General features: G+C 40.5%; 4 protein-coding genes across 16 annotated transcripts; 3 read left to right on the forward strand and 1 right to left on the reverse strand.

The window, feature by feature from the left end:
* Nucleotides 1-21555: 21555 nt before the first annotated feature.
* LOC121871724 lies at nucleotides 21556-43712 on the forward strand. Its single transcript, XM_042374136.1, has 5 exons — nucleotides 21556-21583; nucleotides 21849-22001; nucleotides 38338-38421; nucleotides 40094-40222; nucleotides 40561-43712. Exons 1-5 carry the CDS (start codon nucleotides 21556-21558, stop codon nucleotides 41289-41291), a joined length of 1125 nt encoding a protein of 374 aa, XP_042230070.1. The 3' UTR covers nucleotides 41292-43712.
* A 1094-nt stretch (nucleotides 43713-44806) lies between these two features.
* On the reverse strand, nucleotides 44807-52948 carry LOC121871689 (probable beta-glucosidase btgE). Its single transcript, XM_042374102.1, has 5 exons — nucleotides 52811-52948; nucleotides 51421-51594; nucleotides 49152-49359; nucleotides 47176-47251; nucleotides 44807-45756 (listed from the first exon to the last, which is right to left on the reverse strand). Exons 1-5 carry the CDS (start codon nucleotides 52937-52939, stop codon nucleotides 45633-45635), a joined length of 711 nt encoding a protein of 236 aa, XP_042230036.1. The 5' UTR covers nucleotides 52940-52948; the 3' UTR covers nucleotides 44807-45632.
* Nucleotides 52949-54827: 1879 nt separating this feature from the next.
* LOC121871841 lies at nucleotides 54828-80393 on the forward strand. Of its 8 annotated transcripts, XM_042374370.1 has the most exons (14): nucleotides 54828-54953; nucleotides 55464-55529; nucleotides 55892-56059; nucleotides 56487-56612; nucleotides 56840-56990; nucleotides 61486-61662; nucleotides 63176-63304; nucleotides 66410-66556; nucleotides 69842-70098; nucleotides 73252-73291; nucleotides 75059-75211; nucleotides 75859-76008; nucleotides 78753-78877; nucleotides 79313-80393. In XM_042374370.1, the coding sequence occupies exons 1-13, from the start codon at nucleotides 54874-54876 to the stop codon at nucleotides 78861-78863; spliced, it is 1755 nt and encodes a 584-aa protein (XP_042230304.1). In that variant the 5' UTR covers nucleotides 54828-54873; the 3' UTR covers nucleotides 78864-78877; nucleotides 79313-80393. The 8 variants fall into 8 exon arrangements, with proteins under 8 accessions (XP_042230304.1, XP_042230302.1, XP_042230306.1 ...); XM_042374368.1 differs by having other exon boundaries at nucleotides 78753-80393; XM_042374372.1 differs by having other exon boundaries at nucleotides 69842-70005; nucleotides 78753-80393.
* A 19858-nt stretch (nucleotides 80394-100251) lies between these two features.
* On the forward strand, nucleotides 100252-143950 carry LOC121871842 (85/88 kDa calcium-independent phospholipase A2-like). Of its 6 annotated transcripts, XM_042374381.1 has the most exons (18): nucleotides 100282-100329; nucleotides 103308-103384; nucleotides 105338-105444; nucleotides 108895-109058; nucleotides 110297-110515; nucleotides 111167-111344; nucleotides 114047-114268; nucleotides 115610-115735; nucleotides 117316-117444; nucleotides 118228-118379; nucleotides 121061-121207; nucleotides 123078-123295; nucleotides 125915-126151; nucleotides 126909-127008; nucleotides 129697-129759; nucleotides 132583-132754; nucleotides 134712-134748; nucleotides 137080-137173. In XM_042374381.1, the coding sequence occupies exons 3-17, from the start codon at nucleotides 105385-105387 to the stop codon at nucleotides 134718-134720; spliced, it is 2196 nt and encodes a 731-aa protein (XP_042230315.1). In that variant the 5' UTR covers nucleotides 100282-100329; nucleotides 103308-103384; nucleotides 105338-105384; the 3' UTR covers nucleotides 134721-134748; nucleotides 137080-137173. The 6 variants fall into 6 exon arrangements, with proteins under 6 accessions (XP_042230312.1, XP_042230315.1, XP_042230311.1 ...); XM_042374377.1 differs by lacking the exon at nucleotides 134712-134748 and having other exon boundaries at nucleotides 137080-143950; XM_042374379.1 differs by lacking the exon at nucleotides 134712-134748 and having other exon boundaries at nucleotides 123078-123274; nucleotides 137080-143950.
* The last annotated feature ends 229 nt before the right edge of the window (nucleotides 143951-144179 follow it).

Genomic DNA, 144179 nt, shown 5'->3' on the forward strand with positions numbered 1-144179 from the left:
TGGCCGGCCGGCTAGTGTGGTAGTAGAGGCTGGCCGGCCGGCTAGTGTGGTAGTAGGAGCTGGCCGGCCGGCTAGTGTGGTAGTAGGAGCTGGCCGGCCGGCTAGTGGACGCAGTTCTCCAGTCTGCATTTTTACAAATTCTTTCTTTATGGCCGCTGTAAAATTCTTTAAATTGGCGCAATATTACAGTGTTGGTGCAGCCCGAGAAAAGACAAAAGACTAACGCATTTTATTACTTCCTCCCCTCCTGTACGTCCTCCCTGGCACACACACACACACACACACACACACACGGACACGAAAAGACAGGCAGACAGTGTGAGAGAAATTGAGCTATAGAATAAATTCCTACCTTGCATTACTTTATAGGGGACTGAGAGAGAGAGAGAGAGAGAGAGAGAGAGAGAGAGAGATCGTCAAGTAATGTTGACGACTTGACTTCCATCCTTTCTCCCTCCTTCCCTACCCTCCCCTCCTTTCCTTCCCTCTCTCCTTCCTTTCATTCTCTCTCTCCCTCCTTTCCTTCCCTTTCTCTTCCTTCCATTCCCTCTCCCCCTCACTCCCTCCCCTCCCTCCCTCCTTCCTCCCTCCCTCATTTACCCTCTCTGTTTTTAAGGTGTAGGCACTGTTAGTTTAAGGTGTTGGCACTGTTAGTTTAAGGTGTTGGCACTGTTAGTTTAAGGTGTTGGCACTGTTAGTTTAAGGTGTTGGCACTGTTAGTTTAAGGTGTTGGCACTGTTAGTTTAAGGTGTTGGCACTGTTAGTTTAAGGTGTTGGCACTGTTAGTTTAAGGTGTTGGCACTGTTCGTTTAAGGTGTTGGCACTGTTAGTTTAAGGTGTTGGCACTGTTAGTTTAAGGTGTTGGCACTGTTAGTTTAAGGTGTTGGCACTGTTAGTTTAAGGTGTTGGCACTGTTAGTTTAAGGTGTTGGTACTGTTAGTTTAAGGTGTTGGCACTGTTAGTTTAAGGTGTTGGCACTGTTAGTTTAAGGTGTTGGCACTGTTAGTTTAAGGTGTTGCTTTTCTGTTAGTTTAAGGTGTTGGCACTGTTAGTTTAAGGTGTTGGCACTGTTAGTTTAAGGTGTTGGCACTGTTAGTTTAAGGTGTTGGCACTGTTAGTTTAAGGTGTTGGCACTGTTAGTTTAAGGTGTTGGCACTGTTAGTTTAAGGTGTTGGCACTGTTAGTTTAAGGTGTTGGCACTGTTAGTTTAAGGTGTTGGCACTGTTAGTTTAAGGTGTTGGCACTGTTAGTTTAAGGTGTTGGCACTGTTAGTTTAAGGTGTTGGTACTGTTAGTTTAAGGTGTTGGCACTGTTAGTTTAAAGTGTTGGCACTGTTAGTTTAAGGTCTTGGCACTGTTAGTTTAAAGTCTTGGCACTGTTAGTTTAAGGTGTTGGCACTGTTAGTTTAAGGTGTTGGCACTGTTAGTTTAAAGTCTTGGCACTGTTAGTTTAAAGTGTTGGCACTGTTAGTTTAAAGTGTTGGCACTGTTAGTTTAAGGTCTTGGCACTGTTAGTTTAAAGTCTTGGCACTGTTAGTTTAAAGTGTTGGCACTGTTAGTTTAAGGTGTTGGCACTGTTAGTTTAAGGTCTTGGCACTGTTAGTTTAAAGTGTTGGCACTTTTCGTTTAAGGTGTTGGCACTGCAATATAAGGTGTTGGCACTTGTGGATAAGTAGTAGTGGTAGTAGTAGCAGTAGTAGTAGTATTAGGGCGTGAAGAGTAGTAACTCTAGAGTAGTATTGTAGTGTGAGGAAGTACAGCGTGAAGACCCAGAGGAGAAGTGTGAGGACCCGAGAGTTCACCATCATTACCTCTCTGGGGGACTGTGTGTGTGTCACCTGTAGTAGTCTCGTCAGTAGCCATTACCTGTAAACACCTGAGAGAGGAAGGAAGGAAGGAAGGAAGGAAGGAAGGAAGGATATATAGAGTTCTTTTCCTCCTCCTACTTCTCCCCCTCTTCTTCCTCTTCTTCCTCTTCCTCTAATACCCTCCTCTTCTTCCTCCTCCTCTCCACCAGCAAAAGTACCCTCTTCCTCCTCCTGCTGCTGGACACACTTCCTGTACTTGGGAGCTGCTCTAACATTCACTCCCAAACATTTTATTGTAGTTTTATAGCAACATTTGTGTGTGTTCATTACCTGTTTGGATTAATTCTTGGTGTGTGATGCATGTACGAGGTGGGGGCGGTGTACACGGGGTGGGGGCGGTGTACACGGGGTGGGGGCGATGTACTCGGGGTGATGGTGGTGTACTCGGGTTGGTGGTGGTGTACACAGGGTGGGAGCGATGTACTCGGGGTGGTGGTGGTGTACACGGAGTGGCGGCGGTGCACACGTGGTGGGGGCAGTGCACACGTGGTGGGGGCAGTGCACACGTGGTGGCTAACACATCATGGGACGCACACGGTGGCCAACGGACTCACGTGGTGGACAACAAATATATACAGTGGCTGCACACCCACCCATAAACCTGTGACCATGGTCGACTTGTTCTCAAATTAGTTGTTCGTGCTTGAAAGACTCTGGGAGTGAACCATTAGTCCCTCCCTTCCCCTGCACCACCCTATCTTCTCCCCGTTCCTCCCTCAACCAGCATTGCACACACACACACATACACACAGCCAATATAAACAGAACTATTACGTTTTATGGAGTCTTGGCAGTGTGCGTGCATGCTCATGTGCACTGGAATGCAAGAGAAAAATTAACTTCAGTTTATTCACAACCCTCCCTCCCTCCCTCCCTCCCTCCCCTCCCTCCTCCCTCCCCTCCTCCCTCCCTCCTCCCTCCCTCTCCACCTCCCTCCCTCCCTCACCTCAGTAATTGTAACTTCACCATCGTTAACTTGTTCGACCAGTAGTAAATGTTAATACAGTCATTATTTCTTTAACTGTCTCCTCCCGCACCCTCCCCCTCTAGTGTAACAGTTGGTGGCCCCGTCTCCTCCCGCTTTTGTGTTAGTTCTATCTCCTCCCGTCTCCTCCCGCTCTTATATTACAGATAACAAAATTTCCAGTGAATGGGAGGGTAATATTTGATTGCTTTCTAAGTAACTTACCCTGTGTCTGGCATATAGCAAGAGCTCATATGTTACGTTAGGATGATCATAAAACTCTTTAAAAGGTCTTGTTCATATGAACGGGAATGATTTTTTTACATTTTGTCTGCCGCCGCCAAAGACACAGGAAATGTTCTTGACAAAAAAGAAATGAAAAAAAAGGGGTTTGGTTGGTGGCTCACCGGGCGACACGTCCTGAAAATAAATTCACCTGAGGTCACCATCATGACCCAAGGTGCACCGCAGCTGATGGCTCACCACCACGTGTTTACCAAGACCACGGACATCAACGTGTGAATGTATCTGTTATAACATTATCTTTACCCTTAAGTTTTGTGTGAGGTGATCAAGGAGGTGGGAACACTACAGGAGAATGAGGGTCCAGCCAGTGATACCTCCATATAACGGACTTATCTCTTTATAGTCCGTTAAATAGAGATTTCACTGTATCCTTAAGTTGAGAAGATCAAAGACGTCCTGTGTAGAAGTCTCGGTCTCAGAAATCCTGAATAAAAACATCAATGGTGTTAATTAAGGTAACATCATGTCAGGCTCTCACGAATTGTTTTCAGTGTGGTTCTGTAAGTCAGTTGATTTTGTGTATGAGAGAGAGAGAGGTCGCCCTGTTCCCTCCCCATTGCCTCTCATCTCTCCTCACAACACTTTGAAGCATCTGTTAAAGTAACCCATGGTCAGCACCTCTGAAACTCCACCACATAAGAGGCCACCATACACCTCCACCACATGAGAGGCCACCATACACCCTTACCAAATGAGGCCACCATACACCTCCACCACATGAGAGGCCACCATACCCCTCTACCACATGAGGCCACCATACACCTCCATCACATAAGAGGTCACCATACACCCTACCACATGAGAGGCCACCATACACCTCCACCACATGAGGCCACCATACACCACCACATGAGGCCACCATACACCTCCACTACATGAGGCCACCATACACCTCCACCACATGAGAGGCCACCATACACCTCCATCACATGAGAGGCCACCATACACCTCCACCACATGAGGCCACCATACACCTCCACTACATGAGGCCACCATACACCTCCACCACATGAGAGGCCACCATACACCTCCACCACATGAGGCCACCATACACCTCCATCACATAAGGTGCATTCCGACCACCTACCTTACACCCGCTTGGACTCGAGAGGCAGGACATCCGGGTGAATCACATTTACTTGCTGCTCCTGTAGATTCCTCTGGCCTGTGTTCCTGTAGATTCCTCTAAGCTCTGCCCTTGTAGGTTCCTCGAAGCTTCTGTAGGTTCCACTAGCCTCAAACACTTACCGTCTGAGCCACGCCATTAACGCGGTCACCAGGTATCACATCATAATGCCACAACAACAAAACAGATGCTGCCTCATTCATCTGTTTGGGGTTAGGTTAGGTTATTCAGGGTTTGTCCACGGACGTCACAGGTGGTTAATTAATGCTCAGGTGGTGGGTGTAGGAGTTCATACAGATGGTAAGGTAGATGGCTCAGGGTCAAGGTAGCTGCCTGGCTGAACGGATGTGAGTCAGCTGGTAAACGTAAATTTAAAGGCAGCTGTAATAGGTGACGGTGTGGCAGTGACGGCAGGTGGGCGTTTGAATGAAGTGTGTGTGTGTGTGTGTGTGTGTGGACGGGAAGACAGCAGCCAGCCCCTCCGGCACACCACCTGTTTTTCTTTGACTATTATGGGTCTCCACCACCACCACCACCACCACCACCACCACCACCACCACCACCTTCACCTCCACTTCCCTCACGCACCCGACGGCCACCAGTCACACTTCACACCGCACCACCATCTCTTCTCTTGCACCCTCCTCCTCCTCACCTATACATTCCCCTTCCTCCGTCCCCCCTCCTCCCCTTTTCCTCTTCCTCCTCCTCCTGTTCCTCTTCCTCACCTATGCACTCCTCTTCCTCTCCTCCCTTCTTCCTTCTCCTCTTCTCTTTTAAATGTCTTATAAACTTCATATGTGTGAGGGTGTGTGGGTGACAAGGGGTGGGGTATTAGGGTGTGTGTGTGTGTGTAGGTGACAAGGTGTGGGGTATTAGGGTGGTGTGTGGGTGTGTAGTGACAAGGTGTGGGGTATTAGGGTGTGTAGGTGACAAGGTGTGGGGTATTAGGGTGTGTGGGTGTGTAGGTGACAAGGTGTGGGGTATTAGGGTGTGTGTGTGTGTAGGTGACAAGGTGTGGGGTATTAGGGTGTGTGGGTGTGTGGGTGACAAGGTGTGGGGTATTAGGGTGTGTGTGGGTGTGTGGAGGCGTCTAGGCTCCGGATACGTGAAATATTAGCGTGTGATTTAGGGACGCGAGAGACCGGAGGTTGTGTGTACCTCGGGCAGGTTAACAAGCACCACTTATACTGCTGTTCTCCTGCTTCTGCTACCTGCTGTTCTTACTGCTACTGTTGCTGTGGGATGGTGGTGTTACTGCTACCTGTTGCTGGGTGATGGTGGTGTTACTGCTACCTGTTGCTGGGGGATGGTGGTGTTACTGCTACTGTTGCTGTGGGATGGTGGTGTTACTGCTACCTGTTGCTGGGTGATGGTGGTGTTACTGCTACCTGTTGCTGGGGGATGGTGGTGTTACTGCTACCTGTTGCTGGGGGATGGTGGTGTTACTGCTACCTGTTGCTGGGTGATGGTGGTGTTACTGCTACCTGTTGTGGGGGATGGTGGTGTTGCTACCTGTTGCTGGGGATGGTGGTGTTACTGCTACCTGTTGCTGGGATGGTGGTGTTACTGCTACCTGTTGCTGGGGGATGGTGGTGTTACTGCTACCTGTTGCTGGGGATGGTGGTGTTACTGCTACCTGTTGCTGGGGATGGTGGTGTTACTGCTACCTGTTGCTGGGGATGGTGGTGTTCTGCTACCTGTTGCTGGGGATGGTGGTGTTACTGCTACTGTTGCTGGGATGGTGGTGTTACTGCTACCTGTTGCTGGGGGATGGTGGTGTTACTGCTACCTGTTGCTGGGATGGTGGTGTTACTGCTACTGTTGCTGTGGGATGGTGGTGTTACTGCTACCTGTTGCTGGGTGATGGTGGTGTTACTGCTACCTGTTGCTGGGGGATGGTGGTGTTACTGCTACCTGTTGTTGTTGTTATTGTTTCTCTTGTTATCTCCTGTTGCTTCTGTTGCCTGGGGGTGGTTGTGTTACTGTTACTGGAGGGGGGGGAGGGTTGCTGTTGCTACCTGGTGTTGTTATTTGCTGTTCATATCTACTGATGTTACCTGCTGCTGCTACGTGCTGCTGTGGGAGTTAACGAAATTGTTCCGTGTTTTCTTGAATTATTCCGGATCCTCTTGAACTGTTGTGTGTCCGGTATTGTCACCTAGACCACCACCTGCCTTCCTCTCTACCTCACCTACCTTCCTCTCTACCTCACCTGCCTTCCTCCTCTCTACCTCACCTGCTCTCCTCTCTACCTCACCTGCCTTCCTCTCTACCTCACCTACCTTCCTCTCTACCTCACCTGCCTTCCTCTCTACCTCACCTGCCTTCCTCTCTACCTCACCTGCCTTCCTCTCTACCTCACCTACCTTCCTCTCTACCTCACCTACCTTCCTCTCTACCTCACCTGCTCTCTACCTCACCTGGCCTCCTCTCTCTACCTCACCTACCTTCCTCTCTACCTCACCTGCCTCTCTACCTCACCTGCCTTCCTCTCTACCTCACCTGCCTCCTCTCTGCCTCACCTGCCTTCCCTCTCTACCTCACCTGCCTTCCTCTCACCTCACCTTGCCTTCCTCTCACCTCACCTGCCTTCCTCTCACCACCTACCTTCTTCTACTCACCTGCCTTCCTCTACCTCACCTGCCTTCCTCACCACCTGCCTTCCTCTACCTCACCTGCCTTCCTCTCTACCTCACCTACCTTCCTTCTACTCACTGTTTCCTTCTCTACTCACCTGCTCTCCCTCCTCTCTACTCACCTGTTTTTCCTCTACTCACCTGCCTTTCCTTCTCTACCTTCCCTACCTACGCCAATACCTTCCTAACCTACTCCTTTTCCTACCTTCCTCCTTCTTCTCCCTCTTCCTTCCTCCTCTCTCCCTATCCTTCCCTTTCTCCCTCTCCTCCCTCAGCTAGGTGTGAGTGAGGAAGGTGTCTGCCAGCTAGGTGAGGAGGAAGGTATCTAGCCAGGTGTGAGTGAGGAAGGTATCTGCCAGCTAGGTGTGAGTGAGGAAGGTGTCTGCCAGCCAGGTATCGAGTTAGCTCAGAATGTAGGGGACAATATATTTATAATACTGTGTGTGGGAGTGTAAGTAATTCCAGTCTTATATTTCAATGTTTCTGACACTACCGAATTATATATCAGATAGAGTGGTGGTTGAGATGGATGGTGGTATGGTAGTGTGGTGGTTGTGGTGCTTGATGGTGGTTGTGAAGAATGGTAGGTGGAGGCTGTGGTGAAGAATGGTAATTGATGGTGATGGTGATATTAGATGATGATGGTGATGGTGATATTAGATTATGGTGATGTAGTGATGGTGATGATAATGATGATGATGACGTATGATAGGTAATGATATTGATAGTAATGATGGTGATGGTGGATATAGTGAAGATACACACTATAACACACCATACACCATTTCCTTCCCATATCCCAACTCTTAAATGGCACTATATTCTAACCCTTATATTGGCCCTATCCTCCACCCCACCCCACCCCACCCACCCACCCCACCCCACTCCACCCCACCCCCCACCCCACCCCACCCAACCCACCCCACCCACTCCACCCCACCCCACCCCACCCCACCCCACCCCACCCACCCCACCCCACCCCACCCCACCATACCCTACCCACACCCTCCCTCCATCCACACCGCGACCAGGTAGTCATCTGCTTGAAAATGGCCGTGGTGGTGATGGTGGTAGTGGTGGTGGTGTGGGCCACAAATGGAGAGGTACACACTCATAACGTGTGATTGTGTGAACATAACAAAACACTTGTCACCGCACCCACTGCATACAGGAAACAAGGTCTAGTATGGTACCTTGCCTCACCACGATGATACTCTTTTTACAATAAACATCTCTATTCCTCCCTCACCCCTTCCTCCCTCACACACAGAAGTACCTTCCCTCCCACACACAGAGGTACTTCCTTCCCTCCCCACACACAGAGGTACCTTCCTTCCCCACACACAGAGGGCCTTCCTTCCTCCCCACACACAGAGGTACCTTCCTTCCCTCCTCACACACAGAGGTACCTTCCTTCCCTCCCTCACACACACGAGGTACCTTCCTTCCCTCCCTCACACACAGAGGTACCTTCCTTCCTCCCTCACACACACAGAGGTACCTTCCTTCCCTCCCACACACAGAGGTACCTTCCTTCCTTCCTCACACAAAGGTACCTTCCTTCCCTCCCTCACACACAGAGGTACCTTCCTTCCTTCCTCACACACAGAGGTACCTTCCTCTCCTCACACACAGAGGTACCTTCCTTCCCTCCTCACACACAGAGGTACCTTCTTCCCTCCCTCACACAGAGGTACCTTCCTTCCTCCCTCACACACAGAGGTACCTTCCTTCCTCCTCACACAGAGGTACCTTCCTTCCTCCCCACACAGGTACCTTCCTTCCTCCCTCACACAGAGGTACCTTCCTTCCCTCCCCCCAGAGTACCTTCCTTCCTCCCCTCACACACAGAGGTACCTTCCTTCCCTCCCTCACACACAGAGGTACCTTCCTTCCCTCCTCACACACACACAGAGGTACTCCTTCCTTCCCTCCTCACACAGAGGTACCTTCCTTCCTCCCTCACACATGAGGTACCTTCCTTCCTCCCTCCACAGAGGCCTTCCTTCCCTCCCTCAGAGGTACCTTCCTTCCCTCCCTCACACAGAGGTACCTTCCTTCCCTCTCCCTCACACACAGAGGTACCTTCCTTCCCTCCCTCACACAGAGGTACCTTCCTTCCCTCTCCCTCACACAGAGGTACCTTCCTTCCTCCCTCACAGGGGTACCTTCCTTCCCCACACACAGAGGTACCTTCCTTCCCTCCCTCACACACAGAAGTACCTTCCCTCCCCCACACACAGAGGTACCTTCCTTCCCTCCCCCACACACAGAGGTACCTTCCTTCCCTCCCCCACACACAGAGGTACCTTCCTTCCCTCCCTCACACACAGAGGTACCTTCCTTCCCTCCCTCACACACAGAGGTACCTTCCTTCCCTCCCTCACACACACACAGAGGTACCCTCCTTCCCTCCCCACACAGCCTTCCTTCCCTCCCTCACACACAGAGTTCCTTCCCCTCCCTCACACACACAGAGGTACCCTCCTTCCCTCCCTCACACAGGTACACAGATGCCAAATAATAGTATTGTATTTTGGTCTATAAGACAGACATGTTCATCTGGTCCTCCTCCTCCTCCTCCTCCTCACCCTACCTATAAAAACTGATAATCTCCCTCTCTCCCATTTACCTTCTCTTCTCATTCTTTCTCTCACTTCCTCCCTTCTCTCCCTTCTCTCCCTTCCTCACGTGGGGGCAGGGAGGTGGAGGAGGAGGTGTAGGGGTGAGAAAATGAAGGGGGGGGTGTAGGAGACAGATAAGAAAGGGGGGAGGTGTAAGAGAGAAAAAAAGGAAGGGGAGGTGTAAGAGAGAGATAAGGAAGGGGGAGGTGTAGCAGAGAGAGGAAAGGGGGGGAGAGAGGAAAGGGGGGGGGAGAGGTGTAGGGAAGATGGCATTATTTACCTCACGTTAAAAGTTGTTGAGGTTGAGTGGAGACGTGTGAGGCCTCTTGTCAGGTGAGAGAAAAGTGACAGTAATTCCTCCCCCTCACCCTTCCCCGCTCCCCCTTCCCTAAACATAGTGATTCCCTTCTTCCTCCCTCCTTCTTCTTCCTATCCTTCCTCCTCCTTCCTCCTCTACCTGGGTCAAGTTTCTTAGGGTCTCAACAAATGATAAGATAAAATAATGGTCCAAATCTTTCTGAAATGTGGATAATTTGGGCGATATAAAGGATACATAGTCTTGTATTTCCTCCACTCTTCATGATACAGGATGACAGCTATGATACCTGATGATACAGCGAAGACACATATGATTATACGTCTTTCTTACACTAGAAAATGATAAAAAGTTCTTTCTAGGATCAATAATTTTTTCCCCAATTCGTGTCATCAGTGTTTGAGAAATGGAATAAAATTGCCTTTGTATGTTGTCGTTTAAGATGAAAGAACTGGTTTGGTTAGGTTTGGTTAGGTTAGGTTATGTTTGGTTAGGTTAGGTTAGGTTTGGTTAGGTTAGGTTGGGTTGGGTTAGTATAGAGGAGAAGGGAAGGTTTTATCAGGAATAGTTTACCTTCCTCGCCTGCTCGCCACCACTGCTGTTTCTCCACCAACAACAACAATCGCCAACAATCATCTCTGCCACACTCTCCACCACCACTCCTCCAACACTCTCCAACACTCTCCAACACTCACCAACACCACTCCTCCAACACTCACCAACACCACTCCTCCAACACTCCAACACTCTCCAACACTCAACACTCTCCACCACCACTCCTCCAACACTCACCAACACCACTCCTCCAACACTCTCCAACACTCTCCAACACTCTCCACCACCACTCCTCCAACACTCTCCAACACTCACCAACACCACTCCTCCAACACTCTCCAACACTCGCTCCCTCCAGTCATGCCAATCTCATTATGTAATAAATCAGTGCTGCTCCTTAACCCCTTTCTTGGGCTTTTTTCTTTTACAAGTTTGTCTAGGATTTGGCAACTGTCTTAATTCCATCCTGTCTGTCTGTCTGTTGGAATTACAACTGTCTGCTGCCTGTCTGTCGGGGTTACAACTGTTCGTCTGAGTTACAACTGTCTGCTGTCTGTCTGTCGGGGTTACAACTGTCTGTCTGAGTGAGTTACAACTGTCTGCTGCCTCTGTCTGGGTACACCTATGTTCTGTCTGTCTATCTATCAAGTACAACCGTCTGCTGTGTGTCTGTCAGGGTACAACTGCCTGTTACCTGTCCGTCTGTCTGTCAGAGTACACCCGTGTGGCTGTGATGTAAGTGGGAGGTCACTTGAATATTTCTGTTCTTGTCTGTAAATGTTGTGTGTCTCGTGTCTCCCCATAGTGAGGGAGTAGGGTGAGGGAGGAGTAGGTGGGAGGGAGTGGGGTGAGGGAGGGGTGGGGAGTAGGGAAGTGAGGGAGTGAGAGTAGATGAGGGAGGGGTGAGGAGTAGGGTAAGAGAGGGAGGGAGTGAGGGAGTAGAGTGAGGAGGAGTGGGGGGTGGGATTTTGTTAAGATGAGGGAGGAAGGAGGGAGGTGAGGAATGAGGTGTTAAGATGAGGTAGTTAAGATGATAGAGTGAGGCTGAAGGAGGGAGGGGGGAGGATGGAGGGAGGGAGGTGGAGGTGGGAGGAGGGTCTTGCATTAGTGGAGTGGGTCTTGGGTTGCAGGGGTGTTGGAGGACAACCAGTTTCACTTACCGGTGTGGTGTTACTGCCCAGTGTGTGTGTGTGTTCCCGGCCACCCCGCTCACCTGTCTCACCTGTCCTCACTCACGCCTCCTTGTCCTCCACGCCTCACCTGTCCTCACCTGTCCTCCTCACGCCTCACTTGTCATCCTCCTGTCACCTCCCCTCACCTGTCATACTCACGCCTCACCTCCTCAACCTCACGCCTCACCTGTCATCCTCCACACCTCACTTGTCATCACTCACACCCTCACCTGTCATCCTCACCTGTCGCCTGCCTCCTGTCCATCCTCACGCCTCACCTGTCATCCTCCCTCACCTGTCCTACTCACGCCTCCCCTGTCCATCACTCCCTCACCTGTCATCACTCACACCTCACCTGTCCTTACTCACGCCTCCCTGTCATCACTCCACACATCTTCACTCACACCTCACCTGTCATCACTCACCCTCACCTGTCATCCTCCACCTCACCTGTCATCACTCACACCTCATCTGTCCTCCTCACCCTCACCTGTCATCACTCACACCCCCTGTCATCCTCACCTCACCTGTCATCCTCACACCTCACCTGTCATCCTCACCTCACCTGTCATCACTCACCTCACCTGTCCTTACTCACGCCTCACCTGTCATCACTCACGCCTCACCTGTCATCACTCCACCCTCACCTTCCATCACTCACGCCTCACCTGTCATCACCTGCTCTCCTGTCAATCATAATCTTTCATCCTCCCTCACTCCACTCAGTCTCTCCCTTCCTTACTCTCTCTCTCTCTCTCTCTCTCTCTCTCTCTCTCTCTCTCTCAAGAGAGTAAAGAAAGGAAGGAAGGACAATCAGGGAGGAGGGAGGAAATAGAAAAGGAACAGTGACAATCAGAGGGAAGAGCCATTCTGAAGGAGGGAGGGAGAAGGAGAGGAAGGACGGCCTCAATAACAGAGGTGGAAGGGTTGGTTTACACCATCCCAACATTCTTGTCTGAAACTCATCCCTCCAGTGTCCTCTCCTCCCTCTCCTCCCTCTCCCTCTCTTCCTCCTCCTCTCCCTCCCTCTCCCCTCCTCCCTCCCTCTCCCTCTCTCCCCTCCCCCTCCTCTCTCCCTCTCCCCCTCCTCTCCCCCTCCCCCCTCCCCTCCCTCCCCTCTTTCTCCTCCCCTCCCTCCCTCCCTCTCCTCCCCTCCCTCTCCTCCCCTCCTCCCCTCCTCCCCCTCCTTCCCTTCTCTCTCTCTCCCTCCCTCCCTCCTCCCTCCCTCCTCCCTCCTCCCTCCCTCCCCTCCCTCCCCTCCCCTCCCCTCCCCTCCCCCTCCCCTCCCCTCCCCTCCCTCCCCTCCCCTCCCTCCCCTCCCCTCCCTCCCTCCCTCCCTCCCTCCCTCCCTCCCCCCCTCCCTCCCTCCCTCCCCTCTCCTCCCTCTCTCCCTCCCTCTCTCTCTCTCTCTCTCTCTCTCTCCTCCAGCATCCGTGGGAATCTCAGCATCTGGGGGGGTGTGAGGAATAGGGCTGAGGAAGGGTAGGGTGAAATGGGAGGAGGGAGAAGGAGGAGTAAAGGGACTTTAATATCTCTCTCTCTCTCTCTGTCTACCTAACACACACACACACACACACACACACACACACACATACACATATACACATGCTTGTCATCCAACCACTACAATTCCTATCACAACAACCACCACCACAGTCACCAACACAACCACCACCACTGCCTACACAGCCACCACCACAACGTGTGAGAGATGAATACCTACTTCAGCCAGGGTTGAAATCTCCTAAACTGTATCTCAACCCTAACCCTAACCTAACCTAGCTTCTTCTTCTACCTTGGCATAGCATAGCCTGGCCTAGCCTAGCCAAGCCTAGCCTAACCTATTACTAACTTATACTACAAGCTCTATAGTATATATCAATATTTTTGTTATGTATCTTAATTTTCTTCACGTTGTTAGGTACATACATACATACATACATACATATGCATACATACATACATACATACATACAGTACATGCGCTCTGTGGGTGGGTGGGTGATATTCTTCTATCCAGCCCACCCACCCACCACCCCCACCCACCACACACTTGTATGGTCACAGTCGTCTACCCACACACCCTCCAACCACCCTATCCTCTCATCACCCACCCTCCGACCCTCCCACCCACCCCACCGCCTCCCACCACCCCCCCCCACCACCGCCCTCCCACCCACCACCCCAGCCACCCACAAAACAAGCGTTGATACACCAAAATGACGATGAAGTGACAACACAATTGAGGGTTTGGTGTGGCGCCGCTAAATGAATTAACAAAATGATGAGTCGGTGAATTTATCTGGCAGAAGAAGGTGCTTGATGCTTACAGTGTACCGGCCGAGATGGGCCAGTGTTTATATTTGGGGCATATATATATATATATATATATATATATATATATATATATATATATATACTTTTTTAATGAAATATTTTATTTTTTGATTTTATTTTGGAAATATTTTATTTTTGGGGGTTATTTTTTTTATTTTAGAATATTTTATTTTGGGAATTTACATTATGACAATTGTAACAGATCTCTCTCTCTCTCTCTCTCTCTCTCTCTCTCTCTCTCTCTCTCTCTCTCTCTCTCTCTCCTCTCTCTCCTCTCTCTCCTCTCTCTCTCTCTCTCTCTCTCTCGTGCTCTGCCTGGAGGTGTTGACAACAGCAGGTCAGCACAGCGCCTCGGTTAAGTTTAACAGCTGACCGTGTTATGGGAGACTGAGATGAATGGAAATGTAATATGATGGTGTGTGTGTGTGTGTGTGTGTGTGTGTGTGTGTGTGTGTGTGTGTGTGTGTGTGTGTGTGTGTGTGTGTGTGTGTGTGTGTGTGTGTGTGTGTGTGTGTGTGTACTAGCTGCGACCCACAGTATTCACGTCTGTTGCTACACTTAATGTCTGGTGATAAAATGTTGTAATTGTATTTTTATTATGGAAAGACTATAACACTACAGGTGTGTGAGGGAGGGGTTGGTGTTAGGTCATTAAACAATATATAACACCGTCTACCTGGGCTATAGTAGTTAAAATGAGTCGTGTATTCTGATATATAGCTTAAGAATTATATATTTTCCTATAGCATCAAGTTAATATAGGTATTGGTAGTATTAATGATGGTATGTGTTAAGTATTAGAATATTATTAACTAGAGGTACAGTCACTCACACACTATCTGTACTTGGGGTGATCGATGAGTTCACAATGAACACTATGACTCCTGTTGTCTCGGTAGGGTTGTCAAAATCCTTCGTCCGTTGTGTCATTTTTTCAACATAATTTCGTATAGATATCTTTTTGAGTGACTGTACAATATCACCTGAGCATTATGTTTTATTACTCGTGTATATAATATTTAGTTTGATGATGGTGAATATTTAGTTAAAGTAATGATATAGGATTGGATGATGATATTATGGTAATTCAATTATTTAGTAGATATTAACTCAAATATTATTACCTGTGCGTGTAGATAAGAGAACCTTTATTATATATCTATGTAGCCAGAAACAGCAGCGAGGAGGGGCAGCAGAAATAACATGCAAGTTTATGATATTTCCCCTGACTTAAAATATATTACTTCTAATACACTATAATATTACCTTTATGCAGGGATATTACCGGCATTACTCGGTCATAATAACACAAGATGGACCATAAAAATATTACACGCTCCAGACGATGATATTTCCTTCCTGACAAACTATTATAAAACTATTCTGAGACGAGACGATAATAGTATGAATAACTTGAAATTGTCTACGATTATTGTTTTTTATAACTTTTTGAGGAATACGACGTTTATATTTATATTTTTATTTTTTCGCGTTGTTTGAGAGTGACTTTGTTATCATGAGTCGAAAATGTACAGGAAGGAGCATTACATATTGGTGAGAATAAGTTACCTGACCAGGACCATATTGTGACTTATTGTAGTACTGAGGTGGTGTTAGGTGTAGTACGTCATTGATACTGTTACTTACACTCGCAATACTGTTAAGGTGTTACTGAGGTGTAGTACATCACCTTTGAGGACGATGATTTAACCCTTTGAGGACGATGATTTAACCCTTGAGGACGATGATTTAACCCTTGAGGACGATGATTTAACCCTTGAGGACGATGATTTAACCTTTGAGGACGATGATTAACCTTTGAGGACGATGATTTAACCCTTGTGAACGATGATTTAACCCTTTGTGAACGATGATTTAACCCTTGAGGACGATGATTTAACTTTTGAGGACGATGATTTAACCTTTGAGGACGATGATTTAACCCTTGAGGACGATGATTTAACCCTTTGAGGGACGATGATTTAACCCTTTGAGGACGATGATTTAACCCTTTGAGGACGATGATTTAACCTTTGTGAACGATGATTTAACCCTTTGTGAACGATGATTTAACCCTTTGAGGACGATGATTTAACCTTTGAGGACGATGATTTAACCTTTGAGGATGATAACCTTTGAGGACGATGATTTAACCCTTTGAGACGATGATTTAACCCTTGAGGACGATGATTTAACCCTTGAGGACGATGATTTAACCTTGAGGACGATGATTTAACCCTTTGAGGACGATGATTTAACCCTAGAACGATGATTTAACCCTTGTGAACGATGATTTAACCCTTTGAGGACGATGATTTAACCCTTTGAGGACGATGATTTAACCCTTTGAGGACGATGATTTAACCCTTTGAGGACGATGATTTAACCCTTTGAGGACGATGATTTAACCCTTTGAGGACGATGATTTAACCCTTTGTGAACGATGATTTAACCAACTAGGACTCAAGGTTTAAAGCGGTGAAAGTGGCGTGATAAGTACTTGTGAAGTGGTTGAAGAGCGTACTCAAGTGATCGCCCGTGTGTGTGACGTACTCAGCCACACGTGAAGTTGATTACCACTTGTTAAGCAGAGTCTCTCGTTAACTATACGCGAGACAACCATTGGACCGATCATGTAATTTACTGAGAGAATGTGAGGCTGTCATGCCATCATCTTAGTCGACAGAACCAGAAGAACTGTGACACCCACTTCTTCTTCTCCTCCTCCTCCTTCTTCTCCTGCTCTTTCTTCTTCTCTCCTCCTCCTCCTCCTCCTCCTTCTTCTTCTTCTTTCTTCTTCTTCTTCTTCTTCTTTCCTCCTTCTCCTCTCTTTCTTTTTCTCCTTCTCGTCTATCTTCTTTCTTCTTCTTGTTCTTCCTCCTCCTTCATCATCTTTTCTTCCCTCTCAATCTTCTCCTATCTCTTCCCATCCTTCTCTACCTCTCTTCCTCCTCCTTTCCCTCTTCTTTCCTTCATTATCACCCTCCACGCCTGTCTCACACGTCTTCCTCTTCTTCTTCTTCCTATAATATTATTATTATTATTATTATTATTATTATTTATTTATTTCATGGTATTAACATTTTGGTCTCCTGTGCCCCCCTCAGCCTCCCTCCTGGCTGCTCCCTGACTCCCCCTCCCTGGCTCCCGGCTCCCCTCCCTGGCCTGCTCCCGACTCTCCCTTCCTGGCCTTCTCCCTGACTCTCCCCTCCTGGCTTCCCTTGGCTCCTCCAGTCCTGACCACCCTACCCCGTCACCGACTATGTAGCAAAATAAGATCATTTTAGTGCGGATATTTGATGGTGCAAGTTGTGTGGTGATGGTGTGTGGTGATGGTGGTGTGTGGTGATGGTGTGTGATGGTGGTGGTGTGTGGTGTGTGATGGTGGTGGTGTGTGGTGATGGTGTGTGATGGTGGTAGTGTGTGGTGTGGTGGTGACAGTGTAGTGTGATGATGGTGTGTGGTGATGATGGTGGTGGTGTGTGGTGATGGTGGTGGTGTGTGTGGTGAGGGTGTGATGGTGGTGATAATGTGGCGTAGTGTGGCGAGTGTGGTCCGGTGATGTTTGGTGATGGTGTGTGGTGGTGATGGTGGTAGTGTGTGTGGTGAGGGTGTGGTGTGGTGTGATGATGGTGGTGTGTTGTGATGATGGTGGTGGTGTGGTGGTGATGGTGGTGTGTGGTAGGTGTTGTCGTACGTCAGTTAATAAGCCACTTCCGCCTTAGATATATTAAAGAGTCGGTCCATAACATATATAAACTTCCTCCACACCAGCCCAACCCCTGTAGTGTGGTGGTGGTATTACTACCACCACTACCACAATCTGTACTGTGGTAGTGGTATATGTTGTTGTTACTATCACCACTACCACAATCTATACTGTAGTAGTGGTATATGTTTTATTTTTACTACCACCACTACCAAATCTGTACTGTGGTGACAAGTATGAGTGGTACAAAGTCTTCTAGATCCTCCTGTACAGTGTGTGTGTGTGTGTGTGTGTGTGTGTGTGTTTGTGTGTGTGTGTGTGTGTGTGTGTGTGTGTCCGTCCGTCCGTCCGTCCGTCAGGTGGCGGCAGCAGGAGTCATGCGGCCACAACATATGAGGCTAGGACACACACACACACACACAGACAGACAGACGTTAATGTGAACGGGAGATGTGGTGACCATTGACAGAAGGTGGGAGGGAAGGTGGGGAGGAAGAGGAGGCCTGGAGTGGAGGGAAGAGGTCTGGAGTGGAGGAGGGGAAGGGTGGGAGGGAAGGAGGTCTGGAGGGAAGAAAGAGTGAAAGATTGATGGAGGGCGAGGAGGAGGTCTGGAGGGAGGAGGGGGAAGGCTCGCAGGCTAACTACCTCCACCATAGATGCTCATTAACATAAACAACAATAACTGTATCTTGACATATTATACCGGACGAGTTAATGATTATACCGGACAGTTAATGATTATACCGGACGTTAATGATTACCGGACAGTTAATGATTCCGGACAGTTTTAGTTTTATAATGAGTTAGAGAAATAAGTCACAGTCTGTTATTATCCGTGGCCCTACACCTGGAGATTAATCACTTGCCCACCTGCAGTGACACCGCCATATTACGGCCTTTTCCTCTATATGAGTGTTTTCATATTTAACGGACCCTCCATATAATGGACTTTAATCTCCATACAGTCCGTTTATAGAGGTTCACATTTAATGGACCCTTGATTTAACGGACTTGCATCTCTATAGTCCGTTAAATAGGGTTTTTACTGTACGTGTACAGCTGGCAGAGAGACACACACACACACACACACACAACCAAATGTTTACTTAACACCGTTTCTCTCTCTCATTTTGTTATCACTGGGTTAAGTAGAACACCCGTGGTGATGATTGAGTGGAGGAGGACAGTAGTGAGAGTCAGCCACACCCTGCAGCTCTCGGCCCACACCCACCATGGCTCTCACGGCCCCACCCACCATGGCTCTCAAGCCCCCACCCAACATGGCTCTCACGGCCCCCCATGGCTCTCACTCACACCCACCATGGCTCTTCACCGGCCGCCCCACACCATGGCTCTCAGTCCGCACCATAGTCTCACACCCACACAAGCTCACGGCCCCACACCATCACGCCCCACACCCCCCATGGCTCTCCCGGCCCCCACACCCTGCGCTCTCCGCCCCACACCCACCATGGCTCTCACGCCCACACCCACCATAGGCTCTCACCCCACACCATAGCTCTCCACGGCCCCACACCACATGGCTCTCTGCCCACACACCCTACCATGGCTCTCATTACCCACCATGACTCTCCGCCCCACACCCTACTTGGTTCATCACCACCTCCGCCCCACACACACCATGGCTCTCACGGCCCCCACCATGGCTCTCACGCCCACACACCCACCATGGCTCTCAAGCCCACACACCCTCATGGCTCTCATTACGCTCCTCCGCCCACACACCCCACCATGGCTCTCCGCCCACACACCCACCATGGCTCTCCCTTCACACACCCCACCATGGCTCTCACGCCCACCACCCACCATGGCTCTCACGCCCCCACACACCCACCATGGCTCTCAGCCCCACACACCATGGCTGCCCACACACCCACCATGGCTCTCACGCCCACACACCCACCATGGCTCTCCGCCCACACCCACCATGGCTCCGCCCCACACCCATGGCTCTCGGCCCCCCACCATGGCTCCCCTCCTCCCACGCCCCATGTGCTCCTTGATGATAGTATTAAAAAGTAGTGGTGGGTGATGACGACTTGTTGTAGGTGACTTGTGATGAGTTTGATAAGACGCGCGTGTGGGTGAGGGCCGCTACCACTCACCCCTCTCTCCCTCATTTACACCACCCTCTCTCCTGCTCCTACACTACACCTTCCCAGGTTGGGTGTTGGGGTGTATGGTGTCTTATTGTAATGTATGGTGCCTCACTGTAGGGTATAGTGCTGCAGTGTGGTATGTAGTGTCTCAATGTAGGGTGTATGGTGTCATATGAAAGTCCGTTATATCGAGGGTCTTTTAAAAATTCCGTTATATTGAGAATCCGTTAAAAGTACGTTATATGGAAGTTTCACTATATTACCGACAAACCACTGACCCGCGGTAAGATGGTGGTCGACTGAGCTGTGTTCAATGATACAATCTTCGTTCAGGATGTAATTTGTAGTATTATTTTATTAACTTTTTACTGCAACACCGCTTCTTAGAGTAGAGCCTAATACAGTCTCTGGCCTCATTGTTATATACAACTGAGACGCCATTTATATTAGGAGTTTTATGAATTTTTATTGTACAGTTGGCTTCTATAAACTTGGTCCCTATGTTCGCCTCTCTCCCCTCTCCTGAACTGCGACCTTAGAGATTTACTTCCTCCTTCCATCCCTCTCTCTCTCTCCTTCTCTCCCTCTCTCCTTTCTCCCTCCCCTCCCCTCCCTCCTTCATCCATCTTTCATCTCCATCTCTATATCCTTGCATCCCTACATCCATTTATCCTTCCCTCATCCTTTCCATCTTTCCCTCATCTCCATCCCTCTTTCCTTTCATTCCTCCCTCCTTCATCTTTCCCTCATCTCCATCCCTCTTTCCTTTCTCCTCCTCTCCTTTCTCCTTCCCTCCCTCCTTCCCTCCCTCCTTCCTCCTAAACACAGATAGATGACATTAACCCATCTTAAAATAGTCAAGTTACCCTCTGGCCTGACCAACCATATATATGTATTGATTTGTTCTTATCATTATTATTTATGTAGGTTAGTTAGTACAGATAATTACAGTATGTTGTGGGGATTATAGTTTAGTTTAATTGGGTAAGGAAAGTTTGTTTTTGTGGTTTGAAATGTTAAGGAAACACAATTATTTATTTTTGGGGATTTTTTTGATGTTATTTTTGTCTATTTTTATGTCTTTTTGTTCTTTCTCTTCCCTTGGTGTTTATTCTTTTATTATTTTTCTTGTTTATTTATTTGTTCATTTAAGTTATATATATATTTTACTTTTGTTTGCTTGTGTTTTGTTAAGTAGTGTTGTCAGTGTTACCAGAGCGGTGGTCGACGTGACAACAATTTAGTGGGTTTCTGTTTTTTTCCACAACTAGTAAACGCCTCAATGTTTATACCCATGTTGCTCTACACTGCTAAACATCTGGTAAATATCAACAACATTTGCTCTGTAATATGCTAAACTTTTTTTGGCTCTATATTTGATGATAAACTTGTGTCTCTGTCTGTGCTAAACCTGTTGCTCTACATCTACTCTGCTTCTGCTCTCTAGTGCTCTACATCTGCTAAAAGAATGTCTCTGCTATGTAAAATGCTAAACGCTGGCTCTATATGTGCTCTGTCTACTCTCTGTTGCTTTACACACACACACACACACACCAGCACTAACTGAACCCCACCTAACCTAACCTAACCTAACCTAACCTAACCTCTACCTTCAGTAAATATTAGTTAACACGAGTTGGTGGTTTGTTTGTTCGTTATTCTCTCGTTTTTGTTGCTGTGTTTTTTACCTTGTGTTTTAAATGTTTGTTTGGATTGGGTAGTGCAGTCCCAGGCTCACGTCCGGGAACCATCTGACTTGGTTAGGTAAACTGACTTGACTGATTGACTGGGTGGAACAGGTAGAAGTAGACAGTTCCATTATGTCGGCGGTGTGTAGTGACCTGTCAGGTAGATAGATTGATTGACAGGTGTTACAGATAGTAATAATAATAATAATAATAATAATAATAATAATAATATAATTAGTCCCTGCTGGCTTTGTAACTAACTAAACTAACTTGTAGCTGACGTTAAGGTGTTAGATGAGTGTGTGTGTGTGTGTATGTGTGTCTGAGGCAATTAAGATTTCAAATACACACACACACACACCTCTCTCTCTCTCCCTCTGTCAGCCAGCAAACATTGACCACATCCCTCTCCCTCTGCCCCTCAGGCCAACAACAGTTCCGTGCCTTCGCCTTGGGCCAGCGACCCTTCTTAGACACCCGCTTCAGCGACCACCTCCGGGAACTTGAGCTTAGACGGAAGAGCGACTCAATACCTCCCAGTATAGCTAAGGTTCCTCACACAGGCACCGTCACACAAGGTATGCGTCTTACTTCTGCTGCTACTGCTGCTCCTTCTTCTTCCTCGTCGTCTGGTGTTAGTCCGCCTCCTTCTCCTCCTCTTCCTACTTCTTCCTCATCGTCTGGTGTTGATGCTCCCTCCTCCTCCTCCTCCTCCTCCTCCTCCTCCTCCTCCTTCCTCATCGCCTGGTCCTCTCCTCCTCCTCCTCCTCCTTCCTCTCCTGGTTGTGCTCCTCCTCCTCCTCCTCTTCCTCCTCCTCCTCTTCCTCCTCCTCCTTCCTCATCGCCTGGTGCTGGTGCTTCTCCCTCCTCCTCCTCCTCCTCCTCCTCCTCCTCCTCCTCCTTCTTCCTCATCGCCTGGTGCTGGTCTCTCCTCCTCCTCCTCCTCCTCCTCCTCCTCCTCCTCCTCCTCCTCCTCCTCCTCCTCCTTCCTCATCGCCTGGTGCTGGTCCTCCTCCTCCTCCTCCTCCTCCTCCTCCTCCTCCTCCTCCTCCTCCTCCTCCCTCCTTCCTCGTCGTCTGGTGTTGATCCTCCTCCTCCTCCTCCTCCTCTTCCTCCTCCTCCCTCTTCCTCCTCCTCCTCTTCCTCCTCCTCCTTCCTCATCGCCTGGTCCTCCTGCTCTCCTCCTCCTCCTCCTCCTCCTCCTCCTCCTTCCTCATCGCCTGGTGCTGGTCCTCCTCCTTCTTCTCCTCCTCCTCCTCCTCCTCCTCCTCCTCCTCCTCCTCCTCCTCCTCCTCCTCCTCCTTCCTCATCGCCTGGTGCTGGTGCTTCTCCTCCTCCTCCTCCTCCTCCTCCTTCTTCCTCATCGCCTGGTGCTGGTGCTTCTCCTCCTCCTCTCCTCCTCCTCCCTCCTCCTCCTCCTCCTCCTCCTCCTCCTCCTCCTCCTCCTCCTTCCTCATCGCCTGGTGCTGGTCCTCTCCTCCCTTCTCCTCCTCCTCCTCATCTTCCTCCTCCTCCTCTTCCTCCTCCTCCTCTCCTCCTCCTCCCTCCTTCCTCATCGCCTGGTGCTGGTGCTTCTCCTCCTCCTCCTCCTCTTCCTCCTCCTTCCTCATCGCCTGGTGCTGGTGCTTCTCCTCCTCCTCCTCCTCCTCCTCCTCCTCCTCCTCCTCCTCCTTCCTCATCGCCTGGTGCTGGTCCTCCTCCTCCTCCTCCTTCTTCCTCTCCTGGTCTCCTCCTCCTCTTCTCCTCCTCCTTCCTCATCGCCTGGTGCTGGTGCTTCTCCTCCTCCTCCTCCTCCTCCTCCTCCTCCTCCTCCTCCTTCTTCTTCTTCTTCCTCATCGCCTGGTGCTGGTGCTTCTCCTCCTCCTCCTCCTCCTCCTCCTCCTCCTCCTCCTCCTCCTTCTTCCTCATCGCCTGGTGCTGGTGCTTCTCCTTCTCCTCCCTCCTCTTCCTCCTCCTCCTTCTTCCTCATCGCCTGGTGCTGGTGCTCTCCTCCTTCTCCTCCTCCTCCTTCTCCTCCTCCTCTTCCTCCTCTTCCTCCTCCTCCTTCTTCCTCGTCGTCTGGTTTGTCTCTCCTCTTCCTCCTCCTTCTTCCTCATCGCCTGGTGGTCTTCTCCTCCTCCTCCTCCTCCTCCCTCCTCCTCCTCCTCCTCCTTCTTCTTCTCATCGTCTGGTGATGCTCCTCCCCCCCTCTTCTTTCTGCTCCTCCTCCTCCTCCTGTTGTTGCTGTTATTTCTTCTCTTTCTTCTTCGTCTGCGTCTCCGGTTCCTCTCCTTTACTACCAGTGTTGCTACTACTACTACTACTACTACTACTACTACTACTACTACTACTACCACCACCAGCAGTATGAGCATTGTTTTACTAATTTATTATTGTATGTTGTGTAGGAATCTTTTTGTCATGAATTTCTACCCAAGACATTCAGCTATAGGAGGAGGAGGAGGAGGGGAGGGGGGCTGACCATCAGTGTGTGAGGGACGCTAGTGGGACTTATGGGTAGGAAGAACTCGACTCCTCTCTCTCTCTCTCTCTCTCTCTCTCTCTCTCTCTCTCTTCAGTAGCTACATGAGAGACAACACTTATTTGGTCACTTAGAGGAACACTTTAGTCACTTAAAGGCTCTACATACTGTCTCCTGAAACAATATTTTTATTTAGCGATGATTGTGAGACGTGTGTGTGTGTGTGTGTGTGTGTGTTCAGATTAATAATGAATAACAAAACACTAAAATTATCTTACTGAGTGATTGATAAATTAAATACAATAGACAAATATTCACACCTTTAGAGAAAAAATAATTAAAAAATACTGTATTAATGTGTATTATATTAGCGTATTAAAATGTGTATTATATTAGTGTATTAACTCATATAATCAATTAGTTTCCTGTATATTTAAACATTTCTTGCAACATCTTGGTTTGGTGTTGCAAAAGACTCAAAACGTATGTATGTTTAGTGGAGGAGGGGGGGGGGGTTACTGTATGCTTGCAACACTAAACGCGTAACACTCATACACGTGTTCACAACTCACTAATGTATTGACTTATGGAAACTTATCTTTGTCCTTATTATTTCCTCCTTTAATTTTTAATATTTATTGAAAGTAGAGAAAGAAGCGACAGTAAGAGTATAATGTTTCAGTCGTTACAATATTAAGTAAAATGGCAGATGAACTTACGTGTGACAGACAGACAGACAGACAGACAGTATACGTATTTGCATATTGTACCGACATGTGTGTGTGTCTGTGTGTTGATGTTCATGTGTGGGCGGATCTGCGGTCATCGCGAACGGTGTGTGGTGGTGGTAGTGACGTCATGAGCGGCCAGACTGTACTGTACTGTGCTGTGCTGGACTGCATGAGCATCAGAAGCTTAAAACTGGTCTTTTGGAGAGTTTTTGTATTTTAATTATCATCTACACTCCCTAACTGTCTGTGTGTGGGGGGTAAGAGAACGCATTTACTTAACGGTAAAAGTCTCAGCATCACTAGGGACTGGTTGAACTCTGTATCGTAACTTAACTTAACATCGTAAGATCAGAAAGAAAGTGATTTTTAAGATTCTCTTAACATGATAATAAACCTCTTGTCTTGATCAGGGAAGTTTGATGCGGTGCCTGGGTTCGGTTCTGGGTTCATGCCTGAGTTTGATTCCTGGGTTCGGTTCTGGGTTTGTGCCTGGGTTCGGTTTGGTGTTTTCTCGTCAGGTGACTAAGAAGACTACAGCAACTGATGCGTAATTATGAAAAAATGACATTCCACAACGAAACGATAACTTACACAACCTGAACGACAACGAAGAACAACACTACTTCAAGGACGGCGGACGGGAGTTAAGAACAAATGTACACAACAAACAGGTCATAAGTGTAATGATAGAGGCTTGGTGGTGGTGGGGCGTCTTTATCAGAGTATAGCGGCGCCATTACTCACCTCCCACAATACACTTTATCAAGGAGAGAGGAGGCCGCGCCATTAAAATGTGATACACGACTTAGGTGATAATTGTGGCCCTAAACAAGTGAGGGGGTAGGGGGCTCTTCCTCCCTCCTCCCTCTGACCCCCTCCTTCCCTTGATCCCCCCTCCTACTTCTCTCCTTCATCTCTTCCTTGACCCACTCCCTCCTTACCCCTTCCCTTTCCCCTGACCCTCTTCCTCCCTCCTGACCCCCCTCCCTGGTGAATGGGTGATTGATGAACGAGGAAAGATGTAGCTACAGTGGTGAGTGAGTGAGTGAGAGTTTGGTGAGTGGTGAGTGAGTGAGGTTGAGTGAGTGAGTGAGTGAGGGCAGTAGTAGGTACAGCAGTCAGCAGCAGCCGGGCCGCTCCCTCTCGTCTCTAGTATTACCAGAGCCGTAATGACTATCATCACACGAACATAATTACACCTTATTCAGCAAAACTAAATTGTTATGATGTGGAGGATCAAAACAGCTCTTGTGTCATGGAGGGGAGGATTGAAAAGGGGAAGAGATGGGGAAGTGTAGGTGGAAACAGAGTCCTCCATCTCTCCCTCCACCCCCACCACCAGCCACCCCTCCCCCACCACCAGCCACCCCCCACCACAGCCACCCCACCACCAGCCACCCCCCACCACCAGCCACCCCCCACCACCAGCCACCCCCACCACCAGCCACCCCCCCACCACCCCAGCCACCCCCTCCAACAGCCACCCCCACCACCAGCCACCCCCCACCACCACCACCAGCCACCCACCCCCCCACCACCACCAGCCACCACCCCCACCACCACCAGCCACCACCCCCACCACCACCAGCCACCCCCTCACCAGCCACCCCCCCACCATCAGCCACCCCCCCACCACCAGCCACCCCTCCCCCACCAACCACCACCCCCCAACACCAGCCACCCCCCCACCACCAGCCACCCTCCCACCACCAGCCACCCCTCCACCACCAGCCACCCCCCACCACCAGCTACCCCCCCACCACCAGCCACCCTCCCTCCACCAGCCACCCCCCCACCACCAGCCACCCCCACCACCAGCCACCCCTCCCTCCACACTATTACTCAACAACTCGGTAAATTAACAGAAGAAAATTGGGTTCCTTGATGTAACAGCTGAACTAGTGAAGGTAAAACACTGATCCCTATGATAACAGGTCATAAAATGAAGCACTTGTGAATTACAGAAAAGTAATTACCGTGTAAGAATATCCTCCCCACATCCCTCCCCAACCTCCCCTTTCCTAGCTCTCTCACCCCAACACCCCCACCCCCAACATCATAACCATCTCATCACTACAGCTGCTCCTTCCTTCTATCACCCCCACTACCACCATTATCACCACCACTACCACCCACCCCACTACCACCATTATCACCACCACTACCACCACCCCCACTACCACCATTATCACCACCACTACCACCACCCCACTACCACCATTATCACCACCACTACCACCACCCCACTACCACCATTATCACCACCACTACCACCACCCCACTACCACCATTATCACCACCACTACCACCACCCCACTACCACCATTATCACCACCACTACCACCACCCCCACTTCCACCATTATCACCACCACTACCACCCCACTACCACCATTATCACCACCACTACCACCACCCCACTACCACCATATCACCACCACTACCACCACCCTACCACCATTATCACCACCACTACCACCACCCCACTACCACCATTATCACCACCACTACCACCACCCCACCACCACCACCACCACCACCACCACCACCACCACCACCACCACCCCACTACCACCTCGCTGTTCCTCGGTGTCTGTTTGTTAGTCGCATGTTTTAAGGCAACAAGGTTCTCTGGAGCTGTGTGTGGTGTGTGTGTGTGTGTGTGTGTGTGTGTGTGTGTCCCCTCTCTCCCCTCCCCATCTGTGTGCATCTCCCTCACCCTCTCTCTCTCCCTCACCAACACCGTGTGCACCCCTCCCCTTCCTCCACCAGCACTGTACACTGCTCCACCACCCCAACACACTGTACACTGCTCCACCACCACCACCTCTAACACTATGTACAGCTCCTCCAACACAATCCGTGATACCGAACGAAAAAGTGGGGGTGAATGATGAACAGACAGACAGACAGACAGACACATGACCGCCACTCTGAGATGTAAGAGGTAAATTAACTATCTCGCATGACATAATCGAGTCCAAAATGGCGTCGGAATTACACAGTGACTTTAAGACTGCAGTTAAATGCATGAATTCATCTCCTCATATGTGTGTTTATGACTGGGGTGGGAGGGAGGGAAGGGGAGAAAATAAAGGAAAAAAGGAGGGTGGGACATAGGGAGGGTCGCGTGCTGGTAGACAAATTACCTCAGTGAGAAAGGTTGAGGAACAGCTGGTCCACTACTGACGAATAATTACACTAAAACTGCTCACCTGAGAGACCACCTGACCGTCACTCTCAGGCTCCGGGAGTCTCCTTATACCTCCACCTGACCGTCCTCTCAGGCTCCGGGAGTCTCCTTATACCTCCACCTGACCGTCACTCTCAGGCTCCGGGAGTCTCCTATACCTCCACCTGACCGTCCTCTCAGGCTCCGGGGTCTCCTTATACCTCCACCTGACCGTCACTCTCAGGCTCGGGAGTCTCCTTATACCTCCACCTGACCGTCACTCTCAGGCTCCGGGAGTCTCCTTATACCTCCACCTGACCGTCACTCTCAGGCTCGAGTCTCCTTATACCTCCACCTGACCGTCACTCTCCAGGCTCAGGAGTCTCCTTATACCTCCACCTGACCGTCACTCTCAGGCTCCGGGAGTCTCCTTATACCTCCACCTGACCGTCACTCTCAGGCTCCGGGGTCTCCTTATACCTCCACCTGACCGTCACTCTCAGGCTCCGGGGTCTCCTTATACCTCCACCTGACCGTCACTGACACGAAGTAGAGAAGGGGATAGAACACAATAACTCAAACAAGAAAAAATTCTCAAGACGCAGGAAGAACAAGATGCAGGAAGAATAAGACGCAAGAAGAACAAGACGCAGGAAGAATAAGACGCAGGAAGATAAGACGCAGGAAGAACACGAAGGAAGTTAATAATTGCTGCCATTTCTTGTGAGTGTTATCGTTGACTTGGGTTATGTTTACTACCTGCGTCTGGAGAATGTCTTGTGGTTGACACGGGCCGGACATGCATACAGTACAGTACAGTAACTCGTCTGCTATGTCTTGCTACCACCACACCATAACCACCACATCCCACCACTATCACACTATACCACAAACACACACCAATAACATAGATAATATACTTATTATTATTGTTATTATTATTATTATTATTATCATCAAGGTAGTGAGAGTTGTCGGTGAGGCAGGTGTTTCCGCCCGGTAAACAAGTTGGGCAGCCTCGACAACACTATGGAACACGGAGTTATGGAGTGGAGTCATTATCTTAACTCACTTCCTCTCAGTGACGAATTTTATGGCCGGTCATCTGAGACTGATTGAATAACACTCAATGAATGGTTGTGTGTGTGTGTGTGTGTGTGTGTGTGTGTGTGTGTGTGTGTGTGTGTGTGTGTGTGTGTGTGTGTGTGTGTGTGTGTGTGTGTGTGTGTGTGTGTGTGTGTGTGTGTTGTGTGTTGTGTGTGTAATATACCTCCACAATCTTTCTTTGACGCTTTGTATACACCCTCCCCACCCCTCCCTCCCTTCCCTTCCTCTCTCCTACCCCATTCCTCTTGCCCTCCCCTTCCTCCCGATCCCCTTGTTCCTCTACCACAGAGACAGATGTTAGAGTAAATAGCCACTTTGAGGAGGATGAGTAGAAGGAACAGGAGAAAGAAGAGGAGGGGGAGGAGGAGGAAGGGAAGGAGAAATAGGAGGGGTAGTAAGAGGAGGAAGTAGAGGAGGATGGACAGTGGTAAGGAATTGGGCGACGGCGAGAGGAAGGTCTGAGCTGTTATGATAATTGAAATGACATAATTACAGGTGAGGTGGAGAGAGGGGCTCAGTGTAGCGTGACCAGGAGGGGCTGTGAGGGGGTGGGGGTGAAGATGGGGGAGAGGGATGTGAGGGGAAGATGGGGTGTGAGGGTAAGAGGAGTGTGTGAGGGGAAGGAAGATGAGGGTGTGAGAGGGAGGTGAGGGAGTTGTGGGGGAGGGGTGTAGTGGTGGTGTAGATAGCTTGGCAGTGTTGGCAGTGGTAGATCAGTGTTGGCAGTGGTAGAACATAAGAACATAAGAATGGAGGAAACTGCAGCGGGCCTATTGGCCCATACTGGGCAGTCCCGTTTATACCCAACCCCTATTGCTCATATAAGCATCCAACCTATGTTTGAAGCTATTCAGCGTATTCGAGTTAATGATGATATTTGGTAACTTGTTCCACTCATCCACTACTCTGTTTCCAAACCAGTGTTTACCAATTTCACGCCGAAATCTAAATTTGTCTAATTTAAAACTGACTTCCATTTAAACACCTCTATCATCTCGCCCCTCACTCTACGTCTCTCGAGGTACAAATTAAGATGCTTTAACCTGTCTCTGTATTCAAGGTTCCTAATGCCCGATTAGTCTTGTCATTCTCCTCTGGATTCTTTCCAATGTTCTATATCCATTCTGTAATTCGGTGACCAGAACTGAACTGTGTAATCAGGTGAGGTCTCACAAGCACTAGATATAATTTTAAGATGACCTCACTAGTCTTGTAACTAACACTCCTTTGTATGAACCCAAGCACTTTATACCCTTGTTACGAGCAAAAACACATTGTTTACTTGGCTTAAGATTCCTACTTATCATTACTCCTAAATCTCTCTGCAGTTGGATTCCACAATGGCATCGTTGTTCATCTGGTAACTGGTTTCCTGTTTACATCTCCTATACTGAGTACTTTACATTTGTCACATTGAATTTCATCTGCCATTTTCCTACCATTCGAAATTTTTTTAGATCTTCCTGTAGTTTTGCAGAGTCCTCGTCAGATTTAATTACGCTCCTATTTTGTGTCATCAGCAAATTTACTTATGTTGCTGTCTATGCCGATATCTATGTCGTTTATGTATATAATAAATAATAATGGTCCAAGTACTGGCAGGGGAACTCCACTAGTAACGTTGCTCCAATGCGATTTAGTGCCGTTTATGCTCACTGCTGTTTCCTGTCCTTAACCACGCCTAATCCATTTAAGGATATTACCTTTGATGCCATGCGCTTCTACCTTTCTAATTAGTCTTTCGTGGGGACTCTGTCGAAGGCTTTGCTAAAGTCGAGATATACCACATCATAATTGTGCCCCTCGTCCACCGATTCGAAAACTGATGAAAAGAATGTTAATAGATTAGTTAGACATGAACGCCCGCTTGTGAAGCCATGCTGGGAATCATTGATCAACTGTGCTTCTCCAGGTGGTTTCGAATAAAGTTTGAAATAATTGATTCCAGTAATTTACCTACTATTGATGTTAGACTGATTGGGCGTAGTTAGAGGATAGTGATCTATCCCCTTCTTGAAAATCGGTATTACATTCGCTATCTTCCAGGATTCTGGTACGACACCTGTTTTAATGACATGTTAAACAACTTTGCTAAGGGCATACTAAGCCTTTCCTTACATTCCTTTAATACTCTGGCAAATATCTCATCGAGACCAGGTGACTTATTAGGCTTCAGTTTGTCTATTTGCTTATTAACAACGTTACTAGTCACTACTATCTCGCTTAATTTGTTTTCTTCACTATCTCTGAATAGAGTCGGTGCCCCTGGATCATGTTTAAATTTTCGGTGGTGAAAACTGTTGAAAAATATTTATTCAGATTATTGCTCATTTCTCCGTCGTTATCAGTTAGCCTGCCGGTATCTGAACGTATTGGTCCAATCTTATCTCGTGTTTTAGTTTGATACATTTGGTAGAATCCTTGTTTGTTTCGCCTCCCCTGCCACCTTCAGTTCATAGTTCCTCTTGGCTTTTCTTATCTCGGTCTTAACCCTACCGGCCAATACCTTATAATACTCCCGGAGGTAAAATTCGCCACGATTTATCCTTCTACCTATAGCCTTCCTTTGGCCAATAATGTTCTTTAAATAATTATTTATCCATTTAGATCAGTGTTGTCAGTGGTAGATCAGTGTTGTCAGTGGTAGATCAGTGTTGGCAGTGGCAGACAAACAAACAGCCATACAGACACACTGACAGACAGACATCCAGCGAGAACGAGAGTCAGACAGACAGACAAACTAACTAACAGCCAGACAGACAGACAGACATCATGAGGGACACAGTATACTAGACACTGCCTTTTGGGTAGGTGTTGAGGGTGGGTTAATTACTGGCTCTGGGGGGGTGGGCGGGGATCGTGTGGGCGTGGCTCATCCAGGTGAGGTCAGGTGTTAATGAGGGATTAGTCACTCGGTCATTACCCAGAGAGAGAGAGAGAGAGAGAGAGAGAGAGAGAGAAAAGTAAGGGAATGGGAGAGGGGGAGAGAGAAAAGAAAGAAAGAAAGAAAGAAATAGAGAGAGGGAGTGTGTGTGTGTAAAAGAGAGAGAGAGAGAGAGAGAGAGAGAGAGAGGAAACCTTTTATTGACATTTAAACCTCAATTAAGCTTGATGGAGGAGGAGGAGGAGTAATGTAATTAACATATTCTAGAACATTAATAATGGATTGGTAATTATCATTGTGTTAAGGTATTGGTAATTGATTGATTTACATATTGGAATATTGAAGAGATAACAGTGTGTGTGTGTGTGTGTGTGTGTGTGTGTGTGTGTGTGGAGGAGGAGTAGAGAATGTGGAATAGGAAGAGGGGTGGATGAAGAGGTAAGTCTGGAGGAGAGGGAGTGAAGAGGAAGAAGAAGAGGAGTAGGTGAGTGTGGAAGAGATGGAGTGAGTAAAGAAGAAGAGGAGGAGGAACAGAAAGAGGAGGAGGAGGAGGAGGAGGAGGATGCACCACAGCGGCTCCTTCCATATTGGTCATTTGTAAATATTCTAATGAGCTCCACATTCCCACGGCCCCAAGCTTGGCTACTTCAGGTAATTGTGGCCCGGGGAGGTGAGGGAGAGAGAGGAGGTGAGAGAGAGAGGAGGAGGGAGAGAGAGGAGGTGAGGGAGAGAGGAGGTGAGAGAGAGAGGAGGTGAGGGAGAGGAGGTAAGAGAGAGAGAGGTGGGAGGGAGAGAGAGAGAGAGGTGAGGGAGAGAGAGAGGAGGTGAGAGAGAGGAGGAGGAGAGGAGGGAGGGAGGGAGAGGAGAGAGAGGAGGTGGAGGGAGAGAGAGAGAGGAGGGGTGAGGAGAGAGGGAGGTAGAGAGAGAGAGGAGGTGAAGGGGAGAGAGGAGGTAAGAGAGAGAGAGAGGTGAGAGAGAGAGGAGGGAGAGAGGAGAGGAGAGGAGGTAAGAGAGAGAGGAGGTGGTGAGAGAGAGAGAGGAGGTGAGGGAGAGAGGAGGTAAGGAGGGAGAGGAGGTGAGGGAGAGAGAGAGGAGGTAAGAGAGAGAGAGAGTAAGAGAGAGAGGAGGTGGAGGGAGAGAGAGGGAGGTAAGAGAGAGAGGAGGTAGAGAGAGGGAGAGAGGAGGTGGGAGGGAGAGAGGAGGAGGGAGAGGAGGTAAGAGAGAGAGGGAGGAGGGAGAGAGGAGGTGAGAGAGAGGAGGTGAGGGAGAGAGAGAGAGAGAGAGGAAACACAGGTCAAAGGTCAGTCACATCCACCACGTCACTGACAATGAATCGAACCTTGACTGAGGTTGTTTGTTGACGTAACAACTGTTGCCAACACGAGTACCAACCCTTGGCTCCCCTACCAGTCATAATACTACTATTACTACTTCTACTACTACTACTACTACTACTACTACTACTACTAATAATAATAATAATAATAATAATAATAATAATAATAATAATAATATGCTTTTTAATTTGCTATATGTATTTACATGTTTCAATGGCTTAACGTCAGTTCACACACACATATACATATTACCTGTTTCTGTGTGTGTATCCAGTGTATGTGTCCTATACCCTAGTGATACATCGTCAGTGGCTAGTGATGTATCCAAGATGTATCTCACTCATACCTGTATCACCATAGTCGGTGTAAAGGTGTGCTTCTATTGTCCTGTGTTACCTGGCTGTCAGTTCTGTGTGTCAGCTCTCGTCTGTCAGCTTTGAGTGTCAGTTAGCTCGGTGCAGTACTGACAGCCGGAAGTGAACATGCAAATTCACTTGTTGTGTGGAAAAGCCTTGGCAAATGACCCTCGTCCTCTCTCTCTCTCTCTCTCTCCCTCTCTCCCTCTCCTCTCTTCTCTCTCCCTCTCCCCCTTGTTTACCGTCCGTTTATGTGGGGATCAATATCAATTACCAGGAGAGAGAGAGAGAGAGAGAGAGAGAGAGAGAGAGAGAGAGGAGCGCGAGTTAGTTTCGTTGCCTTAAGTATTTCCTTCTCAGGTCCCTCACTAGACTAGTTTATGTTGTTTTAATAAGCGGTTAGTGGGAATAAAACACAGAATATATATGCAAATGAGTTGTTTTTAAAAGCTGTGGTTAATATAGAAGAGCCGTTAGTGTGTGTGTTTGGCCAGTCATAGTCTCAGCTGACGGGGCGCCGCAACCTGTGATGAATATATCTGCTGTAAAAGTCACTGGGAGCTCTTAAGTATGAACGTTAGTCGTTAAACGCAGCTATAAATGTCTCGTTTAGTATAGATTAACGAACTTACCTATAATCGTTGTTAGGTTAATAAATGGAACGATGTTTTTAACTTTTAAAGTTTCTCGTCTCTTATGCACTAAAATTGACCTAATTTAGTGAAAATCTTAAAATATTATTATTAATGATTATATGTGAGAATTATATTGTACTGTTACTGAAGTTTATTATTATTATTATTATTATTATTATTATTATTATTATTATTATTATTATTATTATTATTATTATCTCCTCTAAAACTCATGCTAAGTAAACGTGTTTACTGGTTAAACTCCCACACTTATCTTAATGTGAGGTTTAAGATACATTCTTACATCACCTCCTCTTGTGAGACAAACTCAATATACGAAATTTTGAAAGTCGAATGTTGATTGGTAATGAGGGTGGGGGGGTGAAGGGGATGGAGGGAGGGACGGAAGGGGAGGGAGAGGGTGGCGGAGGGGAAGGTACACGGAGGAGGGGAGAGAGAGGGACCAACACCCTCCATCCCCTTCCCCATCGCGTAATAATCTCCCTTCCCCCACACACACCATTAAAATCCATAAACTAATACAAACTTAAAGGTGGAGAGTAGAGGAGGGGTTGTGGAGGATGGGATGTAGAGGAGGAGGGGGAATAAAGTAGGGGGAGTAGAGGAGAGGTAGTGGAGGAGGGAGAGAGAAGGGTGAGGAGGAAAACACAACACAATTACAACATGGTGTAAGAGTCCAGTCTACCATGGACCACTAAATTGGTCACTTCACGGTTTAACGAGTAATTGGGGAGTGTATGTAAGTAAGTTAACTCTGTGTGTGTGTGAGATAGAGAATTTTAAAGGCAGGTGAGGCGACTTACTTAAATTGATAGGTAAATTATGTTATATTAAACTCTGAAGACAGGTGTTGTAAAGGTGTAAGTCAGGTGATATAGATAAATTGACAGATGAATTATGTACAATAGATTTTGGAGCCTCAGAGTAAAGTAAAGGTGTTCGTTTGTTACTCTCGTCTGTTCTCAGGACCACACCGGATGGGATAGGGGACTAAAGGGGTACCGTGGGACTCTTAGGGGTCTGGGGGAGGAGGGACTTGATGGGGGCTGGGGGGTAAGGGCTGGGAAGACACATTAAATCCCTCCAGAGTTATGTTGATAGAACCATAAATTTGTATTCAGTAGAGGCGCTGTGTGGTGACTCCTCCTTCCATAGCTGTGTGTGTGTTGGCCTGGGGTTATGACCTTGTTGATTATTTCTCTCTCTCTCCTTCCCTCCTTCCCACTCTCCCTCTCCCTCCCTCCTCCCTCCCTCCTCCCCTTCTCTCCCCTCCCTCTCCTTCTCCTCCTCCTCCTCCTCCCTCCCTTCCTCCTCCCTCCTCCTCTCCCTTCTCCCTCCCTCCCCCACAAACACTTACCACAGTCATCACACCAACATCAACCAACGTGAATGAAATAGCTTTTTTTTCAGCTCCGGGTTGTTTTAGTGGCTTTGTGGGCGTCAATTGGCAGTGGAGGGGAGGTAGGGTGAAGTGGGGAGGGTGGGGGTGGGGAAGCACGAGGTAGGGGAGAGAAAGGTAGGGTTGAGGAGGAAAAGGATGGAAATGATTCATACATCTTACGCCCCATGTTCTTGTATCTCACCCCTTCTCACCCGGAGAGAGGGGAGATAACACGTGGTTCACTTTTCAGACGTGTGGTGAACTGTTATCTAAACTGTAGTTATAAATGGAAGTTATATCGATGATGTATGATGCTGTGTGGTTGATTGTGGTGATCTGTGGTTGAGTGTGGTGGGTGTAGTAGTCTGTGGTTGAGTGTGGTGGGTGTAGTAGTCTGTGGTTGAGTGTGGTGAGTGTAAATATGTGTGGCTGATTGTGGTGATTGTGGAGTGATTGAGAGTGTGAGGGATGAGTGTGTGTGTGTGTGTGTGTGTGTGTGAAGTAAGTGGGGGAATAACAAGCACCACGGCACTTGCAGTCTACACCAGTAAGACAAATGACTGGTAAATTAGCGCCATTAAGCAAGAGACCCTAATTCATATCACATGCAAGGTCGTCTAGCCGTGAAAACTGGTGGTGGGTTGTGGTGGGTGTGTGGTGGTGGGGCGGCCGGTGGTGGGTGGGTGGTGGGTGGCTCATACACGAGACTCCACCACAGAGATGATGCCGGCCCACCCTTCCCTCCCTGCTTGGCGCTGTATATACATTAATACACTCCCTAACTGGTGTGAGGGAGGAGGTGTTGGAGAGGGCAAGTAACAGCAGCAACAGTTAGCACACGGGCCCCTCCCTGGGAGTGACTTACCTGGTACCTGGCTCTTAATTAATTACCTCACTGGTGTTCCGACAACATAAACGCGGGGGTTTTATGAGCCAGCCAGAGTAGGCAAGATAGTGCTAACCCACGAGTTATCCATAAGAGCGATAGTCTCGTGTCGTGTGGGGCTACAACTCGCCCTTTATGGTAACGTCTCACTATTCCACGGTCGCCCCTTCCCACCACTAATCCGTCATGTCAAAAGATTATCGTAGATGAAAACAAATGATGTTTACAACAACACTGGAAGGAGTCGAGTCGACCATATATAAAAAATTTTGACGCAAGGTTTCCGTTGGGGGCGGTGGTCCGACACACACACACACACACACACACACACACACACACTATTCTCCCCAAATTATCCAATTCCCACAACAATGAGAGAAATGAGCCACAATTTAACCATGCAAATTCAGCACAAATCAGGCCAATTTATGCCAAGTTGTTCACTCGTTTAGCGGGATTAATTTCCGCAGTTTATGTAATTTCATCCCGGTAATGTAACGATGTGGTGAGCAAAAACCCCAGCAGGAGTAGTACAAGACCTGCCAGGGTGGACGACTGTGGTGAGGAGGAGGTCTCTCTCTCTCTCTCTCTCACACACACACACACACACTACAATTGATGTATAATTATCACACTATCGTCACACGTCCCACCACAGGGAGCAATTATATCAGAGATCCTGAGCGTTGGGGCGATAAATAAGACTTCTTCCCTGCCCCTGCGTGTGGTAATAGGAGGAGGAGGAGGGAATGATGGAGGGGAGAACTGTCACTATAAATTATGGTCTATCACGAAGGTCATCAAAACTCAAGGGATTTAAGCTATATGTGGATCTGTTGTCGTATGAGGTGACAGACAGACCAGGAACACAACAAATATCACTTAACATCACCTCCTACACAACACCATTGACGACTTATTAAAAAAAACAAAAAAAAAAAATATCACCGCGTTGTTTTGCCCGTCGTCATCTTCCCTCGATTTTTTTTTCGTCCCTCGATGGTGTTAGGAAGTGTCCATTTAATAGGGTTAAATTAGTGCGGGTAGGAGGTGTGTGTGTGTTGCTAAACTATATATATATATATATATATTTTTTATATTTTTTTTTTTCCTTCTCACTACCTTCTGTTCTATCCATGTGGTCTAGTTGTATTAGGAAAGCATACATACATACATACATACATACATACATATACCACTCACACACTAATTTGTCCTCCTCCTCCCTCCCTCCTCCTCCTCAACGATCTGTCAAGGTAAATATTTCCACCTAATCCAAATGATGGATCTTAAGCCACTGAGAGCCGACCACCTACACTCACTAATGATATGCACAAGTACAGGAAGCAGGTGGAGCCAGGTGTAATGATCCCCGCGAGGGTATCATTACACTCGTCTCTTTTATCACCGATGATGTATTTGCTTGTGTTGAGAGCTGTTATCACCACCCACAGTAGCACACGGCGGCACCCAGGAACAACCAGTAACACCCAGTAACACACAGGAACACCCAGGAACACCCAGAGACATCCGGTAACACTCAGAGACACCCAGTGACACATAGGGACCTCCAGGAACACCCAGGAACATCCTCCACACGAGTTGAACCTTCCCATCACAGAGCTTAAATTCCTAGAGAGAGAGAGAGAGAGAGAGAGAGAGAGAGAGAGAGAGAGAGAGAGAGAGAGAGAGATCCACCTAACCTGATTTTGTAGAGGTTATTTTCGTTGGTGCAGATGTTAATGTGATGTTGCATGTGTTGATGTGATGTTATATGTTATTTTGTTATTGCAGATGTTAATGTGTTATTACGTCACTGTCACAGAGAGCAGTTTGTGTCGTTGTAAAGGTTGTTTTAGGCCAGCGCTACAGATGTTGATTGTTGTTATTACAGATGTTGATTGTTGTTGTTGTTATGACTGATGTTGGTTGTTGTTGTTACAGATGCGACATCGTCCATGGGCCTGGGTACAGCAGACAGTCACTGGTCCAGTTACGGTGGTTCACATTACTCCTCTTATATACCAGGTGAGCGTCCTTGTTCCATCATCACTACGATTACTACTACTTTTTTTTCAGATAAATGGCCTCCAGCCTCCCCCAATAGCCACACCTTCGCCGCCATTTTATTATCTTAATACTATCACTACTACTACTGCTACTATCACCACTGCTACTACTACTACTACCACCACCACACCACCACTACCACCACACCACCACTACCTCCACGATTACCATCACACCAACACCACCACTATTACCACCACACCACTATTACTACCACCACCACCACTACCACTACTACTACCACCACTACCACCACCACACCACTACCACAGTGTGTAATAATGGTTTAAAGTGTCAAATGTTTCGTCATTGTGTCATCAGGATAATATGTCAAGGTGTGTTTTGGTGAGGCGTGAGAGAGGCGGAGGGAGGCAGGTGAGGTGAAGGTGGAGGGGGAGTAGAGATGGAGGTGGATGATGGAGAAGGTAGATGAGGAGGAGGAGAGGTTGAGAGGGATGTAAGTGGAGGTGGAGAGGGGTAAGTAAAGGATGTGGAAGTGGAATAGAGGTGGAACAGAAGTGGAGGGAGGATGGAAGAGAGTCAGGTTGGCCAGGCTTTGTATATGGCCAGGGCTGACAACACTGCCTCCCTCCCTCCCTAGCTCCATCTCCCCCTCCCTCCCTAGCTCCATCTCCCCCTCCCTCCCTCCCTCCCTCCCTCCCTCCTCCTCCCTCCCTCCTCCCCTCCTCCCTCCCTTGTCGATCTCCCTCCTCCTCTCCCCCCACCCCCTCCCTCCTCTCATCATCATCATTATATATTAGTTATATTCAAAGAAGTAAAGGGCAGTCCACATGTTCCTTTATAATGTTGTCAGGGCCCATGTGTCACCCTTTTTAGTGTTGGTCATTAGCGTTGTCAGCCCATGTGTCACCCTTATTATGTTAATATTGCGTTGTCAGGGCCCATGTGTCACCCCTTTATTATGTTAATATTAGTGTTGTCAGGGCCCATGTGTCACCCTTTTATTATGTTGGCTCATTAGGTTATTAGCCCAAGGGCCACCTTTTATTATGTTGGTTGGCTAGTGTTGTCAGCCCATGTGTCACCCTTATTATGTTAGTCATTAATGTTGTCAGGCCCATGTGTCACCCCCTTTATTATGCTGGTCATTAGTGTTGTCAGGCCCATGTCACCCCTTTATTATGTTGGTCATTAGTGCTACTGTGTATTCATGTGTCACCCTTCTTTTATAAAAGTGGTCATCAGTGTTGTCAGCCCATGTGTCGTTCCCCTTTTTATTATGGGCATTATTAGAAGTTAGCCCATAAAATACCTTATTATGTTAGTCATTAGTGTTGTCAGGGCCCATGTGTCACCCCTTTATTATGTTGGTCAATAGGGTTAGTTGAAATTTGCGGGGCTACCTCTTTATTATGTTGCTGGTCATTAGTGCTGTCAGGCCCATGTGTCACCCTTTTATTATGCGTTAGTCATTATCGTTGCTTCAGGGCCCAAGGGCCACCCCTCGTATTATGTTAGTCATTAATGTTGTCAGGGCCTATGTGTCACCCTTATTATGTTGGTCATCAGTGTTGTCAGGGCCCATGTGTCACCCCTTTATTATGTTGGTCATTAGTGTTGTCAGGGCCCATGTGTCATCCTTATAACTAATTGAAGTTGTCACTTACAGGTAGTTTAACGGGGGGAAACACTTCGACCCTCCAGGGCGGGTTTTCGTCCACCCAAGCCCTGGGTTATGGCAGTGATATAACGCAACAAGTGAATCCGCTAGACTCCAGTTCTTCACATCTATCCTCAGGTACCAGTCACTTAACCTAACCTAACCTACAGTGTGTGTGTGTGTGTGTGTGTGTGTGTGTGTGTGTGTGTGTGTGTTGTAGGTGTGGTAATACAGTGTTGTGTGTGTTGCAGGTGTTGTAGTAGTAGTGTTGTGTGAGTTGCAGGTGTGGTAATACAGTGCTGTGTGTGTTGTAGGTGTAGTAATACAGTGTGTGTGTGTGTTGTAGGTGTAGTAATACAGTGTTGTGTGTGTGTTGTAGGTGTAGTAATACAGTGTTGTGTGTGTGTTGTAGGTGTAGTAATACAGTGTTGTGTGTGTGTTGTAGGTGTAGTAATACAGTGTTGTGTGTGTTGCAGGTGTGATGGAGAACTCTCCCAGCTCTGGTGGAGACTACGAGGGTCTTGGGTCATCACTGCAGGCGCCTCATTCTCCGCCTCGCCACGAATATATGTTGGCGCGGTACTCCTCCCCTGACCTTCGCCACGCCGGGCAGACAGGCACGACAGACCCCCGTCAAGACATCACCTGTGCCCCCTATACACCGCCTGCCACCTCCTCCAACGCCGCCGGCTCCTCCTCAACCGTAGGCGGCCTGCTAACGGGCGCGTCTTCGTCAACGGGCGGCTCTGGGAGTGGAGTGATAGCGGCAGCGGCGGCGGCGGCAGGAACGGTGGGTGGAGGAGCGGGGAGCTATCCGGGTTACTTGGGAGGAGGTTACTACACAGCTACCACCACGGCGCAGGGCTACCTCTCCCCTAGCGTCTCACTCCTCTACCCTCATCTCTACCCTCAGCAAGGTCAGCTCTCCATCCTCGACCCCCGCCAGGCCGCCACTGATCAATACACAGCCACCAACACCGCCACCAACACCACCGCCCAGCGGGACTATACTCGTCACGATGGTTACCGTGACATGTCAAGTGCTGGAGCTACTACGCCTGTCCCACATCAGAGTATGATGGCCGGCGCTCACATGACACCCGATGACACCCTCCACGCCGCCCACGCCCACGACCGCTACATGAGTAATGGTACACGTGCGGGCGGTCCTTCACCCAATGATCCGTCAGTGTGGCGACCGTATTAGTACACAAAACAGGTGGTGGAGGACAGGCCGCCCACCACCACAAAGTGATCGCTTATACTCCGACCCCGCAGCAAACTCGACAAAAAATTTAACGAGTAAAATATTGTCCCCGAGAGTATTCGTGTACCTCGAGAATGCAACTCTTATATCACCAGTAATATAATTAATGTTGCCTGATAGTTTATTTATTGTACTCTTATGAAGGAAGTATAAACAAGTGATTTTTTTAGCTCAAGTCGGCGATGTATATATGACGTCATAACACTCGTGCCTTCAATGTATTAAAACTATGTATTTTACGAATGCAGATTCTTGTGTGTCTGTTCATCCGTCCGTTTGGTGATGACAAGACACCTGATAATGTAGAATTTAAAGTACAACAGTTTCACCGTGTGTGGCGGGGAAGGCTCTTGTGTGTGTGCCAGTGGAAGTAACGGGCTTGCGTCTGCCAGTGGAGGCATTGCGCTTGTGTCTGCCAGTGTAGGCAACGTGCTTATGTCTGCCAGGAGGGGCACTATAAATGTGCTAATGGAGGCACTATGCGTGTGCCAGGTATAGACACACCATGAGAGTGCCAAGGGAAGGACAACGTGTGTGCGTGTCGGGGGAGGCACTGCACTCTATATGCTCACAATGAACTATTTGCTCGCGTCCAATATAAATGCCCACATGTACTGTACAATACCTTTGGTGCCTTGATTACCAGTAGGCTTCACAAAGAATACAGTGCACATGAAATAATTTATATACAAGTTATTATAAAGTGTGTGTATATAATAATGTACTAGTTCCTGAAGCAGTGGGTGTACTGGACGTTAAGCAGACATGGTATCTGTACTCTGTCTTCCTCTATCGATCTTCCAATTATTAATTCTTTGTGTGTAGTCTGTGGGAGACTTGAAATTAAGGAAAGTGCTTTACAAATATGCAATAATGTGGAAAAAATCATAAATATTTAGCTTTTTTAAAATGGGAAAATATTTTTTTTAACAAAGAATTGCACTTGGCAACTAGAAGATGGGTGACTATGGGTGACTAAAATATCCTGATGGTGCAGGATACAGTTACCTCCTCTCACCCAAAGTTACTTCTGGGTAAAATTAAGTTACTTTGAGTATTATAATGTTGTCTCGGGTAATATTAACACCGAGCAGTTTTGTCATTATCTTGAATATCATATATTCAGGTATTGGTCTAATTCATCAGTGGTTTAATGAACAGGTGTTTTCATGTTTCAATCAACAGGTTACTTACATGGTTAAAAAAAAATTGTGACAAAGTGTATGTGGCGAGGGAGTATTTATTATGTATTTGAAGGATGATGTTAGAATTTTCAGAGCCAGATAATTTGGACAGCGTTGCTGACTGTTGTAAGTCATGTACCGAAGGCTGGGTAATACTCAACTTTGAATTTATGATATTGTAAAAAGACAATATTTAGTGAAGCACCCGAGTAATGACGCCTCAGGTGTATTGTGTGTGTGTGTGTGTGTGTATCATGGGTGGTGTTAAGTAGCTTGATGCACTGTGCAGTGCTGTAATGTGAATTCTCAGGTCTTGTCATTGAATACTCCTGCCAATCTCTGCTCAATCAAAATACCTGTTGTTTGTGTGTGTTAACCTTGTGTATATAACCACTGGTGGACGATGGGCAGCTTTTTTTTTATTGGTATAAACTGAGATTCAGTATTTTAAAAAATGTCTCAATTGCTATTATCGAAATATCTGTCGTTTGATCATTTCGATGTTAGACAATTGTTACTCCAGCATAAAACAAGAAAAAATGGATGACTTTTTTTTTGCAATCTCATAATAAAATATGTAAAAGTCCTTTTCTGTGAGATCTGTTAACAGTCCATGATGGCTATTTACATATTTTGTTATATACATTTGATCGTTCCTATAGACTGTAGGGCAGCAACGACGTCACTCGTGCTACGTTAAAGCAGGGTCTTGTAGAACTGAACTGTCTTCATCTTGAATATATGTCTCAGTCACAACAGCAAAGGCGGGGGGTAGCTCCTCTATTGTCGTCACATGCAGCTCACTACTTTACCAATCATCGGGCATCTTTGCTTGAGAAAATTCCATAGGCTTACTGGTACGCCTATCAAAATTTTGCTTCCCAACACCCGCTCCAGAAAATATTGTCAAACCTTAGCAACTCGGTATTATTGTGATGACTACTGCGTTACCTCACGTGACTGAGCAGTTCACGAATCTCTCGATGTTGAAGTTACAGTTTCTACAGACGCGTGCAGTGTTGACGTATATTATCTGCATGATAAGTCAGTATGTAGTGCAAATGTCGCTGTTGCAGTGGAATATTGCTTTAAGGTTTGTAAATAGCTAATTTGCCCCCCTGTAATGTGTCTCGACTTGTAGTCCTGGAAGTTGATGATAATAAAGCTACATTTTATACATCTTAGTATTTGCTTCTTCACCTACAACCACACACAGCAGTGACCCCGAGTCGTAGTTAACTGTTTGTGCATTGTGATCAGCCTTCACAAGATGGTACAGTTGTTTTAATGTGTCTGTGTGTGTACATAAACTCGTACATGCATACTCGCATATGTGACCATACACAGAACCACACAGGAAAAGGGAAACACCTTAGCTTTCGTCTATATATATATATATATATATATATATATATATATATATATATATATATATATATATATATATATATATATATATATATATATTAAATACACGCATACGTTTAATCATAATTCTGAACATATTATTGAAGCATTATTATTGGCACAAGTAAAGGTTAGGCTTCAGCAGGAGACGCAAATAATATATCCCACCAAAAACAACAGCTGGGTGACCAAGGTACCTACCATGCAATGACCAACCAGAGGTGGTGTACTGATTGATGTTACCTCAGTCTTGTTTACTGTTGGTGAGGTGTAGTTTGTGCTTTCATCGCTTACTCTCATATTCGGTTATTTTGAGCTGTATATACTGTAGTTCTTTTTAGGAAACAAATCAAGACCGATAATTCCGTGATATAAGGTTTTACATGTACAGTAAACCAGATGGTAGTGAATTCGTAAAAGTGTTTTAGACAAGTTAAGAACAGTCGTGTGGAAACTGGCAACAGCCAATTTACAAGCTAAAAGAAAACGTAGCAACATTTACACAATGAAAGAAAACGTAACTCCACAATAAAAGGGAAATCTCTTGTATAGTGATAAATAGTCCTGTATAATGATATTGATTTTGAAACTAATATATACAGTCGTCCCCAACTCCTGTTCAAGAAATAACACTCAGTTCCTTGGAAGTGACATATCTCAGTACCTCAATTTATGGATATGTAGGTACTCACAATCCAGGTAAATTCCACCTCAATGTTTTGTGATATATTATGAAGGAAAATCTTCATTGTTATGTTCATTTTAAGGTATGCAATGTAAATCTAGTGTGTCGGGGGAGAGGGAGTAAGGTAAAATCAAGTGTGAATATCATTTTTGAAGCGGACTAAAGGAACCAACTTTCTTTTTAGCTTAACACCTTTATTCGTGAGACTCAAGTACAATTATATATAAGTACAGTAAATTCAGCAGGTTCATAGTGCTGACGAAGTAGTAATTATTTTCTGCCACACAGGACAGAGGTTTACATTTTAAGGGAGACAAGATCTTTACAATCACTAGACAAGCGAATTTAGGATTATTATTATTACTTTTTTTTTACTTTTATCCTCTTCACCACTGATCGGCTTGTTAGCCGCTTGGGCGATCGGTCACGTCTCTGTCACGCACTGTTGGCAAATACTGGGTATGCACCGGCTCCTGAATGTACCTGAACCTGCTCCAGTGTTGGTCAAGTCTTCTCTTGAAAGAGCTCACACTCGGTGCCGTCACAACACTTTCTGGTAGATTGTTCCAAGAGTTTTAGTAATAAATTTGAACATTATCTTACACGATTTTTATCCGTTTTCTGCGTAGCGGACTGCGCACGTAAATATATCAGCCAACAAGTGGTTAAAAAATGGTTGCGAATTTCATTGTGTGACAATAAAATGTTTGCAAAAAAGAATGAACACACGAAAGACAATAATTCTGCTTCCCTCCTTCGGGGCAAACAATCCTGTGATTCACGGAAAGTCATCTTGTTATTCGTTGAAAAATAATAACTCTTTAGAAGCTTGTGCTGGGATAATGACAGTTGCTGGGATATTGACAAATACTGGGATATTGACAGGTAATTAGTTATTGAAAGGTATGAGGGCTATTGACGGATGCTGTGATGTTGACAAGTTTCATAATGTTGACAGGTGATGGGATAATAATTTATGTTCTGCTGTCACTACGGCGCGGCGTCTCAACATCTACAAGGCTCAATGACTGAAGCAATCATGTCGCAGGTCAGTTTTGACTGACTCCAGTGTGTTCCACTACCACAGGGGTGTTCCTCCAACTTATTAGTAGTGGAACACCTTAGGTACCTGTAGGGAGTATAGGTTAAACTCATGCCAAAAATTATATTCATTTGTACTGTGCTGTTGTTGTTATAATGTTATTATTTAACTCGAATGTGTTCAAATTTATTTGTCAGTGGCTAAAGGTTAAAAATGCTTTGAACACATTCGAGTTACTGTAAATGTAGGATAGATGATTAGTGGGTCCCATATATTTGACCTGACTTAACATGACTAGTTACGTCGCCCTTTCCGTAAAGCTCCTTTGTGTGTGTGTGTGGTGGTGTTGGTGTGCGGATTAGTGGATGTTATATTTATGACCTGACCTCATGTTTAGTAAGGTCACCCTGTGTACTTAAGCCTCTCTCGGTCCTTGTAATTTACTTGCCTCTGAAGATGTCTTGAATAAAGACGAAAGCTAAGGTTCTCCACTGTTTCCCCTTTCCCTGTGTGATTTTATCAAGATTTATCTTATCCACTTTTCCATTGTGGATAACCATAAGGAAAGAGAAAACACGAAGTTCCCAAGCGCTTTCGTGTAATTCATATATATATATATATATATATATATATATATATATATATATATATATATATATATATATATATATATATATATATATATATATATATTAGAAGGGTTTTTATAATTAAATAGCTTTAAAATGGTTTCTGTCGTGAAATGTGTATAGGAAATTATACCGAGATATGATACACAATTGTTGGAGTCATACTGTTAATCCAACCGTTTTCTATGGTAAGTAAAGTTATGTTCGTGAAAGGGAAACTATTATTTTGCCTCCAATATAGTGTTTTTCATTATTTCCCAAACTCTTCAGAATATACGACAATTCGTGTAAAAAGTGTCTCATACGTCCCCATCTAGACTCTTGTATACAGCTTAATAATCATACCGCCAGAAAGACATATCATATCCATAAAAAAACGGTGTTATTATCGTTTCGGTCGTCAAGCAAATTTTAAGATTTTGATTACTGCCGTTCGAGGTTAGGTTGAAATTTTGTTTTTCCGATGGTTTTTGATGTGTTTTGAACGATTCTGACCCACTTCCAAATAGGTGGATGATCGAGATGATAATTTCACTTTAGCCTTATGACAACTCTTCAGACGATACATGATAGGACAGATTTCACAGACATTTAAAATCATGAACATCATCAGGACAGTCCCTCCCTACTGTCATTCTTTCCTCTCACCCTTACTTAGTCTCTCTCTCTCTCTCTCCCTCGTCCATTCTTTTCACTTCCTCCTTTCCCTTCCTCCCTTTCCCACTTCGTCTGTCCCTCTCGTCACTTCGTCTCTCTTTCTGTCGTTTTTTCTTTTCTCTCTCTCCCTCCCTCCCTTCCCCCCACTGTTTCTCTCCCTGTCCTCCTTTCTCCTCCACTCTTTCCTTTTATTCACCCCTTTTCCTCTCTTCCCACTTACTTGGCACAGTCAGTAGGGTGAATGAAGAACTCCCCGACAGTATCACAGCTTCCTTGCACAGCATGGCACACACCACCTGGGGGGGCACAAGAGTTTGTCACTTACCGCTGTCGTCAACTTAAAAGTCTTAATTCTCCCTTTATACTGTACTGTATGTATTGTAATTATAAAAGCGAATTTGCCTATTTTCAGTCAGGTTAGCAGCAGGGCTGGGATGGGAAGACTGCCCAAATGCATCCTTGATATTGGTAATTAAATTCCTTCTCGGTATTATTGTACAATACTTGATAGTGCCGTTACAGTGTGTGCAGTGATATACCTTGGAGCATTTAGTTTTAGCCATCGAACTGTAGTTGAAAATTTGAACTTAAACTATGAATCACATTTAATTGTCCTTGGAGTATGATTTTTTTATAATTAATTGCCCTAATCGACAGAACACGCAATTATCAGAACGTCTAGGAATAACTATATTGAAATTTTGAGGAAAATGGATTTTTCGGCCCCAAAAATTAATTTTGCTCAAAATCTCAGTGTAGGTTGTTCTCGACATGATGAATCAAGATCTGTAGTCGAAATGTTGAAAATTTGATAATTAACTGACTAAAACGGTATCGCTGATGAATGAATGACACTATAATTATGTACTGAAGCGGTAACCCAGTCAGCTATTCACCGTCTTATAGAACGGGGGGGGGGGCTTAGCGCCTATTTTACCGTCACATTCCTCAAAGTCATAATAAATGTATGACCAAGTTATCAGACTAATAAGATAACATTGAAGGAAAGTTTAGCACAGTAAGCACAGGGTCAATTTAAAATCTGTGAAATATTAACGCCATTTTGTGTTATGTTTCCACTACCAACACAAAATTGACGCGAAATTTTGTAATATATACTTAATATTTTTTCCACCAAGCGAAATATACACAAATGTCTTTTCAGATTTCTTGAAAATATTGCAACATAATGTTTACTCAGTCACATTTGATGCATTGATCTGATTGTACAGTGTCAAGGGTGAAGGAGACTGTAATATAAGTTGACATATCTAGAGCTCGTTTTAGAAGGTTGTAAAATATTGTAAACATTCTTGCTTTATATGTTAACGCTAGCGTCTCTCTCTCTCTCTCCTCCTTCCCCTCCAGGCCTCTTCTATCTTGTTAACATTGAGTAATGCCTCCACTACCATCATTACCACAATCACCACCATCACAACTAATACCACCATTACCACCACAATCACCACGGCTTCCACCATTACTACCACATTCTCAACCACTTCCACTACCAACACCAACAAGAAGTGATCAAAACTAGTGGTATAAGGGTACTCATTGATGTGTAAAAACATTTTGCAAGGACCTACTTATCATGATTGATTTAAATATTGCAATGGTATGTAGTTAGTCCTAAAGATGACGTGTTACATATGCTATATGTTGTAAGAAAGAGGTAGAGATTAGGTGCGATTTATTGCATGTGAGATGTTAAGCACTATTGTGTATTTCTCGCCTATAAGATTGTTGGGTTAGTGTCACATAGCTGCTGGTCACGCACTATACTGTTAGGTTAGTGTCTTAACAGCCACTTGTCATGCTAAATACTGCTACTATTCTACTACTACTACTACTACTACTACTACTACTACTACAAGTACTAACTACTACTACTACTTTTTTTTTTTTTTTTAAACGTGGCCCCAAGCTTCCCCCAATGATTTCTCACTGAGCCGTCTTGATAACTAAATAAATCCCTGTACATCATAATACAAATACTTGTGATTAGTTTACAGATCACCTTTCATAGTTCCCTCCAAACCATCGTTATTAACACTTTCGTAATCGTGAAAATAAGTTCATTGAAGTCAATCTAAAGACAAAAACAAATCATCGTCACCAAAATAATGTAAACACAATATACGTAGACACAGCATTGACATTTAGTTAATAAGGTCAGCATGGATGTTACTTTACCTGAGGGAATGGTTGTAGTTGTGGTTGGGTTAGCTGTTGTAGTTGTAGCGACGGCTGTGGTTGTGATGGTATGGACCGTAGTAGTGGCAAGGCGCATCGTTGTAGTGGCAGGGGGTGTGGCGGTGGTGGCAGGGACCGTAGTTGTAATGGCAGGTGTGGCTGTAGTGGCAGTGATGGGCGGGGTAGTAGCGGCCTCGTCTGGGGGGGACTTAAGACAAAACACCGCCTCAGTTATCAATCAACACATCGGGGAGGGACTTACTTTATGTTCTGTATTACACGAAGATTAGGTTAGGTTAGTAGAACGTTTGAGTGTATCAACAGCATTTCACCTCGATTACTTGTGATGCTATGCTTTAAAACTCCTGTAGAAGCATATAATGAGAGAGAGAGTGTGTAGGGGGGGATCTGGTGGCTGCTATGTCATAACTATGGCGGCATAAAGATGTGTATGGAGATAGTCGACCACAGCTGATTAATGAACTACCTGGCGCCGATACCCCCCCCACGGTACACACACTACACCCTCTCTTGGGCACTCATGCCGATACCCCCCTTACGGTACACCACACCCTGGGTACCTACCTGGCGCTGATACCCCCTTTACGGTACACCACACCTCTCTTACACCCTGGCGCTGATACCCCCACGGTACACCACACCCTCTTGGGCACTCCCTGAGTGCCGATACCCCCCACCCCCACGGTACACCACACCCTCTCTTGGGCACTGCACCCCTCTTTAACGTTTACCACTTAAGTTTAAATAAATTTTTCGGAAATCAGTAACAGCCTGAATGGTGATTTTTTTAAGACGGCTGTCATATTAAATCAAGTGGCCAAATAGTCTAAAAAATGCCGGACAATATTGTATCCATATTTTGCACCTGGTAGATAACAGGGCTCGCATGAATTGAAAGGTTGGCTGAAGAACCTTTGTAATATTTTTTGTACTACTGCTCACAGGAGGAGCATGAGGTGCACAATAAAATAGGCTGTATCCAATAACCCCCCCTCCTGGCAAAAGTCTCTCTCTCTCTCTCTTGTTGTATGGCGTTGCTACACATAACTCAAAACTAAGCCTCACAAATATTAAAAGTTGGAGATTACATTGTGACTAATGTTGCCCCTGATTGTATGATTGGCCGCCATAAATCACAGTAAACGTTAAGTTGCACACATGATGAAGGCGACTCGCCATTCTTTGTTTTTTTTATTCTTTAGTCTGAAATTCCGCAGTGAAAAATAGTCACGATATTTTCCTTACCTACCTTAATCTGACCTTAGCTACTCTAATCTAGCTTCCTATAACCTAATTCAATCTAACATAACTTAATCTAATTTATCCCAAACTAATTTAACGTAACCCAACTTAATTTAACCTAAGCTAATCAAATATATTAACACGGGCAGCATGTACAGCAGAGTGAGGATGGTGGCGCAATCAGAATGTAGAATGATATTGGTGGACGTGATAAACACCCCTATAGAAATATCCAGTGCACATGGCCTCAGAATGCCCATGATATTGGTCAGATTTCAAAAAGTTTTATTTTTATTGGTTGTAATTCAGTATATTTATGTGTTGTTAAAAGTGAGTTGGGAGAAGTGTAGTATAATTATTGAAGTTAGCCGCTTGGGCGATCGGTCACGTCTCTGATAAGCATTTTGGCAAGTACTGGGCATGCACCGGCTTTAGTCATTTAAACACTTATTGTGGTCCACTTACCTGCGTGCGTTATGTGTGAGGAAGGGGTGGGGGTGCACTGATGTAGTGTTTAAAGGCCTTAGTTGAAATACTTGTTGACTCTTAAATCATAACGTCTCTCTCTCTCTCTCTCTCTCTCTCTCTCTCTCTCTCTCTCTCTCTCTCTCTGTTATTATTGTACGCTAAAAGAGTTCGCTTCCCTAGATGTACTGTAGCGAAGGGCATCATACAGTTACCGGGAGGGGGGAGGGGGTTAGCGAAAATAGGAGGAGTGGGAGAAGCAAGGAGGGAAGGAGGAGATAAGGAAGGCAAGGAGTGATGGGAAAGGAGGGAGAGGTGGGGAGGGAAGGCAGAGATAGGGAGGGAAAGGAGTGATGGAGAGAGAAGGGGAGAGGAGAGGGTAGGGGGGCAGAAGGAGAGAAGGAGGAGGGGAGGGAAGGAAGGGTGTTATAAGTTAACATGAGTATATCTAATTAAAGTTATTCCGGCGGTGTTAATTGTCGCCATTCCACCACCAAACTGATAAATAAACAAGACAAGACAATAGCCATTTTTGCAGTACCTGAGCAATCCAGACTGTGTGAGCGGAGTCGTTGGTGGTAAGGAGTGTGGGTGTAAGGAGTGTGGGCGTGGCGGGTGTGTCGTGCTTGGCAAGGGCACACTCCACTCCACTCTCACTGACGTCATCTGTATTGCCAAAAGTCGTCACGCCTTGTTTGCTGGCCCACATAGCACACTGGAAATAAGATCAAATGTTCATAAAATATCACCTTCCTGTGAATGGAATATAAAGGAGTTAAATAATGATTCATAATCCTTTAATTAATCCAATATATGTATTTAGTTCGTCAGTGGCATTATCTCACCCAATCCCTTCAAAGGAAGGTACACGAACATAACAGCGTTCCTCGCCACATATACTGTGATTTTTGTTTAAGACTTATAGACGGAAGTAAAGACAATAAGAAATTTATATCCACACGCTCCCAAAAAAGTATCTGTACGAATTTGTGTTAGATAATATGACACAACGAATGAAAGATATTGACAGTTCTTCCTAGACAACTAGTGTTCATTATGAAATTCATCGAACCCCTCCGTAGAGATACTTTGTGTGTGTGTACAGTACCTATGACATGAACTTTGTATTTGATCTCTGACCTTCCATATCTAATTAATTATCTAGAATTACATTGTATAGTTTGTGTTATATAAAGGCGGTCAAAATATACCCCTTGCGCGAACCTTCCCTTCTTCCCTCCCTTCCTTCCTTCCTTCCTCCTCCTTCCCGTCTTCCCTCCATCCCTTCCCTTCCCTTCCTTCCTTCCCTCCATCCCTGCCTTTCTCTCTCCTTCCCTTTCCTCCCTAGCTTCCTCTCCTTCTTTCCCTCCCTTTCCTCCCTACCTCTCCTCATTCTCTTCCTCCCCGCCCCCTCCCTTCCCAGGTGGTGTATAAAAGAGCCTTATCTTCCTATCAGACTAGAGAGGGCGTGGCCACCATCACAGGATCATCTCGGAGACATACACACCCTAAAACACAATTACCACGATATTTATAGACCTCTTTACTACATCCATAAGGGTCATAAACTGCCTCGTTTGATAACGTACCCGATGTGAAGTTAAGGTTAGGTTAGGTTAGGTATATCACTTACTGTACCAGATGTTAAACAATCCATGTGCAGTATCTAAAAATGTATTTGCCAGGATGGGTCAGATGACTTCAGAAATGATACATGCAACTCGTAATGTCTCAGGAGGGTTGGTATGCCTGGCTCTGTGGCATAGTACATTTGGTAACTGAACATCATATTAATTATCCCAAAATAAATACACATTACATTACTTATGTTAAACTATATACCGAAGTAAATGCCTGCCCCAATATCTATCATCCGTGGTCTCATAATGTTTCACCCATTGTGTGGACAGATATTTGTTGAGATACTGTACCTGTAGATCGGACTGGGCGTGTATTGTAGTCCAGATGTAGTGGTTGGGAAGTAGGGCGCCCCTGACTAGTAACTGGTACTGTACTACACCACCTGGACCACACGTCACCACCATCACCGCCATCATCATCACCGCCACTGTCCACACAACACTACCCTGTAATATAGATTAGACCATCTCTCATTATACTCTATATAGCAATGGTTACATACTGTACCAACCTTTACCACTCTCCTTCCCCTCCTTCACCCTCTCTCACTTCCTCCCTCCCTCCTTCACCGCTCACCAAAGTTCAATTTCCTCTGTAACAATTAACCCAACATCCTGCTTTAACTAACCTTTGAACTAACAATCTGTTGTCATTACAGTTGATTGAAATAGTAATAATAAGTAATTGGACAGAAACGATTATGCTTTTAGTTTTCGGTATTCAGAATCTTCTTGAAACATTTCTCTCGCTGGAGTTAACTGTATCTAACACCAGGATAGTATATGGAAGCCTGTAGTCTGAGAGATGTTAATACACATCTGTACCCTAAGTGCAGTCTCAGTGTTAACTCTAATGTGTACATCTTCCTATTAAACTCACCATGGCAGTCTACAAGCACGTCAATACCTCACTGCTCCAGCTACCAGTACTACAAGGCTCACACCGTCAATCCACACGCACGCGCCCCTACACACACACACACACACACACACACACACACACACACACACGCGCACACACACACGCACGCGCCCCACACACACACACACGCACACACGCGCCCCCACACACACACACACACACACACACACACACACGCACGCGCCCCTACACACACACACACACACACGCGCGCCCCTACACACACACACACGCACGCGCCCCTACACACACACACACACACACACAAGGATTATAGCGTGATCGTGTACCTGGCTATGGTCTCTGAAATCACTCCTACGAATATTTATCACATTGTTATATTATTAGTAGTTTTGTTCATTAATATCATATCTGTATTAATTCTGGTCATATATTAAGCAGGAGCCAAATCTTTATTAAATAACACCAGAGAAAAATGTTACTTGATTAAGGAACATGAGTTATGAAGCTACTTAAGGACTGGCGTTTTAATACAGTAAACCCTCCCAAGAGCGGATTTCTCAATAAAATAATGGATACAGGAAACCCCCCTCAATACCGGATTTCTCGTAGCAGATATTATCAAACAATTGAATCCTCTCAATGGTGTATATAGTACTTGTAAGAATTAGTCTGGGATAGTATTCTCAATAACAGTCATTAGGAGGTTTGTTGTATAGGTCCTTTCCCTGTATGTTGAGTAGGAAGTGAAGCAAACCAAAACTCACCCAAACACCACCATTATGAACTGAAGCACTTTCTTTTTTGTTGAAGGTCTTCCATGTACACCAATTATGGTATACATGCCCAGCCTTCACACCGCCCATGTGTGCACTTTATTTTCGATTTATTTCTTATTATACCACTATACTACCATCAATATATACCTTTCATAGTATATTTTAATTAATTATATATAAAGTTATTAATAATATGTATAGACCGATGTAAATTCTTGAGAAATAGGGAATATTAGTGATGTATTTGTCTGGAAATGATTTAAATGTTTCATTTTATTTCGCCCAAATATGACGGGAGGGAACTGGGCTAAAACTATAACATATTTTGGTATGTAATATAAATTCCTAATGTGTTATTTATGTATAATTTGGGGATATTTTATACTATTTTTTTTAAACATAGAATTATAAAAATAATATATTACAGTACCAACATATGTTTTGGGAAGGGATGTAATCTTTTTTATACTATATATAATAGGATTAACATTATATTAACAACTCATTAATTAAGGATTTCATCTATAAAAATACTATTAATTACACTATTCTAATAAATAAAACTATGTTAAAGTATTTTATGACAGATGTTTATTAATGAGACCAAATAAAGATGACCCATGTGTCGCCTCAGGTGTTATGGCAGACTGGGGACACCACTGAGAGACTCCTTCATCAACACTGTTATCAAGATGGTTAAACTAACAGAAGATATGGTGGTGGCCAGGTCAAAAGGATCGGATCTATATAATGTCAGAAAACTAAATTGCTGGTAAGTATAGCGAGGAGAGACGTAAGTAGGTGTTAAATAAAGGATTAACTAGACAGGTGTAGGGTAGCTTGGTCTGAGTCATTCATTCCTCTCGAGTCTTTAGTAAACTTCATCTGTAGTTTTTTTATTTCACGTTGTTTTAAGTCTGTAATTCATAATATGGTATAATAATAGGCTGTATAATATTTATATATGTTAAGGTTAATGGGTATCCTTTCTAATGGGGTTTATTCTAATGGTAATGTAGAAAATTAAGGATGTGTTATTTATCCGGTATTTTCAGATATTTACCTTACTTTAGTTACCCAATGGATATTACTTTTGATATTTTTTTTTAGGGTGATTTTGAAACCTGGTACTGATTCCGTAGCTTATGGACGGTCCAGGAACGTAACCATTTCATAACTCGTGTACTACCTGTATGGCTTCATTATTCATGCATTTGTCTCAGTTCATTTGTGGGTAATATTTCAATAATTTGTTACGCTTGTCGCCAAATTTGTTTTTCAGGGGCAGCGAACTGTCGGACGTTTCTGTTGTCAGGAAGTTACAGAATGTTGAGGTTTTGTCTCTGAGGTGAGTATGGTACAGTTGTGTGTACTGTATTTATCTTATCATAAGAAATAAAGCGTCATAATGTTTGATAAAATAATAATAGTAATATGTACCTATAATATTTATTCAACAAAGTTATCATACAGGTTTACAATTGGATAAGCATGTTTCTAAACTATGCTGGTATACAGTTCAGCATAAATATAGACGGTGTAGGTAGACCGTGGGTTGCCTGTGTGCCGAGACAGTGCTGCAGGTAAACAGTAAGGCAACTTGACCAAGGAATGTTGTTAAAGCTGTCAGCTGCAAGATTTCTAGTATACAGTATGATAATGATTGTGTGATACTTGTTTTAACTCTAATTTTATTTTTATTTGTTTCAGCGTGAACCGCATCTGCACATTAGCCGACTTTCAGTACTGCCCCAACCTCCAAGAGTTGTACATCCGTAAAAATATTATCTCGGACATCAACGAGATTTTGTATCTGCGTCAGCTTCCCAAATTGAAGAGTCTGTGGTTGGCCGATAATCCATGTGCTGATTTTGAACAGTGAGTGTGATGATGAAAAGTTTTGGGGATTAATCCTCTTCCTTCCTATCCTAAACTAACCTAGCCTAATTTATCCTAATGTAATCTATCAACATATCCTATCCTAACTTATCCTAATCTAATATAACCTAACCTTAAGTGTCTGTTGTTGACTGATAATCCATGTGCTGAGTCTGAATAATGAGTATTATAATAAAGCTTTTGGGAATAATCCACTCCCCTCCTAACCTAACCTAACCTTCAAGCCCTGAGATTCAGACTCATGAACCTGAAGCAGCAATAGACTGATAAAACATTATGTTGTCCATAAATGCCTTGGATTTACGAGTTGTGAATCTCTTCGGGGTTCATGGTTGAGGGGGAGGGGCGAACAACAAGACTTTGGTAGCTGACTGCAGGTAACGAATTTTTGTTTCTTGGTAAACAGGTATCGTCTGACGGTGTTACGGGCCCTGCCTCACCTGCAGAAGTTGGACAATGTTGCCGTGGACTCGGAGGAGGTGCAGAAAGCTATGGTGTGTGGTGTCCCTCTTCCTTCCACGGAAGGATCACGGTATGTTCCTTTAAACGTACTGTAGTGTGATATAAACCATAAAATATATTTGAACTAGAATTTAGGTACAATGAAACCTCCATATAACGTACTTCTCTCTACTTATAATCTGTGGGATGGGTGAGGTTCACATGTGACAGACCCTCGATATAACTGATTTTCCTCTCTCCATATAGTCCATTAAATCAATGTTTCACTGTACAGTATTATTTTTTTACCCTTTTCAGCGGCGACGAGCGAGAACTGCCACGATCCAGCAGCATGGGAGAGTCCGTACGTAGCGAGTCCGGGGGCGGCAGCAGCTTGTCCGACTGTTCTCCTCCGTCCTCTGAGAGACGCTTTTCACAGACCACAACACCAACACGATCCAACCATCAGGTGGGGAGAGGATGCCATTGGCTACTGACTTTACTTTTTGGTTTATATTTACATAATCTGGATGGAACATGTATACTGTACCTGCTCCCACCTCTACCTCTCACCTTCAGTCTCTCCCTCCTCTTCCCTTTCCCACCCACTCCTGGTCTTCATTTTACTTTCCTCCTTCCCTTCCTCCCCATCACTTCTTTATTATTTGTCTAGAATATATTTTTATTTTGGTTCTTGAAATACTATACAGTACAGTGAAGCTTCTATATAATGGACTAGTGTACAGTATTTGGATATGATAGTTCCATTATACCAAGGTGTCTATTAAATGTCATACCTCCACATAACGAACTATACATATAGTTATGAAATGTCATTATATCGAGGGTCCACGGGTCCGTTGGATGTGAGACCCCCCCCCTAACAGACTATTACGTGAAGATAGAAGTCTGTTATATGGAACTTTCACTGTACAATACTATATTTTACAAGTCATGTCTTGTGTAGTTCAGAGCATGGAGAAGATGTGTTCCCTTAATATATATATATCTATGGTTATGATTTCAGGAATCTTTGTTTTTGTTTTTTTACGTAAATTTCTCGCACTGGAAAGAAATTGACATTCAGAATTATACGCATGTAATTATGAATGGCGAGGACAATGGGATACAATGCAATGGATAAAAGAGAATTTTATACGTATACTGAAGGCAAGAGGAGAGTTTTCCAATTCCCGTTTTCCTCCTGTACTAACACTGGATAGACCAACCGCCTGAACGGCTAGTATGTTGATAGTGGCGAAAATTATTTTTTAAAAAGTTAGATAGAGTCACTATGAAGCAGATACAGATTAGTTAGTACAGTATTATTATACTGTATGACCTGATATAATTTGGTCTAAAGGATACTATATATATATACAGTACTGTATATATATTGTGAACTTTAATCAAAATTTTGAGACATTTTTAAGTACCAGAATCCATTAACCTATAGCAGTCCGAGTATGAAAAAACTTAAACTTAAGGCATGTGAATTACAGCAGCACACGGTTAATTATTTGCTGGCCAACAACACACATAATTTTTCACTTCACAGATCATTGAGAACCATTTTATTCGGAAGAAGTTGCTGTACCTAAAATGTATTTATTGATATTCATAAACACACAATTTTTTTCGTAATTCAGTATAAGAAAAATTAAATCTGATCATATAGTGTTGTAATGAGTATTAGCTTCAAATTGACAACACTAGTCTATGTATTTTCAGAATAATATAGGAAAAATCGCACTGAATATCTCATCAGTTGTGTGTTATTATGTGATGGCCAAGGGATGTGAATGAGAGACAAGCATTGTACAGTACTATAGTAATGATAGATCTGTACAGTATTAATATGTTAAAATAATGAATTTACTCGGGAAAACAATTTGCCGATACCCTAAGAGATAGAGAGAGAGAGAGAGAGTCACATTTACTCGGAGAACAATTTGCCGGCACTGTAAGAGAAAGTCCTACTGATGAATTACTTCATGAGGGTACAGTCCAGTGCAGTACATATGGCAGGAAATTGTGGTATGTAACCATACAGTACAGTACAGTACTTACAAATTCTGTCATTAGGGGAAGAAAGATGGTTTTAATCGACATTATAGAAGTGATGGCTAGCTAACCCTGATTTAAAATGGTGAGTACTACCTGTATTGTGCTTACTTTTAATGTATCCTAATCTTTTATTGATTTTCCACGGGATTTTAGCATTAGAATACAGTGGTCCCTCGGTTAACGAACACAATTAATTCCAGAAGGTCGTTCGTTAACCGAAACCATTGTTTCAATGGAATTTTGGGTAATTGGTTCCAGCTCACCGAAAATTACATACAAAGTAAAAAAAATAAATGCAGTAAAGTACACTTACTTTGAGGTGTGTATGTAGAAGGCTCCTGGTTGATGATGATGATGATGGGAATTAGAAGTGGGGGTGGAGAAGGGAGAAGAGAAGGAAGTGGGGTGGAAGAGAAATCACCCCATGCTTCATGCCGTCATTTCACCCATAAAATTTTAAGTTCACTAGGTGTAATTCAAGATTATGTTCTTTAAATCAACACTGCACTGCACTATATATATTGTCAATATGTTAAATAAATTTCAGAATGACAAATAATTGTACTGTAAAAACGTAAAAATACTCTGTGTTCAAGAGACCCACAAGCAAGATGTTTCCTCCACTGAACAGAGATACAAACTGAGGCCTCGGTGGGTGAGTGAAGTGGCTGTTGGGCGCACCAAAAACTAGTTCCCTGTACTGCAATTATGTTAAATAAGTGTTAAAATGACTAAAAATTTTAATATAAAACTTGGAAAATTAATGAATAGTACAACCTTCTTGATATTTACTCAAATGGGAACGAATGTAATCCCTAGAACCGGTTTCTGTATTGGTGGACTAATCTTCCAGCTGGTGAGCAAGCCAAAGCATGTCGAAACATTTTCGTAAGAATTTCGTTAACCAAATTGAATATTCTTATGGAAGGTAATTCGTTAACCGAGGCGTTTGTTAACCGAGGGACCACTGTACAGGTATATACAGTAATTACTATGACTAATGTTACATTTCTTCATAGGTCAAAGTTATTTAAAACTTTTATCTCATCATCAGCATAATGAAGTCGCCATTGAGTACAGTGAAACCTCGATTTAACAGACTATGCAGAGAGGAAAATCCGTTAAAAAGAGGTATCACTGTATTTATGTGTTTCCAAGCCTTCACTAGAAAGGGCAAGAGGTTACACACACACACACACACACACACACACACGCGCAGGACTGACATAATCGCGATCCAGCCTGGCCATCTTTGCTGATACTACAATACAGTGTAGAAACAACAGTGAAGGGATTACGGTAATCACTAAGACAAGTCACTGGTGGGGTTGTTTATATATATATATATATACAGTATATAACCTCTGTAAGGGAGCAGTGTACAGTACAGTCACTTCTCCCCCTGAACCATGAATCCCCGAGAGATTCTGACTCATGAACCCCAAGCAGTAGACTGATAAATTATTCTGTCCGTAAATGCTCCTTGAGTTTCCCCAGACCAAGTGCATGCTCTGAATGATAGAGCTCTCCCCAGCCAAGTGGTACACAGACGTACACACAGATCCTACCTAACAAAACACACGTGCACACACACATAAAGTCGCTACCTAACCAAACACACAACCCTTGCTTAAATGCAGTAGAACCTCATGACAGTATATTTTATAAAGACAATATTTTGAACATATCATCATCTGTTACGTGAGATATGTATTTGAGGTTGTTCATCTGTTGCACCAGAGTACAAAACATAGTTCAGTGGATTAGAACACTTTTTGGTTTATTTATGTTTAATGTTCATCTGTTATATATGCATGATATCTAAAAGAGTGGCATTTGTTAAGTGATAGATAGAGGCATAATAGCATAAGCTTTTATTTGACCGTTATTAGTTGCACATTTGACAAAGCACTTAATGATATCTTATTATTTTTAGTAGTACTTAAAATTACTACTTATCAAAAACACCAGTTGAATCTAAACCGGTAAGTTGCTCACAAATACAGAATTAATTAGAATGATAAAAAAGGCTACACAAAAGTACAGTACAATATGTATTTTGACTGTGCAGTTAAATAGGCAAAAATATTCACAGTGCTACATTATTAACTATTATATATTTACAATGCATTATTATTATTTTTTTTTTTGGCTGCTGCAGCATTTCATCATCTCCTTGTTATAACTTAACTAAATTTTGTAGTTTATTTGTTATTGATCATTTTAATCATTTTCTACATGGGAAAAATTCACTAAAGTATTGCAATCTTTTAGTTCACTGTTGCTGTATCTCTTATTTGAAGAGTCTTTCCCCTAATTTGTTTTTGTTTCTATAGAATTCTTTGTTGCATGTTGGAGAGTTTTTGTTATTTATTAATCGGTTAGTTTCCTGTTTGTAACGATTTCTTTTCTCACTTCTGTTTGAGTTTTAGACCAACGGGGTTTTGGGATCTCTTTTTTTTTTTGCTTTTTCCTTTCTTCATGAGGGATGTTGTCACTCACTCACAATTGCATGTCCACAGGCTAGACATAGTTATGGCTTTTTAACCTGAGATTTACGTTACTTTCTCACATTTATGTTAGACCTTAAACTTGTGTATATCTTTAGATTACCAACATTCTTGTGCCACCAATTAATAGTTGTTTTTTCAAGCACAGAGATGCAGTGAATTAATCTTTTCTTGTTTATTGTTTTATCCTTCAATGTTTATAGCTATTTAAAGTTATATCTTGTTACGTATATAAGTGAACAAATAAAGTAAAGAAATTGTATACCAAAAACTTGTAAATTTTTTTCACTGGCCAGAAGAAATAATATACAGAATGAATCCTTTCTAAGTATATTTCACAAGTTTGGGTTTGACATGTTTTTAGATTACTGTACTGCGATGTTACAGGATGTCTATGGGCAGTCCTTGGATGATGACTATGAATACTCTCAGGCTGTCTACGAAGACGACGAGCAGCCGGTCATCACCCGACGCTCGGGCTACAACAACCATTACGTGGCCACCGACCCCGAGCGCAGAATTTCACAAATGTCCCAACATTCCAACCAAGGATCATCACCGCAGGTGTGTTTACTATATATGCATAGATTTATTTAAAGTGACCGAGATGTGACAACCGATGGGTCTGTTTCCACGTTTATTTGTTCATCGCCTTGAAGTTTTTAGTTCTGCATAGTTTTTGTTTATTTACACACGGCACGCTTGATAAAACTGTCGGACGGTTAAGTAAATTGATTTATATGCATACATTTTAACCCTTTGAGTCTTCATAGGTTAATTCATCGTCTTCAAAGGGTTAAATTTTCTGCCACTTTTTCCTTTTGTTGCTAATTAATTGCAAAACTCTCTCTTCATTTCTAGTAGTCCGTGCAACAGTTCTGAAAATAGTGATCTTACGAATTTAAACGCTTAACTATTTTGAATTTTGCATAGCCGTGTCCTCTGTAGCAGCTGTTAACTTATTTATTAATTTAAAATATCGCAGACATCCTATTATTGTCATACATTAAGTTAAAGTGACTACATAATATTAGTTGATGATATTAGAGAGACCTAGTCAGTAACTGTTGAGTGATGGTGATGATACAGTGTTGGTGGTACGGTGGTAATGTGTACACTATATCTCTCACCAATAATATGTCAAGGGTTAGAGTCGTGTTTGGCCCGGACACACTTGAGAAGACTGTGACCCTCACCACCAAACATCATCACAGGTTTCCCAGATTCCTGTTTCCTCCTGTACTAACACTGGGTAAACTCACCACCCAAAGGGCTAGTAAGCTGATAAGTGGCAGAAATTATTAAAATCAGACTACATGTATTGCTTTTTTATTATTATTTGATAAATGTTACAGTACGTGATAGTCGAATAAGTGAAACAAAGTGTGGTACCTACTAGTTTATGAGGAATTGATTGTAATTTCACGATGAGGGATCCATTATATATTAATCTTTGTGTGTAGATCACCTGTACAGTATATGGCATCCATTTGAGTGCAGTATATAGTATAAGGAACATGAACATAACCTTATTATAGAACATGGTTTGTACCGTTGAACCTCTATTTAACTGACTATTCAGAGATGACAGTCCATTACATCGACGGTTCGTTCTGTGAAACCCCAATCTAATGAATTATATGGAGAGAGAAGTCCATTACATAGAGATTTCACTGTATATACCCCTGTAAAGACAATTAACTTAGAAGTATGGCAAAGTTTTTATTTGGTGATATTCGGTATAATCCTGGTAGCATAATGTACGGTGTATAATATTTATGAAACAGACTAAGAGAGGTAACCTTTAATCATTGTGTACAGTATATCTAACAGGCTTATTTATCTAAGGTTTGGTATAAACTCTATGGGTAGCAGGTTCAAATAATGTCATCATCATCTAACACTGTGGAGGGAAAAAACAATGAAGGAATTAAATACTTGTTATGAACAACTCAGTTGGTATAGAAACTTGTTATGAGTGACTGACTGTGGGAGATGGTCAGTCAAGGTGCAACTGGTGTAGTATTGAAAGGTTTAGTAAGTTAGTAGCTATACACTGGCAGATGATACATTACAGCAACACCATTATGGAGGAGGCAGAAGAACAGCAACAAGTCAACTGAGACACCATCAGGAGTGTAACAGCTCTTCTTCTGCTGTAGACAACAGCCAGTATACTAGAAGGTTCCTCCCCACCAACTCGCAGGTGAGGGCCAATGAGGAGGCGACACCCACCTACACATATGGAGGCTTGTACAATACTTGGCTTCACAAACCATAAAATCTGGAAGAATTAGTTTTCTGTCTGTCAAGGCTGCTGCAAGAATCACCATCTCCACCTCCCTTAGCTGAAACTAATACTAAAGCCACAAATTTATTGGTTTTGTGTATGTGTGTGATGTTAAGAGCTTACTAACACATTGGTGGTGACAAAGTTGCCTTCACAAATCATGAAATCTGGGAGAATTAGTTTTCTGTCAAGACTGTTGCTACTGCTGCAAGAATCACCACCATCACCTTCAGTTAAAACTAATCCTAAACCCACGAGTTTATTAGTTTTGTGTATGCGTTTGTTGTTAAGAGCTTTCTAGCACGTTGCTGGTTACAAAGTTGCCCTCACAAACCATAAAATCTGGGAAGAATTAGTTTTCTGTCTGTAAAGGCTGCTGTTACAAGAGTTATCATTGCCACTTTTAGCTGTAACTAATACTAAACCCACAAATTTATTGGTTTTGTGTGTATATGTGATGTTTTAAAGAGTACTTAATAACAATTTAGTGGTGACATACAAGCATGTTGCACTGCAGGGTTGATTATGCATGAAGTGTAATGGGATAAAAGGGACTTGTACTGTAGGCAATTGAGTTGTGACCTATAGTCGTTTTTTGTTTTTCTAGCTGATGGTACTAGGCTAAGAGGCCTTTTCTCCCCTTCTCCGAAAGCATGAATTTGCTTGCGACTTCGGCGACAAATACTCTGTTTCAACTTTTTTCGCTCATATCTTGAAAGTTAATGTTTTCAGGCCGCTATATCTTTACATACAGTAGACCCTTGCCATTCGCAATTTTGTCGATTCGCTGTAAGCAGATGGTGGCTATGGTGGCTAGCTTGCAAGCCTTTTCCCGCAGCACGAGTCACCCCACACAGCATCTCGTGTTGTACTCTCAAAACTTTAGTGTTTCTGTGTGAAATAGCCCCTAAAAGACTGCCTAGTGTCAGTGCTAGTGATGCTAGTGGAGTGAAATGTAAAAGGCAGAAGTCAGTGATGACCCTGACAAAGAAAGTTTTATTATTAGATAAGTTAAAAGAGGGGATGAGTGCTGCCATGGCTGGTCAGTTGTTTGGTATAGGTATACAGTAGTGCACTAAGGTAGTACTGTATAAGTTGTCATTTGCGGTTTTGCCAATTTGCCCCATTTCTTGGAACCTATCCCTCCCAAATGGCAAGGGTCTATTGTACATTAAATTTGTATTAAAATGAGCCAGAGTTGGGCATCGTTAACAGTTATATATGAATTTATTTGTAATATATCAATATTAATCGAACATTATGTATATTTACACGTTTCTCAACCTTAAAAGTGAAAGATGCCATCTGTACAGTACAATACATACCTCTTGAATTTTTTCAGGTTAAAAAGAAATTATTTTGCTCAAAATCTCAGTACACTGTACAGTATAGGTCATCCTTGACATGCTGAATCAGGATCTGTGGTCGAAATGCTGAAATTTTTTTAATTAATTCTCTTAAGAGTTCTTGGAATATGAAATTTTGATAATTATCCTAATTACCAGGAGAACACTTAATTATCAGAATTTTGTCTTTTTGGCTTCAAATCTTTAATCTGCACATAGAGAAATACCTTTACTGTAGTATATTGAGATGAACTTTTCGGCCACCCAAAATTAGTGGTCAGCAGAGTTGTACGCAGTGTATAATGTTATTATTTTTTCTGTTGATGGAAATGTTTACACAGTATGATTCCATTTTATAAGCCATGTCATTAATCATACGACTGTCTTCAAGCTTCAAAATTGTTTAAAATATTTTGAACGATTCAGAGGGTCATTAACTTCCCTAAAAGTTTAAATGTGGATTGAGTTTTTTTTTACTTCTATTTAACAGATTATATATATATATATATATATATATATATATATATATATATATATATATATATATATATATATATATATATATATATATATATATATACATACATACATATACATATATGTGGGATATGTAGTCCGTTTTATCGAGGTTTGTTAAATGTGAGACCTCCATATAACTGACTAACAGTATAGTACAGTAGAGTACTACAGTCCATTATATTGAGGCTCATAAGATGTGAAACCTCAATATAATGGGTATTCCATCTGGTGCTATAAGGTTACTCTGTCTCTGTCTGTCTGCTGCCTGTCCATGTCTCTATTTGCCTGTCCTTTGGGTTTAACATCAACTCTCATTAGACAAACCAAGAAATATATTTTTTCTTCTTCAAAGTTGGTGGTTCAGGAGGAGAGGCGAATGGACTTTAGTACTGGTTGACATGCGGAGTTTCTCTGTTGCTTTGGTACACCACTCCATCCTGCCTGTTTGCTTTTCCCTTATACTGTATATATATATATATATATATATATATATCACTCGAACTTCAACATACAATCAACACCTCACTAGCCAGGACTCAAACTTTTGACCTCTGCGTGTAACCAGGAAGGTGGTAGCGATTCCTGGTCACACACAGAGGTCGAGGGTTTGAGTCCTGGCAAGTGAGGACTCATGATTATATATACAGTATATATTTATTTATTTATTGGGAGTGAGGTTTCCTATTATTTGTACAGTCAGTCAAAAACTATCCTTACAAAATTGTGTTAAGAGTTTAGACAATATGACATAACTGATGAAGAAGGATTTTGACAACCCGACTGAAACAACAGGAGTCGTGGCGTTCATTCTGAAATTCATCGAGCTCCCCTCCCCAAGTACAGATAGTATTTTGGTTGACTGTACTGTACATAGTTTAGGATTAATATTTCTGAAGAGCTGTGGTGCTTGTTGTGTGTACAGTGCATAGTCTGTACAGTCCACCCTGTACATTTCCGATTTGGTTGTGTGAATAAAAGTCTGAGGTAGTGTACTGGAAAACTCTCATTGGGAAAAATGTACGGTACAGTAGCGCTGCCACAATGCTTTATGTTACTGTATGAAGGTACAGTACTATATTTGTTTATCAATATACTGTATGTAGGGTTTTCTTTAATATCTTTTGATTAGTTACCAAAGAGTGATGTAAATGAACAGGCTTCAAGTGGATATCACAGTGGCAGCAGCAACAACAGTAACACCACCAATGGTCTTTACTACCGAGCAGATCCATCATCAGCGGCAGACTCCCACCACGCAGCAGAGAGACTGCGTCGGGATTCCTACGCCTCCTCCACCACACAGGTCGGACACCCTTACCACTACTACAACTACTAACTCCTCTACGGAGACACCACCACTGCCACAGCGTTCATGGTGCTTTCTTGGTGCTGCTACTGGTGCTACTGCTGCTGCATTACGTCTTCCACTAAAACAACAGTCTGAGGTCGTCTCTACTCTATCAAGCTTATTAACTTTTCATTCTTTGAGCTTTGTGTGCAACTAACCTTATTTTTATTGTTTTTCTACACTCTTCACCCGCTGGATAATCGAGTAAATATTTTACCAGGAATATTGTTGAAGAAATAGTTATATTTAGTGTGTGCGAGTGTCGGAAATATACAATATGGCCATTTTTTTAAGTGTTATAAGAAAACTTATAATATAAAGTGAATTGAAAAAGCATTCTAGGTCATGTACTTTTCTTTCTTTTTTGTCTTAATTAGCACTCACAACTCTTGTATTTAAGTCATTTGTCTATTAATGGCTTTTATCAGCATACCAGCATAGTTCTTATACAGACAGTCCCCACGTTATGAACACCCACACTTAAGGATGCCCGCAATTACGAACACCCAACTTACAAACGCTCGCACTTACGAACGTGATCCCAGTACAGTATTGTATAATCATCACTAAAACCTTATACTGTACTTTCATTTAATCTTTTTTTATTATGTATGAGATATTGTTATTTAGTATGGAGGGCAGGGTTGTGTTTTAACCTAACATAACTTATGGAATTAACACTGCTGACATTACAAACAGATTGAGACTCACGAACAGGGTCCTCCAGAAACATAACTCAGGGACTGTCTTGTATAACCCTTTAGGTATTGAGACATTTTCCTGCTTAAGTTTTTTTTTAACTTAAAATCTAGAGATCGTACAGATTACTACTGTACTTAATGAATGCTTTATTATTCCTATCCTAACCTAACCGTATATAAGAATTTGCATGTTTTTTGTCGTTGGACACGTGAACCTAAAACATATACAGTGGTCCCTCGGTTAACGAGCAAAATCCGTTCTAGAAGGTTGCTCGTTAACCGAAACCATTTTTCAATGGGTTTTTGGGTAATTGGTTCCAGCTCACCGAAAATTGCCTAAATTCAACAAAAAAGGTAGAAAAGTACACTTACTTTGAGGTGTGTATGTAGAAGGCTCCTTGATGATGATGATGGGAATTAGAATGGGGGTGGAGGAGAAGGGAGAAGAGAAGGCATTGGGGTGGAAGAGAACTCACCCCATGGTTCCATCTCACCCATAAAATTTTAGTTCTCTTGGTGTAATTCAAGATTATTTTCTTTAAATCAACATTGCACTGCATTATATATTGTCAATATGTAAAATAAATTTCAAAATGACCAATAATTTGCTTGCAGAGACAGAGAAAAGCGTTAAGTTGAAGAGAGTCTCAAGCAAGATGTTACCTCCACTGAAAAGAGAGAGAGACTGACGCCTGTTTGGTGTGTTCACAGGCTGGATGGCGCGCATGAAACTAGTTTCCTTACCTTCAATTATGTTCAATAATTGTTAAAATGACTAAAAAAATTTAATATTAAACTTTTAAAATTATTGAATAGTATAAACTTCTTGATATTTACTAAAATGGTAAGGAATATAAGCCCTAGAACCAATTACTGTATTGGCAGACTAATACTACAGCTGGTGGACCGCCAAATGCAAGCAAAAACATGTTGAGGTCGGCTCGTAAGAAACTCGTTAATCGAGGGATTGCTCGTTAACCGAAGTTAAGAATCTTATGGAAGGTAACTCGTTAACCGAGTGACCACTGTATCGACTTCCAATTACTGTACTGTACTGTAAGATATTGACTTGAGTGATGTGGGAAAAGTGTAAAATGCCACCGTTGGGATATAAGATTAAAGAACAGTTGCAGATAGGTGTTAAAAAAGCCGTTTTTTTCTAGAAACTAGTTTTTGTTATATGACCCAGAATGTGACGCTTAGCTTTAACCTAGGTATGTTAATGCCTAGCAATAATTCGCCAGGCCAACATGCAGGCAATTAAAACATCTAATAATTACTTAATAAGTAATATTAGGACACATCGCTACCTGACATTTAATTGCAATTGTCGAAACCCCTCCCTCACCCCCCATCGCATGCACTGCCACCTTCATCTCTTGCCTTATAAGTAGTACAGTACCCTGATTCCATGGGAATTTAAGGTAATTGGGGCTCTGAGGCAATTGCATTAGCCCTAATTTATAAAAATTATCACACAATTATGTTTTTGTTTTTGCCACGATTCGCATCTTAGTTCTACGAAAAAAAATATTTTTAAGTGGAAATGTGTTGTGATGTTTGATGCAGTACAGAGACCAAGCATGACAACAAATTATTAGTGTCTTTAGGTTAATGTCACCAGATGTCTCCTTGGGGGTACAGTATCATGGATCTTTGGTTGTTTGATTGTGGTAATTACATCCCTGGCGACGCAACAGCTTAGGTTATATGTCACCTACTTAAAATAAAGACTTAAAAAGACTATAATCAAATAATGGAAGGTAAAAACAAAAGTAACAAATAACAGAACTTTTGTAAAACAAAAAAATAAATTAGACGCTAATAGATAAAACTCAAAGCTTGTTGAAAAGGCCGGCTTTGGGAACCAGGGCTAGCAAAAATAGGCAAAAAGTTTGAGGATATATGTCAGGGGTCCAGGAGTTGGCTTGACTTAATATTTTTTAGGCCTATATACATACATACATACACTGTACTTACACACACACACACACACACTAGATATATCCCTTTAACAGAGGTAGGTAGATCCTCCTGGCCCTATATGCTGCACACAGTATACTGCTATGGATGGCAAGTGGGTGTCTGACTCCTGTGTGTAATGTGTGTGCAATGTTACCAATGATAATTAATATTGTATTGAATTATTATGCTGGACAGTGAAACCTCTATATAACGGACTATATGGAGAGGCAAGTCCATTATATAGAGGGTCCCGTTAGATGCGAAAACCTCTCTACCAATCTTTAGCTCTTCAGTCTTTCTACATGACTTATACTGCAGGATCAGACCGTCTTCATTTTAGTCTTTCTGCAATTCTTGTTTGTATGTGGGTCTGGGTGTGGCTATGGGAAGGAGAGGAGGTACAGTTTCTTCCTATATAACAGCCAGCAACTTTACTGTACAGAAATTGTTTAATTTTTATTATTATTAATTGACCTCATTGATACAGTATCTCTTAGTCTACATATAATTTTAGATCATTTGACTAACAATTACATTATTAAATTTTTTCTTCTTTTTTTCTTTGATGTTTCAGAGCCCCTCTCGTCGGAGCAGTCAAGTGGTCACCGAGGCGGACCCTTCGGCAGACACCCGCGGGTATATACGCTCTCCCGAATCATCATCATGCACTCACAATGTCGATTACGAGTACGACTCACGCAATGCTAACTACCTGAGCCGGGATGACACGGCGCCCAGGTATACCAACGGCACTAACAGCTCCTCCCCCCTCACCCCACCAGATAACAATGACAGCAATGCCACTAACAACAACCCACTCTGTCCCCTTCAGTGAGTACACGCAGGAAAGTGCATGATGACTGAACTGGCTCGGAGATGTGCACACACACACACCTCACCCCACTACAGAAGTGCATGGCATCAGTGACTGCATGAACATTGGGGGCATATTACGAGCCCTACTAGTACCTGTTCTACGACTGTTATTATATGTGTTTTGCTTAAGGGATTATGTAGTTGTGTTTCTTATTATTTTTACGACTATTGGATGGAACGGTTGGACCATAAGTATGTTGATCCAGCTTCTATGTTTTAAGATGTACAGTCACCCACGAAAGTCCTGTCGCCTCTCCTCCTGAACCACGAACCCCAAGATTCAGACTCATCAACTTGTAGCATTAGACTCAGGTGTATTATTCTGTCCCCAAATGCTTCAGATTCATAAGTCTGAATCTCGAGGTTCATGGTTCAGGAGGAGAAGCGACAGGACTCTTGTGGGTGACTGTACAGTAATCCCTCGCTAATATTCGAGGTTTACCACAAACACATCCTGAACTTTTAACAGATGGAACTTTTTCGCAGTTTACGACGATTGTGCTAGCATTGTTGTGGTGCTTGTTATTGATGTTAATATAGATTCCTCTGTTTGGTTAAGAATATTCAGTACTCCATTGTGAATGAGTCATGTAGTAAGTATATAGTCAATGCAAGTTAGTCCATTAGTGTTTGTTAGCGAAATCTCTATTTAATGGATTACTTAGAGAGAAAATTCCATTATATCGAAGGTTTCTTAGGTATGAAACCCGTCATCTAGCAAACTATATAGAAATAAAAGTCGGTTATATCGATGTTCCATTAGATGTGAAGCCTTTCATCTAACAGAGAGAAGTTAGTTATAATATATGGAGGTCTCACAGGGTTGAAGATTTTGGACTTTGGTGTCTGGGCTGAGTTTGATTCAGCAGAGAGAGAGGAGAAGTCATCATCATTCTCCTTTTAACCGTTTGTCCTTCAGTGATCCTATGCAAGTGTTGAATTGATTCTTTTTTTCTATGATCTGTCCCAAGTTGTTCTTTAAGTGTACGTTTGTTTTTCAGTGGTGGATCAATCAGCCCGTGTGTGTGTGTGTGTGTGTGTCTTTGTGATTGACTCAAACTGTCACAAGCCAATAGATGGCTACACACACACACACACATACACACAATGTCTCTGAGTCAGTTTAGTCCCACTGATCAGCCTGTTTTTTAAATCCTGCGTGAATTTTTAGAATGTCGGTGGATTATTAGTTTTTTCCTCCAGATTTTCAGCAATAAGACTGCAGTGCCCCCCAGTCATGTTGCCTCAATATATGTACAGTCAGAAAAAGTAATTGCTACCACCCCCCCACGGGAAGTGAAGGCCTGCCCCCTCCTCCAGTCTAAACATTGCTGGGTAGTTTTGGAACTCTTGTGGCTGGTGATGTTTGCATTGTGTCAATATTGACCTTCACTGGCTGTGGCTCCAGCTACTGGGGGAATAATAGTATCAATTACTGGTTCTGTACGTAAAATCCCATCTAGTGTCCGTGGGCTACTGAAGCCATTACTCTTATTTTGGTGGTTATATTTTTCAAAAACACTTCATTTACTATTCGAGGACTTTAGACGATTATAATTATTTAAGGATGTGCGATAGACAGGGACGTAAAAATCAGTAGGAATAAACTCTGATCTCTGTGAAGAATATTAATGATATCATTTTAGGTTAGTTTTGTGTAGGTAAGATTAAGTTAAACTTTATTCCTACTGATTTTTAGGTTCCTGTTTATTGCACATCCTAAAATTTAGTACTGTAATTATTTAGGTTAAGTTAGGCAAAATTAGGTTAGGTTAAACTTTATTCCTACTGATATTTAGATACAGTTGCCTCCACATGGACATACTGTGGCCTGGGAGTATGTGAGGGCTGAGGCACAAGATGTGGCAACACAATGCTGTAGTCATGTGTATGAAACCATGGACTACCCTGATTCCTGGGTCCTGTACTTCAGTCCTAGTAACTTGGTCGTGGCTACACAATATTGCTGCATAACATAAAAAAATACAGTACAGCATCCATGTGATAAGTGTTCTTCAGCATTATTATGTGGCCATCCAAACAGGAGAATTTCACTGTTTCACGCCCATTTGTTCAGCTGTGACTATGACGCTGCATTGCCACATCTTGTAGCCAAGCCCTCACACACTCCCAGAGGCAACTGTGCCTGTATAGTATTGCACGTCCTAAAATAAAGTAGTAATCATTTAGGATTCTTGAATAATAAAAACAATAAAAAAGGTCCCTGTATAATGCTACTGTACTACAGTATAACCTTTATAAACTAGATATAATCATCATATAGTGTTTTTATAGAGATTATAAATACTGTATATATTTGTCATAATACTTCACACAAACTCTCATTTTAATTCATCTGAAAATGTTTCATTCTGGTTATACTGTACGTATATATAATTAAATTAATATCTTTTAACAGTGGGATTAAATATACACGCTGATTCCTCTCTTCTACAATACTACTAATGTGATATCGTCGAAGTCTGAATTAATCATACAAATTAACCGTCGAGTTGTCGCAATACAGTATATTTAAATTACTGTGCTAAAGTTTACCTCACAAGAGAAAAACATTACCTTAGATGTATATTTAAAAGATCAGACGATACTTGTTGATTTTATGAATTTTTTTGTAATATCCTGTACTGTACAAAATATAATATGCATGAGAGTACAACAGTACAGTACTCTTATGAAGATACAGTAGATTGTTTTTGAAATCATGAAAATATCAAAGAATTACCTTACAAAAACTTGTCTTAAAGATCATATACTATTGATTTTATGAATTTTTTTGTAACATTATGTATGTAATATTCATGAAGATACAGCAGTTACTGTATTACTATTTTTGAAGTTAGATCTATTTTATAAATCATAAAAAATTTGGCATTACAGTATCTTAGAAATATGTCCAAAAAGATCACATAATATTAGTTGAATTTATGAATTATTTGGTAACATGAGGTAGATATTTTTTACAAATTATAAAATTTCTGTCAGTATTTTTAGAGTTGTACTGTTATAGAGGTGATTGTCTTATATGATAACTTATTATACTTATCTCTCTCTCTCTCTCTCTCTCTCCTGATCACCTTGTACCTGTAGCCGTCGAGCAGCTCAGGAACGCGACCAAAGATGGGTACAAGTAAGTCATCGATATTTTTATCATAGGTTATGGTTAAGTTAGGTTAAATTAGGATTGATTAAGTTAGGTTAGGTTAGGCTAGACTAGATTAGGATAGATTAAGTTAGGTTTGGTTAGATTAATATAGATTAATTTAGGTAAGGTTAATTATTAGGTGAAATTGATATTGAAACAGTTTATTTAGCCAGAAAAATGCAGATACAGAGTAGATAATAAGAACAATATTGACAAGGCTGAGTCAAGTGAGAGCACAGAATCCTCTTGGTGGCACCTAATATATATACTGTATCAAGGAATTATTATATAACATTTAGTATATATCATCTGGAGTACTACATGTAAGGTGTTGGTAAATACAGTATTGGAATGTCCCCTTTGGTTTAAATTTAATTTAAGGCATCTTAAGGCAGTCAAACAGAGGTGTGGTAAAAGTCAGTTATCAACCTTGTCATCTCTGCTCTGCTGTAGTCCAGTGTTTTGTTCACTTTAGGTTAAATGATACTTTAGGTAACACTCACAATGGCAGACAAAATATTTATCCTGAACACTTCACTACACTACTTGTAAGTGAAAGATGGTTTGGTAGAGCGAGACTTCTACAGCAGACCCTTGCCATTCGCGGGTTTGCAATTCGCGATTTTGACGATTCATGGTAAGCAGATGGTGGCTATGGTGGCTAGCTTGCAAGCCTTTTCCCGCAGCAAGAGTCACCCCATGCAGCATCTCGTGTTGTACTCTCAAAACTTTAGTGTTTCTGTGTGAAATAGCCCCTAAAAGACTGCTTAGTGCCAGTGCTAGTGATGCTAGTGGAGTGAAATGTAAAAGGCAGAAGTCAGTGATGACCCTGACAAAGAAAGTTTTATTATTAGATAAGTTAAAAGAGGGGATGAGTGCTGCCATGGCTGGTCAATTGTTTGGTATAGGTATACAGTAGTGCACTAAGGTAGTACTGTATAAGTTGTCATTTGCGGTTTTGCCAATTTGCCCCATTTCTTGGAACCTATCCCTCCCAAATGGCAAGGGTCTACTGTATTTCACAAACTATTTGGAAGAGTGTACAGTAGTTCATTATATTGAGGTTCTTCAGATATGAAACCTCCACCATATAACACTTGTGGGAGAGTGCGGTCTATTATATCAAAGTTCGTTCATTGTGAAATCTCCACCATACAGTATGAGGTCAGGCATACTTTGTACGTCAAATGAAATTTTTTGAAAGTGAAAACTAACTTGATTATATAGTAAAGATACAGTAGTCTATATTCTCAAGAAAATGTACATGAAGGTGATTTAAAGGTTATTGGCACAGCATAATTAACTTTTTAAATATTCTAAATACAGTATCTTTGATTATTTCTAAGGTCATTAATTAACACCAATTACTCATTTTTTTTTCAACCCAGATCCTTGATCAACATGTAAAGTAGGGCAGTACCTTTGTATGAAATTTGAACAAAATCCATGTTATGACCCCAAGTGCCGAAACACAAGGTACAGTATAACAATGTTTGGGAGAGTATGGTTCATTATATCGAGGTCAGCTAGGTGTAAAACCTCTATTTAACAGATTGTATGGTAAGGAAGGTGCACTTTACCGAGGGTCCATTAGATGTGTAACCTCCATCTAATGGATTATACAGTATAGTATAGAGGGAGAAGTCACGTTAGTTGGAAGTTTCACCGTATGTTTACTTATATAGAAATCGTATATGTACTGTACTGTACTGTACTGTACTGTACTGTACTGTACTGTATATATTTTTTCAGGGTGAGCCTGAGGAGAGAGAACGTGCTTACAGCCGCGGGGATGGCTACGGGTACGCCTCGTCGCCGTACGAAGTCCAGCAGAGTCCGGGAAGCAATGAACATCGCACACCCTCCCAGGATCCTCGATACGCTCAACAATTTAACAGTAGCAGAGTAAGCAACGAACGCGCTACTGTATGCCCATTAAAAAATTAGTCCTGCATTTGTTTCTACGTTTTCATCGTAGGTTTGCAACAATGGTCAAATGCATTTATATATATATATATATATATATACAGTATATATATATAATTTTTTTTTTAGTATATGGAATGAAAAATGTAATGGGTAATTGTTTAATCAGTATAGATAAGTTCACAGCAAAATAAACGACGAACTATCACCATTGGGGGTTTAGTCGTGCGTTTGTTTCAAAGGTTGTTTTTTAGGTTTGCAGCTATGGTTATAATGGGTAATTTTTTAAACAGTATAGTACATAGATCTATAATATGTATAGAAGTATGTGGTGAGAGAGAGAGAGAGCAGTAAACACATTAGGTTGATGGAGATAAACACAAAAGCTAATTTACTTATCTAATTTATAGTGAAATCTCTATTTAACGGACTAATGTATATATAGAAAGGAAAGTCCATTATACCGAGAGTTCGTGAAGCCTCCATATATGAGAATACAGTCCATTATATTGAGATTCATTATATATTAAACCTCCATATAACAGACTAGTCCCATAAGATCGATGTCTGTTAAATGGAAGTTTTACTGTATTGATTATATTTCATCATCCATGTTTTTTTTATAGAGTGATAGCACCAGGGTCGTACAACAGCTGCAGCAACACTATGATAATGCCTACCGTCGAGCAGAGCAGCAGATAGACACCGCATCCCGAGCCGTGGCCTCCGAACGCTCCTCTCCTACCAAGCCTTACCCTGCCAGGCCCAAGACACGAGTAAGATCACCTGACCTGACCTAACGTACCTAGCCTGACCTGACCTAACATTTTTTTTGTCGTGGTTAGTGTAATACTTAGAATACAGTATAGTATATGAGATGGGATCAAATTATTATACTGTACATCTATATCAACTACTGTGCTTCACTTAAACAAAATAAAGTAGCTGTGTTTTGTTTGCAATTGATTTTTCGGTAATACAGTAAAGCCTCGAATAACGACGTTAATGTGTCCTCCAATATTGCAGTGTAAGATGAATCGTCTTATCGCGAATCATTAATTACCATTAAATTAAAGCAATAATAATGAGATGCTTTCCCAAGTGTGACCTTTTCATATCTTTTGTGTGGCTTTTTACCCTTTTTTCCCCCAAAAACAATAAAATTAATGAAAATTGCAAACTATATTCTTTAAATAATGTTTCTCAATGCACCTTATACAATATAAATTAATAATAATATGGTCACACAAGTGGAGATGGGACGTCATTGTTTTAGTTTGTGTTTACAGCCGGGAGTCCGGGACGATAGCTCTACACGGGAAAATGAAGAAAATAAGACCCTGGTTGTCCCTCTAGTAAAATTAATTAATAAAAATGAATATATATGTTTTAACTAATGTTATTTAATGTTAATAAATGGAACAATAGAAGTAACTAATCACTAGTGGCAAAGAAAAAAAAAAGAGATAGATTGGGATTGCCAACATATAGTACGTGCCATTTAAGGATATCGCGTCATTTATCTTTTTAAGAATATGTACAAAAGATTCATTATTATTTATTACTGAATATGTATTTGATTGAATTAATCTTTACATATGCGAAATGAACAATACAATCATTAATAATGCGTACAATATTAAAACACACAAGAGGATAAGAGACAGCATTGTTGTCAGTGTTTACACCCATAATGTCGGTTATCCACCTGAAACTGAAGAAAATCAGACCCTGGTTGTTGTTGTAGTAAAATTAATGTAAAAAATATGTATGTTTTAATTAATGTTATTTAATGTACAGTAGAAGTAACCACTGATATTAAAGAAAAAAAGACGAGACTGATAGTGGAACGCCAATGTATACGTGTGCACTCAAGGAAACATAGTCATTTATCTTAAGAATATGTACAAAAGATTCATTATTGTTTATTACCGAATATGCATTTGATCGAATTAATGTTTATATATGTGAAATGAACAATGCAATTCATTAATGAAAATACGTAGAATATTAAAACACACACAAGAAGACAAAACGGCATTGTTTTCGAGAGTGACGGTGGTTCTACATAAGAAACTGAGGAAAATAAGACCCTGGTTGTAGCTGTAGTGAACTTAATTTAAAAAAAATTGAATATCTGTTTGTATGTTTTAAGTAATGTTACTTAATGTTAATAAATGGAACACTGGAAGTAGCTACCCACTAATGGTAAAGAAATAAAGGGAGACAATTGGGAACGCCAAAGTATGAACAGTTAGTGCGTACATATCGTCATATCTCTACATATACTGTTCATATACTGTATGCTTTAAATAATATTTACGAATTTAAAACAAAAATTCTACTCGCCAATGGTGGTAAAGTCTAAAACATAAGGACACCCAATGAATATTGTGCGAGTTTTTACTCAGATGAAAAAGTCATCAGGTTCAACTCTGGCTGAAGCTGTAGTCTTCCATAAAGCTGTTGCTGAAACTGTTACTGAACCTGTAGTCGATGTTGAAGCTGCTTCTGATGCTGAATTTGATGGTGTAGCTAAAGTTGATGGTTTAGGCCTTCGAATAATAAAGCTGTTGAAAGAACCTTGCACAGCTGCTTTCTTTTCTCATTGTTCATCTTTATGTAGAGGTCATTTGCGTTTATTTAAATTTATTGCTTTGTTCTGTTAATGGATCCGCTTCAGAAAATATGTTCATTGCTTGCTCCATATAATATCCACAGACCTCTAACCGTTTTCATATCGTTTTAACACATCTAGTTTCTCGGCTAAGCTTATACACTCTCTATTAACTTTTGAAACAACACAACCATCACTTGCTCTCTTGTTCATGGTGAATAGAGATGCAAAAATGCTGTAAGAAACCTGAGAAAGTTTTCTCCTGTTCCTGTTCCAAATGCGTGAAAACAAAAGGCTCGCCAAGCTCCGACTGTTGTTTACCACTCATTGGCAAGGCAGCTTCTTTGCACAAGGTGCTCGCAATTTTTTTTTTTATAATACATATCGGGATTTAGTTATTATTTATATGAAAATGTAATTTTATTTTGTTTTTAATATATTTTGGTCGTGAATACGAATGAAATAAAGACGTAAATTGAATTGGGTCCTAAATTAACTAGGGTTTTAAATATGAAAAGTTGTTGGTCGAACTGTTGTTATCGGAGGTTTTACTGTATTGTATTATACGTACAAACGAATACAGCTAAACCATCATATAATGGACTTCCCTCCCCATGTAATAATAATCTGTTAGGTGGGGTGTGTTACATCAAACAAACCCTTGATTTAATGGATTTTCATATCTAGATACTGTAGTACTGTAGTTTGTCAGATGAAGGCTTCACATCTAAGGGATTCTTGACAGCGGATTTTCATTTCTCTGCAGTTTGATAGATGGAGGTTTCACATTCAATAAACTCTCGGTATAATGGACTTTCCAATGCAAATAGTCCATTAAATAGAGGTTTTAATAAATAAATTAAGTACTACAATACGTATGTCTAAAAAAAAAAAAAATTCCAGAATGCAAATTTGTTGTCTGCTGTGCTGTGTCTGATCAAGGAACTGGATTACACGAGCCTCGAGGTTGTGGAGATGGCCGCCAGGTGTCGTATGGAGGAGTTGGACGATTAGATAAAACAAAACCAGTGAGTGCCAAGATTATTATTATCGTTGTCATTGCTTCATATTGACCAACAACGAGGGTTAATATTTTATACTGGGCAGCTAGTGGCATGGCAATGAAAGATTTATCCTACATGATTGAGTTGAGTTATTTGATATATCTTCACTATTAAGCTAAATCAGTGATGAAAGGAAATGTATTGATGTCATTTTACAAAACATGATACTAATTATTAGGGCAAAGCTAGCCATTTCTCTGTTAAATATTCAGCCATGCTTGATTAGGTATTTTTTCTCCCCAAGTTTGGGATATTTTATCTTTTATGGAATCATCTTTGTTTTAAAAGAATTTGTTTATGGACATCTCTTGTATTACAGTACTTAGGATTTAGTGATAATTTAATATATATTCTTGATACAGTGTTGGTGAGAATACTGTATAGTATATATATTCACAGATGCAGTGTCGACGAGAATGACTCTTTCATCATTTGTCCAAAGTTTATTAATTTTGAACATGGCATTGTAACATTGGTGGAGTTGAAACATTTCCAAAGTGTGAGATTCTCAGTGAACTGGAAGAATATGATGATGATGGTGATCAACATCCTCACCACCACCATCATCATCACTCCAGCGCTGTAAAACACACACATGAGAGATTAATAATTATGCTTTAACGATTCTCCTGAAGCTTTAATTTACAACGTTGCTTGATATCTCAATAGCTAACGTCTTTTAAGTAAGATTTTTTTTTTTTAGGTTTTTAAGTTTTAAGTCGTCTCAAAATGTTATTAATGAGAAATATCCATCCAGTACAACTATCATTTATATACTTAAATGGTTCTGTTTTTAGTGTTTTCCAGCGGTTGTTAAAGTTTGTATACACACGTCCTTACAAACAATACTGCGAATAAGGTCTATACAATTTTTTTAGTGTGCCAAAATTTACTTACAGAATCTCAAAAAAATAAAGAAAGACTATATGAAAAATAAATTACATGGAATGGCATGTACTGTTTCCTGTATATTGGTGATGCAGTACAGTGAACCTCTATATAACGGACTTGTCTCTCCATATAATCTGTTAGATGGGGTTCCAAAATCTAATGAACCCTTGATATAACGGACTTTCCTCTCCATATAGTCCGTTAAATATAGGTTTCACTGTGCTGTTTTTGTTAGTTAGTGAACCTGAGAGCATAATGGCAGGAGTGGTTGTTTTGGGGTCAAGTTTCTGTACGTGTAGCTTAACTTTCTTTTAATAAGGATAAGGAAATCTTGTTTTTCAATCGTGGTCACAAATCCATCTTATTCAAGGTTTGAGACTTATATATAGTTACTCTTTTGTGTTGACGTAACATAATGAAGAAAAGGTTTTGTTTTTATATAGATGTAATGAAAATAGTCGCTCGGCAGGTTTCGAGAGTATAGTACAGTACTGTGTATCTTTTGTTTTTTATATGGATGCAGATTTTTTTCTCTGTTTTTTTAAATTTATAAAGTTGTCTACATATGTTTTAAAAAGGATTTGGGTCAGATAGTGTTTTATTTTATAAATACAAACTTTCTTTCCCTGCTTTTATGAATATGAAGTCTGCATATGTTTTTAGAAAGGATTTATGCCAGATTGTATTTATTTTTTTTTTATGAATTCCAGAGTTTCTAGGAGTAATGACTGAATTATTATCAAAGTGTTGAGAATGTTGGTGTGTAGGAGGAAGAATATTGTATTGTGAGAGAATGAAGTACAGTGAAACCTCCTTATAATGGACCTCTCTCTCTCCATGTAATCTATTAGATGAGGGTTTCATATCTAATGGACCCTCAATATAGTAGTGGACTTTCCACCTCTGTATAGTTCATTAGATGGGGTTTTTAAATATAATGAACCCTCGATATAACTGACCTCCCTCTCTATAATCTGTGAGATGGGGGGGGGGGGGTTTGCTTCTAACAGACCCTCAATATAACAGACTTCTCATTATAGTCCATTAAATAGAGGTTTCACTGTAGCCAGACAACAATATTTGGCTGTTAATATGTTGTATGGAGTTGGTCAGTCACCACAACCCGCACTACCATTTTACTCATATGTTTCCATTGGCGTGATATTATTCTGTGCAATATGGACGAATGTCGTTTAATTTGGTTGTTTATTATAGAATGACATTGATAGGTAATGAAAAGAAGGAGAAATTATAGGTGTAATGATAGTTATACTGTATAGTAGTAATTCATGCATGTGTATATAATTGTTGTTGAAGAATATTATTGACAGTTATGATTTATGGTCAGATGAAGCAGTCAGTGACAGCATTTAAGGGGTGTTATGTCGTATCTTAGAATGCAGTGCGTATCTTTAACCAAGGCATACAGTACTTGGTAATCTTTGAGGAAGGAATTTGGTTAAAAAAGTTAGTAGTGTGATGGGAATGAGGAGTTTTATGTCATATCTTAAAATGAATGCAGTGGTGTATCTTTCTGCAATGGCATATAGTAGTGTCAAAATCTTAGAAGGAGAAAAAGAGGAATTCGATTGAGTTAGCAGTGGGATGGGGTTAAGGAATACTTTACTGTATTATTGTGTGTAAATCCTTGACCTCAGGGGATCAATATATGGTGCTGAATATGGTTGATAAGGTTTTATGTCTGTTAGGTTTTTGTCGGAGCAATTACTGTGCATCTTGTTGAAGCCCTGAGTAAATCTGGATTCTTTTATCATTATTCTGGGTCGGTGCTGCCATCTTACATGTACTACTACGGTCACCTAATTACTAAAGTCTTGTCGGTCGCCTCTCTCCTCTCTGAAGGGGCCCTGGGTGATTCAGGCTCATGAACTTTATTCTGTCCGTAAATGCTTTGGGTACATGAGTCTGAATCTTTTGAGGGTTTGTGGTTCAGGGTTAAAGGTGACTGATGGAACTTTTATTAGTTGACTGTACAGTCGTGGGAAATATTAAGTTAGATACTATTAGGTATATTATTACTTCTTTTTGTTGCTGTTGAGGTAATAATTTTATGCAGGAACTCTTTTCATTTTTTACTTCAGGAATGATAGTACTGTACAATAAGTGTAAGTATGTCTAGTTTATTATCATTGGTTGTTGTGTTTACCAAAGCATTATTATTATTTTTATTATTTTTATTTTTATTTTTATTTATGATAAGACTTATTCTACAGTATATTTACAGTGCATCTGATGTTTTGTGATGCATTTTATTTTATTTTATTTTTGTTTTTTGTTTTTTAACATGGAGGACATTTTTGCTGGTAATCACTTGGCATGTTTACTCAAGTTTCGGTCGTGATGATGTACAACTATATACTCCGTGCATGTTTAATTAATGTATACAGGAATATGAAGAAGAACAGGTCGGTGATATAGTTTATTTATTTTTATTTTTCATTTATTTTTTTACCATTTCTCCACTAGGAAGTGATGGTGTGTCTTGAGAAGTCTTTTCTTTATTGAATGGGTGCTTGGTTTAATGGCGTGTACAGTACTCCAGTTAAGTCAGATTTTGAATGTGTTAGAAACCTAGCACATATTATGGTTTTTTAAAGACTTGTTCCTTTCAAAGCTATATACAGTATATATTACCATTGAGTGTTATCCTTCTGCTTAAGTATTGAAATTAATGTGTCACAAAGTTAATGTCCTTCTCACAGTGACTATCCTCCTACATCTGTAGAGTGTTGGATACAGTAATGAACATAAGGAGATGATGTTTGTAAGATTTTGTGCATATGTCACGATGTAGGAAAAGGTGTACTATAGTACTTTACAGTCACTCAAAAACTTATCTCTACTTGAGGGGTCGGTCAATGAATATCAGAACAACAGGAGTCATTCCTGTTGTCTCGGTGGGGCTGCCAAAATCTTTCGTCTGGTCGATGAATTTCAGAATGAACACTGTAGCTCCTGTTGTCTCGATAGGGTTGTCAAAATCCTCCTCTGTCCATTGTGTCATAAAGTCTAACATGATTTTTGTAAAGATAGTTTTTTGAGCGACTCTACATCAGGTAAATACTGTACAAACATTAGTAAGGTTGTGTAAAGTGTGGCACCTGTAGTTTTGTTTTGTTTTTATCTGACAGTCCAAGCCCTTGCAGCTCATTGGCGCATATGGAACATACGATTGATATATCATTAATAAATTCATATGCAGCGGTCCCTCGGTTAACGAACACAATTCGTTCCAGAAAGTCATTCATTAACCGAAAATTTTGTTAACCGAATTCATTATTTAAATGGGATATTGGGTAAATGGTTCCAGCTCACAGAAAAGTACATACAAAGTAAAGTAAAAAATGCATAAAGTCAGAAACACTCCTAAAATATATAAGTGAAAAAAGATATAAGTGAAAAAAATGTTTGAAATAAAGAATATTTACCATCGAAGTCACAAACAAATTCCTACTTTTGGAGACGGGGGCGTCAGGGCGTCTTACCCTAGTACCGTCTGCTAAAAAATAAAAAGACTATAGTTCTGATGGCTTGAGTGTGAGTACTGTATAACCACAATAAATATTAATTACCTGAGGCAAGTATGACCAGAGTGGACAAAACGTCACTGGTCAAAATTGAGTTTTATTCACAAAAGTACAAGGAAACCACTTCTGTAAGTATCATTATGGTCGATTTTGCTATGAAGTAAAACTACCCACGTGTCACTACATACAGGGCTGGCGGTGAGAGGCAGATCACAGAGAAGAAAACGCCAGTGGTTTTTTTTTTTTTTTTTTTTTCCACTCTGGTTGTATGCTCCTCATCTATACTGTTACTACTTAACAAAGACGAGACCTTATGGGCTTTTTCTTCCCTTGGTGAAGATGATGTCACAAAATTTAATAAATGGATTTTTAATTTTTAAGAATTTAAAAAAAATTTAAGTTTTTAAATACATTTTTGTCTGGAAATTAAATAGATTTTCTTTTCCCCAGTCATTGGCAATATGATTTTTTTGTGATTTTTAGCACAGTTTCTTACACTTCAGTGGAGATGTACTGTAGAGTCAAAGAAAGAAAAAGGTGCATGCCTACACTTACCTTGCCTCCTTATGTTCTGAAACCCACGACAAAGAATTTTGGGTCATTCATATTCAGAAGAAGCATTGCTATCACTTTACCCCCAATTCTTCTTCACCGTGGGTTTTGGAACATAACCCTGGGAGGAGTTGTAACATAACTATTTCTTTATTTGACTTTATGTTGTTGTTCATTTTTTACTGGCACAATCCACACATAACAGCACAAACACAAAACACACACACACACACACACACACACACACACACACATATATATATATATATATATATATATATATATATATATATATATATATATTATTATTATTATTATTATTATGAGTAAGAAAGAACTTCAGAAAGAAACTGTCAGTCATCTTACATTTAAAACACTTCGATGTTAAACTTTGCTTGGTTTTCTAAAAAATTTTGACAATTCAAATTATTTAGTGTAGCTAGACGTGTCTGTGAAGGCTGTGCAAGACTTGTAAACCTAGAGATGATATTTTCTGGTGGTAGTTAAATCCGTTTCTTTATATATACATACATTCCCTTTTTAACTAACCCACCCCTCTGTCAACTAACTAATGTTGTTAAATATTTTGCAGCAGGTTCCATGGGTCCATATTCGTTAAAAACAGTAACAATTTAACGCAAGGATAATTTAACATGTCCTTTGCCCTTACTGGATATATATATGCAGCCGCGTCTTATCAACAGAAGCAGCAGTTACCGTAATATGTTATATGAGGAGCACAGAACTGAAGTAGGGTGAGTGATGTAAAAAAAAAAAAAAATGCAGTTAAAAGTTTGCAAAACCTTCAAATTACTGTACCATAATTTTGGAACCAGTAAAAATTAAAGGGAATCAAGTGACAGATTGTTGTAACATTGTTAGTGCAGATTTAATTGATAAATAGGGAAAGACATAATATATTATTGTATTTTGGGCATACTGGTGCTTGTTTGTCCTACTGTACTTCAGTTCTTTGCTCCTCATATCTGCTTCATTATGCTGTTCATCGTAATACCGAAAGTCATAGAAAAATATACTAAAACGAATTGATAATCTCATTGCCTCGTCTTGGCATTGACGGTATAAAATATTTAATCTAAAATAAAGGTCATTAATAATCTTTAAATCCAGTACAGTAGCACGATGTGTTCTATTGACTGGCTACAGCGAAACCTCTATATGGTGGACTTCTCTCTCCATATAATGGGGGTCACGTCTAATGGGCCCTGACATAATGGACTTTCATCCCTATGTAGTTTGTTGGATGGAGGTTTCACATCTAATGGACCTTCAATATAAAGGACATTCCTCTCCATACAGTCCGTTAAATAGAGGTTTTCACTGTACTATGGTAGCTAATAAAAGTATTATAATAGATTTATTTATTGGGTATCTCTTCATGGGAGAATATGTGTACTGGCTTCTTAACCAATCATGTACCAGATCGGAAGCATCAATGCTCATTAATGCTTCTCATCATTATTTTGAATCTCAAGATGCAAAAATGTGTCTTTCTTTAATTATTATCGTGACCTCTGTGTGGTTATGATTAGTACACTAATTAGAAGAGCGATATTATTCCCCATTTTAAAATAGTTCTGTAGTTTTGTTTTTATTTTATGATAGGTATATCGTAAACCCTCTCAATATCAGACTAATTCTTGCAAGCCCTGTCCATTATTGGGAGGAGGATTCTGTTATTGAGAGTATCTGCTATTGTGAAGTCCAGTATTGAGAGGGTTTACTGCATCCTCCATTACTCTATTGAGAAGTTTTATGTCTAAAGGAGCCTCGATATAATGTACTTTCATCTCTACATAGTTCATTTGATAGAAGTTTTATATCTAACAGAGCCTCGATATAATGGACTTTCATCCCTATATAGTTCATCAGGTAGAGGTTTTATATCTAAAGGACCCTCAATATATTGGACTTTCACCTCTATATACAGTAGTTCATTAGATAGAGGTTTGATATCTAACGGAGCCTCGATATAATGGCTTTTCCTTCTCTCTACATACAGTACAGTAGACTCTTCACTATACCTTATATCTTGTATCAAGATATAAGCTACTGACCACTACTTATGTTTCTCCATTTACAGGATTAACATTTCTATTCATTTATTATTTCTAAATGACCAAATTTACATGTTGAGCTTTAGGTGAATGTCTGTAAGGTGCAGCAGCAGGCAGTTCTATACTATAATGATAGCTGTAGCATTTCTATTAAGATGGTAAATGATGCCACTTTAGCTGTTGACCATTTGTTCATGTTACAGTAGACTTAACTTGATTTAGATTCTGCATGTATGTGTAGTATTGTGTGTATGTGTGTGTGCTTAGTGTGTATGTATGTATGTGTGTTTGTGTTTAGTATTGTGTGTGTAGTGTGTTTTTGTGTGTATGTATGTGTGTGTGCTTAGTGTGTATGTATGTATGTGTTTGTTTAATAGTGTGTGTGTTTGTGTTTGTGTGTATGTATGATTAGTTATGTGAGTGTATGTTTAGTATTGTGTATAAGTTGTGTGTAAGTAACTGAATGGGTTGATCTGTCTGTTTGTCTTTCTGCCTGATCTTGAAACATTTTAACTAGTGAGTGTGTAGTGTACAGTAGGTATGTAAATAATAATAATAATAAACGGTTTATTGAAAAAGTTTGCAGCCTGAAGGCTGAAAATATACATTGGACATAAATGACTTATAACATACCGTACATTGGTGGTTTAACAAAAGCCTTCATTAGAGAAAGGTGAAGGAACATATAGATTAATGTTTACACACGTAGATCATGTGAGCTGAGGTGTTGAACAGCAGACACGTAGTGTAGTAACTCCCTCACAGATGGCGTTATGAGGGGCATCACGTGTGTGTGTGTGTGTGTTTGTGTGTTTTTTTTACAGGATGGATGGGACCTCTTCTGTGTGTCTGTCGGTCATTATCCCAAAACATTCCAACATAACTAGTTCTTCTTGTTTGGTTAAATGAATCATTTTTTAAGCCTGATATAGCAGACAACACATAGATAATTTAGTTTTGTCTTGATGTGCTCAGTTATATGATATAATAAAAGATACAGTATAATTATTTAGCTCAATGAAAAAATATGGTCATTTAAGGCAGTCCAATCTTCCATCCATCTGTTCTCTGTGAGCTACACTGTACAGTATAGTAAAGTAGCATTGTTACTTATAATAACCTTCGAGTCTTGCTACAGTAGATCGTAAGTAGCAGTGTTACATAAATAATTCTTGGGACTTAACACACACCTTTTGAAATGGAGTTTTTAATAGCTTTGAAGATGTAGTGTCTCTTTCCTTGCTTGTATTGTTACCTTGTATGTTGTAGAGTATAGTATAGATCAGTGTTGAGGACAGAGAAACGTGATCTTGTGCAGTACTGTATTAGTTTTTATAAAGGTTATCACTGATTTGTAAAGACTGTTATGTATACTGTACAATGTACCCTATATGGACTTAACCCTTTGAATCCTGAAGGGTTAAACCATCGTCATCCTCAAAGGATTAATCAATTGTCCTCACAAGGTTAAGCCATTGTCTTCAAATGGTTAAATCATCATCCTCAAAGGTTAAACCATCGTCCTGAAAGGATTAAACCATCATCGTCAAAGGGTTAAATCAGTTCTCCAAGGTTTAAAAATCGTCCTCCAAGGTTTAAATAATTATCATCTTCAAAGGGTTAAGGTATACTACATTTCATAAACTATATATAGATCTGGTCTTATTTTTAAGACACAATACTCAGCATGCTTTTAGACCAAAGACCAAATAATAATACTCCCACAAAAGACCCAAGTACTATTACACACCCTTGGGTTAAGGTTGTACAGTAGTAGTTGTTCCAGACTGCATCACACCATTGTTACAGACAGGTTACAGTTACCCACAAAAGTTCTGTAGGTCGCCTCTGCTCCTTAACCACGAGCCACAGGACTTTAGTGAGTGCGAGTACAATACAATATAAGGGAGAACTCGTCACAAAGTGGGTCTCATGCCTAAAGCTTACTTAATCATTCTAAACCTTATATAATTAATTATTACTTAAATAATGTGCTTTCTTAATTATTTTCTTTATTATATATAAATGTGTGTGTGTGGTTATGTAAATTAAATTATTATGCTTATAAAAGTATAGAATTTAAATGATAAGGAAGGTACTGTTACCCACAAAAATCCTCCTGTTGCTTCTCCTCCTGAAGCATGAACCCCCCCGAGAGATTCAGACTGGTGAACCCAAAGCGGTAGACTGATAAAACATTATTCTGTCCATACAGATTCACGGATCTGATGAATCTCTGGTTTTGTGGTTCAGGAGACACGACACACATGACTTTTGTGGGTAACAGTACAGTACTTCTTTCCATATTTTCACAATGGTGATAGTGAACATAGACTCATAAATCATAACTCTGTAATATGGAAGTAGGGCAAATTATATAAATCTGTCTCAATATTATTTTTTGTTGTACCATCTTCCTCTCTGGTCTGGTTAAAAGGAGACCTATTCAAAGTATATATAGTACAGCATAACAGACTTCTCTCCCCATACAATCCACTAGATGGGGGAGGGGTGGGGGGGAGTTTAATGTCTAACAGACCTTCGATACAACTTACTCTCATCTATATAGTACATTAGACAGAGTTTTCACACATAACAGATGCTTGATATAATAAACTTTCATATCTATATCGTTCATTAGATGGAGAATTCTCATATAACGTTAAATAGAGATCTCACTGTATATGGCTGTTCTGTTAATTTGCGAGTTAAACTGACCAATGTGTTGAAATTATACTATCTACATAAACAATAAGAACAGTATGTCTATAAAAATCATGCCAGTATGTATTGAAAACTGTGTTAGTACCGGTATGTAATAATACGACTGATGGAAATATTCACTGGAATATCTACCCTGACCCATTATGGAGGTTAGGTTAAAACTTGTACTAATGTAATTTTATTAATGCTTTTATGTGATTGTTTAGAAATGTCTTACATGTGGTAGGATTTGTTATATTTTATGGTCATGATACCAAAGGTCATGATACTTATGGCTGGTTGATATAAGCTGTAAATTGTGGAAACATTTCAATGACTTAACCCCTTGTGTACGAGGTCATCTCTAGGCTAAGTAAGATACTCTGGCATGGTCAAATAAAACTTTAAAAGTGACATCCCAGTAGTGAAGGGGTTAATGGATATAGTCTACTAACCCCTTGTGTACAGGGTTGCTTATGAGCTGAATAAGATCATATGGTGTTGGCCAAATGAAATATTAAAAGTGTCGTCCCTGTAGTGAAGGGGTTAATCAACATTTAATATTTTACCTGATTTAAACCCAAATACATCTTTCCATTTACTTTATAATTTCATGGTAGACATTTCCAATAATCTTGTAAACAATCAACTACTGAAGTCCTGTTGGTTGCCTCTCCACCAGAACCACGAACCCTCAAGAGATTCAGAACTCATGAATACGAAGCATTTATGGACAGAATAATGTATCGGTCTACTGTTTTTTCGGATTCACGAGTCTGAATCTTTCGAGGGTTCATTTGTTCAGGGGGAGAGGTGACCAACAGGACTTAAGTAGTTGACTGTACAGGTGGTGATGATAGTTATATACTGTACAATATGTCATGGAAAGAATATTTTTTTCTATATCTGTCAAAGTTTCTAGACTATAACCAGAATATTTACCATTCTGACTTTTAAAAGATTTCATTATTACAATTTGGCGGTATATGACCTAACCTGCTGCTCCGCCAGGGATGTTATTACCACAATCAGTCATTATTACACTCACTGGTCAAGCAAATAATTCCAAGTTATCTTTCAATCATTGCATTTTGATGACAGGTAATACCAAATTATTTTATTTTAGCATTAACTTGTACATATTAGCTGATCTTGTAGTTCCTATGGATGATATTCTCTCTACAACCAAAATTAATTCAAGTCAAATCACAAAGCTTATTATGTATGGTATATTAATCGATCTATAACTTGTCAAATGAAGGTAATGGACCTCTCTCTCCATATAATGTTACAAGGGGGTGTTTTACATCTAACACCCTCAGTATAACACACTTTCTTCACCATATAGTCCTTTAAATAGAGGTTTCACTGTATTATCGAGTGGTTGGGAACATGTTATTCATCTCCATACAGTATATCTATACAGTATATATTAGTATATGAGATCAGATAGTGTGTACTAATATTCATTCCTTCATGGATATGACTCATCATCATCACAGCTATAACCACCACCACCACCACCTTATACTGTACTGTCAATTATTGTCTTATTTTCTCCTTCACATTGTTATATATCACTCATGTTTTTTCTTAATACTGCTTCCAAAGCCAATTATGAAAGTTTTAATCTCGTCAATAATCAAATGAAGTACTTTAATTAATACAGTACAGGTACAGTTAATCTCTATACTATACTGTATTCTAGTGAGAAAATTATGCTTATTATTGTGAACTTCTAAATGATTCTGTTTGTTTCTCTGTCTGAGATGTATCTTAAAAGAGACTCATAGTTAAAACTGGTATATACAGTACAGTTGTTACCTTTTTATGAGCATTTATCGACTCAACACTTGTTAGTCAAATCTTCATTTCTATGTAATAATAATAATAGTAATAATAATAATAATTGAATAAACCAAATAGAATAATCCAAAGCTTTCCTGCCAATAAGCTTGCCAAGTGACCACAGCCTTCTGCTACCACATCAAGGAAACATGTTTTGCTCTGATAAAGGGATTTTCTCTCTCCATTTAATCCATTAGATGGGGGATTTAGTGGACCCTCGATATAACAGACTTTTTTCTCTATATAGTACGTTAAATATAGGTTGATCATCGGCAAGACAACTTAACATACCATAATTCTTACAATCATGTTAAGTTTTAATTTTCATAATTTAAAGTTTCGACTTTATCACAGACTACTTTTTTCCATTGCTTTCCCAAACCACCAGAATGTCTGTGTAGGTACTGTTCTGCCTTAACCACAATCAGTGTTCTATTCTTTATGGGTAAAAACTGGTCTTTAATTCAGCAGAATCTCTGTATTTTGTAATCTCTTTGGAAAATAGTACTGTACAGTACTGTACTAGATTAACAATACAATCGAAAATGAACTTATGTGAATGTGTTCTCACAAAGATGTGAAGCATTTAGTTAATAATAATATCTCAGATGTCTTTTATTACCAGTGCCTATATTATGCTGTTGCTGTACAGTACTGTTTAATATGAGGCACAGAACAGAGGTAGGACAAGTGCCATAAATATGAAAAACAGAGAAAAACACAGTTAAAAGTTTGAGAATGATCAAACTATCATACCTTTGGAACCAGTGAAGATATTGAAGTGATTCAAGAGGCAGAGTGTTGAAGCATTGTTAGTGCAGATTTAATTGATAACTTGTGAAAGACATAATATGGTACTATATTGTATTCTGAGCATACCAGTGCTTGTTTGTCCTACTTCAGTTCTGTGCTTCCTCATATCTACTGTATCTGTACTGTATTGGTTCCTATCAATTTGTACACACTTCCCCCATACAGGTAAAGTAGTTCATGTCAAAATAAAAGTATACTGATATATATTGCTTATAAGGATACCGACTTAGACAATTTTATTTATTATCCGATTTTCATTTTTTTATGTATGTTATGTATATCTATGCTGTATTGATTATATCCAACTTTCAAGCATTTTGACCAGAAAATCAAAATTTCAAGAAATTTCATTTTGATATATCTCTGCCATCCCATAAAGACTTTTTTTGCAGATTATTTATGTGATAGTTATCAACAAAATTACTGGTAACGATTTGTTGGAATTATTTTTTTATATTTTTTTTATATTTAGAGAATTTGTTTTTATTTAATTTTTTTTATTATTCTATATTCAACCTCTCCTAATTTTTTTTTTTTTTTTTAATAACAACAAAGTACAACCAACAAATTCTTTGTATTTTTTTGCCCTTTCAAATGAGACCTTATTTTTTAAAATCTGCCCATAAATATTGGAGATATTTCTGAAAATTTTATAAAAAACCTATTTTGGGTAAGCACACTGGGGCAAGGGCTGCAGCGAGCAATGAATTGTACTTCTGACCACTTTGACAGTCGAGAGCGTACTGACTTCCCTTATATGAATGCTAGTCCAGCTGCTCCTCCTTCCTCCCTCCACATCTCAGTTGCATACCAGATAGTGCCAGAGAAAACAGAGAGGTACTTAAGCTATCTTTCTAGTTTATTTTCTATGAATATTTTACTAGAGGTTGATGTTGTGCATCAATGATCTTGAGCACAAACATGGGGGGGGCGCACATTTAACTGTCCATTTAATTCCCAAATCTCCATAAATAACTTTAATGTTGTGGGAGTAGCTACTGGAAGGGTGCACAAAGCTGAAAATTTTTTATTATTTTAAATATTTTTCGACCATCTTGCCTCAGTCGGTTTCCTTAAAGGTATTGTGTATCGAATTCTAGGGAAAAAAAGATTTATGTGATGCAAACTTATACAAATTCATTCTGTCCTTATAAATTATATTCTATACTATACTGTAAGTTTCCCTTTTCGTGTGTGGTTTTATCGAGATATACTGTAAGTACATACAGTACCTACCTTAGTTTTGCTGTTGATTCCTTCCCTCCCTGGGTCAGCCTGACTTTTCAAAATGCTAGCTTAAACATTGTACAGTTCAGTACTGTACTGTGCAGTATTTATTGGTTAAAACACAGATAACCTGAACACTTGCTCATAATGTCAAGTTATTTGTCTAGCAGCTTTAAACTACTGGGCCCCATACTGAAGATAATTTGAAGTACGGTGAAACCCCCATATAACGGACTTATATATCCATGTATTTCTGTTAGGTGGGAGTTTCTCATCTAACAGGCACTTAATATAATGGACTTTTCATCCCTATACAGTTTGTTAGATGGAGGTTTTTAACCTAATAGACTTTCCTCTCCATATACAGTAGTCTCTTAAATAGAGGTTTCACTGTATTTAGTCTATATTTTTCCTCTCGTCAAAAAAATATCAAATTACTTTTATTTTAATTTTGGGTTATTATGTTGGCAGTTCTCTAAAATAATCAGTTAAAGAGAAAAACAAGTTTTACTTGAGATAGCACAGTCGGTAGTAATAGTGTGTACTGTATGTGTATAATAATTTGTCTTAATATTTTTGTAAGCTTGAACCACCAGGTTTTTGGGGGATGACAAAGAAAGTGCAATTAATAGTTGTAATGATCTGTTCTTTATGATTGTCATGCTCCGGTGGTGTTTGTTTCTTTGTACAGTATTTGTTTGTAATATTAGTTAGAGATTAACGTTTTTTTTTTACTGATGTGATTTGTTACTGTTGTGATATCTCTTTGTGTGTTAAATTATATACACCTGTATTGTACAGTACAATCAACTACTAAAGTCCCGTAGATCGCCTCTCCCCCTGAACCACGAACCACCGAGAGATTCAGACTCATGAACCCAGAGAAGCAATAGACTGATACAGTACATTATTCTGTCCATAAATGCTTTGGATTCACGAGTCTGAGTCTCTCGGTGGTTCGTGGTTCAGGGGGAGAGGCGACCTACGGGACTTAAGTAGTTGACTGTACAGTACTTGTAACTTATAAGTACCGGTACTGTTCTTATTAAATGTACTAAAACTGGCATCTGAGCTACTATGATGACTCCAGGATAAAATGATTAATTTCACTCGTGCCTCATGAAAAGTTCTTATTTTATAGTTCATAGAATGATGCAGTAAACTCGCATTGTATTGCAGTATTCATGAGCATTATACTTCACTAGACTCATCTTGAAGCCATGAGCATTTTACTTCAGTATTTTATTGTAAATTGATATTATTCTGTACATTTTTAACATAACACATCAAAGACAATTGGAGTTTACCTTTTCAATGTTTCATTACCAAAGAAATGTATTTATCTGCCAGTTTTTTAGTGGGGACTGATGGTATAGGACCCCATGATTTATATGGTGAGTCACTGTGGTTATAAATATAATAATTATATTGATTCTGATGTGATTATATAGATTTCATTGAGGTAAGATGAAAAGAAAATATCCCATAGGCCATATTGGGGTAGTGTTCATGTAGTACAGTGTATACATTTCTTTGCACACGAGTAAAAATTTTATTCTCGGATTTGGCTATTCTCGGCCATTTTGAGAACCTAACCCTCACTGAGTTTTCTGTGCTCAAAGGGAGGAATTATAAAAATGTCATTAAGGATCAAATGCAGATGAACCTCTTGAGACACACACACACACACACACACACACTTGAGTAAACTTGGTGAGCATTAGTCTCACCATCTTCCTCCTTGGCTCAAAAAACAATCCTGTTCTTTTTGTTGTATGGACGCCTGTGAGTTGTTGGTTGCACACAACACCAATAATTATTGAGATATATTTCTGCAATACAATGTGGTGTACAGTCAACTATTAAAGTTCTGTCGGTCATCTCTTCTCCTGAACCATGAACCCCCAAGAGAATCAGCTTGTGAATCCAAAGCATTTCTGCTTCTTCTGGTTCAAGAATCTATATCTCAGGGTGGGGTGTTGTGGTGCAGGAGAGGCAAAAGGAGTTTAGTAGTTAACTGTACTCTACTGTAATCTCTCTCCAGCCAAAATATACAGTTGTATTGAAGGTGAATATTATCAACAGATGAAAATTTTCACATTTAAATTTTAGAATACTTTATTTTTCCAATACTCTTATGAGTCCTATTTTGTTTAATTTTGTTGAGCTATGTATATAATTCATTAAAAAAATTAGCAGGTACAGTATAATAATGTATATTTTTAGCATTACTTCTATAAACCTCAGATCTGGATATTAAAAAGCAGAGTAACATTGTAATGGTTTTAATTTAACCTAAAGAAGAAAAAAAAATATATATATATATATACAGTATATATATATATATATATATATATATATATATATATATATATATATATATATATATATATATATATATATATATATATATATATATATATATATATATATATATATATATATATATATATATATACATACATACATACAGTGACCCCTCGTTTAACGAACACCTCGGTTAACGTAATTTCGATTAACGAACTGCCTTCCATAAGGATCTTCAATTCGGTTAACGAAAAAAAATTCGCTTAACGAACTTCTTACGAACCGACCTCAACATGTTTTCGCTTGCACTGACCGTGCAACCAGCTTTAGTATCAGTCCGCCAATACATTAATTGGTTCTAGGGCTTAAATTCCTTACTATTTTTGTAAATATCAAGAAGTTTATACTATTCAATAATTTTAAAAGTTTAATATTCAATTTTTTAGTCATTTTAACAATTATTGAACAAAATTGAAGGTAAAGTGACTAGTTTAATGCGCGGCATCCAGCCTCTTAACACAGCAAACAGGCGTCAGTCTCTCTCTGTTTTCACTGGAGGTAACATCTTGCTTGAGACTCTCTTCAACTAAACGCTTTTTTTCTGTGTTTCCAAGCAAATTATTGGTCATTTTGAAATATATTTTATATATTGACAATATATAATGCAGTGCAGCGTTGATTTAAAGAAAATAATCTTGAATTAAACCAGAGAGCTAAAATTTTATGGGTGAAATGGCACCATGGGGTGACTTCTCTTCCACCCCAATGCCTTCTCTTCTTCCTTCTCCTCCACCCCCATTCTAAATCCCATCATCATCATCATCATCATCATCCAGGAGCCTTCTACATACACACCTCAAAGTAAGTGAACTTTTCTACCATTTTTGTTGAATTTAGGAAATTTTCGGTGAGCTGGAACCAATTACCCAAAAACCCATTGAAACAATGGTTTCGGTTAACGAACGTTTCGGTTAACGAAACGACCTTCTGGAACGGATTGAGTTCGTTAACCGAGGGGCCACTGTATATATATAATCACACTCTTGCATTTGTCAATTCTGTTACCATTGACACACCTATATTGTTAGATGCTTTCAACATTTTTTTGCAACTATTCCAGAGTTTTGAGGTGCCTTTACCTTCACCGTTTTGTCAATCACTTTCTTCACCCATTCTCTTTCAATCCTTAGACATGGTCCCTGTTGCCTTTAGTATTTTCTTCAGGCATCCATGATTTCTCCATTACCAATAACCACATCACTGTGATTATGTCTCTCACACACTGCTCACCAATATCTTCCTTGTTTGCTCCCACTATTTGTCTGGCCACTCTGAATAACTCTCTTCTTATGTCTGCACCATTCGACATATCTGCAGAAGTGTCCTGTTCGTGTTTCTGAAGTGAAAGTCTTATGCAAATTGTGTTTAACATCGACATAGCAGCCATTAGTGAGTCCCAGCTCCCAGACGAGGGTCAACTCACAGAACGGGGGTCTGGATATACCTTCCTCTGGAAAGGTAAGCCTGCTGCAGAGAAAAACAGCATTTATGGAGTTGGCTTTGCCATCTGCCAACGCATCCTACACAGGCTAACTGAAATGCCTATTGGGATCAACAAGTGCCTCATGACGCTCCGAGTCCCACTGAATCACTCGTCATGCCTTTTCAACAGTGCATACGCCTCAACACTGGATGCAAAGGATGACATGAAGCCTTTTTCTTTATCTGCCTTATCTACCCTACTTTATCTACTCCACTTGTCTACCTTATCTACTCTACTTTATCTACATTATATAGTCAACCAGCGCCGCCATACATCACGGAGCGGGGCTCAACTACTAAGCCACGCCTACCCCCAGCTGTTTGAGACCTGACCTCGTGGTGACCTGTCCTCTTTCTACCTACACCAACCAGCCAGCACCACCTCCTCCTCCGCCGCTGCCTGGCGGTCCTCGCTCCCGCCGGCGAGCATGGCGACCCACAGGCTGTCCTGTGAGCATCCTCACCGGCCAGCTCTCTCTACATCGCGCTTGTGACCATGCTGCCTTCCCAGCACCAGGCTGCATTGTACATCCAATACAACGTGTATATAGAGAGCGCATTGTGAGTTACCTTTCTCCATTCCATCCTGAGAGTGAACAGGCAACCTGAACCCCACAAAGTTCTTGCTCTCCGTCTGTCAGTCAGACGGATATTAGCCAAAATTTCCAGCCAGTCTTAATGCATCATCCACGAATTGATGGGTCTGGACAAGCCGCTTTAAGGCGGAATCCAAATTCGGATTATTTTTTTTTATATAAACTACTTTCCCCTTAACCTCTTCGTGTAAGGAAACCATCTGACCAGAAACCACATTTTACATAATCTCGACTCTCTGCCACTTGGACAAGTTCTCATCTCAAGTAAGAAACTGAATGTGAGAAGGACCTAGGTGTGTATGTTGATAATTAGCTGAAGTTCTCGGGCCATTGCGAGAAGAAGGTAAATCAGGCAAATAAATTATTGGGTCTTATAAGAAGGTTGTTCAGATATCTAGACGGTCCATCCCTCGTAACAATCTTCAAGGGTGAAGTGTTTCCCCATCTGGAGTACTGTCAGTCTGTCGCCCCGTCTGGTCCCCGAGATATGCTAGGGACTGTCAGTTGGTTGAAAATGTTCAGAGGGCCACCAGTCTGGTGCCTGCACTTTAGCACCTCAACTACCTTGAGAGATTGGAGCGCCTGTGGGGTATGAGATGTTGGTTCATACTCAGGATAGGATGGAGAAAGGAAACTCACAATGTGCTCTCTGAATACATGTTGTATTGGATGTACAATGCAGCTTGGTGCTGGGAAGGCAGCATGGTTACAAGTGTTGAGTAGAGAGAGCTGGTTGGTGAGGGTGCTCAGAGGAGGACCAGCTTGTGGGTCGCCAGCGGGAGCAAGGACCGCCAGGCAGGAGGAGGAGGAGGAGGTGTTGCTTGAAGACTGGCTGTAGGTAGAAAGAGAGATCACCACGAGGTGTGGGTCGCCAGCTGGAGCGAGGGCCGCCAGGCAGGAGTGGAGGAGGAGGTGTTGCTTGAAGACTGGTCTTATATAGCGGAGGTAGGCATGGCTTAATAGTTGACCTCCGTGATGTAGGGCGGCGCTGGTTGCTGACCTAGACACGAGGTGAGGCTGGATTCGTGGGTCGGCTCGTCAGCGACAAACAGCGTTTGTAGGGGAGGAATCCACTACACGCCTAAACTTGCCTAGCTTATACAGTACTACAGACGGGCAAGGGGCGACCTAATTGAGGTGTATAAGCATCTCAAGGGGCACTACTCAGTCGAGTGTCCTTACTTGGAGCTGGTGGAGGCTTGCCCCACAAGGGGTCACAGCTCAAGATTGAAGAAGCCGCAAGTCCAGAAAACTGTGAGGGCATACTTTTTCGGATTGAGAGTTGTGAACTCTTGGAACAATCTACCAGAAAGTGTTGAGACGGCACTGAGTGTGAGCTCTTTCAAGGCAAGACTTGACCAACACTGGAGCAGGTTCAGGTACATTCAGGTTCCGGTGCATGCCCAGTACTTGCCAACAGTGCGTAACAGAGACGTGACCGATCGCCCAAGCGGCTAACGAGCCGATCATTTGGTGAAGAGGATAAAAGAAAAAGAAAAGTAACGGACATGACCGATCGCCCAAGCGGCTAACGAGCTGATCAGTGGTGAAGAGGATAAAAGTAAAACTAAAGATATGAAAATACCCTACCAAGACAGAAGCAAGTGCGACAATGTCCTCATTCTGTAAGACTTCCCGCCAAGCCACCACCAGCAGGAGGACACAGGAGTTAGTTGGAGTTAATGATGAGGCAATGTGATGAGATTAGGCTCAGATACTAAGACTTAATTCCGTGGAGACTCCTTCCATCTCCCTAATCTCCTCTCCCCTTCCCATCCTTTCATCTTACTTACCCCTTCCTTCTTCCTAACCCCTCCCTCCTTCCTTCTTACTTATCCCTCCCTCCCTCCCCTCCTTTTTCCTAACCCCTCACTCTCCTTTCTTTAACCCCCCAGATCGGTGTAGTCTGCTCCTGGATCATCCCCTGACTTTTTACTTTCATCCTCTTCACCACTGATCGGCTCGTTAGCCGCTTGGGCGATCGGTCACGTCTTTGGCACGCACTGTTGGCAAGTACTGGCTCCTGAATGAATCTGAACCTGTTCCAGTGCTTGTCAAGTCTGGTCTTGAAAGAGCTCACACTAGGTGCCGCCAGTCCCCTTATAACATTCTCTGGCAGATTGTTCTAAGATTTCACAACTCACTCCGAAAAAAGTTACCCCTCACAGTTATCTGGGCTTGCGGCTTCTTCACCCTTGAGCTGTGACTACTTGTGGGGCAAGGGTCCGCCAGCTCCAGGTAAGGGCACTCGACTGAGTGCTGTCCTCCTCTGAGCATCCTCACCAACCAGCTCTCTCTACATCACGCTTGTAACCATGCTGCCTTCCCAGCACCAAGCTGCATTGTACATCCAATACAACATGTATATAGAGAGCACATTGTGAGTTCCTTTCTCCATCCCATCCTGAGTGTGAACCAAACAATCTCATACCCCACAATCCCATGCCCCACAGACTCACTCGTCAGGAGAAAGTTTGAAGAAAATGTATTCGTTTCAGTTAATTTCGATTCAATTTGTAACTTGTGTTACGACATAGTAATTTGCTCAATCTAGAAAGGAAAAAAACGCTTCCCACTTTTATGGTTTGTTATAGTTGGTTGATTGGCAAACATATCAAACAGATCCTGTACAAGAGTCAAACCTGATAAACACTTCCTACAGTAATAAAGACACATTATCCATTTATCTGTAGTCTAGCTCTAGACCACGTAACACCTGGCATATGAAAGAGATATTTGGCATGACCATGTAGCTGACATATTCTCCGCCATGAGGGCAGCAACACCTCTTTCATTACCAGTTAAGAGTCGCTCACGCCTTTAAAAAATTCGGTAATGACCTAGTTACAGGAACTAAGTATGTCGTCAAAGCTCTTGAAGACATAAGTTTATAGTGGCTAGTTTCATTGTCCCTTCAAGTTTTCTCGTCAGCTGATGACAGTGTCTGTAATCACTATCTAAACGCCGCCGCTCAACGTGACACGACCCGCCTGACTCTACCTGTACCCGGTATAAAATTTGGGAGATACTCCATTAATATTAATTTGCACAATAAATGATATGAAGTCATTTTTGTTATAGTCTTTGTGTCTAATATTAACAACTGGAAACCTGCGAGAGCCAACGGACCAATAGTAATTTTTCTGGATAATTATTTAATAATTTCTTTACATAAATGGTTAAATTAAAGTTTTCAAATACATTTATATTCTGTAGGTTGATTTAGTAAAGTAGTTTATTTATTGTATGTATGGTAGTGTTTAGTGTAGTCGTCTGCTGAAGAGTTGGTGATGGCAGAGTGAACTACACAGGTGAGTCACTCTGTTATTATGCCCATTCATGGTCTTATAAATACAGTATTACTATTAACAAGATCATATATAAACCTCTCATATATATATAAATATGGGTATATTTTTACAAGTGGACAACCAGGGATTTTTTTGTTGAGTAATATGTTTTTCTGATGGTTTATGTTTTTCACCCCCTGGATCCCTTAGTTGTTCACTTGTAAAAATATACCTACCTATATATATACAGTATTTATATATATGGTCAATTTATAGTATCACACCAGTCTTTATTTGATATTAATAAACAATTTTCCTATGGTTTTTGATGAGTTTCGAACGAATTTGATATCCATTAACTCCGGGAATCACTTGTTTTATTAGATAACCCCCCCACCTACCCCCCCTCCACCCAACAATAATAATGAAAAAAAAATTGAATTTTTTCTTTTCGAATAAATTCAATAAATAAAATACTAACCAACCAACAAAACTTAATCTAACCTGACCTGACCTGACCTGACCTGACCTGACCTGACCTAACCTAACCAAACCTAACCTTACCTAACCCCCCATTCCTTATGCCCCCACATCTTCCCTTAATCTTAAAACCATTGTGACACTGCCAAATGTGCTGTTCTTCACGCAGTGTACAGTACACTGCTTATTACGGGTCCGACTAATTACCCAAATGTAGCCGCAATTAAGTCAAATAATGGTCCTACAAGAATAAATCGGACTGCCAATCACTTCTCGACTAGTATTTGGTGTCACGAAGTCACAAAAAATTGGTAAACTTAATTTAATCTGAGTTAATAGATCGAGTGCATGTACCGTACCTAACCTAACACAACACAACACAACTCAGATTAAATTAAGTTTTCCAATTTTTTGTGACTTTATGACACCAAATAATAATCGAGAAGTGATTCACAGCCCGATTTACGCTTGTAGGACTATCATTTGACTTCATTGCGACTACATTTGGCTACATTTGGGTAATTACTCGCTCCCTTGGTACATGCACGCGATCTATTAACTCAGATTAAAGTAAGTTTTCCAATTTTTTTTTACTTTGTGACACCAAATACTAGTCGAGAAGTGATTGGCAATCCGATTTATTCATGTAGGACCATTATTTGACTTAATTGCGGCTACATTTGGGTAATTAGTCGGACCGGTTATTACAGTTTGGACAAAGAACTATATTCGGTAATGCACCGTGTTTAAAAAAAAAATGCCTCTGGTGTAATTTTGCAATTGACGCAAAATAATTATTCTCACAATGTCGGCACAGCTCTTCCAACTCAAATCTCCGCTCCCGACCTACCCACTTATTGCCAAACAAATATATTTATGAAAAAGGAAGGACAGCTTGAGCCAGGGTGTTTAAGACCTAACCTAACCTAACCATGGTCCAAACGTTCGCTTACCGAATGGCACGGCACTCGACCTCTTGACGTCACACCATACGAAATGTCAAAGTTGAGTTATGACCACTAGGCATATGGTGTCAAGCATCCATTTCGTCACTGCTATTATTCCGCAAACATTAACTTACAAGCCCTTAACTAGGGTGGTGATATTCTAGTACAGTACATAGATAATGGAGTTAATTGTTATTTCTTGAAAATATCTAATATGACCAGGTTAGGTTATTTTAGATATCTTATGCTGGTGTTTGTGGAATAATTACTAAAATAACTTGACAGTGTCAGGTAAGGTTAGGTTATTTAATTATCTGATGCTGATGTAGTGATATCCCCGTTAGCCGGAATAATTGCTGCAGATCTCTACCGGGGATGAGAGATTTCCGGGTAACGAGACAACTCTTTAAAACCTGAAAAAATCCCACATTCCCATAATATTTCTGGCTAATGGGAAAAGATTCCAAGAATCTAAACATTATTTTATCCTCGGAATTTGCTCCCAGACCTGGGGAAAAAATAATGAGAGTTCTGTAATTTTCTCATAATTTTCAAGAATTACGCATTAGTTCATCCTTGGAATTTGCTTTCCTACTCAGAAAAAAATGGAGGGAAGGGAAGAGATTTTCTGGAATTTTCTTGGAAACTGTACCCCAGTTTTAGCATAGGAAACTCATTCACAGACCCTTGAGAAAATTTTCCAGGAAAATTCCGAGCGAATTTCAATTCTGGGTATTGGAGACTTCCGGCTAATGGGGATTTCCATGAACGGAGATACAGTATTACTTACTGTAATTACGGATATAACTTAACTGTTGGAATATGTTAGATTATTTTAATTATCTTATGTCAGATAAGGTTGGGTTGGGTGTTTGTGGATTAATTAGGAAAATAACTTAACTGTCAGATAAAGTTAGGTTAGATTAGGGTGAGGGGTGTCATCTACTCTTGTAATTAGTTTTAAAATGTTAAAGGAAGATCGTGGTGACTGTATCTACAATAATTAGTTATCTAAAACAAATACAGGACTGAAAACAGCTTAACTGTTAGTTCATTTATTAAAGGAAATGTATTACAAATTACAGTGAAACCTCTATTTAACGGACTATATGGAGAGGAAAGTCCATTATATTGAGATTCCGTCAGATGTGAAACCTCTCATCTAACAGATTGTATGGAGAGTGAAGTCTGTTATATGAAGGTTTCGTTGTGTCATCACAATTGGCCTTTAAGTAACTCATGATCCAGCTTTGTTGACAACACTGTAGTATACAGTACTTTATATCAAGAGTTACAGACCTTCTTAAGTTCAGACTTTTTTTTATCGTTCTCATTATATTTTACATTTTGTATTGCATTGAAAAAAATAAGTCTCGTTTGGTACTCCAACTCTGTTTAAGTAATTATCTCCAGGAACAATGCTGTTGTATTTTATTTATTATGAAAGAGCTCTTGGAAAAAATAATTAAAAGTTGGTATGCTGTATTTAATGAAACCTATGAGAAAAAAGTATAAAAAATATATAGAACTACTGTATGGTAGTTTTGTGTAGTAATTACCAACTTATCTTAGGTACTATATCAAGATACAACTTACTGTATTGAAAAAAAATGGACGAACTTGAAGACGTCTTGGACGCTCGTATTGAGGTCAGTGTCACCCACAGATTAGTTATAGAAAGTATATAGCTTTTCCCTGACATTCTGACATTATAAACACACTATTGGTTCTTAAGAAGTCATAAATACAACTATAAATACCTCTGACTTTGTTTAAATAGTGTATTATTGTTGCTGTGATGAACCTAAAGAATTGGCCTATTAACTTAAGTGGAGATAGCCACCCAAGGTGTACAATGAGCTTTGTAGTTTATTGCATTGATGCAGATTTAGCAATAGTATTTAAAAAGTAAATAATTTATTTAAACTGTGGGTGACTTGTGTTACATATATCCTGGTTATTATTTTACCCTTAGAGGGTTACCTTGGACTTTGTGAGTAATATTAAGGGTAAAATATGCCTATATACCCTTCCTTGGCCCTAAGTGAGTAATATTAAGGGTAATATATGCCTATATACCCTTCTCTTCCTCGAAGGGTATACTGTACAGTATATATATACATGTATATACTGTACACACACACACACAATGTCATCAATGTCTTCATCAAATTCACTCTCTCTCTCTGTTGGTCTTCCTCGACTGGCCGGCGTTGCGAAAGAAAGCGAGTGATGAGTGACTGCTGCCGGGCATTTACTCGCTTGTTGTACTGCTTCTGGCATTTTCTTGAAATATATTCTACAAATCCAATAATTTGCTCCCTTTCACCTGATTAACTCTCAATGTCTTGGATCATCTCTTGAAGGCTGGTACAAACACCCAATAAGAGTGACAGCTTCTGTGTCGTCACTTTCCTCTGATTGGTCTCCCCTGCATTACTCGCTGCATCACCACCTTCTTCATCCTCCGGGAGATCCTCGACGTCATTTGTGTTACCTACTTGCATCGGTTCTTCTAAATCTTCCCAAGTCACTTCTTGAAATCCTGGGGCTGGGATACTGTTTCCAATACTTGGTTCATTAACTCTGCTGGCTGCTGTCTCTTCGTCTCGGCAGACTTGAGTTGTGGCACGAGTGCCGACCAGGCATGCCTAACGGTTGCTTTTGTAGTATTTCCCCCAGGCTCTTACAAAGAAATTGACTGCCTGGCGAATGTTATAAATTTTCCAGAAGGCAGTAACAGTCATTTTCTTCACTTCTTCTTGCTTATCAGTTTCCTTCCTCATCTTGTCATGGACACATTTGCAGTACAGCAAGTTTACATTTGTTTACACACTAAATTGTTTAGGATCATGGTACCTCCAAAATGTTCTGCACATAATATAAAATTTACAGTGTGATATCTCCAATTATTTGCTTACTACGTATAAAAATTGTTTAGGATCATGGTACAGTCTAACCTTAGATTCATTCATATCAGTTTCATGTTCTGGTTGGTACTGAGACAGTTTCAAACATCTGTAGCAGGCAGTGCAGCAATAGTTGACTGGGAGAGTTAACGAACTTTTGGGTGAGACTGTGCCTCCAAAATGTTCTGCAAGTGCATTTTTTTGCAATTGAAGAACCCCCTCATTAAAAAATTAAGTTGCAAATACTTGGACAAATTGAAAGTAGCAAAGGATCCTGAGTGTTTGGCTGTGTAGCTACTTAACATGTGTAGGTCAAGTGTGAGTGTATGTGTGCTTAGTTTGGAGGTATTTGGACAATGCGGAAAGCTATAATTGCCAAGTTTTTCATCCATGCTAATTAGCTATGTGAATCAGTTTGTGGACTAGCTTGTGATTCAGCATGTACAGTGAAACCTCTATTTAACTGACTATATAGGGGTAGGAGAGACTTTGATATAGAGGATCATTTCAATGTGAAACCTATTATCTAACGAACTACAGTATATAGAAATGGAAGTTATTTATATCGAAAGTCCGTTCGATGTAAACCCCCTCCTATCTAACGAATTATATATAGAGAGAAGTGCATTATATGGAGGAGTCACTGTACAGTACAGAACAGTATATCAAGTTGTTTGTCTCACCAACTTTCAGCTGATATCTGATGAGGCGGTGGTCACGAGGAAAGCCTCCAGGACAGGATGTCTCAGTTCTTTGGGAAGCTGGCAAGGGGCCTAGGCTGGGGCCCGCAACCAACAAAGGTTAGTAACAATAATTGATATTTTAGTCAATTTGATCACCAAGGATAGCCAACAAAGCCATGAGATGCTTAATTCTAGTAGAGTCCTTATGCTAACAGCATCATGGTGGTCTTAGGGGGGTCAGGCAGTCACCCATCCAAGTACTACTAACCTAACCCAATTTTGCTTAACTTTGCTGCTCAGAAAATAAGTGATGTTTTGAATTAGTGTTTGTTACATGTTAACATTAAATTTAATGTTTCTAATTCCTCTTTTATAATTTATTTATGAAATTTAGCAGCTATTTATGACTTACGGGTGTGATCCATGCCACTAGTTATCCTCAGGCAGCACCAAACAGCCAGTGCCAGAATATGTTTTCTGTGGAAAGCTGTCCAGTAATTATAATCTCAATCCATGCTTGGTGGTTTAAATATACAGTACAGTACATTAGTCACAATGGAAAGTATGACAAACATGGACAGCTGGAACTAATTAATTTTACCTTCTCTCTGCAACCTTCCTGGAAATAAACATCTGACAGCTTTGTCAGTCCTTAGTGAAGTTGCCTTACTGTTTATTTGTTGTTGTTCTTTACCTGCACAAAGGAAACTACAGTATACTCCTACATGCACCATGTACTGTACCTACATTGTCTATATTCATGCTGAACTTTATACCTGTGTAGTTTATAAAAATACTTATCAAATTGTAAACTTGTATGACAACTTCACTGAATAAATATACAGTACTCTCAATTTAATGGAAGCCGATATAATGAACTCTCGATATAGCGGAAGGCACTTTTCCGTTATTTTTCACTCGATTTAATGAATTAGTTCGCTAAATTGAGATTAATTCCATAAATATGCTCACCCCTACGGAGACACCTCAGACACATGATACCTACTTCAGCCCATGGCGAATGTACTAAATGTAAAATCGATAAATAATTATATAAAAAACACCATATAAGATGCACCCTTTATTTTAGCTGGGAGTATTTAGGAAACTGTTACCACTAACATACGTGATAAAACCACACAGGAAGAGGGAAACACTGGAGCACCTTAGCTTTTGCCTTTATTCAAGACATCTTCAGAGGCAACTGAATTTACAAGGACTGAGAGAAGCTTACCGTATATACAATGAGTGACCTTACATAACAACAGGTCAGGTAAAAAAAATGAGACCCATTAATCATCTACCCTACATCCACCTCAAATGCTCTCAAATTATTTTCACCTTAGGCCAGTTATTATTCATTAATTAATACCACAACATCACACACACAACATCTAGAGTTTAAAGTCTTGTGTGAGACACTGTGAGTTGGTGAGGGGGAGCAGGGGGCAGGGATGGAGGGAGGGAACAGGGAGAGCAGCATGCTGGTGTATGTGATAATATAAACAAAATTAAACACTATAGAAAAAAATACTATAAATAATTTGACATAAAAATTACATGACAAAGCCAAATACTGTACTTAGGCAATTTTTTCACCCAAGCCTCTCCACTGAGGGGAGGCTGGGTAGGCTTACACACCTCCTGTACACAATCTCTCTCTCAAGTAGATCTACAATAGAAACATGGGTAAGATAAATCTTGATAAAACCACACAGGAAAAGGGAAACACTGGAGCACCTTAGCTTTCGTATACAGTGGTCCCTCGGTTAACGAGCACAATCCGTTCCAGCAGGTTGCTCGTTAACTGAAAATCTCGTTAACCGATACCATTGTTTCAATGGGTTTTTGGGTAATTGGTTCCAGCTCACCGAAAATTGCCTAAATTCAACAAAAATGGTAGAAAAGTTCACTTACTTTGAGGTGTGTATGTAGAAGGCTCCTGGATGATGATGATGATGTGAATTTGAAGTGGGAGGTGGAGGAGGAGAAGGGAGAAGAGAAGGAAGTGGAGGTGGAGGAGAAGCATTTTACTGCTTCTTGGAAGGTGAGTCACCTTCCCTGAAAATGTCAGGAACCTCTGGACTGACAGATTCTCCACCATGAACATCCTCTCTCCTTCTTGAAGTGGAAGGCTGAGGGATAGCATCTTGTTCCCTTTGCCTTTTACTGAAGAAAGTGTCAATTGTGGTCTGTGGGGCATCTGTTCCCATATTTATACTCAAATGCCTTACAATAAACGCCTATAGTAAGCTAAAGGACTAAACTTTATATATCTAGTGCAAACTATGGGATGTTTCTACTCAAATTAATTGCTATCTTGCAAGAATTCCAGCAATGCAAGTTATATTCTGCTAAGGCCTCACCATTTCCTCTAATATGTCATGGAAGTCACACATCCTCAACATTGCTAAAGCTGCCTCCCGAAAACTGGGAATGCTGTACGGATGACGTAGCTATTTCACTCCTGAGCAGTTGCTTCAAGTATATAAGGGATTCATTTGTCCTAACTTGGAGTACTGCTCTCATATCTGGGGTGGCTCTTCTTCTGTCCAACTATTAGATATGGTGGAATCAAAGGCATTTCATCTTATTAACTCTCCTTTAATTGATAATCTTCTTCCTTTTCTCTTCGCCACAATGTTGCTTCAGTCTCTCTCTTTTACAGGTACTTTAACGGGCATGTTCGTCGGATTTGGCATCCTGTATACCGCCGGCAAGGCCGTGGCCTCATAACACACGTCTTGCCCGCGGTGCCCATCGTTTCTCTGTGGATGTCGGTCGCACTAGAATAACCCATTATAGTACATCCTTCTTTCCTCACATAGCCACACTGTGGAATGCTCTGCATTCTTCTGTGTTTCCATACTCTTACAATCTCTCTCACTTAAAAAAGCTGGTTTCCGGCATCTTCGTGGCATAGATCAACATAATCTTTTTCTTCTCTATTTTTAATTTCCTTTTACTCTTACTTTTTCACCCCCTAGGCCTGTTGTGGGCCGATGACCTGTGCTTGGGTGGGCTATTCTCTATAAAAAAAAGGAAAGACAAAAAAGAAAAGATATCTGAACAACATTCTTATTAGACCTAATAATTTAGTTACTTGATTCAACTTCTTCTCACAATGACCCGAGTACTTCAGCTCATTGTAAACATACACACCTAGGCCCTTTTCACATTCAGTCTTTAATTAATAGTGTGTTGTCAAAGTAAGAGAAACAATTGAGACCCTGCAATTGTGTGTAAATGGGGCAAAAAGTCAAATAAGGAACCTGGGACTTGGTCACAATTTTCTTGATGCCATATGGCAGCAGGGTCTACCATTAGACAGCACATTATACTTCCATTATCTTTCCAGGCAGTAGAACCTTCCTGTTTGATAGCTGCCTAATACATGCTACTTGCCCCAATTTGTTCGTCACTTCAAATTATTTACAACCTCCTCCGTGGTCACTGATGTCACTATGAACTGTCTTAATTAAAGGCACAATACTGTACTAGACTCTCTGCTTAGCCTTTGGGTGGTCAGTCACAGCCATGTTATTATTATTATCTCTTTTTTCACAGGTAAACAATGTCAACTGGAATGACTACGCTAACAGAACCTTCACCTTTGTTGAGGGAACTTTCATAATTGTATCCCTGGCAGAAGATGACATCAAGGAAGACCCTAACCTTACATATGAACTTATAATTCACAAAGAAATTAATAATTCGAGGAATGCCTACAGGTAAGTTTGTTAAAAACTGCTTTACTGTATTTTTTTTATTATGGTTGTTATTAAAAATGTTTTGCTTACGCCTCTTTTTCGCTACCCGAAGGTAATATATGTTTATTCGAATGTTGTTCCGATCGAAAATTCAAATGGTACGTGTGGCACAGCCAGGGAGTCAGCTGAGGCGGTCGCTTTGTTGCTCCCCTTGTTCATTATTCACAATCACAGACAAAGATCTACAGTAACTTTTCCATGCATCATCAGAGTATTGAGCAACATGCTGTATTATACTCCACTTCCTAATTCTCATAATAATCCCAGTCACTCAGTATGCACATAAAACCACTTGTGTGCCATCATTTCTTGGTAAGACACCTTTATTTTCCTATTTCTATACTTGCTATAGCTTCTGTAGTCCTAAAGCCTTTATCACTGTTACTGAGTGTTTTTCAGCACCTCATCGCCTGTTACATTTAAAGTGATGGATGTGTGGGCTCTCATACCACTAAGGTTACTACTACCACAGTTACACTTACTGGTCACGTTTTTTCAGACATCTTCAGAGCAGGGTACATGTAAGTTAGTTTAAACTGGTAAAAGGTTGGCCGTACTACCATCACCACCATTATATTACCAATCTCCACAAACTTGCATGGGCTAACAGTGACTACCTCATGGCAGTTCTTCTAAGTCTCTTGCAGCCTCATCAGGTTTTTGCCTTCCCATGTCATTCTTGCCTCACCCCCCCACCCTTCCCTAGCTCTCCTTCCCTTTACATTCAAACTCCTACATTTTTTTACCTGGATAAATGCCTGGAATTTTATTATTGTTATCTATTATCCACCCTGAATAAGTCCCCTCCATCTTTTCAAATGTTCAAACATAACCAACTTATGGAGAACCTTCCCACTGTAGTACTGTACTCTTAAAATATTCAACCGCCATCTTAACTCTGAACAGGGTTTCCTATCACTGAACATCACATTTATCTCACAAATCTTACTTCATTTCACTCAAGTCTACAAATGTTGTTCTTTTTGACAGTATACAGTTATAGTAAAACTTCCATTTAGCAGACATCATTCTAATGGGTATTGTCCATTACATGGTGGTTCACATCTAGCGAACCTCAATATAACGAAGTACTCTCTCCCATATACTGTAGTCTGTTAAATTGAAGTCTCACTGTACGATGCATCATATTATTCTTCCTACTAAAAAAATTTAAACAATTTATCTGAATTGTTTTTCAGCCTTTTGAGGACGTGTACGGAAACAGAGGCCAAGGAAGCATACACGGCCTACAGCAAAATACTCCTCCCACTGGTGGACTCCTGTGGGAAGGAAGTCCTGTGTCATAACATGCTGCAGAAGATCCTCGACTTTCACCGAGAACACCCTTCCTGGCATGTGGCGCACATCACAACGCATTTTGCATTCCTGGAAGCTTTGAAGAATGAGGAAGTATTAAGGTATTTCATCTACTTTCCATTAGGTTGGATCAGGTATGGTTAGGTTGCTTAGGTTAGCTTATGTAAAGTTAGGTTAGGTCATCATTAACTGACAGTAGATATTCTGAGTAGACATAATGGAAGTAGACACAGTGCACATAAACCAGAAATAGTCCAGAATTATTTCAGCATTGTTACTGTTTTTCATCATTATCATTAAAGTACAGTATACATTAACTAACAGGACAGTCGTGACAGTTGCACTTATGTGAATGATTGTACAGACAGTCCCCAAGTTACAAACACCCGCACTTTCGAATTCCCATACTTATAAACACCCGAAAAACGTACGGGATCCCAATATGTACCGGTACATGCATCACAAAAATTTATATTTAAAATCCTATTTTTCACATTTTCACATTATATATATTGTTTAACATCACTTTATTTACATTATTAGTTATGTCTAGAATGTTTTTGCTGTTTTGTATGGGAAGGGTTGTGCTTTTACCTAGCCTGAACTATGGAATTAACATTGTTCCGACTTACGAACAGAGTCTAGGAAGGTAACCTATTTGTTACTCAGGGACTGCCTGTATTATATTAAGTGCTGTACATGATTGCCTGTGAGAAGCTGGTAATGGTTACAATGTTATGTTTTCATGACAGTTATCTGAATGTAGCAGAGGACAATGAAGGTCTCTATCCTCTAAACGTTGCTGTTGAGAATGAGAACGAGAAAGTTATCGGGGCATTGATAGCAGCAGGTGCAGCTCTGGATGTGGCAGACAAGAGTGGTAACACACCTTTACACATCGCCGCTACCAAATCTGTGGCAGTCATTCAGGTAACTGACTGTTTTCATTTATCCCTCTTGTGCATGATTCATGATAAAGTCTCTGAAAGAGAATGATTTTCTAGACTTACATGAATTTTATCAGTACCATTCTCTTCATTATAGTGTTGGCTACAAGATACAATATAATTTATATCGATGTAAAACATAGTAACAAAAAAAAAATTACCATTTGAGATTCATTTTTTTGCTATTTTCTCAAAACTATTGGGCATATCCGAAATCTGATTACTACTGCGTTGGAAAGCTCATAAAATTCCGCTTCTAGCAGTGTACAGTATAGTTCTTAAAATGTTGGCTCAGACAATTTTGAGCTCGGAGGTTGTGAACTTAATGGTGTGTATTTTTTCTCATGTGTATTGGAAGTGACAAAAAATAGCTTTATAATTTTATTATTCTTTTGGGGGGAGGGGGGGGGGCTTATGTTGCAGAGCAGTCAGTTACAAAGCCAAAGATACAGTATTGGTTTAAGCCAATAAAAATAAGCTTTGGGGGAAAATTGATTAAGCAAAAAAAATATTCACCGTGCTTTGTCTCGCTTGCCCTGGGGGCCTCAGAGACGTGATCTTGGAACTGGAAAACTTAAAACTTATCTCGTGCACGAGAGGGTTAAAGGGTTTTTTATAGTTGTGATGGTAATGTATCGTCGATGAAAAACTATCTTTACAAAATTGTGTTGACAATATAACGCAATGGACGAAGGATTTTAGCAATCCTACCGAGACAACAGGAATCACGGTGTTCATTTTGAAATTCATTGACCCCCCCCAAAGTGTAGATTGATTTTTCATTTAACTTATGGCTTAGGAAACAAGACGCAGTGAGTGCAGGAGTGTTTGCCTGGGGCATATACCTACTTCCCCCCGCGCCTCTCTCGACTTTATTTTTTACGGGGAATATACCACCCGGGCACAGGTCATTGACCCACAATGGGGCCTGGAGGCTTTTAAACAAATAGGCCTAACCAACCGAGTCGCCAGATGCACTGGTGACAAACTTCTCATTGTTCCACACTTACGATCGCCTCCCATACAATCTACACACCCATGCTCTTCTTATTTTATAGTTTATTATGTTTTCTTTACTTTTAAGTCTCATTAGAGTATTGAAATGACTTTTACACAACTTTTATACTTTCATTACATGTAACAACGGCAACATGCATTACCCTCTCCCTCCCTCCCTAAGGCGGGGCAGGAAGCGATAGAGACATTTAAATTGCCACTGTATGGGTACCCCTCTCACTCACCCCAATCCCCCTCTATCTACTCATCCTCCCCTTCCTCATCCCCCTACCCCTCCACCTACTCTTCTCTTTCCTCCTCCATTCTCACTCCTCCTTCCTCATTTTCCTTCTATTCCTCTCCACTTTTCATCCCTCCTCTCTACCTCTCTCTCACTCCCATTTATCACCCCCCTTCTTCTCCATCTCCTCCATTCACCTCTACCCTTCTCCTTGCCCTCCACCTCTCTCCTCTATTTCCCCTCTTTTCTCCCCACCTCACTCCCAACTCCCCCCTCCCTTTTTTCTCCCTATTTTTCTTCCATCTCCTCTCCCCCTCACCTCCCTAAATGGTTCTCTTCCCCTCTCATCCTCCCACCCAATCCTCTCCTTTCCACCTCACCTTCTCACCTGATCCTGATCCCCCACACACACCTATGTCCTTCATTTGTTCTTACTTTATAGTTTTATATTATATTTTCTATTTATAAACCACATTATAGTACACGTATATATATATAAACTTGTACTGTATGCATGATTTAATCGATTTTCAAGGGTAATTTTGACTACGTATTTTTGCCTTTACACCTCAGAACGTAACCCCCGTATAAGATGAGATAAGATTAAGGTGTAAATAAAGAAATATGATTCTGCATGTTGTCTAAAATACCATCTTTGATTCTGCCCAATGCTTCCTTTTGTTTTTAGTGTACAGTTTATTAATTATGTTAAATGCATTAGTTACAGCATCATTCTCAAGTGTAGTACTGTATCATCATCATCATCATCATGTGTATAAATGGTATGTTATACAGGTTGACAACCCTTTTTCCGAAAACAGAAAAGCTCTAAAAACCGAAAGTTTTTTGTGGGGCTTTTTTTCTTTTTTCTTTTTTTTCTTTTTTTTTAACAGGGATTAGCCCACCCAGGCACAGATCACTGACCCACATCGGGGCCTGGGGGGCGAAAATGTAATAGCAATAATAATTATAATAATAATAATTATTCATAGTAAATAAAAATTTTAATAAAAATAAACCAAAATAACATAATAATGATTACAATAATAATAATAATAATAATAATAATAATAACAATAATAAAATATAATAATAAAATTAATAATAATAACAATAATACTGTAATAATAAAATAATAATACAGTAAAGAAATACATGAATGAAAAAAAGATCAAAAGTGAGAAACACGACCTAGACCTATGAATTATTATTATTATTATTATAATTTTTATTATATTTTAGACCCCCAGGCCCCATGGTGGGTCAGTGATCTATGCCCGGGTGGGCTAATACACATAAAAAAAAAAAAAAAAACCTAACCATTCTGAAAACCGAAATGCCACTGGCCCCAAGGATTTCGGATAAAGGATTGTCAACCTGTAGAAATCTTCCCTCTCCCTCGTGCCTGTGAAGAAAAAAGTTTATTATAATGATTTTCTGTATTTCAGGCCCTCAAAGTCAAATATCATCATATATTGAACAAAAAGAACCACGCACAGGAGACTCCTCTACTTCTAGCAGCACAATGCAGCAAACTTGAAAATGTAAAATACCTCATACAGCTCGGAGCCAACGTGAACCACAAGGTAGAAGTGCCTGACATTGAGAACAATCAGTCATACTGGGAAAAAGTGGACAAGCTTGTGTTGTCAAAGGATATTAGCTCAAAGGTAAATACAGTAGATTGACATACAGTGAAACCTCCATACAATGAACTTATCTATACAGTATAGTATATAATCAGTGAAACGGGTGTTTCACATCTAATGGACCCTTGATATAATAGACTTTCCTCTCCATATTGTCTTTTAAATAGAGGTTTTACTGTACTGAAGCATGACTAATATACTATCTGGCAATACTAATATTTAATACGTCGCAGTGATGTTATTCATAATTCATTGGATATACTGTACTGTACAGTATTTAAATTAAAATGTGTTTGTGAAATCAGTTGTGTATATCTCTTATGGTAATGGAAAATAAAAGAGTTTTGAATAGTACAGTACTGTACTGTATGTACTGTACAGGCATTCCCAGACGCACAAAAAGGGTTCCCTTTCATAAGATGCATTTTCCTGTACATTTCCAATTTAATGAGATACATTCCTATGAAATAAATAATATGTCTTCCACAATATGTTGTAGAATGCCACAAAACATTTATGTTATTTACCTAGTGGCCATCCAGTAGAGGTGGCCATGCCGAGGGAAGGAGGCTAGCGATGTGTGTAGGATCTCTCTCTTGTTCTTCATAATTTTGTCAAGGGTTAATATTTTGAAGTGCAGTGCAGTACTGTTCTTGATTCCAGTGTTTATGTACACAATGATTCTAAACTAATATTAGACTGTAATAGTACCTACAGTACTTTATACCTGTACCTACCAGAAACCAGATGAGATTATGAACATCTATAAAATTATATTACTCTAGTATTATATTGGAGATCAGTCTTCTATGACAAAACACTTAGAGTTATTGTGTCATCCTTAATCCCAGAACTTTATTTACATGGTGCACGTTGCCATCAATCAGTCACACAAACAATCTCTTGCATTGCCGGCAATATCCACTCCTCCAAAATTTTGTTCACTTCCACGCGCACACTCTCTCTCTCATATATATATATATATATATATATATATATATATATATATATATATATATATATATATATATATATATATATATATATATATATATATATATATATATATATATATATATATATATATATATATATATATATATATATATATATATATATATATATATATATATATATATATATATATATATATATATATATATATATATATATATATATATATATATATATATATGAGAGAGAGAGAGAGAGAGAGAGAGAGAATGTCTGTACTTTATGCTAAATACAGTTGATAAAAGAGTATGCAGTTTTAATACATAAATATAATAATTAATTGACTTAAACATAAGTAAGTGCACTACTCCTCCGAGATGATCATACATGACTTATTTTATTTCACAGGACCTGCACAAAGGCGGAAGTTTATTGCATTGGGTTAAGACAAGAGAGCTAATGGACTTGTGTCTTGACATGGGCTGTGACTCAGACCTCAGGAACTCTCTCAACCAAACTCCATTACATGTTCTAGTAGGTGAAATGAAACTTTAATATATTTAAAACATGTTGAGGTCGGTTCGTAAGAACTTCGTTAACCGAATTTTTTTCGTTAACCGAATTGAAGATCCTTATGAAAGGCAGTTCGTTAATCGAAATTACGTTAACCGAGGTGTTCGTTAAACGAGGGGTCACTGTACTGTGCTTTATTACTATTGAATTTAACAAAATTTCTACCTCCCCATTAGGAGATGCTGCACAGATCCGCAATGATAGATGAAATGATATCAGCTCTAGAAACAGAGAATTAGGGGGGAATGGAAAAATGTGAAGAATAGCACAGTATAAGAGTAGAATCATCAGCGTAAGAATGGATAGAATTAGTTGTAATGTGAAGTAAATCATTGATAACAAGAAGGAAGAGAGTACAGGGTAGGTGAAAGAACAGAACCCTGTGGGACACCACTATTGGTAGAGAAAGAGCGAGAGATTCATCCCTCGACAAAAACTGCCATGGATCGGTTCTCAAGGAAGCTAGAAATTAGAGAACAAAGTGGGGGAGAGAAACCATAAGAGTGAAGTTTAGAAAGTAAAGACTTGTGCCATACCCTGTCAAATTCTTCGGAGATGTCAAGGGCCATGACAAAAGTTTCCCCATAATCCCTAAGAGAGGATGACCAAAGATGGGTGCAGTAGGAGAACAGATCACCAGTAGATCTCGCCTGGCGAAAGCCATACTTGTGATCCAACAAAAGAGAAAGGCATTCAAGGTGTATGTAGGACAATTATTTCTTTTACTTTTTTCACAATATGTATGTAGGATGGTGTGTGCATGTAACTGAGTAAAAATAAATAAAGTTAGGTATAGCGACCCGAAAATACAAGTTAAAAAACAACCATGACACCACAGCATTATATAATCACAAGTCTAGTATAAAAAAAGGTGGAAATAATAAAATAAAGTGGTATAAAATAAATTCAAGATGATATGTCTCCCAGGTCATGCGGAGATTGTGGTAACGTTGGATTTAAAACACTGGGGCTGGTTCCCATGGAAATGGAAATGCTACACAATAATTCCTACGATTCAGCTAACACGAGACTTGAGTTGCCACATTCTAACCATCTCACATGATTTTAGACCTCATTATCAAGCTTTTCAAGTAAAAACAAATAAACTTTTTTGTAACCAGAGGGAGGTAACTAGGTTTATTATAGAGAAACCACATAGGAATTAAAAAAATCTAATTGTATCTTGGCTTCTGCAGTGCATCAGTGACAGGGTACCAGATACATGTAGCTTCATAGGACAAACTGCTGTCTCTTGAGTCTTTAATTTTCAGATGACACACATTTAATTTCTGCAGATATTTTAGTGCTTGTTGCTAGGTTAGGTTAGGATTGGAGAAGCTTACTCTCCACATGCCCAAACCATATCGGCACCTACTGTACCTCTACACAAATCCTAACCTCTCGGTACCCATCCAGTTTCACTTCTAATTGACCCTCGATATAATGGAATTTCCTCATCATGTAGTCCGTTAAAATAGAGGTCTCACTGTATAGTTTTATTTAGTAATCTTTGTTTAACTTTGATTCCTCTGTATTTTCAGGTTTTAAGGAATAGAATACAGTGTATAGTGACGCTGTTGTGTCGGGGAGCCACAGCCAACTGTGCTGACTTGGAAGGTACCACCCCACTACACCTGGCAGCTGCCCAGTGCTCTACCACTTTAGTTCAGGTAACATCAACAAGGATTACTATAGTATTTTCTCATATTATAGTCAAAAGTGTTGTAAATAATTTATCTGTTGTAAATGTTCACTGAAAAATAAGAAATAAAATAGGGGCAATATTATAAGCATAATAGGATAATATGACATGGAAATTGAACATTATAATTCAAGTACAGAGTACAGTTAAAATAGGATACTGTACAGTCGACTACTAAAAGTCTGTTCACCTCTCCTCCTGAATCATGAACCCGAGCGATTCAGACTCATGAACCTGAAGCATTTATGGACAGAATATTGCATCACTTTACTTCTTTGGATTTATGAATCTGAATCTTTGTGGGGTTCTTAGTTAAGGGGGAGAGGCCAATGGACTTAGTAGTCGACTCTTCCTCTAAAATGAAAAAGAATAATAACATTATTATTTTTTGTTTTATTTTACAGCTAAATTTAAAATATGTTGTTTATTTCTCACCCATCTTGTACACATACTGTTAATATTAATATGCAATGATTATTGAAGACAGAATGTGGAAGAAATTAAGTTTTATCTATAGTTTTTAGTCATATTATAGTTCAGTATATCATAGAAAGTTATTCAGTATATTAAACAAGTGACTACATAATGGCATTTAACATACCACAGTATATGGACAGAAAGTCCATTATATTAAAGGTCCTTTAAATACGAAACCCCCATCAAATTGATTATATGGAGAGCAAAGTCTGTTATATGGAGGTTTCAGTGTATAACGAAGGGTTAAGTTTAATATGTCACCTTTCTCTTACAGGCGTTTATTGTGTTTAGAGGAGAAATCAATGCTGTGAACAATAAGGGGGAGACACCCAGACATTTGGCTGCCTCATGTAAATTGGACGACAAGATCAAAGCCTCGGAGAGAGACAGAGTTATTTATTTACTGCATACTGTTGGGGCGAAAAGGCAAGTTAGTTTTGTTACTTGTGACTATAGGTTTTTTTAATCTGATGGTACTAGACTAAGAAGCGCTGCCTTCCTCCAAAAATGTGAATTTGTTTGTGATTTCAACAGTAAATATTTTTATATACATTAAATTCAGCATTAAAATGAGCCAGAACTAGGTATCCTTAGCAGTTATATATGAATTTTTATTTGTCCATATATCAATATTATCGCATATTATACAGTATATGAGCCAATGGCCTGTAATAAGGGGTGAGGCTTGTACCATCAACTAAAAAAACTAGAAACTGGATGTTCTGGCAAAATGGTATAAATCCTTATTTTGCACTATTTGATTGTAATTTTACCTATTTTTATCTTAATAGGCCTATTTTGTTTATTCCCATTGCTATTTAATATCATTTTGCTATAAGAGAAACTTACTTGTTTTTTAAATCAGCATTAAGGTGTTTCAAAATAACATGTGACAAAATTATTATGAACACTGGAGGGATCCTACACAGGACACTGGCCGTACTTCCCTTGGCTTGGCCACCTCTGTTGGGTGGCTATTAGGCAACCAGGTATATAGTCTAGGCAAGTTTTGAGAATATTGTTACCGTATTTTATGGTATATAAGACGCAAGCTAATGAATACCCCTGATGCCGTCTCCAATAGGCTAAATTCCACCTAACTTAACTGCAGAATTAAAAATACAGGTACTCCTCGACTTATGACCTACTCGACTTACGACCACCCGGACATACGACCACCCGGCCTAACAGCCGGAATGCCTTGCAACACATGTCTCCATGCGTGACGAACAGTTGCTACAGACAGCTGATCCCATGCCTCCACCAAGAAGTCCACAGCTTTCTTGACGTTGAATGTTCTCCAGAATTGTTTTAAAAGTACTTCTTGCTCTGCCAACTGTTGATCCTCGTCGTCTTCGCTCTTGCTATCGGTGTTGGTGTCACTCAGGTTACGCAACTCTTCCTTGGTGTTGGTGTAGTCGATTCAGGAGCTTGAATTTTTTAGTAGAGAATGCAGCTTTTACATTACAGATTAACTCTTGGTCCATGGGCTGTAATATAGTAATATAGACGTAGTGTTGGGAGAAAGGAAGACCACTTTTACGTTGGGGTGACGATCTAACAGTAGGGGCGAGTGTCCTGGTGCGTTGTCCAGCAGCAACAAAATCTTGAATGGCACATTCTGTTGCTCACAGAATTTCTTCACATCGGGAACGAAACGGTCATCAAACCAGGAGAGGGACAGTGTAGAGAACATCCACGTCTTACGTGCGGTTAGCCAGTGGACATTTAGCTTGGTCATGTCCATGCTCTTGTAGGCGTGCGGCTTGCGTGCTGTGTGGATCACCGATAACTTGAGCTTACAGGTACCGGAGGCATTGGTGGTAAACAGGACAGTGATGCGCTCCTTCTGCAACTTCCGGCCCCGACACTTGCTGGCATTCTTCACAACGAAGGTTTTGGAAGGTAGTTTTTTCCAAAAAAGACCAGATTCGTCCATGTTAAACACCTGGTCGTCGGTGTACTGTCCTTCCTCCATAATCTCACGTAAAAATGGAGGAAATTCCCTAGCCGCAACACGGTCAGCACTAGCTTCTTCACCACCAATGTTTATATTGGTGATCTTGTTCCGCATCTTAAACTTCTGTAACCACCCAGAGGAAGCATTAAAGGGTTTGGGCTCTGTAATTCCCATCTTTCGTGACACTGCAGCATACAGTTCACGTGCGTACTCCTTAACTGAGCGCGTGTCCACCGCCATGTTCCGTCGCGCCTGACGCACCAAGTAGCTCACAAGTAATTTCTCCGTCTTGAGAAGCACTTGGTTGTGGCAATACTTGATCATAGAAGCACCTGTAGACTTTGTGATGTTCATGTGCTCCTTTATCTTGGCTGCATCCTTCTTAATTGTCCTGATCGTAGACTCGTTAACACCATGCTGGCGCGTGAGATCAACCTGTCTTGTTCCTTTCTTCAACTCTTGTATGATCTTATACTTAATTTCGTAGCTTAAGGAACGTCGTGTCTTCTTTGGCTTAGGGCGGCTGGGTCCAGGTAAGGAAAGGTTTCTCTCTGGGGGCGGTGGTCCGGCGGAAGCCATTTTACAGAACAATGGATTCACGTATACACGGTGTGGCCTGGAGGGATGAAACTGCCGCGGCTAGGTCAAGCGTCGTCTTTCCTCCCTCCCTCCCGCGGGTGGACACGTCATATTACTTTAAACCAATCACAGCTAGCAGCGGAGGGAGGAAAGGATGCATGGCCCAATCACAGTCCGATACGTCATATGACGTCACTGATAACGCAACAAAGACACACACTGCGCAACCTACTCGCGCCACTTACACAACATGGCGGGTGAGGGCGGGAGAGATGGCGGGAGGTTTGGATCCAAAAATGGCGCGGCTCGCCAGCCGCTCTCCGCGTAAAGGGGTACACGCACCGCGGAAAGTTAGCATTCCGGTTTTGGCAGGGTACCGCGTAAATGTGGAAACGCGTAAAGCGAGGGTTGACTGTACTGTATCCATCACTTTTTTGAAAGATTTTAATGTACCTTATTGAAAGGATTTAAACAATACTTTATTGAAAAGGTTTACTGTAATCTTAATTACATAAACTGTCCCAGTAATTATTATTATTTGTTTATGGATTCATTTTTATATTTACAGATGTCAAGTTACGTTATCTGCCTGTTCTGATGGATGTCTGGATGAGGGTAATTTTAATGGTGTTCCTCTCTATGAAAAACCTCTACTTCGGTCGCGCTGGATTATGGATGAACAACTCTCAAGTGCACAGATAGCAGAGTCTATTCGGCAAGTACTTGGACGGTGTGTTTTTTGTGAATGTAGGAGATTCTGGCCAGGGTGGTTAGGACTTAACCTTTTACCTAGCCTAACTGTAGCCCAAATGTTTGCTCTGTTTTATGTATGTATGACTTGTTTCACAGTACAGTACAGTCTGCACGAACATCATAATTATATTATAATTTATTCAGTAAAATTTACTTACAGGTTTAGAAATGGATAAGCATGTATATAAACTATACAGGTATACAATTCACCATGAATATAGACAATGTAGGTACTACAGTACAGTGTACAGTGCATAAGCCACGGAAGTAGAGTGCAGTATACGATCATTTTACCGCCGATCATTTATCGACCCAGGGTTTTACCTTAAATTGGCGGGCAAGTGATGGTTATGACCGCACAGTGTCTCACTCTCCATTGTCATATGCTGATCTAGGATACTCGCTTTCATCTGGTAGTGTACTATCGCATGCAGTAGGATCTTGAGTTTTGCCACTCATTGGTACTGGTTTAGCCTCACAAATTACAATTCAGAACTCCCTGGAAAAATTGGCTCCTGCAGTACTGACCCAACAACCTCCCCAACGGCTTCAATTTTATGGTAAATCCAATGTCATCAGCCTTATTTAGTCTACAGTGCATTTCCTTTTATCCAAATTCCACCCGCCACTTCTCCTGGGCTATGCATCCAAACGTAGCTTCTCACATCTGTCCGGGCTGAGGTTTGAACCCTTGACATATTGGTGAGAGTTACGTGCGTTACTGCTGTACCACCAACACCCCTGAACAAATTATGTTGAACCACTGTGAAAAATGTATGATAATTTAACTCAAAATGCATACGAAGAGTAATTCCTAGACTGGACCTTGAGTTTGACCACCATATATTCCATCGCTGATGTCACACACGACCACATGGAGGGTGAGTCAGCTGTTCAGTCCACACACTTTAATGTATGGTAATATATTACTTTATATAGGTTGGCTTGGCAAATTAATATTATTCACACACACACACATCATTTTTATCATCTGTTAAGTTTTCAATTTTTATTTGCACCATTTTATTGAGTTATTTGGTAGATATACTACTGTAAGTGAAATAAAAAATGTGGCAACTTTGCAGTGGGTGGCCAGCCAGCCAGCCACGAGGACTGTGATTGGAGAAATTAATTTGCTTATGCTGTACATAAATGTTTATGGCATTTGATGCAGCTACTGTATTTATTATAAATACCAAAATTTCAAGTGTATCAAGTGTCATAAATATTTGTAAGCAGGGTAATTGGGCACACCTGTATATGCCTGAATGGTATTATGGTTAGCCACAAAACAATCAGGGATAGAATGATAGTGGTGGTGATATACAACCCTTGCATATAGTTGTGTTAGAAGCTCTTTATCTCAATTTTTTCTCCTGGGAGGACCCCAACCATGCATATGGTTTAACCATGCAAGTGAACCGCCATTCAAGCATGGTAAAATGATTGTCTACTGTGTACAGAGACAGTGCAGGTAACAACAATGGTAAACAGTTAGACAGCTTGACCAAGGTTAGCTGACAAAGCTGGCAAAGGTGTTTATTTTCTATGTTCAACTTAATTTGTGAAGAAGTACTAAGAGTTTTTTAATATGTTTCATATTAGTATCTCACAGTAATGGAAATCTCTAATAACTGGAATTGAGATTGTGTTCTGATATTATTCTGGCAATGTGTCTCATTTTCTAGTACTGTACCATCTTTGTCTTACTGTAGCACAACTTTCGATGCGATTTTCTTGCAGTTTTTAAAAATGTCACTTCTCCCATCATGGTGCTGGGTTGCACATATATACTGTATACAGTGGATAATTATTTTATATATCTTCTTCAGGTGGCAAGTAACCAACTGCAGCAACTCACAGCGAACGGGCCGAGTACTTTGTCTGGACGGCGGAGGAATCAAAGGGCTGGTGATGACACAGATGTTATTTGTCATTCAAGAGATGTTGGGCAAACCCATTAGGGAGTGTTTTGACTGGATATCGGGCACTAGCACAGGCGGCTTCCTGGCTCTTATGCTGTGTTCAGGTGAGAGCTTACAGGCAGCAGGTGAGTGAGTGAGTGAGAAGTTAGGTTACAAGCAGTAGATGAATGAGTGAGAGGTTAGGTTAGGTAAAGATGGGTTAGGTTAGGTTGGCTTGGTTTGGTTTAGGTATTGGTGAGGTTAGGTGAGGTTAGGTTAGGTTAGGTGAGATGAGATGAGATGAGATGAGATGAGGTGAGGTGAGGTGAGGTGAGGTGAGGTGAGGTGAGAGTATATGAGCAGCAGATAAGTGAGTGAGAGGTTAGGTTTGGTGAGGTTAGGTTGGCTTTGGTTAGGTAAAGATAGGTTAGGTTAGATAAAGATAGGTTAGGTTAAGATAGGTTAGGTTCGGTAAAGATAGGTTAGGTGAGAGGTTACAGATAGTAAACCAGGCTGTTACACACTCTTTCTGTTTATGTCTGTCTACATACCTGTCTGTCTTTATATCTGTCTATCTGTCCTGTTCACATATCTGTCTGTCTGTCTTGTTCACATATCTGTCTGTCTGTCCTGTTCACATATCTGTCTGTCTGTCCTGTTTACATATCTGTCTGTCTGTCCTGTTCACATATCTGTCTGTCTGTCTGTTCACATATCTGTCTGTCTGTCCTGTTACATATCTGTCTGTCTGTCCTGTTCACATATTGGTCTGTCTGTCTGTCTGTCCTGTTCATATATCTGTCTGTCTGTCTGTCCTGTTCACATATTGGTCTGTCTGTCCATCCTTCTGTTCATATATCTCTGTCCTGTTCATATATCTGTCTGTTTGTTCTTTTGTTCCCATATTTGTTTGTCCTGTTCATACAGTGGGGTATGCTATAACGAATCTAATTGGTTCTAGAACCTTGTTCGTTATAGCATTCGTTTGTTATAGGATTAATCCGTTCCAGGCCCCCAAATACAACCACTTAACACTGAAAAATATAATATAAAATTGTAAAAATTGTAAAAAAGTGCATAAATATGCATCTAAACCCCTGAAATAAAGAATATCATTAATATTTGTAATAATAAAACAATAAATTAGAAAAAAAAAAAATTAAATTATGTTCGTTGTAGGAGTTTCGTTCGTTATAGCATTCTCAATTTTATAGGTAAAACCGTTCGTTATAGGAATATTCGTAGTAGGATCTGTTCGTTATAGCATACCCCACTGTTATCTGTTTCACCTTCTGTTCATATATCAGTCTGTTTGTCCTTTTGTTTACATATGTCTGTCTGTCCTTCTGTTTGTAAATCTGTCTGTCTGACCTGTTTGGATATCAGTCTGTCTGACCTGTTTGGATATCTGTCTAGTATTATTTCACTTGTTGCAACTAAACGAATCGCAGAAATTTTATAGTTGTAATCAGTAATTTTGACAATTCTAAGACACTTTTCATCAATGGCATTTCTGGCACAAATTACATCTTAGCGAGATATTTAACATTTTATCGTGTATGTGGCGGTACACATCCAGAACATCAAACAACGGTGGAGGCCCCCCCCCCTGGTTAGGTTAGGTTAGGTTAGGTTTGGTTGGTTGGTTAGGTTAAATTCAAAACTGTTTTCCCTATGGTTTTTTATATGTTTTGAATAATTTTTACCTTGATTTTTATAGGAAATCTCTAGATTCGGAGATGGGGGGGGCTTATCTCAGAAACTACTGAAGGTCACATTCATTCATAACACATTAAAAATCGTAGTTGCAACTTCTATTTCATTTAGTGGTATGTGAAAAGTTACCATTTGTCTGTGTGGCCTGTTTGTTCATGTATCTGTCTGTCTGTCTGTCTGACCTTCTGTTTGCATATCTCTGTCTGTCCTGTTCACATATCTGTTTGTCTGTTCTTCTTTTCGTATATCTGTCTGTCCTTCTGTCAGTCTCGGTTTGTAGAGTATCTCCACTACACAAGGGTTAATAGTTCCTTCTCACACAAGTATTGACTGTAGATTGAGAGTGATGGTGTAGGAATTGTTGCTTAAGAGTTCAGTTCTCACACGAGCAAAAATGGTCAGGTTTTTATTCCTCTGAATTCACTATTTATTGTTTGTTTTTAATGTATTCATACGGTAACATCCCCATATAACGTGCTTCGATCTGACGGAATAACCAGTACATATACTGTACAGGTAGTCCGTCAGAAGAAAGTTCTTATATAATCCCAAGCCCAATCTAACCAAATTCCAACCTTCTCTCTTATAGTCCATTAAAATGAAGTCACATATTTGTACATCCACCACAAAAAGTTGTCTAATACTCTAAGGGTCATACAATAGCAAAACGAATAAGAAATCTGAACATCGGTCTCTGAGGAAGTTTTATTGTAAATTGTAATACTTCTTTACACCTGTAAATATTATAAAGACGAGCAACATATATTATTATGAAATATTGAGTCACTTTGCAATCAGGTACTCCAACCATTCTGAGATGACACGAGCTATGGTGCTCATTCTGAAATCTGTCGGCCTAGCTGTTTGAGAACTTTTTTGTGGCAGGTGTACATACAGTATTGTACAAACTTTTTTTTTCTTATTACAGGATGTTTTATTACTTTGAATTATTATTTTCTTTAACCTTGTAAGCTTATATCTGCGGCATATGGCCTAAGCTGTTGCATTTTCAGTGATGTTATGACCACAGTCAATCAATTTTTTCACAGGAAAATCTGTGCAAGATGTACAGTCACTGTATTATAACCTGAAGGAAAAGGTTTTTGTCGGTGGACGACCTTATGAGGCCGGACCTCTGGAGGAAATACTGATGAAGGAGTTTGGTGAAGACACAATGATGAGCAGCATCAAGTCTCCTCGTGTCATGGTGACGTCCACTCTGGCCGACAGACTTCCACCCGATTTACATCTATTCCGTAACTACGAGTCTCCGATGAGTGTCTTAGGTGAGTTTATGATTTATTATGTTAACATAAGGCGGGGTAACCGGAAGAGTTTTGTTTTAAAGTCCTGAAAATAACTTAGAATCTATAAAAGTAAATATCTCCAACTTGTTTAGATAATTGACCAACAGGCCTTAGCATTTTCCTACTTGGAATATGTAATTTTTTTAGACTTGCTTTTTGCAGTACTGTACAACATTGTTTAAAATTCTTAATTTTTTTTTAAATCTCTATTAAATGGAGTCAGTTTATTGACATTAAAAATGGCCTTTGAAAAAAACAAATATTGGACTTTAAAAAAAAAAAAACATTTCCAAGAGTGGCCCAGTTACCCCACCTTCTGTTATGAGTTATTTGCCTTATTTATCTTATTATTTTCTCTGTTACAGTGAAATATCTATATGATGGACTTCTCTCTCCGTTACATGGGGGTTTCTCATCTAATGAACCCTCGATATAACGGACTTTCATACCTATATCGTTCATTCGTTAGATGGAGGTTTCACATCTACATTGTTTCTTAGATGGAGATTTCACATCTAACGGACCCCGATATACGTAATGGAGTTGTCTCTTCACATAATCCATTAGATGGGAGGTTTTGCATCTTATGAACCCTTGTTATAACAGGCTTTAAAATCTACATTGTTCATTTGATGATGGTGCTACATCTAACGGACCCTTGATATAACAGATATTCCTCTCGATATAGTCTGTTAAATAGAGGTTTCAATGGAATGAGGCTTACCTATAATTTCAGGTATACAAGAAAACAATGTCTTCATGACCACACAACGGCCCGATACACAAAAGATGTGGCTCGCTGCTCGCTGTTCTGGAGCTGCCCCCACTTATTTCAGGTATTGTTTAAACTTTCAGAGCTAAGCACAGTGTTCTATAGATCCATCCTTGTGTAGTAAGAAGTCTGTCTATTCATATTTGCTCTCCCCATATCTGTTGGTTGTACAGCGGTAAGAGTGATGGTGGTACTGTGGTAACGTGCATAACTCTCATCAACATGTCAAGGGTTCGAGCCTCGCCCAGGACACACGTGACTCCCTACCAAACACTCCCACAGGTTTCCCGGTCCCCGGTTTCCTCTGGTACTAACACTGGATAGACCGCCCAAATGGCTAGTGAGCTGATAAGTGGCGAATATGATAAAAAATAAATAAATAAATTTCAAGAAAATTTATGCAATAATTTTTTTTTAACGTCAAGTGTGACATGTACTAAAATAATAATGATAACTTATAATACAGTGACAAACTAAACATGGATTTCAACATTGCACAAGAAACAGTTTCTTGGCAGAGTAATCCACAGTTTTCTTTCTTTATTTCAAACTTCTTTTGAGACCTACAGTTGCTTCAGTAAGTTCACTTCAATGTTATGTACAGTATCTCAACAAATATCTGTCCACACAATGGGTGAAACATTATGAGACCACGGATGATAGATATTGGGGCAGGCATTTACTTCGGTATATAGTTTAACATAAGTAATGTAATGTGTATTTATTTTGGAGTAATTAATATGATGTTCAGTTACCAAATGTACTATGCCACAGAGCCAGGCATACCAACCCTCCTGAGACATTACGAGTTGCATGTATCATTTCATAATTCATATGACCCATCCTGGCAGATACTTGTTTAGATACTGTACTGTCACCAACCAAATACTTTTGTCACGCCTGGTAGCATCTGGCTACACCTTATACTATGTGGGTCGTACCACCTTAGAGTATCCCCAGTGTTGGTAAAGCATGGATGTAAAAGGCCATCTTGTGATTGGTCAGTACCATCTTGTGATTGGTCTGTACCATGTGATTGATTCTTTTAGCAATTTGTTGCCAGATGCTACCAGATGTGTCGAGAGTATTTTGTCGGTTACTGTACCACTCTGGATCAGCTCCCCAGCAGCATTCTGAGGGAGGGAGGAACACTGCCGTGCCAGAATATTGTAAATTTGTCTGCATTTAACAGCTACTCACCAGAGCAACACAGATTTCATGCAAGTGGCTTTAAACCTTAGTCTTGCAGTGCTTTGAAAAACTATTGTGAGTCAACAGGCACCAAGATAAACTATAGAGCCACAGTTAACTTGACTCAAACCTCTCACTCAGACAACAGGCACTGAGATAAACTATAGAGCCACAGTTAACTTGACTCAAACCTCTCACTCAGACAACAGGCACTGAGATAAACTATAGAGCCACAGTTAACTTGACTCAAACCTCTCACTCAGACAACAGGCACTGAGATAAACTATAGAGCCACAGTTAACTTGACTCAAACCTCTCACTCACAAAATATGTCCTGCAAAACATCCTTTTTCTTATTTCCTTTAACTGCTGACCTGTTGTTGTCCACGGTTTATTTCCATTTTTTGTCTACTCTGAAACTGTCACATATTCCCAGATTTATCAATGCATTTTTTATCAATTAATTAAAGTTATATATACTGTACTAGCAATAGAAACATAGGAAAGAAAGATATACGTATATACACTGGGGGTCAAAAAAAAAAAAAAGCATGGGATTTATGAAAGTATCTGCAAATGAGATACTTTGTTCATATAATTAGGGATGAGGGGATAATAACAGAACTTGATCTCACTCTCCTTTCCTGTATATATTTGCCTTGTTTGTAACTACTCCTTAGTCTGTACTCACCCCTGAAGACGTGAATTACACGAAAGCGCTTGGGAACTTTGTGTTTTCTTTTTTTCCTGTGTGGTTGTCAGCATACACATGCATCAGATGCACCTCCAGTGATTTGTTTGCATTATGAGCGAAGTTGAGGGTAAGAGGGCCAGGGGAAGGCAGAGACTAGGATAGGTGAATGAAATTAAAAACTGGTTCCTCAGAGATTGGTAAAAACTGCCCGATAACATTTAGAGTGGAGGACTGTGGTTGCCAACTCTCAGATATGAGGACAGTACAGTACTCTGATTTGTTTATCTGCAAAGTCAGAAATCTGTAACTTGGGAAGTGTCTGTACCTCAAAAGGAAGTGCAATAGGCAATAAGGAATGAAGGAGCATCTTGTACATAAGTTATGTTATTTGTATGAGAGTTTGAGAGCCAGTGTAAGTTGTAAATAATGAAGTATTAAAAGATCAAATTTGGGCATCCATTGAGGGCCTGTCATGGGCTGGTTGGACACTGTGTACATGCGAGCATGGTTTTGTGCCCACAACTAGAGTGGTGAGTGGAAGTTTGGGCCACTGTTAGATTAGGTTAGGATAGGTTGGATTAGATTAGGTTAGGATTGGATAGATTAGGTCCTAACTACCTTGGCCCGAAACCAATCATCCTGTGGTGACTCAAACATTTTATTAGTTATCCTCTTCATGTTTATGTTGTCACAGGACTGGTGGTTTCAGGCTTACCAACACCATTATGTAGGCAACAAATTTTTTAATAATAATTTTTTTTCTCTTTTTGGGGGTGGGGGGACAGATATTATTATACTGTATATAACTTATTATATCATCAGAGACTAAAAAAACAAGTAATTTAGAGTAATCTTATTTCCTGTTAGGTGTGGCAAGACTGTGAAGAAAGATGATAGCAGTAAAAGAACCTTGAATACATCCACCAAAAGGTATATAGTATAGTAACAATGAGCCGCAACACCTCTCTCTTTTTATTTTAAACTAGTCATTTTGTGTGATGATTTAATGTGTTGTACTCATGAGTCTTGCTCTGAAAGTGTTCACGGAATGTTTTTGTTTTTTCTGTAAGATTCTGCATGAGACCAAATCCATTATATGTGTAACCATCAACACATGGGTCCGATGATTTCCAAAATGATCAATAAAATACAGCTATAATGTAACCACCAACAGGAACCACACTACACATTGTTCACAAGGTTAATCTATTTTTTTCTGAAAGTGCACATAATGACAGTACTGTGTGCACATAATAACAGTACTGTGTGCACATAATAACAGTACTGTACTTATTATGGATAAAGTAGGAAATGTCACTAGCTAGCAGGTGATATACAGCATTTTTGCAATATCCATCGTCTGTGGTGTCAGATTGTTTCATCGTGTGAAATATGCACTGATACTGTTTTGATCGTGTATAGTTTTCCACCCCTCAGTGGCCTTTTCCAACATGTGGCAACATCAGAATCATAGTTGAACTTTCTTTACAGATATCACATCTATCATATTGCTTAGCACAAATCTTGAGTAGTAATATCTCCGTTAGCCGAATCCCTCAAACCCGGAACTCTCCGATAGCCGGAATTGAAATTTTCTCGGAAAATCATTCCCATAGCCGGAATTTTCTGGAAAATTCCGGCTATGGGAACGACTTTTCGAGGGGCACGTTTTCTGGAAAATTCCGAGAAGATTTATCCGGGTTTGAGAGATGAAAATTGGGTGCATTTTCCAGAAATTCCAAGAACAATTTTCCGGAACCTGGAATATTCCGGGGATGGGGGATATTTTTCCGTGTTTGAGAGGTGATGTAGTGCTCAATTTCTGAAACTTCTGAGAATATTTTTCCATTGCCCGGAAAATTCCTAGGATGAGGGATTTTTTTCCGGCTTTGAGAGAGTTCTCGTTACCTGGAAATATCTCATTCCCGGAAATGCTCTGCACCAATTGTTCCTTAGTGACGGACATATCACTCAAATATTACCCCCAAAAATGTATTGTTGGCCACATGTTCAAAAAGGCCACAAGGGGTAAAACACAATAGTACCTGAGGCAACTGTACCTAGATATGGCATTTAAATACAGTACAGTATAGTCTTCATTTACGCGGTCAATTGAACCCGTGGAGGTCCGTGTAAAAAGAGAAATGCGTAAACGAAATAACAGAACATAAGGGATTAATTGAAATAGAGACTGGACCGACCCCCAAACTACACTTTTTCCGACACAATACCTACGTTGTAGTAAAAATAACATCTTAATTTTATGATGGTATGCACACACAATTAATATTTAAGAGAAATATCAATAATATTAGGTTTTTTAACTTTTACATTAGTAGAAAAGATGGCTGGGCACACGGGGATGGGGGGCTGGTTCCGAGGCAGAGGGCAGATTATTGGCCCTCACCTGTATCACTTGTATCAATTGTATCACTATCCACCACAGAGGCTTGCAGGGCCTCTTTGTCAAACCCTTCAAAGTCCATATCCTCACTATCACTGACTTGGGCCGGCTGTGGTGGGTGGCGGGTGAAGAACTCGGGAATGTTTTGTTGACTGGGCGACCTTGTGCGCACCCTGCCTGCGCCGCTTCCCGCGCAAATTATGGAATGAACCGTGTAAATAAAAATTGTCGGTCTGGCAAGGTGCCGCGTAAATGACCAAACGCGTAAACCAAGTCCGCATAAAGCGAGACTATACTGTACTTCCAAAAGCTCCCCAACTCAATTAATTGTAACACAACCCAATACTGTACTTTCTTTGTGAATGTCAAGAACAATGGTGTCTGTGTGTAGTAGTGTACACATTACCAGTGGAATAATGATTAACCCTTTGAGGATGATTTAACCCTTGGAGGATGATGGTTTAACCTTTGAAGATGATAATTTTACCCTCAAAGAAATGTAATTTAATTTAACCCTCTAAGAACTATAATGTAACCCTGTGAAGATGATGATTAATTTAACCCACTCATACTTAAGTGTTAACATTCACTTAGAGTACAAGTCACCCACAAAAGTCTTGTCAATCGCCTCTCCTCCTGAACCGAGAACCCCGTCGAGACTCAGACTTGTGAATCTTAAGCATTTGTGGCCAGAATATAATGCATCAGTGTCTATACCAATTTGGATTCATGAGTCTGAAACTGGGGGTTCATGAAGCAGACTCAGAGGCAATGGGACATTTTATGGTGACTGTAATGGTTGATAAATATACATGTAAAATCTTTGCAGCAGAAATTAATGTCCGATACTTTTAAAACCTTCATTTAATGGACTTCAATCTTACGGGTATAGTCTGTTATATGTGTGTTTCAGATTTAACGGACCCTGATAATAATAGTACACTCTCCCATATACTGTTGTTTGTTATATTCAGGTTTCATATCTAATGGACCTTGATGTAATGAACTGTAGTCTCTTATATATAGTATGTTATGTGGAGGTTTCACATCTAATGGACTGTAGTCTCCCAAATAACCCCCTGTAGTCCATTATATGGAGGTTTGATATTGAATAAACTTCTATATAACAGTCTACACTCTCCTATTTGTCTTATGTGGGTGTTTCACATCGAACAAAAACTTGATATAATGGACTACACTCCCATATAATTTATGTTGAGGTTTCATATCGAATGAACCTCGATATATATGGACTACACTCTCCCATATAGTCTGTTAAATAGAGGTCTCACTGTAGATGTCTTTTATAAAAATTCTAGAACACTCTTTCTCTTCTTTTCTTTTTTCAGTGCCAGTGAGAAGTTTCTTGATGGTGGCTTGGTGGGGAACAATCCAGTTTTAGATACACTCACTGAGATCGAAGAATGGAACATGGCGGTGCGTGCTAAGGGTCGGGAATCTGAGGTCTTCACTCCTACTGTTGTCGTGTCCTTGGGTTGTGGCAAACCTCCAGTGTTGTTGGTGAGTGTAGCTCAGTACCACTACAGTAACATTTGATGGGAAAAACACAGGAAACAGCTAGATTTCTTTATTTCTCTAACGTTTTGGGCTGCACAGGTTCTGTGTAGGCTGACATTAACACAATGCAACATCCCCTGCCATGATAGTTCCAAAACTACCCAGACCTTCACTTGCTGTGGGTCTGGCTACAAGGGGTGGGTAGCAGTTACTGCTTCTGACTGTACTTCCTCCCTCTTATGGTTTCTCTCCCCGACTTTGTTCTCTAATTTCTAGCTTCCTTGAGAACCAATTCATGGCAGTTGTTGTCGACGGATTGATCTCTCGCTCTTTCTCTACCAATAGTGGTGTCCCACAGGGTTCTGTTCTTTCACCTACTCTCTTCCTTCTTTTTATCAATGATTTACTTCACACTACGATTAATTCTATTCATTCTTATGCTGATGATTCTACTCCTCTCTCTTCTTCACATTTTTCCCTTCCCCCTAATTCTCAAACTAAATCTGTTTCTAGAGCTGGTATCATTACATCTATCAACGCGGATCTGTGCACCATCTCCGAATGGGGAGGTAGAAACATGGTTAAGTTCAATAGTAATAAAACTCAGTATTTACCAATGACACTTTCCAAATTGGATGATCTCCCACCAATCACATTTCAGGATGCAATCATTCTACCAAATTCTAAAATAGATATGCTAGACCTCACTATTTCCTCTAATATGTCATGGAAACCACACATCCACAACATTGCTAAAGCTGCCTCCCGAAAGCTGGGAATGCTGCACAGATGCCGTAGCTACTTCACTCCTGAGCAGTTGCTTCAAGTATATAAGGGATTCATTTGTCCTAACTTGGAGTACTGCTCTCATAACTGGGGTGGCTCTTCTTCTGTCCAACTGTTAGATAGGGTGGAATCAAAGGCATTTCATCTTATTGACTCTCCTCCTTTAGTTGATAATCTTCCTTCCCTTTTTCTTTGCCGCAATGTTGCTTCACTCTCTTTTACAGGTACTTTAACAGGCAATGTTTGGTGGATTTGGCCAAGGTACCCACCGTATCTCTGTGGATGTTGATCACACTAGAATAACCCGTTATAGTGCATCCTTCTTTCCTCACACAGCCAAACTGTGGAATGCTCTGCCTTCTTCTGTGTTTCCAAACTCATACAATCTGTCTCACTTCAAAAAGCTGGTTTTCCTGCATCTTCGTGGTGTACATTAATATGACCTTTTCTTTACTATTTTTCATTTCTTTTGCTCTTATTTTTTCGCCCCCCTAAGCCCCGTTGTGGGTCGATGACCTGTGCTCAGGTGGGCTATTCCCCGTAAAAAAAAAAAAAAAGATCTGTACGCATGTGAACTACTGAATGTTCACACATATACAGATGATAATTTTTATTTATACAGTAGTACAGTACAGTACTGTATTTGTTGTCATTTTATATTAAATTCTCTATCATCATCAGTGGTTTCGTCAGAAACTTCTTTAAAGCCATAACAGTTAGAAAAGTCTTTTATGGCTCCATGCTTATCTATTAAAGCATGATTAAATAAGTTTAAATATTTTATTTATGATGATATACAGTACAGCATAATTCTAATATTGTTTGTATCTCAATCTCTCTCCATGTATACTGGGAAATATAGATAGAATTGAGCTTTACTTAAATAAATTTATATACTGTATGAGGAAGCACAGAACTGAAGTAGGACAAACAAGCACTGGTATGCCCAGAATACAATATAGTACCATATTATGTCTTTCACTAGTTATCAATTAAATCTGCACTAACAATGCTTCAACACTCTGCCTCTTGAATCACTTCAATATCTTCACTGGTTCCAAAGTTATGGTAGTTTGAAGATCCGCAAACATTTAATTGCGTTCTTCTTTGTTTTTCATATACGGTACTTGTCCTACTTCATTAATGACTCTTCCTTTTTAAAACTCTTTGTTAGCAGGTCTAAACCAGGTATCCTCTACGGTCTACCAAAGGTACACAAGGATGATTGTCCCTTATGCCCTATGTTGTCTGCCCTCGGCACCTTCAACTATAGTCTGACCAAATTCCTTGTTCCCATATTGTCACCAATAACTTATAATCAATATTCTGTTAAAGACTCTTTTAGCTTTGTGAAGGAACTAACCAGCATCTCGTTCAACAACTGTGTTATGGCTAGCTTTGATATACAATCTCTATTTACCAACATTCCTCTTGCCGAAACTATTGACATATTTACACTCGGTAAAAAACTACCGTACGGGTGGGGTCCGATGATTTTCCAACTGTGAGACATTTCGTACTTAATTTGGTAGGCTGAAATGATCTATTTCATTGACAGTATTGAATTACTTTGTTACAATATGACTTGAGAATGTCAGTATATCTCGATAAGTTAAACTGTATGTTATGTTAAATGTTCCACACACTGTGGACTACAGTGTGGATGAGTGGCCATACAGGAATGCATTATATGTTTGGCAGAATTAGTGGATATAGTAAAGGTATAAGATTATTTTGCAACCAAATTTCGAGTCTGTATTTGTATTGCTACTTCACTTTGGGCTAATGCCACATTATGTCATTCTTTATTTGTATTGGAATATATACCATGCATGCCGTCATAATGGAACCCGGCCCAATGACGTTTTATTATGGTCGATAATTCCGGAAAGTCTAGTACTGGGTTTCGTTTCAGAGTTCCAATCGCTTGTTTGGAGCACGTGTGGCCAAACAAATACATGCGCATGGCTACCAATGCAGGGAATGCCTCAGGGGCCTTTTGAAACACTTCGTATGTAGTGTCAGTTTGTTTCGTGCAGGAATTGAAACGGTATTTTTTTTTACTGAGTGTACAGATGAATTGTTCTCAAATACAGATATAGTTGATGGATTTAATAGACCACAATTTTAAGAATTTTTACAACAGACTGTAAATGTTTGTTTTTATTTAAAAACAAAGCTTATAAACAATGTGATGGTGTTGCTATGGGTTCACCCTTAAGTCCTACATTGGCCATTGCTTTCCTCTGCCACCACGAGAAGTTTTGGCTAACCGAATGTCCCGCCCAATTTAAGCCTTTATTCTATCGACGTTATGTTGATGACACATTTTTAATTTTCACATCACTTGATCATGTCCCTGTTCCTAAATTATCTAAATTCGAAGACAGCCTTATACAGAAAACCAACATTCACAGGTTTGGGTAAAAAAGTTTCATCATTTGTTCCTCTTAATTACAAATGAAATATAGTGTGTATTCTTACTGACAAAGCCTTTAATATATGTTCAAGCTATTTCCACCTGGACATTGAACTGAAATGCATAAAGAAACTACTCTTTAACAATGATTTCCCGAAGAGATTTACAGATACTCATACTATAGGCAAAACCCTTAATTGGATTTTTGGTCCCACACAGCCACACCTTTCCTAAATATTCTATCTGTTTCACCATCCCGTACACAGGCCCACCCAGTTTCACCCTTAGAAACAAACTTATGAAGCTTCTCAATGAATTCTATCCACCAATTTCTCTTAGACTAGTCTTCAAAGCCCAGAGTTCAATTAAAAATTTCTTTAAAACTAAAGACACCATACCCACACACTTGCAATCCTCAGTTGTTTATCAATTTATGTGTGCTAGCTGTAGGGCAGCATTTATAGGTAAAACAGAAAGAAACTTGATAACTCACATCCATGAGCACTTGGGTCGTTTCGTCCGAACAGGCCAGTTAATCCCACAACCACCACATTCAGCTATCCGTAACCATGCCCACCAACATGGCAACCTGGTTTTGCAGTCTGATTTCTCAGTTCTTGGCAGGAGCAACTGTGAGATGGACCACCTCATTATGGAAGCCTTGTATCAATATAAAGTAAAGCCTTCCATTTGTGAATTTTTTTGTTTCTCGCACTAAGGCTCGTCTCAGTTAGGGTAATACCCCAGTATGTTTTAGGTTTTTCTGATTTTAGTTTTGTATGTAGGTCTCCCATCATTTTTATTGGTTTTAAATTATAATGCTCTCTTAAAAAAATTTGCGAAAGATGAATTTTAAAATACTGTTTCGTATTTATTGTAGTATATTAACTGTAATGTTTAAAACTTTTTGTCTGTTTTCTAGGCTCTGATGATGGAAAGTGATTTTGAAATGTTAGTAATTAACAAAACCCAGCTTAGTCAAGATGTTTGTGCTTTCCCTGGTTCTCCTCTTTATAATGAAACTACTCTTTCCACGTAACAAGTCCATTGCTGAAGTTATATATGTTATATATTATAACTATTAGTTTTGGGCTAAATATAATAATGTGTGTATTTTTCACAGGTTGATACTGTTGACATTACCATGCCAAGTATTCTTGACGTACGTCGAGGTCTCCAAGCAATGTACAATCTATTCAATGTATTGGTGGAACAAGCCTGCAGTTCAGAAGGTCGGATTGTGGACAGAGCACGCACCTGGTGTTCCACCCTTCATGTTCCATTCTTCCGTTTTAACCCCCAGCTGTCTCAAGACGTAGCCTTAGACGAACACGATGATGAGTGTTTAGTCCGCCTCATGTGGGAAACTCGGGCATACATGAAGTCTCAGGCAAAGATTTTAGCTCAACTAAAACCTCTCTTGATAGAACCAGAGGCAGAACCTGTACCTCCACCACGGCAGCTGACCCCAACTAAGTCTAAGTGTAGTTCGTGTGTTTCTGTATCTGTCAGTTCTAATCATGAAGATGTCTCGGATACGGTTCACAGCCATGCTTCAGAGGGCACATCCCTCGATGAGGAAGGCAGCTATCACTCCACCCTTCCGGAGTGTACCGCTACTGTTGAAGATATGTCAGATGAGGTGTTACAGGTTGAGCAACCCTCAACCCTCGATTCTGTGTCGAGCAGTGAGGCGGCAGCTTCATCACCTGAGGATAGTAATAGTCATGACATTATGGACACAACCATTTGAAGATTTACCATCTGTTTCCTTCAAAGCTGCTGAGTAGAAAACTGTTGCCATCTCTCTCTTTTTTTTTATTACCATGGTACCATTGTTTCAAAATATGTGTGCCATACAGATTTAACCATCTTAATATTAAATATGGTGTATTTAGGATATATAACTCATGTTGAGGTGCTATGCTTGCCTATGATATGATTTTGCAGCGTTTTAATGATATCATTTTTATTTTGAAATGGACTTTATTTAATAACTTCTTTTTTAAAGTTGAATTACTTTATCTTCCTACCTTTACTTGTTAAGTTAGGTAAGGAATTTTTCAAGTTGAAGAATCCTACGGTATCTTATATTTCTATATGTTTGCATTTGTGTCATTGTAAGTACAGTAGTGGCAGCTTTAAAATCAAGTCTTCCTGTGTCTCCAATAAGTTTCTTATTCACACAAGACATTTATTGTTTAATTATACAAAAAGGTTTATATATAGATTTTACATTTATGTGCCAACACTTCATGGAGATACTTAAATTCTTGTCAAAGGTTTATTTGTTGTTCTCAGCGCTCCTTGGTTCACGCTCGTAAACACATTTGTTGTTGTTCCTGACGCTCCGTAGCTCAAGCTCATAAACATTCATTTTCACAGTGCCGTTTTGTTTTCTCTTCCTAGAAGAATTTCATGGAACTTAGATTCATCACTTCATTTTCTCAACTCACATTCCCATCACAAATTCGGTAATTATTTTATGTATAGTATGTATCATTAGTCCTTATAATGTGTTCCCTCAACCTATTAAGTTTTATCTATAGCTTTTTTCTTTTTTAGCTGATGGTACTAGACTAAGAAGCCCTGCATCCACCTTCTCTGAAGTCACAAACAAATTTATGCTTCCGGAGAATGGGGGCACTGGAGCTTCTTACTCCAGTACCATCAGCCAAAAAAATGACTATAGGTTTGTTGTTACATGGTCTACCTCTGGTGTCTCAGGATCCTATAGCTTTGTTTATGATTTTTCACCTCCCCAAATTCTCAGGTTTCTAGTCATGCTCTGGTTGTTTGTTATCTGTTCTATCTGTCTCTTATACTGTATAGTTGGCTGTTCTAGTTATACAATACTACTTATGTATACCGGCAGTCCACGAGTTACGAATGCTTGCACTTATGAACACCTGCACTTGCAAACACCCACATTAATAAACATCCACACTTACAAATTCCCACATTTATGAACATCCACTCTTATGAATGCCCACACTTACAAACATCTGCATTTATGAACACCCACACTTATGAACACCCTCACTTACAAACATCCGCATTTATGAACACCCACACTTATGAACACCCTCACTTACAAACATCCGCATTTATGAACACCTGCACTTATGAATGGGATTCCTCTTCATCTCAAAATTTTTTAACTAAAATCCCATTCTTTTTACATTAATTTATTATTCTGTATAGTTTAATGTAACTTTTTTTTTTCATGGGGAATAGCCCACCCAGGCACAGGTCATCGAAAAAGTAAGAGTAAAAGGAAATTAAAAATAGAAAAGATAAAGCAGTATTTACGTTATGGCGGTAGCAATGCGTGTGATGGGGGGTGCTGGAGGGGGTTTTGAGAATTGCAATTAAATGCCAGATAGCGACGTGTCCTAATATTGTGTATTTACCAAGTAATTATTAGATGTTTTAATTGCCTGTATGTTGGCCTGGCGAGTTAATGCTACATACCTAGGTATAAAGCTAGACGTCGCATTCTGGACTGTATATCACAAAAACTATTTATTATGTTTGGGATATTATTTTTGTTTTGTACAGTCAAACCTCTATTTAACGGACTATATCGAGTGGAAAGTCCATCTTGAGGTAATCAATCAATCAAATGGAGTACCGTCCTCATATCTGAGGGTTGGTGACCACAGTCCTCCACTCTAAAAGTTCTTGGGCTGTTTTTACCAATCCTTGAAGATTTTGTATCTCTCTGGGGACCTAGTTTTTAATTTCAGTCATCCATCCCAATCTCTGTCTTCCCCTAGCCCTCTTACCCTCAATGCCCATTAATGTTTTTTATATTATCTCATCTGTAAATATATGACCAAAGTATCATTTTTTTCTGTACATTTCAAGTACTGTATAGTACATACGAAGCATTCATAAAGTTACTTGATAGCGGGTTCTTCAACTTTCATTTACATAGGATGACCAAGGGTTAACAAATACAATAATTTATCTTACTATTCTATGTATTTTTTTTTTATCGAATTAAGCTTTTCAAAGATTTCTGTATAGTTTTGACTCTAGCTATATAGTCTGTCTGAGTAGCTATTGCAAACAAGGAAGTTTACAACATTCATACAGAAGAGCTGATCTAGTTTTGTTTTGTGTATGGTGCTTGTTGGCTCAGGATTAAAGGGAAGTTTCTCAAGTTGGAAGAGACATACCAGTATTAGTTTAGTTTACTTTTATTACTGTACTATATTTTAGTTTGGCGTACGATATTTATTTTTAGTATATATACAGTAGTGTTGGTCTGTCGTATACTCAACATAGCTTAATTCTCTCACAGTTAGATTCCTTCTAGTCATATATTTTTTGTTAGATTTAGTGATTATTAGGTAATTGAGTGGAACTTTTAATACAGTAAAACGGACATCAATGTAACGGTTTATATTCTGTTTCGGGAGGTTCATATCTAATAGGCCTCGATATAATGGACTACACCCATCCCAAATAGTGCATTAAGTAGAGGCCTCACTGTATAATGTCTGTTTTCATCATCTACTTCACATCTCCAATAAGTATAACTAGTTATATTTGTACAAACTGGTATAGAATGATTATTAGCTTGGGTACAGGTAATCAAGATATCTGAAGAAAATAATACAATTGCTACATATATTTTAAGAAGTGGAGTAGTGACTAATATAGTCATTTCTTTGGGTCAGATTTATAGGGATCTTGTTCTTTTTCAAACAAATTCTGTGGCATATGACTTAAGCTGTTGCACCACCAGGGATGTTATTACCTAAATCAACCAATTATTTTAAAACACTGCCAAAATCTAGTATGCTTTGTAATAAATTTTTGATAACTATTCTACTTTTCTTTGCAGTTTATACTAAATTTTTACATTACATTCTTTTTATTTTGGGGGTCCTGTAACTCATCATCCAGTACTAGACAGTGAGAGTGGGTGCAGCTGTGAGCTTCATTCTTATCTACAGGAAGAGAATGACAATGAATTTGTTAGTTTTTTTTTTTTTTTTTTTTATACAGAGACATATACAGTATGGAGAGGATAAATAAGGTGTGTGTATCATTCTGTGACTAAATTTATATTTATTTTTATATAGTTTTTTTTTAAACCTGTGCACCACGGTAGAAATTGGGGGGAGGGGGAATTTGACATTTTATACATGGTAATGTACAGTATTAAAATGCTTATCTCATGATACTTAAGTAGATACAAGGTTTGGCCAATGTATTTGACTGAAGTCTTTTTTTTAGCTGATGGTACAGTCCCCTTCTCTGAAAGCTTGAATTTGTTTGCGACTTCGAAGATAAATATTCTTTATTTCAAACTTTTTTTTTTCACTCATATCTTAAAAGTTAATGTTTTCAAGCAGTTATATCTTTACATACATTAAATTTGTCATTAAAATGAGCCAAAACTGGGTATCTTTAACAGTTATTTATGAATTTATTTTTGATACAGTATATCAGTATTAATCGAACATTATGTAGAAGTCAGTGACCTGCAAGAGAGGGGGGGCAGGGCTTGTACCGTCAGTTAAATTTTTTTTTACCATAGTTTGGGAGCACATCAATAGAATTGGTGACAAAAATAATGAAAGTCATCTGTAGTTTGAATAAAATGACATAATTCAGTGCCTGTACAGTCCACTACTAAATTCCATTCACCTCTCCTTCTGAACCATGAACGCCCGAGGGATTTGGACTCATGAATCCGAAGCATCTTTTAACAAAATAATTGGACTGTATATGTCCGTCTACTGTTTAGGGTTCACGAGTCTGAATCTCTCAGGGGTTTGTGGTTCAGGGAAAGAGGCGAAAGGACTTTAATAGTGGACTGAACATGATGTTGCTGTAACAAATTTGATGCTATTTTTTCTTTTGCCATATCATGTAAAGTACTGCTCGATTATGGCAACATCAGTACTATCCCTGGGATAGTGTAGATCTGCATTCTATATTATTGTTATTGAACAGACATAGCACTAGGTGAAACTATATATCTCTCAGTGTGATGCATTATTATAAGGGTGTTCTTATGAGTTTTGAAATATGATTATGATTCCTATATTTTAAATATTACATTGAGATGGTTAGGTTTAAATTGTAAGGTCTCTTGACTATATTGTACTTATATAACAGGAGTACGGGTGGAAATTAATGGCTTATAAGTACATATCTAAATGCAGTACTGGTATAATCTTGATTTTGCAAACTGTTTGAGGTGGCAACTACTTCCTCCAAAAATGGTGTACCAATACTTTTCAGTGATATTGATACATGTAAACACAAACAACATTAAAGGAGGCATCTGCTACATCACAAATTCTAGAATAACTGTCTGCCAAAATCAAGGGTTGACTGAACTGCAATTAAGAGCATAGGTTTTGAAGTGTGTTGACTATATTTGTATTTTAAATATTAAAAATTTACAGTGAAATCTCGATTTAACAGACTAAACAGAGAGGAGAATCCATTATATCGAGGGTCAGTTAGATGTGAAACGCCTCACCATCTAACTGTTTAAATAGAGAGAGAAGTCCGTTATATGGAGGTTTCACTGTATTAAGTTTGAAGTGTATGGTACTTAAGTTTCAAGGTAACAACATTTAGTCTATATGTAAAGAATGGAGTAAGAATTATACTGATTATTTATTATCTGTTTGTGGAGAATTAGTCAGCATCTTCTCCTCACAAGCAAGTAGTCCCGGGATCAAACTCCAGGCAGGGTAAAACTATGGGCAAGTTTCTTTATGCCATTTACCTCTTGTCTATGCAGCAGCAGTAATTGGGAACCTGGATTTTTAGCTGATTTGTGGCTTGTATTCTGGGTGTTAATTGTTAGTTACCCAGCAATGCAGTTGGTGAGTTGTCCAAATCTTCTTGGGGTTTACTCCTTGACACTGATGAGTCATGCAGCTCATTTATTAACTTTAGGTGTAGTTGTTGTGTTGGCCAAAACAGCTTTGAAAAACTTAAACAAATTCACTCCTAAATGGTCCTAGTGCTTGCCAGCCAGCCTCTCAAACACTTGGGATGATTATTGTTATCTGTTTAGACCTTGGCTTGTCCTGATTACTATTGTGTGAATTGATAGTTTCTCAAGGTAGTAAAGTGATATTTGGTACTGTGTTTTATGCATAATACCATCAATAGTTGTATGATTCTTTAAATAATCACATGCTCAAAAGTTATTATTCATATAACATATTCAGAATTTATTCTGTGAGATATATGTGATACACTAATATGGTTTATTATAATTTTTTACTATATAATATCAATATTGTATAATGATGTCAGTGATGAGTGAACAATTATGACCTAGTATTTTTGGCTTTACACTGTGTCGTATTTGAAGCTGACTTCTACAGTACTTTAGCCATATTGTATTGACATTACCGATACAAATTATTTTTTCAATTTGATAATTCACCATATACAGTAATGTACAGTCAACTACTATAGCTAAAGTCCTCCTTTTGCCTCTTCCCCTGAACCATGAACCCATGAGAGATTCAGGCTCATTAATCTGAAGCAGCATTTATGGACAAAATAATGTATCAGTCTACTGCTTGTTTGGGTTCACGAGTCTGAATCTCTCAGGGGTTCATGGTTCAGGGGGAGAGGCGATTAGACTTTAGTAGTTGACCGTAGCTAATGTACTGTACTGGTAGAGACACACACATCTCAGCCACTGAGAGCTATATATTAATACTAATGTACTAGTCATCATTTACCTCCTCGTGTTCAGTAAACTACAGAAAGTATTGTACTGAGGAATCATTCCATAATAACCTGCACTTCTACTATTTAAAACAAAATTATTCCATTTTATAACAAATATATTTTATAGAAGTTTTTGACTATTTACACTTAGCCAAAATTATTAAGGAGTTTATTCATACAAGTATATCTTTAAGTATTTGTTGAACTGCGGTGTGCACCACAAAAATATTTTAAAAATCCTTTTGCCAATATTAAAGATCTTAATTGTCTTTTTCTCTCATTTTTCTTATCATGGAGGGAGCCCAATGTACAGTCACTCAAAAATCTATCTATATACTCTGGTGGATGGGGGGGTGATGAATTTCAGAATGAACATACTGCAACCTATGTTGGCACTCTCGGTAGGGTTGTCAAAATCCTTTCGTCTGTTGCGTTATATTTTTCTCCTCGCAGTTTTGTGAAAATAGTTTTGGGAGCGTCTGTCTTTTATTAATTAGC

Source organism: Homarus americanus, unplaced genomic scaffold, assembly GCF_018991925.1.
Source record: "Homarus americanus isolate GMGI-L3 unplaced genomic scaffold, GMGI_Hamer_2.0 scaffold39675, whole genome shotgun sequence".
In the NCBI taxonomy this organism is placed as follows: domain Eukaryota; kingdom Metazoa; phylum Arthropoda; class Malacostraca; order Decapoda; family Nephropidae; genus Homarus; species Homarus americanus.

Excerpts from the sequence above, each read along its gene's own strand:
- LOC121871841 (XM_042374368.1), top strand. The coding sequence starts at position 54,874 with ATGGTTAAACTAACAGAAGATATGGTGGTGGCCAGGTCAAAAGGATCG. Across the intron at positions 63,305-66,409 it reads TCCTCCCCACCAACTCGCAG|GCTTCAAGTGGATATCACAG; the intron begins GTGAGGGCCAAT and ends GTAAATGAACAG. Across the intron at positions 66,557-69,841 it reads ACGCCTCCTCCACCACACAG|AGCCCCTCTCGTCGGAGCAG; the intron begins GTCGGACACCCT and ends TTGATGTTTCAG.
- LOC121871724 (XM_042374136.1), top strand. The coding sequence starts at position 21,556 with ATGTCGGCGGTGTGTAGTGACCTGTCAG. Across the intron at positions 21,584-21,848 it reads GGTGTGTAGTGACCTGTCAG|GCCAACAACAGTTCCGTGCC; the intron begins GTAGATAGATTG and ends TCTGCCCCTCAG. Across the intron at positions 38,422-40,093 it reads TTACTCCTCTTATATACCAG|GTAGTTTAACGGGGGGAAAC; the intron begins GTGAGCGTCCTT and ends TGTCACTTACAG.
- LOC121871689 (XM_042374102.1), bottom strand. The coding sequence starts at position 52,939 with ATGATGATGGCGGTGATGGTGGTGACGTGTGGTCCAGGTGGTGTAGTA. Across the intron at positions 51,595-52,810 it reads ACGCCCAGTCCGATCTACAG|TGTGCTATGTGGGCCAGCAA; the intron begins GTACAGTATCTC and ends TCTTATTTCCAG. Across the intron at positions 47,252-49,151 it reads AACTACAACCATTCCCTCAG|GTGGTGTGTGCCATGCTGTG; the intron begins GTAAAGTAACAT and ends GTGCCCCCCCAG.
- LOC121871842 (XM_042374378.1), top strand. The coding sequence starts at position 105,385 with ATGTCTCAGTTCTTTGGGAAGCTGGCAAGGGGCCTAGGCTGGGGCCCG. Across the intron at positions 129,760-132,582 it reads TTGAATACATCCACCAAAAG|TGCCAGTGAGAAGTTTCTTG; the intron begins GTATATAGTATA and ends TTCTTTTTTCAG. Across the intron at positions 132,755-137,079 it reads GCAAACCTCCAGTGTTGTTG|GTTGATACTGTTGACATTAC; the intron begins GTGAGTGTAGCT and ends TATTTTTCACAG.